We start from the raw sequence: 144,179 nt of genomic DNA on the forward strand, positions 1-144,179 counted from the left end.
ATAATCAGAGACACAATCCTAATCATATGTAGAATGTTGGGTGTGTGTCTATGTGTGTACATACCACATGAATGTTAGCTATTTGAAGATTAACTTGGGGGGAGTATAAACTGGTATCCCTATTTTTCTGTCTTACAACATAAAAACAAACAGCATGACATGGAAATGTTTTTTCTTTTAAATTAATTTTTTCTTTTAATTGAAGGGTAATTCCTTTACAGAATCTTGCTGTTTTCTGTCAAAGCTCAACATGAATCAGCCATAGGTATACATATATCCCCACCCTTTTGAACCTCCCTCCCATCTCCCTCCCCATCCCACTGTTCTAGGTTGATACACAGCCCTTGTTTGAGTTTTCTGAGCCATACAGCAGATTCCCATTGACTATCTATTTTACATACAGTAATGTAAGTTTCCATTTTACTCTCTCCATACCTCTCACCCTCTCCTCCCCTCTCCCCATGTCTATGAGTCTATCCTCTATGTCTGTTTCTCCATTGCTGCACTGTAAATAAATTCTTCAGTACCATTTTTCTAGATTCCATATATATGCGTTAGGATACAATACTTATCTCTTTCTGACTTACTTCACTCTGTATAATAGGCTCTAGGTTCATCCACCTCATTAGAACTGACTCAAATGTGTTCTTTTTTACAGCTGAGTTATATTCCATTGTGTATATAGACCACAACTTCTTTATCCATTCATCTGTTGATGGACATCTAGGTTGCTTCCATGTTCTAGCTATTGTAAATAGTGCTGCAATGAACAATGGGATACATGTGTCTTTTCCATTTTGGTTTTCTCAGGTTATATGCCTGAGGTATATGGGATTGCTGAGTCATATGGTGGTTTTAATCCTATTTTTTAAAGGAATCTCCATACCATCTTCCATAGTGGCTGTATCAACTTATATTTCCACCAACAGTGCAAGAGTTTTCCCTTTTCTCCATGCCCTTTCCAGCATTTATTGTTTGTAGACTTTTTGATGATGGTCATTCTGACTTGCGTGAGGTGATATCTCATTGTAGTTTTGATTTGCATTTCTCGAATAATGAACGATGTTGAACATCTTTTCATGTGCTTGTTAGACATCTGCATGTCTTCTTTGGAGAAACGTCTGTTTAGGTCTTTTTCTCAATTTTGATTGGGTTGTTTTTCTGGTATTGAGTTGTATGAGCTGCTTGTATATTTTGGAAATTAATCTTTTGTCAGTTGTTTCATTTGTGACCCAAGATGTGGTCTATCTCAGAGAATGTTCCATGTTCACTTGAGAAGAAGGTGCATTCTTCTGCATTTGGAATGTCCTGAGACTATCAATGAGATTCGTCTCATCTAATGTAAGACTTGTGTTTCCTTATTAATTTTCTGTTTTGATGATCTGTCCATTGGTGTGAGTGGGGTGTTAAAGTCCCCTATTATTATTGTGTTACTATCAATTTCTCCTTTTATCTCTGTTAGTGTTTGTCTTATGTATTGAGGTCCTCCTATGTTGGGTGCATAGATATTTACAATTGTTATGTCCTCCTCTTGGATTGATCCCTTGATTATTAGGTAGTGTTCTTCCTTATCTCTTGTAATCTTCTTTAAGGTCTATTTTGTCTGATATGAGGATTGCTACTCCAGCTTTCTTTTGTTTCCCATTTGCATGGAATATATTTTTCCATTCTCCCACTTTCAGTCTATATATGCCTCTAGGTCTGCAGTGGGTTTCTTGTAGACAGCATATATATGGGTCTTATTTTTGTATCCATTCAGCCAGTCTGTGTCTTTTGGTTGAAGCATTTAATCCATTTACACTTAATTATTGATATATAAGTTCCTATTGCAATTTTCTTAATTGTTTGGGGTTGATTTTGTAGATCTTTTTTCTTCTCTTGTATTTCTTGACTATATAAGTTCCTTTAACATTTGTTGTAAAGCTGGTTTGGTGGTACTGAATTCTCTTAACTTTTGCTTGTCTGAAAAGCTTTTTATTTCTCCATCAATTTTCAATGAGATCCTTGCTGGATCTCATTTGGGTAAAGTAATCTTTGCTGTAGATTTTTCCCTTTCAGTACTTTAAATATATCCTGCCATTCCCTTCTGGCCCGCAGTTTCTGCTGAAAGATCAGCTGTTAAACGTATGGGGTTTCCCTTGTATGTTACTTGCTGCTTTTAATATTCTTTCTTTGTGTTTAGTCTTTGTTAGTTTGATTAGTATATGTCTTTGCATTTTTCTCCTTGGGCTTATCCTGTATGGGACTCTATGCACCTCTCAGATTTGATTGAATATTTCCTTTTTCATGCTAGAGGAATTTTCAACTATAATCTCTTCAAAAATTTTCTCATACCCTTTCTTTTTCTCTTCTTTTCTGGGACCCCTATAAGTTGAATGTTGGTGTGTTTGATATTGTCCCAGAGGTCTCTGAGACTATCCTCAGTTCTTTTCATTCGTTTTACTTTATTCTGCTCTTCAGAAGTTATTTACACCACTTAATCTTCCAGCTCACTGATTCATTCTTCTGCTTCAGATATTCTGCTACTGATTCCTTCTAGAGTATTTTTAATTTCTGTAACTGTGTTTTTTGTCTCTGTATGTTTATTCTTTAAATCTTCTAAGGTCTTTGTTAATTGATTCTTGGTATTGTCTCCATTTAGTTTTCAAGGTTTTTGATCTTCACTATCATCATTCTGAGTTCTTTCTCAGGGAACTTGCCTATTTCATCTTCTTTATTTGGACTTCTGTTTCTAGTTTGTTCCTTCATTTGTGTAGTATTTCTCTACCTTTTCATTATTATTATTTTTAACTTATTGTGTTTAAGGTCTCCTTTACCCTGGCTTCAAGGTTGATTTCTCTCTTCCTTTTGGTTTCTGCCCTCCTAAGGTTGGTCTGGCGGTTTGTTTAAGTTTCCTATAGGCTGAGATTTGTGCTGAGTTTTTGTTTGTTTGTTTGTTTGTTTGTTTGTTTTTCCTCTGATGGGAAAGGCTGAGTGAGGCCCTAATCCTGTCTGTTGATGATTGGGTTTGTATTTTTGTTTTGTTTGTTGTTTAGATGAGGCTCCTGCACAGGGTGCTGCTCCTGGTTGGGTGATGCTGGCTCTTGTACCCAAGTGGCGTCCTTTGTGTGAGTTCTCACTATTTGATACTCCCTATGGTTAATTCTCTCGTAGTCTAGGGTCTGGGAGTCTGTGCTCCTACTCCAAAGGCTCAGGGCTTGATCTCTGGTCAGGAACAAAGATTCCACAAGTAGTTTGTTATGGCATTAAGTGAGATTAAAGCAAATACCCAAAACTGAGAAACCAAAAATGAATCCCACACAAATGGCAATTACAAAATCAGGCAAATAATATTTAAAATAATGGAATATATACCTATACATATACACCCATAAGCAAAGTCAAAACAGTCCAACAAAAATATAGTATAATAGATTAACCTGGTGAACAGAGGAAATCAAAAATTATACTTACCAGTTAAGAACAAAGCTAACTAAAACACAAACTAGGAAACAAAACTAAAGCAAGGTGCCAAGTGTGGAATAAAGCAGGTTTCAGTTTTTTTAATCAGCTCGTTTTTATTTGCCTTTCGCTTCTGGCATCTCATCTCCACATTCTGCACATGAAAGAGACATCAATAGCTCAAAAGAGGCAGATTTTTCTGATTTCCAGTTAAAGAACTGAGAGAACAAGAGCATCTGACATGACTCAGGTGGGTCTGTTTTAACACCAACAGCTCTTGGTTCAGGCATTAAATTGAGCTTAAAGTCAAGGCCCCTTCCTTCTCCCACCCCCCACCCCCAACCTCCACGCAAGGCCAATTTGGCCTTAATCGTGTTTTAAGAGTTAAAAAAATTCCATCCAGCCCAGAACAAGTAGGTTAATTTCACAACGGAAAATTTTTTCAGTAATCCTTCGTGTGGGTCGATTTGTGCTGCATGAATCAGCAAAACTCTTAAATGGAAAAAAAATAAGATTAAAAAAAGAATGGCGAGTAGAACTTTCTGTTTTCAATTGCTACCTCTGAATTGAAAAGCACAGCCTCTGTGAGGCCGCAAAGCGGCAAACACCTTGATAAATGACAAAGCCTAGTCCAGATTGCCACACTCGACCTTGAAGGCCAGGCCTCTGAATACAGCATCTCAAAAAATGAAAGAGAAAAGGTCACTGGAGATTCTTCCCCTCTCTTCCCGTGTTTCTTTTTAATTATTTAACTTAATCTAACCAAGTTAAGTTGATCCAGGGAGAGCTCCATTCGCCATCTCACCGGCATCCTTACCTTCAGCTTGGCCCGGCTCCTGCAGTTGACGACTCCTCGTCCATGAAGCCGCTGGTCAGAATGGCTGGGTTTGGCCACGCGAAAGCCTCCCGGCTTCCGTCACCGCAGGGTGTGGCCCCTCCAGCGCCCCGTAGACGTGGGGCCCAATTCAACAGGAAGTGGACGCTCAGCTCGAGTCGGGTGAGCGCTTCAGGGAGCGCAGGAACCGGCAGACAGGGCCGTCCCTTTAGAACAGGTAAGTCTGTCAAAAGTGCGCTTTGGCAAGTTAGTCAAAGTGCGGGGCCTGTGGCTCCAGTTCGGCCTGTTAGAACTTGGTCTGCATGTAGCCGTGGAAGGTGCTGTGGATCGACCTTTGAGGTAGGTACAGGCAGACGCTAATGGTCTCAAAATGGGTTCTGCCGCATCTTGGGGGCGCCCCCCACCCATGCCTCCCAGGGCTTCTGTGTGGCTGCCTGTCAAAGGTATGTTGTCCGTATCCTCCTGGATCTGAATAGTTTCTTCAAGAGCCTGATACGTTATAGGCCCCGAATTCATGCTAGTTTTTTCCCCTGTGTTTTTTCTTTTTGTTTTTTAATTAATTAATTTTTACAGGAGGTCCTTGTTGATTATCTATATTTTAAATATAGCTATGTGTACTTGTGAATACTGACCTCCTAATCTATCCCTCCCCCTTTCCCCACCCTTCCACCCTGATAACTATGAATTCTGTTCTTTTGCGTGTGAGTCTGTTTCTCCTTTCTAAATAAATTCATTTGTATCATTTTTTTTTTAGATTCCACATATAAATGATAGTGTATGATATTTGTCTGTTTGATTTAAGTCCTTAATGTTATAGTCTCCAGGTTCCTTCATAGACAGGTGAATGGATAAAGAAGATGTGGTACATATATACAATGGAATATTACCTATTTAAAAGAATGAGATAATGCCATTTGCAGCAACATGGATGGACCTCAGGATTATTTTCCCTTTTGGATACTGGTTAAGATAGGGATTTTTTAATATTACTTGTCTGTGCACTAACAGTGTTTCTCTGCCTTATAAGAGAAACCTGTAAGTAAAGCATTTCTTTGGTTCTTTACAACAAACCAGTTATTTGGGCACTGTAATTCCTAATTTGGAAAAGAAACAAAGAAGACCTAGTAAAAATAACTTGTCTAAATGCACACAGTTGGAGAGTGGTGAAGCGGGTAGGGATCACAATTTTTGACTCCTGTTATGGGTTGAATTGCATCTTGCTCAAAAGTTATGTTGAAGTCTTACCCCCTAGGACTTCAGACTGTGACCCTATTAAGAAATAGGTTGATTACAGATGTAATTGGTTAAGACAAGGTCATGCTATTGTAGGATAATATGGTAACCATAAAGCACATGACTGGTGCCCTCATAAAACAAGGGTAGAGACCCACAAGGACAAAGTTTCTATGTGACAAGGAGCAGCTATTGCAGTGATGTATCTCCAAGCAAGGAACTTCAAGGATGGCCACCAAAACACCAGAAAGCAGAAGCCCCTAAGACGGAGTCACCCTCTAAGATTTCAAAGGGAGCAGGGCACGGTCACCATCTCAGTTTCAAAGTCTCGCCTGCAGAGCCGTGTCGTTTTCTAGACAACATGATATTTAATCCAGAACCTTAAGAAAGGATAAGTATGTTCCAGGTGAAGTAAGTTTAAAGTCATATTTCTGTTTTATTTCTGTTGTTGGAGATGAAGTTGGCAGTGAAGGTGGTGTTTGAACAGCAATACGCTCAACATGGTTACCTTAAATTATGGTGAGTGTATTCTAAGGATACACATGAGAATAAGTAAGCAACGATCTTAGCCATATGCCTGAGGCTGTAGAGAAGCTAAGCAAAGCCAAGCACCCAGGTGGAGGAAAGCAAGAACCAAGCAAAAGTAAGGGCCCTGAGCTTGAACTAGGGAGATCATTTGAAATCCAGAGCAGATCTAGGAATCTTGGAAGCAAAACTTCTGAGGTTTCACTCTCGTTGTCTACCATTAATTCATATCCTTTGTTTTTGTCCGCTTTTCTGTTAATGATTTGCTAATTTCTCCCCTTGTTTTCTAGCACAGATTCCAAGAAGTGAATCAGATTGGCTCATTTAATAATCATCATTTATATTCAGGCAGTATTTTTCCCATCAGTTTGTGTCATAAGCTACTGGTCATCCCTTTCCATTTTTCCAGGTCATCCTCCTGGAAAAGATAACAGGTGGGACAATCCTAGAAGAGGCTGTACAGCAATAGACTTTCTGAAGGACACTTCTGACATGGTTGTGAGGGGCCTTATATGTCTATCTAAAGAATTCTAATTTTATTTGATTGCAATTAAAAGATGTTTTTACATAGGGACGTGTCATGATTAATGTTGCTTTTTAGGAAGGCCTGGGAGAAGAAAAGACAAATATACTGAGAGCAGCGGGTAAGATATTAGTGAGAGGCTTTGCAAGCATCCAAGCTGGTTAAGGGCAGAAGTCTGACTAGAACACAGGTCTTTTCTGCCTTCTGCTCCTTGGTGGCGTCACACAGAAAGCTGATCAGATATCTCAGACACAGATCACCTGAAATAGTCTGCCTTATGGGTGGTGGCGGTGGTTTAGTTGCTAAGTCGTGTCTGACTGTTTTGCGACCTCATGGACTGTAGCCCCCCAGGCCCCTCTGTCCATGGGCTTTCCTAGGCAAGAATACTGGAGTGGGTAGCCAGTCCCTTCTCCAGGGGATCTTCCTGAAACAGGGATCAAACCCGTGTCTCTTGCTTGGCAGGAGAATTCTTTACCAACTGAGTGACCTGGGAAGCCCAGTCTGTCTTGACCTTTGCTTTTTATCCAGCTTTATTTAGCAATAATTTATCTGTACAAGGGATGTGTGAACTTAGAGCTCTGGACACTGATACACCATGCCTCTACACAGGGGGAGAAAACACAGACAGAAAACAAAAACCTGTGCTGTTCCTCCCCATGATTTTAACAGCTGAGTTATGTAAGTGCTTTTTGCTTCAGAAAAGCAAAGCATCAACCAGAAACCTTCCACAAAATGGCACTGTTAAGTGCAGAGAGACCCATTTTGCTTTAGGTAAAAGACACCCTGCATATTTGATTTTCCTCTGATTTCCTTTTTTAAATATTTACTTATTTTTAGTTGATTGATGATTGCTGTACAATATTGGCTTGATTTCTGTCATACATCAAACTTTTCTTGAGTTCTAAGGATTCTAATCACGTTGCTATGAAGCCACTTTGGAGAGGGAGGAAGGTTTGACAGGAGTTGGGTGTGTCTGAATCCCCATGTATTCAATACAATGGACACAGAACAGAAAACATTAAGACTAATGTCACCCAGGCATTTTCTTTTCTGTCTTACATTTCAAACGGTTGTTCTAGATGGAAAAATACAAATATTCCTGAGCAATGGGAAAAGGCAAGCAAGCTGTTGTGGTTGTGGTGGTTGTTTGTTTCCACTTTGCATCTTAGTGAGTTTCCTAATAGTGCCTTTGACAAGTAACATGGTTTTCCACTTGTGATCAAAATTGTTACAGAATAGGTGCCTCTCTTCTTGGTATCAGCTTTCTCTGTTGCCCCAGGAGATTTTTTGTTTTTATTCATAAATTAAATCATCTAAAGCCACGACTAAAAAGGGAGATGTTTTAAAGTGAATAATTACACCAAGATCATTTCATTAACCCTTCATTGCCCTCAAATCTGATTTAAAACTTTACCCCCAAAGAACATAGTTGGAAATATAGGAAATCTATCACAGTAAATGACAGAGCTGGAAGAGTCATGCTCGCATGGCGTGATGGAAAAAATGCACCTTGAGGGGCACTGCCTGACCTTTTCAAGAAACCAGCAGTTGTAATTATGCACTAGAAACACACTGAGTTTCCAAAGAGACCAACGGAGGAAGACCTGAGGATAGCATATTACATCCAATGCACTTCTCTTCTTCTACATGAAGTGTGTTGTGTAGTTTGTAACAGCAAGTCAGATGGAAAGCCTGTATTTGGATTTTGCACATTGTCTACCACCTTCCAAGTTTTCCTGTGATAATGGAGGTTATGCTAGTTTCTAATCTGTAAAAGACTGATGATGCTGTGCAGTCGTGTACATAAATTTATAAGCAGAGAGGTTGGCACATAGAAGACCCCTAAGAAACGTTAGCTCTTCAAGGTAAAATCAGCTGCTTGCCTTGCACTAAAGGAATTTGTCATCGAATGGAAAGCATAAAGATCTGGAAGAAGTTAGTTTTTGATTAATTTGGTTAATTGATGTTGATTCTAGGTATATTTGGAACCACTTATTTCCTCAATCACTGTCCATTTGGTTGTGATATTGCAGAACTATTCCTGGCCTCTGTTGTCCTCTAAAGTAGGAATATGTTATTGCTGGTGTCTGTTGCATTAGGTGACGTGAATAAAAGAGATGATGCTTATCTCATTCAATTTTAGAGCTCATCAACCATGGAAAGATTTAGCAGTTTAGCATATTGGGAAAACCTGTTCATAGTAGTCAGCTCAATTTGGGTCTAACATCTTATTTGTTTAGTAATATTAATGTATATAATTTCTATCTGTTCTTACTCTCATTATCCTTGCCTACAACAGTTATTAATATGCTGAGTACCTAATGGTGATTTCTTTTTCATTCCATTATTCTTGCCTTTTAGTTGGAATTCTACTGTAAGGAAAAGCTGTTCTTATTAATTTATTTACTTACATCAGTACAGACTTTTGCATCATTAGTTTATTCTGTGGGTTATAATCCATTACTACTGTTAGGTATTTTGTTGCTCAAATTGTGCAAGAGTTGGCCTTTGGAAGTGCATCTTGGCCCCTGTACTATTTGGACATGCCCCTATCTTCTTTTGAACATTAATCTACTTTCAGACACCACAAAGAATTATCCCAAGCTCTGTTTTTATTTTTTTCTACACCAGGCTTGGAATCAGCTATTTTTCCAGGGAGCTCTGGTTCCTTTTATTGAAGAATGGAATTTAGAAATTAAAGTCTGGATGCAAGGTGTGGTAATTTCTATCAAGATAGCATTACTCCTAGGTCCTCTCATCAGACAGGGCTAGGAAATTTTTTTTTTTTTTGGAAATTCTTATCTATATATTCCTACATTCACACATCTACATTTTTGTATTTATCTGTCTTGACATATATCTGGGAACACACAAATTCATGCTGATTCCTGTTGTCCTCTAAGTTAGGAATTCAATTAAATACTACAGAGTTCAGTCTAACATTCCTTCTTTCCTTATCCAGAATTCCTTTTTCCAGCACTGAGGAATGTGACTCCCATTACTTGCCGTCTATTTACCTATTTGTTCAGTCTCTTTATGTGCACAAAGTTGTTTCAGAATTGCTAAACTATACTCCTATGAAAACGAAACTTAGGAAATAGAGGACACTATCTGTGGACAGATTCTTTAGTCTTTTTGAATTACAAAATACATAGTCAAAAAGTTATATTCCAGTTATTTAAATTATTTATTTTCTTCCTTCACTTATCTCAATGTACTTATTTACTTTTAGTACAGTTGGATTCATTTGTTTGTATTCCCTTTTGGATTCCCCCAGCAATTCAGTGGGTTTCATTGATTTATGATTCATTCATCCTTTCATTTTAGGATATTCTAAAGGCCAGGACTATAACAAAAGCTGTCCTTAGAGCTGTGCTGTCCTCCCTCATCCTGTTAGCTCATTGCCATTCTCAGTCTTTTCATCCCAATCCCACCTTCCCCCTTTAAGTAATCAGTCTCGTAAGTTTCTAGTTTAGCCTTCCTGTATTTATTTTTGCATATATAATCAGAGACATACATAGCTTCTTATATCCCTTTTTTTTTTTGCTTGCACAAAAGTAGCACACTGTAGATACTTGTATGTGCTTTTTTGTGTTCACCTAATAGTATATGCAGAAAATTTCCCCATATCACTTTTTGGAGATCTTTCTCATCTTTTTGGTAGCTGCATGGTTTCTGTGCTGTTAGGATATATAGCTTATTCAATCCTTCTATGCATGGGCAGTGGGGATATTTCCAGTATTTTGCTTTTAATAAGGAATGCTGAAATTAATAAACTTGTATAGATATATTTTTGTATTGTTGAAGGTATTATAATATTTATATAGTTTCTGGTATATAATAAATGTTAGTTACCAATCCTTCCAAGCATGAGAGGTCCTGAGCTACATTCTAGGAGGTTATTATTGACTGCTCATGTCCAGTGTATAAAGAGGAAAAAAAAATGTCCTAGGTTGGAAATCAAGAGACAGTCTAAAGGACAAAGTCTACTAAGAGGAAAGAGAGGATTAAACTCGACATGACATAAAAGAATCTGCAAATCCAGTTGAACCAACGTGTTTGGGGAGAAGAAAATCAAAGTCAGAAGAAAAAGTCCAAGGCCACAGTGAATGGAGTGCTTTCCTGAGACTGGATAGCAAACTATTGTTAAAACCACAAAAGAAGTAAATGATTCATTGAAGAAGGGCTGGCAAATGTGCTCTTTTTGGGGGAAAAAAAAAAATTCTTGACTATTATTGATGGAAATGTAATAGATTTAGGCTATGGGAAGTAAAATGATGACTTCTCTTTCTGACATTTTTTGGTGAATGCATCTACGGCTTCCTGACCCACATCCCTCCATTCAAGAATTCTCCCCTAAGACAGTTCTCCAATTTTTATAACTCCAAGTTGATGCATAATAAAAAATTATTTCTGGCTCTGTGACTGTTCCTTTTATCTTTATCCTAGTTTGCCTTAAGTTAAAAAGATATTACGAGTCCATTAATGTAACAAAGGAAAACAGAAAATTGTTGAAAGTTCTCATTATGGTATCCAGGCATTTCTCCTACTAGGTGAAAGAGGTGTTTGAGGCACCAATAAATACATTCATCCTCTGTGTCTAAATTCTAAAATAATTGAAAGTCAGACACAGACATCAGAAAGGCAGAAAACAAAACAGCATCTTTAATACAAACAAAACAAAAAATGAAGTAAACCAAAAAAAGAGAATTGGAGAATGTGGTTTAATCTCTGTGATACAGCGATCTTGTTAACACCACATCTCTATTAAAATTTCTGTGATACCGTGATCTTGTTAATGCCACGTCTCTAGCACAGGAACAACAGGAAAATCAAAGGCTTCCTTCATGGGGATCTGTCTAGTGGAAAATAGAAGCTTCCTGCCAACAGATTCAGTGTAAAAGGGGTGGAGCTGAGCACACTCAGGTATACTTTCCAGACTCATCAATCAGGTGACTTAATTCTGTTTCCACGTGCAGACTGGTTAAAGATGGGGGAGAGATGAGTGCCCCCTCCGTGGATAAATTAGTAGTGAGGAAAGTCGGTTCTTCTCTAATACTGCACGCTCATCCACACCACTGGGAAAAGAACTCCCAGTACACACACTTCAAACGTGAGAGAGTAGAGCTTTTATACACCAAGTGCATTTTTCAAAGACGCTCTTTTTGCCTTCTGAGGTGGCCATATGTTCAAACTCTGGGTCTTATTGTATATATTTTGGTGCGTCAGGGCCCAGCTGGCTCCGGATCTCAGAAGAATGCTTGGTGGCAAAGCACTTAGCGAGGGTCCTGCGCTCCTAATCCATGATAATTAAACACCCCGGACTCCCACTGCTTCTGTCTCTCGTTTTGGGAGGGTTTTTACTTATTTTTAATTTTTTTTAAAAGTCAGATGCTGCTTTTACATCTTGAACTAATTATTCTTCCAGAGCTCCTTGATTTGTTTGTCTCATGCAGGGAGAGACAGGTACGAGAGTTAATTAAATACCTTCTTGTCAGACAGCCGATGAAATCTTCAGTGCCACTGGTATCTGGTGTGTATACGTGGCTGTGTGTGTTGATGTTGGTAATTTGTTCTTCTGTGAGGAGACTGAACAGCCGTATTGGCCTTCTTTATTTTAGTGGCTGGGTGGACTTTGCTTTGAAAAAGATCAACCCACGGCAGCACAGAAGCAAGGTGGCGGCAGGGGCCTAACTGGGTGGTTGAGCTGACAGCGCTCATAAGTAATTAGGGCCATGACATCGCCACAACCTCTTTCCTTGGCTCCGCATTGGACAGTGCGTCTCCAGAACTATTTCATTGTGTCCTTTGTGCTGATGGGGATGGACACAGCCCATTGCCTACAAGGATATAGGAGGCTGTTGGAGAGAATTCTGTTGCTACAAGAGGAACAAGATTATTACAAGAGCAAATATCTGGGTGAGGGACAGGGAGTGAGTGAGTGGGATACTGGCAGGGCTTAAATGTCATCTGGGAGGAGGGGGCACTTTGTTTTCAACTTTATGTACAATAAAGAATTATTCCCAGGCTTTTTATATCTATGGTCACAGATATTGTTTATTTTAATTTCTTTTTAAATAAGTACATGTGTTGTCTTTGGGGAGAGGATAAGTGAGAGGAAGAAAGAGCAGATGTAAGTCTTTGAAATTTATCTCTGTTTCTAGTTTGTTTAAGAGACAAACTCTTGTTTCTGGAACGTTAAATCAGTTTTTCACAGCTAGCCAGATACATATAAGCTAGTTATACTTTTTTTTTTTTTACTAGAAGGATATGATTTAGGAAAATAAGTTTATTTCTTGTTTTATTTATTTTCGACTTTGAAATTTCCTGGTGGCTCAGCTGGTAATGCTCCTGCCTGCAATGCAGGAGATCTGGGTTCGATTCCTGGGTTGGAAAGATCCCCTGGAGAAGGGGTAGGTTACTCACTCCAGTATTCTGGCCTAGAAAATTCCACGGACTGTATAGTCCATGGGGTCACAAAAAGTTGGACACAACTGAGGGACTTTCACTTTGAAATCGCCAAGAAAAAGTGCCACACATTTCTTCATTTGATTAACGAGGAAGATCCCCCCCCCCCCATCATAAAAAACAAACAAACAAACAGTAATGAATTGCTTGGAAGGGCCATGGCTGCCTTGTCTGGCATCCCTTCCCTCATTCATGCAACAAGATTTTGGGTTCATCATCCACATGTCTTGAAGAATATCTAGCTACTTTTTCTCCAGGATCATATTTATCTAAAACCAAGTGCAGGTCTCAGACCCTTGACCAATTAAGTAAAAGACCTCCTGCATCATGAAGTTTTCCCTGTTCATTCCAGCTACAAACCATCTTGCCTTGAACACCTATACTGCAACCTGACCTCATCTATAATACTTTTCACATGTTACCTTTAATAGCTGTTTTGTTCTGCTCTCTACAGGAAGGGACTTTGTCTTAAGTGGGCTGATGTATAAACTCAACATTCATTCAACAAGGTCCTGATTGCATGCAACTTACTTCTGGTTGGAGATGGGGGTGGGGAAGTTAGAAAAATAAGCAAGTAAATAAACATATGAACAGGTAGTAATAATTTCTGAAAAAAATAAAACAATGAGATGGTAGTGAGCTGAGGAGGGGGGATTGTCTGCAAGTAGAAGTAGGCTGTAAGTAAGTTGAATAGTCAGGGAAGACCTCTCTGTTGTGCAAAATGAAGCCTGAATGAAAAGACGGGACAGAAGATGCCAATATCTGGGATCAGGTGATTTTAGGGGAAAAGAAAAATAGTATGAGAAAGCCCCTTACATAATCATGAGCTTACTGTTATGTGTGGAAGGAGAATGGGAAATGGAAGAAGTTGAAGGTAAAGTTGGAAGGGCCACCAGGTAGAAAATAACATAGGAACTTGTCAGCTGTGAAAAGGAGGATCTTAGGTCCAAGGGTTACACAGACTGATTCTCATTAGTAGAGATCATTCTGGATGCTATGTAGGTCAGAATTGTGAGGGAGCCACCATAGAGGAGGAGGACCAGTTATGAGGATGAAGCATTAGTCCAGGTGAGAATGCATGGGGCTTGGACTAGGGTGGACTGTAGCATATAATGCTGAGCTTTGTTGAATAGTAATAAATTTACGGGTGATAAAATAAATGAAGAGGAAGCTTTTCCTGGGATGAGAATATCTCCATTTTGGAAACTTCCTTTCATAAATCGAAAATCTGAGGCAATCCTAACCCAAACCCTAATTCACACTCTTACCCTAACCCAAATCCTAACCCTACTCAAACTCAAAGGATTATACTAGGGAAAAACCTTATTCTTCTTTGGACATTTTGATACAGGTTTGAAAAAAAAAATGCATTTTTAAAGATGGACCAAAGACTCCGAAATTTATTAGAGCAAAAAACATAGATTCTATATCTTAATTAATATTCTCCAAGTAAGGGGCCCTCCTCTCTCTTTTTGTCCAAACAGAGCTGAATCAACTACGGAAAATCCAGGCAGATGCAGTGCTAAATTAAATAGGCCAGAAATTACAAAAATCAAGAGAACCTATGTTTCATTATCCTACAATGCCCCTGATTATATCAGTTGCAGAGCCTTGAAATACCCACCTCAGTACTCCAGTAGGATTCTATTTACCTGGTTTCCTTGGGCTTTTTTGTCCTCTTGAGAAATCACTTCTCTGTTTATCTGTGAATTTTGCCTCCAAAAATTCAAATGAAATATTCGGAAAAGCATAGTTGAAGTCTTAATATTGTACTCTCAACACCTATGAAGTCATGCATACAGCAGTGTTCAATAAATGTTTTGGGGTGCTACTAATGAGAAAATCAACACCCCTAAAATGACCTCTGTACTTTGACATGAGGGGAGGGCATTTATCTGATGAAGGAATTCTTACTAGGTCATCTCAAGTCACACGCAGGTGGATAGTTCTCTCTAGAGGATTATGACACATGACCTCCTGCTTGGAAATCTTGACCCTGGCCCATTGATCTTATTTACATAGCATTTTTGACAATCCCTTCTCTGTCCAAGGGCAGTGACAGGCTGATATGCTAAAAGCTAATAGTTCTTTCTTGTGCCTGCACTATTCAATCCTAAGAAGAAAGATGCCATGTCAATAAAATACGTTTTTATTCCTTTTGCATTATCCAGCGAGAATAAGATGAGCCAAGCCACTTAACTGCCTTGAAGCTGTGGCATTCGGCAACCCTGACTGCTCTCTTAGCCTGAGCTAAATGTGCAGTGACCTCAGGTGAAGATTTTCATTGACCCTTCCTAAATGCCTAACCCTCCATTCCTCCAACATCTTAAATGTTTGCTTTGCAAATAGAAATGTCAAAAGGTTTATTTATGAATTTATATCACTAGAGTGACCCAGCAGAAAAATTTGGCCCAAGAATTTATTTATTGGGGGAATGGTTCATAAGCTCGGAGTTAGCTGGAGGGGTGTGGATAAAAGTAAAAGATGGCCATGGTTTCCTAAACGGCAGTGCTCTCCACCCTCTGTGTCACCTTGTCAGAGGTGCTGGCCCTTGCTTTGAGCTGGAGGATGAGCTGCCCGTATACTCTGCTTTGGGGAAGCGTGATGAGAATCAGCACAGAGATGGAGATTTTTAAAGATGTTTTATTAATGTGTCCCTTGACTGTTCATTTGCAAAGGATTTACAAATGCTTTATCAATTATTAATGGTCTTGATACCTAGCTTTAAAAAAAAAAATTCCTTAAAGTTGGGAAGGATATGGGCATTGAATAATTCACACCCAGTGCCACTTCTACTAAACTAATACCTTTTAACAGATAAGGCCAGAGTAATCTGGATTAAATTTGTTTATCTCTGGGTTTGTCTCCTTTCCCTTCCTTTAAGCATAGAGACTATACCTTCAAGAACAAGGCATGTCATCTTGCTGTTAAAATTGGAACCTGGGAGCCAGGTTTCAGGCTCATGTTTCCCCTGACCTTGGATAACAGTTGGAAAGTCATTTAATAGGTCTCTCTTCTTGATGTTTTCAGATTCCTCTGGCTTTTTTTCTGCTACTCATTTCTAAATGAATTATTGAAGATGAATTTAACCAGCCACCCGTTAGTCTGCACCTTTCTCACTCTTCATAAATCACTTTTGGCCTGTTTTGATTTTTTTTTTTTTTTTTTTTTGCTTGCAAAGATTGAAACCATGACTAATTCTGCATTCTGACTCTCAGTAGATGTTTTTTCTGCTTTCTCACTTCCTCACACTTCTATTTTGTTGCTTTTAACCAAATGCAGTTAGAAATCAAAGGGCATTTTACATTCCACGTGTGTGTGTGTGTGTGTGTGTGTGTGTGTGTGTGTGTAAATGTATGGATTTTTCAAGGTCAAGAAGCATAGTGCATTTTCAGATAGATCAACTTCAAGATAGTAGGAATTTAGAGTGGGAAAAACTTAACATGAGCATCATGCAGTGACTAAAGATGAAACCTTAATTGGTCAAAGTCCCTTGTCTGAGTTGTGAATAACCTGACTGTAGAAATTGGTCTTGGCAAGCACATCCAGGAAACTATGCTTATTTTTAAAAAGTTTTAAAGTTTTTTTGGAACACATTCAAGCCTATTTGTTTACTTATTGCTTTGGGCTGCTTTCACATATCTCCAGATGTGTAGTTATAACATGTGGAGGGGTCATGTAACAGATCATGTGACCAACAAAACTGTATGTGTGTGTGTGTGTGTATGTGTGTATGCTTAGTCACTCAATGATGTCCAGCTGTTTGTGACCCCATGAACAGTAGCCCACAAGGCTCCTCTGTCCATGGGATTCTCCAGGCAAGAATATTGGAGTGGGTTGCCATTTCCTTCTCCATATATATATATATTTTTTTTCTCTTGATTTTTATGGAAGAAGTTTGCTGACATTTAATCTGCAGAAACAGACATGTAAAGTGCCCTGTACTGTGTGTAGGGCTAGTGGTGCTAAGACAGGGTTGCCAGGTGGTTTTCTCCCCCTAAACCCCCGTATGCCTTTCCAATAAGTGCCTCTGTGTCCCATAAACAGTGTTTACTTTGTAGTCAAAGACATCACAATGGTTTAATCGTTGATTTCACTGTAGTGGAATCTACTTTCCTCATCTGGACATCTTTTTTTAATTAGTGAGTAGGTTGAAAAACGATAATAGTAAGACAGTATGGGATCTTTCAGAAGTCTATAAAAATCGTAATGGAAATAATAAGAGCAGTAATAAATTCCTACAAAGTTCCCTATACTCTGGGCTCTATTCTAAATGTAAAATAAGTTGTTCAAAATTTAAAATAATGTTATGACTGGTTATTTTTATTACCATCACAACCATTTTATAGATAAGGAAATAAAAGTACACAGAGGTTGAGTCATGAGTCCAACCAAGCTCAAGAAGCTGGTGTGTGACAAAGCTGGGATTTAAATCCAGGTAGTCTGCCTCCAACAGTCCTGTTTATATTCCCTATAAAATGTACTTCAGCTTTTGCAGTTGATAATATCCAGACGTGTCATGATGTCCAATAGTATGCTCTAATGATGGACATGTTTCAGCTAATGGAAAATAGAACATACCAAATGAGAATTACCATGCAAAACAATTTTTATAGTAGATTTAACCCCCACACTCTACCAACTATCTAAATTAGTGATTTTAAAAGTATGTTCAGAGTTCACAGCTCTGAATTATAATAATCAACTCCTTACTTGGCAACGAGTAAAGCCTTGGCTAATAAAGGATTCTAAGAAGAAAAATAAAGCCTTAAAATAGGAAACATGCTGAAGTTTTTTAATCAAATTCCCATAACACAGTGGGGGAGAGAGGAATATATATGGACATGACTGAACAGGTGATTAGTTATATGCCTTAAGATGGAGAAGTCCATTCTGGAAATTTACAAGCATATCCCAAAGTCAAGACATTAGGCTAGTTCATGACTTGATTCATGCAGTTTTCTCTTGTCAAGTCTCTTTTTCTAGCCTTAGTTAGGTTGAAACAAATGATGTACGTGCATCATTTTCCCTGAAGCTCTCTCAGAAATGTCTTATCACAAAGCAGTTGCCAAACTCTTCTTTCCAGTCTCTGATTTTAATTGGTTCACCTCTTGTCATTGAGAAATCACTTTGTTTGGAATTTTCAAGATACCTTTTATTCTGCTCACACAAATACATTAATGTGTTCTGTGCTGTGGCAGCAACATAAAATAAAACTTTTTTCTTCCTGCTCTGAAATTACCAGCTTAGTACTGAGAATAATGATGTGCCTTTAAAATGCCTGCAATTGAAAAAGGAAATGCTTTCTGGATGAATTGAATTCTTACTTGTTTTCACTCCTGTGATCTTTAACATCCCCCACTCCCATGTCATCACTGAATCATAGAAGCATTAGAAATGATTCCCTAAGTCCTCTTCCAGCCCCTGTTCCTGTGTTCAGGAAGCACTTCCTGAAGACCGTCTTGGAGAGATCCATTCATCCTTTCATTCAGTAGTTACTGAATGCTTGCCATGCGCCCCAAACCCCCGCCTAGCCCAGGTGACATGAAAGATGAAGAGACAGTGCCTCTTCTTTTGATGAGCTCACTCTCTGGAGAAGACGGATACAAAGGATAAAAAGAAAGGTTGACATTATGATAAATACTTGCATAGATCCTAGCTGGGGAAAATCTCAGAGGACACAGTAGTTTATTGTGCCTCAGGGAGGGAGAAGAAACAGCTTCACCAGGAACTTGATACTTAAAGATGCCCAAGAAAGGCCATTAACAACTCTCTTTTAATTTAAAATGATAGATTTAAAATCAAATGAGGACATAGTAACAGTTATTTTTAAATTTTAAAAATTAAAAGTATGCATTCAAGAAATGGTTGGCTAAGTGAATGACAGTCCTTGGCATTCACTGGAGAGTAGGCCCCATAATGAAGCAGATTAATTTTTGCTAGCCAAGGACTTACACATTTTTTTTTTAAGGTTATTTTGAAATCAGGGTTTTCTTCTAAATGAACTTTATATTCTCTTTCACCCATGGACCCTGAGATGTGGATTGGATTGAAGCTTTCCAGTCTGTTCCTCTGTGATAATGGTTTACCTCTGGATTCACAACCTTTCATTGTCACTGGAGCTTTAAAGTCCTGATCTGGGAAGGCAAGAACGTCCCCCATTCCTCCAGAAGTTCCTGTCTATTCTTGGCCCTTTGTTCTTCCAAGTAAATTTTATGATGATACTATGTTGTCCATATCAAGTTCATAAAGACTTAGGAATTATTACCTATGGATTGACGGTATAGGTAAACTTAGTTAGAATTTATATTATCACAGTATTCTTCTCCATGAAATAATACATATTTTCATTTACTTAGACCTTTTAAAATGTCTGTTCATACAGTTTTATACTTCTTTTCTCTTCCCTTTCCTTCTCCTCTCTGTAGAATTCTGAAAGTAACCTCGAGACACCTGCTCTCCCAGGGCCCAGATTTCTCAGTTCAGTTCAGTTGCACAGTCGTGTCTGACTCTTTGCAACCCCTATGTACTGCATCATGCCAGACTTCCCTGTCAATTACCAACTCCAAGAGTTTATGCAAACTCATGTCCATTGAGTCAGTGATGCCATCCAATGATCTCATCCTCCATCGTCCCCTTCTCCTCCCGCCTTCAATCTTTCCCAGCATCAGGGTCTTTTCCAATGAGTCAGTTCTTCCCATCAGGTGGCCAAAGTCTTGGGAGTTTCAGCTTCAGCTTCAGTTCTTCCAATGAATATTCAGGACTGATTTCCTTTAGGATGGACAGGTTGGATCTCCTTACAGTCCAAGGGACTGTCAAGAGTCTTCCCCAACACCACAGGTCAAAAGCATCAATTCTTCGGCACTCAGCTTTCTTCATAGTCCAACTCTCACATCCATACAAGACTACTGGAAAAACCATAGCTTTGACTAGATGGACCTCTGCAGGCAAAGTAATGTCTCTGCTTTTAATATGCTATCTAGGCTGGTCATAACTTTTCTTCCAAGGAGTAAGCGTCTTTTAATTACATGCTGGAGTCACCATTTGCAGTGATTTTGGAGCCCCCCAAAATAAAGTCTGTCACTGTTTCCCCATCTATTTGCCATGAAGTGATGGGGCTAGTTGCCATGATCAGTTTTCTGAATGCTGAGATTTAAGCCAACTTTTTCACTCTCCTCTTTGACTTTTATCAACAGGCTCTTTAGTTCTTCTCTTTCTGCCATAAGGGTGGTATCATCTGCATATTTGAGGTTATTGTATTTCTCCTGGCAATCTTGATTCCAGCTTGTGCTTCATCCAGCCCAGCGTTTCTCATGATGTACTCTGCATATAAGTTAAATAAGCAGGATGACAGTATACAACCTTGACGTACTCCTTTCTCTATTTGGAACCAGTCTGTTGTTCCATGTCCAGTTCTAACTGTTACTTCCTGACCTGGATACAGATTTCTCAAGAGGCAGGTCTGGTATTCCCATCTCTTTAAGAATTTTGCACAGTTTGTTATCCACACAGTCAAAGGCTTTGGCATAGTCAATAAAACAGAAGTAGATGTTTTTCTGGAGCTCTTCCTTTTTCCAGGGGATGTAGGCAATTTGATGTCTGGTTTCTCTGTCTTTTCTAAATCCAGCTTGAACATCTGGAATTTCATGGTTCACATCCTGTTGAATCCTGGCTTGGAGAATTTTGAGCATTACTTTGCTAGCATGTGAGATGAGTGCAATTGTGTGGTAGTTTGAGCATACTTTGGCTTTGCCTTTCTTTGGGATTGGAATAAAAACCGACCTTTTCCAGTCCTGTGGCCACTGCTGAGTTTTCCAAATTTGCTGGCGTATTGAGTGAAGCACTTTCACAGCATCATCTTTTAGGATTTGAAATAGCTTAACCGGAATTTCATCACCTCCACTAGCTTTGTTCGTAGTGATGCTTCCTAAGGCCCACTTGACTTCGCATTCCAGGATGTCTGGCTCTAGGTGAGTGATCACACCATTGTGATTATCTGGGTCTTGAAGATCTTTTTTGTGCAGTTCTTTTGTGTATTCTTGCCACCTCTTCTTAATATCTTATGCTTCTGTTAGATTCATGCCATTTCTGACCTTTATTGTGCCCATCTTTGCATGAAATGTTCCCTTGGTATCTCTAATTTTCTTGAAGAGATCTCTAGTCTTTCCCATTCTGTTGTTTTCCTCTATTTCTTTGCACTCATCACTGAGGAAGGCTCTCTTATTTCTCCTTGCTATTCTTTGGAACTCTGCATTCAGATGGGTGTATCTTTCCTTTTTTCCTTTGCCTTTCACTTCTCTTCTTTTCACAACTATTAGTAAGGCCTCCTCAGACAACCATTTTGCCTTATTGCATTTCTTTTTCTTGGGGATGGTCTTGATCCTTTTCTCTTATCTAATGTCATGAACCTCCATCCATAGTTCTTCAGGCACTCTGTTAGGTCTAATCCCTTGAATCTATTTCTTACTTCTGCTGCATAATCATAAGGGATTTGATTTAGGTTATACCTGAATGGTCTAGTGGTTTTCCTTACTTTCTTCAATTTAAGTCTGAATTTGGCAATAAGGAGTTTATGATCTGAGCCACAGTCAGCTCCCAGTTTCATTTTTACTGACTGTATAGAGCTTCTCCATCTTTGGCTGCAAATAATATAATCAATCTGATTTTGGTATTGACCATCTGGTGATGTCCATGTGTAGCGTCTTCTCTTGTGTTGTTGGAAGGGGGTGTTTGCTATGACCAGTGCGTTCTCTTGGCAGAACTCTATTAGCATTTGCCCTGCTTCATTCTGTACTCCAAGGCCAAATTTGCCTTGTATCCAGGTATCTCTTGACTACCTACTTTTGCATTCCAGTCCCCTATAATGAAAAGGACATATTTTTTGGGTGTTAAGTCTAGGAGGTCTTGTTGGTCTTCCTTGAACCATTCAGCTTCAGCTTCTTCAGCATTGCTGGTCGAGGCATAGACTTGGATTACTGTGATATTAAATGGCTTGCCTTGGAAATGAACAGAGATCATTCTGTCGTTTTTGAGATTGCATCCAAGTACTGCATTTCAGACTCTTTCGTTGACTATCATGGCTACTCCATTTCTTCTAAGGGATTCTTGCCCCCAGTAGTAGAAATAGTGGTCATCTGATTTAAAGTCACCCGTTCCAGTCAATTTTAGTTCACTGATTTCTAAAATGTTGGCATTCACTCTTGCCATCTCCTGTTTGACCACTTCCAATTTGCTTTGATTTGTGGACCTAACATTCCAGGTTCCTATGCAGTGTTGCTGACTTTACTTCCATCACCAGTCACGTCCCCAACTGGGTGTTGTTTTTGCTTTGACTCCGTCTCTTCATTCTTTCTGGAGTTATTTCTCCACTGATCTCCAGTAGCATATTGGGCACCTAACGACCTGGGGAGTTCATCTTTCAGTGTCCTATCTCTTTGCTTTTTTGTACTGTTCATGGGGTTCTCAAGGCAAGAATGCTGAAGTGGTTTGCCATTCCCTTCTCCAGTGGACCACATTTTGTCAGAACTCTTCACCATGACCTGTCCATCTTGGGTGGCCCTACAAGCATGGGCCATAGTTTCACTGAGTTAGACAAGGCTGTGGTTCATGTGATCAGATTGGTTAGTTTTCTGTGATTGTGGTTTTCAGTCTGTCTGCCCTCTGATGAATAAGGATAAGAGGCTTATGGAAGCTTCCTGATGGGAGAGACTGACTGACGGGAAAACTGGGTCTTGTTCTGATGGATAGGGCCATGCTCAGTAAATCTTTAATCCAATTTTCTGTTGATGGGCGGGTCTGTGTTCCCTCCCTGTTATTTACCTGGGGCCAAAATGGTGGAGGTAAAGAAGACAATGGTGACCTCCTTCAAAAGGCCCCATGTATGCACTGCTACACTCAGTGCCCCCAACTCTGCAGCAGGCCACCGCCGACCCATGCCTCTGCTGGAGACTCTGGACACTCACGGGCAAGTCTGGGTCAGTCTCTTGTGGGGACCCTTTCTCCTGGGATCTGGTGCACACAAGCTTCTGTTGTGCCCTCAAAGAGTCTATTTCCCTAGTCCTGTGTAAGTTCTGGCAGCTCTATGGTGGGGTTAATGGTGACCTCCTCCAAGAGGGCTTATGCCATACCCAGGTCTTCCACACCCAGAGGCCCTGCCTCTTCGGCAGGTCACTGCTGACCCATATCTCCACAGGAGACACTCAAACACAGTTCTGTCTCAGTCTCTGTGGGGTTTTTGGGTCCTGGTGTGCACAAAGTATGTTTGAGCCCTCTCAGCATCTCTGGCGGGTATGGATTTGATTCTAACTGTGATTTTTGCCCCTCCCACCCTCTTGGACTTCTCCTTTGCCCTTGGACATGGGTATCTCTCCACAGCTGTTGTTCCAGCTCCAGATTTCTAAAAATGCCTAAATCCAATTGAAGTTCAAGACCCTATTTTTTTTCCCTCTGACGCCTTCCCTGGTAAATTTTATCCCATCATGATCCCTTTCTTGCTCTTTTTCCCCTTCCACATATATTTTTGCTGGACTTCAGTGTGCAGTTGTAATAAGGCCTTTTCAGTGGTCTTTGGTTCTGTGTTCTTTTTTTTGTTGCTTTTCGTGTCTTTTCTCTTGTAGAGCCTATGACTGCTCTGCTTTGTCATTCCTCCAATGGACTTAGTAAAGAGCTTGACATTAGTTAGGCTGGCATTCAAAATTGTTTATTGAAGGAACAAAAGACTTCCACAAGTGGTTCTTTTATCCGAAGAGTCTCTTATTTTTAGAGTCAACCCCACTTGGTGATGGATCATGAGGAAAGAAAGCGTTCCCCTGTCTCTGTTACTTCTTTCAGAATTGTCAACATGGCTTTCTTCACACTGAAGATAAATAATCTATCACTTAGCATCAAACTATTTGCTTTTCAAATTGAATATCTCAGAATAATAAATCATAAGAGAAAGGCCATGAATCAAAAATGCCACCTGAACACATCCTAGTTTTTTTTTCCCCTTCAGCACAGCCCAAAGTGACTGCTACATTGGAATGAATCATCAGATAATCAACACAAAAGGCCTCATTTAAGTTCATTATTCACAGCAAAAGGCTGGCTTTGAGTCCTGATACACTTCAGAACTTTGGTTTACAGAGATAATAAAAACATTGAAAGATATGTCAGACTAACCTGAGCGTTCCCATCTCTGTATGCATGGTGTGATCCTCAGGGGGCCTCAGTCTCTTGGGGCAGCCTCCTCCTCAGCTCACATCCTCTAAACAACCTCTTCCCCTGGCAGTGCCTCTGGACAGTGATTACTCTGTGCTTTGGTTAAACAGCGACACTACTCATTCTTTCTTCATCCCTCTGTCAAGTCAAATAATACACTTAAAAAAAAAAAAAATCCCAATATCACTGTGAAAAAGGGAGCAGATTTCTTTGGTCATATATTCATTCAACAAACATTGAAAGTCCACCCTGACTGGGAGAGTGTGCTTGTTGTGGAGGAAAGATGGGTGGATCAGACCTGATCCACCCACAGCGTACACTGACGATGAAAAGTAAGTGGACAGACAACTTTACACACAAAGCTGGTCCAGCAGAGACACGAGAGAGATGTCACAGAGCGGCACAGAGGGCTGCTGCCTGAACAGACCCTCAGAGCAGGACACATTCAGAGGGTGAAAAACGTGCTGTGGAAGTGAGGGCTTGGGAAGAAGGGCACCATCTCTGTAAGAGACCTCTATTCTATTGTTATAATACCTGCCTACATAGCAGTGTTCTTCAAGGCTTTGAGGTCGAGATTGCCATCCTCCCACCAGAGTGAGAAGTCTACTGTCCTTTAAACTCAGTGCCCATTCCCATCGGGATGACACCAAAATCGCACATGCCGCCTTCTCCTCCCTGTTTTTGTAAGATATTCCTATTAGCCTTCTTGAAAGTGGTCATCTCTCTATTACTCTGAAGCGTTCCCACATCCTGTCCTCTGCACACACACACCCCCCCGCCAACCTCCCAACCTCTCCCTCCATGAAATGCAGCTCTGACCGACAACAACAAAAAACACTTCTCAATTACTAAACTTCTTTTCTCAATACTTTAACTGACATTTGTCGATCTTTTGAGGATCCTACCTCCTTTAATACCCTCTGAGGTGGTGGTTGTTTATTTTCTCGAACATCCTATCCTCAAACTAGAGATGGATCTAGAGTCATCCTTGCTACCCGCTGCTGCCTTCAGATCGTTATCCTACCAATATAATTTTAACAGCCTATCCCTTTGAGGCCCATGACATTCTGTTATATCATCCTCTTCTGCTCTTCACTATTATCATTTATCATGCCTCTGATAACTCCTTTTCATTCATCAAAAACGTTGGTACCTAGAACAAGCTGCTTCCCTGCTCCATGGGGTGCTTTCAGTTGGAACAACATTAACATCCATTTCCCTGACTCATGCAAACATGCCTCTCAGTTCCTCACCTCATTTCCAAGGACATTCTCCCCCCTGCCTTGGCTGCTTCATTATTTATAACTGCTCCACCTCCAAAACTTCAATTAAACATCTCATGTCAGCCACAGCCTTTTTCTGTATCCAAGTTGTTTCTTGTGTAACTACCACGACTACTCACTTGGAAAAATCATCTTTCTGGTGTACTCTCGGAAAAACAACTAGTTTTCTGTTACTGTTGAGGCGTCCCCTCTTCCTCGACAACAGAAAACTTGTATGTTGTCTTGGTACATGAACATCTGGAGTAAATACCAAATTTAATCTTGTTCTCTTAACCAACCAGCAGTTTCAGGAGCAGGTGGGATGAATTTCTTTACCTTGAAATAGAGAATGCAAGGAGTGTCCACGCTGGGAAATCTTAGGATTTGAATTAAGCTGGTGCAGTGTGACTGGCAAATGCCCAGTGTTCCTCCAGCACAATCTCAGTCGGTCTAATAGCAGGAGACAGCAGATGTCCTGGGAGTTCCAGACAGACATAGGATCCAGAATCATCCCTGTCTGTATTTGACCAGGAGTGGACAGCTACTGCGTAGTGGAAAGGTGCAGCCAGGACTTGGACGAATGTGGATCGCATAGCCGGACCCTTCGAACTCCCAGCATGATGGTTACACAGGTCATTTCATTAACCTTGAAATAACGGAGCTTCATGTCTTATATGGTTGAAATGCTTGGACTCTGTGCGTTGGGTTACAGCACAGTCTTCTGAAACCATGCTCTGCCTCCCCTACTCTTTGACCCTGGGTAATCGGGTTTCACTCTCCCACACTTGACTGAAGCTGTTTTTGTCAAGGTCGCTGGTGATAACCAGAGTGCTAAATTGACTATACAAATTGTTTGTCTTTATTTTACTTGACCTGCATTCAACATACTTGACCACATCCGCTTTTTTTTTTTCTAAAACACTTCTAACTTGGATTCCATGACAACATCCTCTTATTTATTTTTTTCCCTTACCTCTAGGGCTATTCTTTCTTAAATTTCTTTGATGTCTGACTTCTTCCATCTGACCTCTAAGTATTGAAGCTCTTCAGGGCTCTATCCTAAATCCTTCTGTCTAGATGATCTCATTCACTTCCATGGACTTAAGTAGCATATTGATGTTGATTATTCTCAAGTTTATATTTCTACTATATAAGTCTCTTTGGCATTTTATGATTGCATATCCAATGGTCATCTGGGCTTGATTTTCTTAAATTTTATTAGGACAAGATTTTATTATAAAAATCTTTTCCCCTCTTCCCGTGTGCCCTAGAAATAACCCCGTTCTTTCTGAATTTTCTATCTAAGCAATTCTCAAGGGTACTATATTCAGAAACTAAGGGGTCATCCTTGAGTCTTTTCTTATTTCCCATTAATTATGTGTGTAAGTTATATTTCTGAGTCATCCACTTCCTCTATTTCCAAAATCATGCCCTTAGACAACCACCATCTCTGGTCTGAACTACTGTGGTTCACTGCTACTGACTGATCTCTCAGTGACTTCCTTTCCCTCCATCTCTTCTCCACATCTTAGGAAAAGGGGTCATCTTTGGGGTAAATTAAGTAATGTTTCCCTGTACAAAATCCCTCAGTGGCTTCCCTATCAGTGCAGAAGAAACCCTGATTTTTTAATCCATCCCTGCATGATATGGTCTCAGAAATAAATCACTATCCCCATTTCTCACTGGAAGATGGCCCCGCCAAAGGTTCCTTTAACATGCAGGGTCTTTGTCATTGCAGAACTTTTGTATTTGCTCCCTCTATGAGATGATTTCCCTCTGCCCTCCTTTCTGTGGGTCTCAGCATAAATGCAACCTCTTCAAGGAAGACTTCCTTGATCATCCCAATTAAAATTGGTCTCTTCAGGGACTTTTTTATTTCAGCCTTTTTTAGCACTTAGTTTCATGTGGAAGTGAAACAAAGTGCTAATATTTATTCTTCATCAGTATTCTTAACATTATCACAGGGCCTGGTACCTAGTGGACAATCACTGTGGGTACTAGACTTTTTCTATACAGGAATTATCAGAAGGAGTTATCATAGAGGAAATACATTTATAATTTTACTTGGCAGTTTCTGGCATATTTTATGAACTCAATAAATGTTAACTGTTAGTCCCTGTTACTATATCTGTGATTTAAGTCTCACTTCCCTGAGAGCTCAGTTGGTAAAGAATCCACCTGCAATGCCGGAGATGCTGGTTCAGTTCTTGGGTTGAGAAGATCCCCTGGAGAAGGGATAGGCTACCCACTCCAGTATTCTTGGGCTTCCCTTGTGGCTCAACTGTAAAGAATCTGCCTGCAGTGTGGGAGACCTGGGTTTGATCCCTGGGTTGGGAAGATCCCCTGGAGAAGGGAAAGGCTACCGACTCCAGTTTTCTGGCCTGGAGAATTCCAGGGGGGTGCAAAGAGTCATCAGACATGACTGAGCAACATTTATTTTCACTTTGCCAATAACAGATTTCTTTCCCAGGTGACAAATCCAGCCTCGGCTAAGGTTCATACTATCTCAACTCTCTCATTGTCAAACCATGGCATGTTCAAGGTATAGTTTGCATCTGAATCACGAGGGAAGACTATTCTACATGCACATTCCTAGGACACATCCCCAGAGACTCTTTCATTATAAATGTGGGGAAAGATTCAGAAATATGTGCTTATAATAAACACTCCAGGCTTTTATTTATGAAGATGGGGGTTCTAGGACATCAATTGGGAATAAGTTGACATGGGATCAATCTATTTCCTCCTCATTGTTGTTCAGTCACTAAGTCTTCTCCAACTCTTGACCCCATGGACACTGCAGCACACCAGGTTTCCCTATCCTTCACTGTCTCCCAGAGTTTGCTCAAACACATGTTCATTGAGTCAGTGATTCCATCCAACCATCTCATCCTCTCTTGCCCCCTTCTCCTCTTGCCCTCAGTCTTCCCCAGGATCATGGTCTTTTCCAGTGAGTTAGCTCTTTGCCTCAGGAGGCCAAAGTATTGAAGCTTCCAATATTCCAATGAATATTCAGGACTGATTTCCTTTAGGATTACCTGGTTTGATTGCCTTGCAGTTCAAGGGACTCTCAAGAGTCTTCTCCAACACCACAGTTCAAAAGTACCAGTTCTTCACTGCTCAGCTTTCTTTATGGTCCAGCTCTCACTTCCATACATGACTACTGGAAAAACCATAGCTTTGACTATATAGACCTTTGTTGACAAAGCAATGTCTCTGCTTTTTAATAGACTGTCTAGGCTTCCAATATTTTTAGCTTATCTTGTAGGGTTGACAAGAAATGTTTTTGCTGAACAGGAAGGAGGTTTGTTAAAGAGAAACTTTATAAGGAAATGTATGAAAAGAGGGCTTGTTATAGAAGACCATGAGATAAGGAAACACATTGGTGAGAGTCAGTAAGCATCAGAGCCTTAAAGCTTTGTCAAAACAGACTTTCCTCTCTCATCTCTGTCTCTCTCCTTTCTTCCTTCCCTCTTTCTTTCTATCTCTCTCTATATCTGCTTCCCAGTTCTTGGTCATTCATTGATCTTTCTACTCATATTCGTGTGGGTACAAAATATCTATATCAGTAACATCATCACTATATACAAAAATCTATAAAGCTTTGAAAGATAGCTAAAGGGATCCTTAGTTCTTTTGTTGAGGCTGGGCTTAGTCACTCAGTCATGTCCAACTCTTTGCGACCCCATAGACTGTAGCCCACCAGACTCCTCTGTCCATGGGATTCTCCAGGCAAGAATACTGGAGTGGGTTGCCATGCCCTTCTCCAGGGGATCTTCCCAACCCCTTTGTGAGGCTAAATCTGCTATATAGGGTTCTTAGTCCTAAAAGGGAGTAGCTGTTATACAAGTCATGAATATGCTACACGGCACATTGATCTTGATAACATCCAACATGTCTATTTAATTGTTCTATCAGTGCAATCTGTTTTGCCTCTTCCTTCTCTGCACCATTGGTAACTACAGCCAAGTGACAATGGAGAAAAAAAATCTCATATACCAAAAAACTTTCTAATATGTAACACATTTCTTACCAAAAACTGTTTAAATCTTGAGTTTTGTTATGTGAATCAGTGGATTTTATCGTCAAAATCATTTTCTTCTATTTATCCACAGACAAATTTAATTGAATCATTGGGGTTGAATGTCATGCTTCTGAATTGACTTTATTAAAAACCAAAAGATCAGATTTTTTTGAGCATTTCTCCATGAGGTTGAGTGTCAAAATGTAAACCTTTAATTTGAAACAAGAATAAAACAAGAAATTCTTTGTTCTCCAGCTCTTTCTTAAGAAAGGAGATGTACATGTTGATCCACCGTCTGTAATCAGATTGTTATCACAAAGGTGTTTGTTGGTGACAGAAGTGGCCCATCAAATTCTAACCTTGCACTTTCAATATGAATTCTGCTGTCTCCTTTGAGGGTTATAGTAATGAATGCTTTCATTTTAAGTGCAATAGAATAAGCATCCTCAGGAAAGATCAGAATTTCTTTGTTGTATTTACATCAAATCTTCCCTCAATTGTCGCCATTTAGCTGCCAGTGTAACTGTAGATGATACCCTGTATCTGGATGTCACAGAATCAAAAATGATTGAGCAGAAGCAATTGCTAACTCTCCTTACTTACCTTAGTAGAAAGTTGACAATAAATTGAGAAGAGGGCACTCAGGTGAAGTACTTCAGAGAAGGTGTGCGCTGACGGGTATTGCCTTTATTGCCTGCAGGAAGTACTGGAAGACTCAAATCCCTCAATGATTTATCCTCAAATTATCTTCCTAACTTCCACACTCCTGACAGTTCCCATAGATCTTTAACTCAGAACACATCAACCTAACCTGTTCCTGATCGTACTGGCGACTGGGTCTGTTGCAGTGCAAGTAACCAACATTCTAATAGTGTAAAGCTTAGTTGATGAATATTTATGGGTTCCATCATGTTCCATGTATTATGCTAAGCACCGGAGATACAGGAATGAATAAGACATTTGTGATCACTAATGCATGAACTTTCAGTCTAGTAGAAAAAAATGAGACACAGTTAAACAAGGAATTATCATAAATTCTGAAAATAATATGTAGTGAGCATATTAGGAAGTATTAGCAAATGAAAAGGAAGATTGATCTCCTGTATCTACTAAATTAGTATAGGCATTCCAGGGGCAGAGATAGAAAGGTTGAAGCTGGATTGAGGAATTGGGAAAACAAAGAAGTATGAGAACTTCAGGAAGAAAACACCACATATTCAGATGACCTAGGGGAGCACATTTGAATATCTAAAAGAAGTGTAATACAGGTAGAGTGTAAGAGTGTGTGGAGCTTAGTGAGAGACCCTAGAAATAGCTAAGAGTTACATTATGGAGGAACGACTCAAGAAGTTTGGGTCTCATACTGACACCAGTGGAAAGCTGTAGAAAGCCTTTAAGCAGGAAAGTGAAATCATTATATCCTTGCTATTGAAAAGTTCACCCTGAAAAGAACCTAGGGGATGACTAGGTAGAGAACAGGACTCAAGAGGGAAGAGGAAATGAATGCTTGATATGTGAAGCTTAGCAGTTTAGAGCTTGTTAGACATTTAATTTCCCAGGATAATGACAGGACTTGGCATGGAGAAAGAGACAGTGAACCAGAAACTAAATTCTTAAAGAGTGAGACAGCAGATGATAACAGTGAGGAGTAGCAGTGGAAGATTCAGTCTATGTATTTCAAGCCTTTGCTTGGATTATGTCTTAACGACATCTTTTAGCCAAATCAAAGGCATGGCAAAGCTCACAGTCAATGGTGTAGTGTTGGGGTCCTTTAATGGAGCGGAACCTTGTGGTGCGGAGTCGACGATAAGAAAGTGAAAGAGAGAAAGAGAGAGAGAGAAAGAGAGAGAGAGAGAGAGACAAAAAAGACCCGGGGACCTAAGCTCTGATGGAGCAAAGGTGCTTTAATGATTTTTCTATGAGTATATATAGGCTGCAGTACAAGAAACTTCTTTCGGGAATGATAGAGATCAGAAAACCAAACGTACAGCAACCGTTACCAAGGGACCAAGGGGTAACGTTAGTCACAAGGTCAGGACACATCCATATCTCAAGTAAGGGGAAGGAGATTAAGCTGTTTTGTCCTAAGGAGAATGTTTACTAAAGGAGACCCATGCTTGCCTCACATAATGACCTCAGTCCCTGGGAGCAGCGTGCTGTTCCACTTGAAGAGGGACAAAGGACTCATGAGAGACAGCACGTAGGAATCCTCCCGTCAAACATTCCCTGACAGTGTAGGAAACTGTTCTTTACCCAGAGGGTGAGGTGAGACTATTTGCTGAACCCAAACCCCAGTACGGATTACATTCCTTAAATTAAAAGTCATGGTAACCTATGGGGCTCTGAGAGTGCTTTTGTGAGAACTGAGAAGGAAACTGCCTGGCATATATTGGCATCCAGCAAATATTTGTTGAGTTACTGGCTTTTTTTCCCTAGTCTCTCATCCAGCTAAGTCTCATTTGTTGTATATTCCGTGCCAAGGAAAATACTAGTGAAGACTAATATTGTACTTGGTGTGTGTATAGACTTAGTGTGTATATACTTAGCGTGTAGAGTCAATTGGATTTTAGAGATTTACTAGGCTTTGATCCAGCTAGGATTTCCAGCTTCTGTCCATTTCAACCTCTGACCTTAGGCAAATTCACAAATGCTCCTCTTCATTTTATCTTGCACTTAAGTTACAGATCGCAGACGCATCTTTATTAGAGAATATTTGCAGATTCTATGATATATATTATGATAACTGTTCCAAATATTCACTTTTAGTTTCTAATCAGACCTCAGCAGTCATTGTGTGGAAAATATCGCCTCTTAAATTACTAAGTTTTTATTTTAAGTAACTAGAAAAGGTCAGTTTTCATTCCAATCCCAAAGAAAGGCAATGCCAAAGAATGTTCAAACTACTGCACAATTGTACTCATCTCACACACTAGCAAAGTAATGTTCAAAATTCTCCAAGCCAGGCTTCAACAGTATGTGAACCAAGAAATCCCAGATATTCAAGCTGGATTTAGAAAAGGCAGAGGAACCAGAGAGCAAACTACCAACATCCGCTGGATCACAGAAAAGCAAGAGAGTTCCAGAAAAACATCTACTCCTGCTTTGTTTAGACTATGCCAAAGCCTCTGACTGTGTGGGTCACAACAAACTGAAAAATTCTTCAAGAAATGGGAATACCAGACCACCTGACCTGACTCCTGAGAAATCTGTTTGAAGGTCAAGAAACAACAGTTAGAACTGGACATGGAACAACAGACTGGTTCCAAATTGGGAAAGGAGTACATGAAGGCTGAGTATTGCCATCCTGCTTATTTAACTTCTATGCAGAGAGCATCATGTGAAATTCCAGGCTGGATAAAGCACAAGCTGGAATTGATATTGGGAGAAATATCAATAACCTCAGAAATGCAGATGACACCATCCTTATGGTAGAAAGTGAAGAAGAACTAAAGAGCCTCTTGATAAAAGTTAAAGAGAGTGAAAAAGTTGGCTTAAAACTCAACATTCAGAAAACAAAGATCATGGCATCTGGTCCTTTCACTTCATGGCAAATAGATGGGGAAACAGTGGAAACAGTGGCTGACTTTATTTTGGGGGGCTCCAAAATCACTGCAGATGGTGACTCCAGCCATGAAATTAAAAGCTGCTCCTTGGAAGAAAAACTATGACCAACTTAGACAGCATATTAAAAAACAGAGACATTGCTTTGCCAACATTGGTCTGGCTAGTCCAAGCTATGGTTTTTCCAGTAATCATGTATGGATGTGAGAGTTGGACTAAAAAGAAAGCTGAGCACTGAAGAATTGATGCTTTTTAACTGTGGTGTTGGAGAAGACTCTTGAGAGTCCCTTGAACAGCAAGGAGATCCACCCAGTCCATCCTAAAGGAAATAAGTCCTGAGTATTCATTGGAAGGACTGATGCTAAAGCTGAAACTCCAGTACTTTGGCCACCTGATGCGAAGAACTGACTCACTGTAAAAGACCCTGATGCTGGGAAAGATTGAAGGCAGGAGGAGAAGGGGATGACAGAGAATGAGATGATTGGATGGCATCACTGACTCAATGGACATGAGTTTGAGTAAACTCCAGGAGCTGGTGATGGACAGGGAAGCCTGGCATGCTGCAGTCCGTGGAGTTGCAAAGAGTTGGACACGACTGAGTGACTGAACTGAACTGATTTTAAGTAAAACCCACTTTCCACCTCAGGGAATACCGTGAACTTTCCAGCCTTTCAGGCATCAATTCTTACAACACATAAGTCCCAAATTCAAAATCTTCTGCTTTGAAGCTTTATTTTTTGAAACTTTATTAATATAAATAAGTTCTCATGAAGTATTAATGTATCCTCTCCAGGCCACAAGGAAAAAAAAGCCATAATGAATAAAGGAATGAAGAGACTCCAAATATCGTTAAAATCATAATGAAAGAGCACATTTATAAAGCAATAATCAGAAAATTAAGTTACTAGTAATAAGTCATTTAATATTTTCCCCCAAAATAGGAAAAAATGCTACCATACTGCACACAATAAAAGACACAGGAGTGTGTAATGTGATAGTGATCAGGGTGTCAGAGCAAAGAACAGTTTGCAGGAGACATTATTTTCTCCCGTGGAGTTTGAATTCCTTACAACCATTAATACTTTAAAGGAGAGTTCCAGGAAAGTAGAGATCTCACTATGTAGAATGATTACGATTTAGAACAGGGACTGTGTAAATCTTTTTTTAATGTTGTGTTTCCTTGAACACATCACACAGGTTATTTTATAAATAATATGAATACTTATATTAATAAAATATATTAAGGTATTGATAAATATTTGTTCACTGATTCACTCACATTTTTCACATTGCAGGGGGACAGAGTCTATGTCTATAAATTCTGTGCCAAGAAAAATACTAGTGAAGACTAATATTGTACTTAGTGTGTATATAGTCATTCTTCTAAATGTGTTACTATAAATATATTATAACAACCTATAACAATCCTATTATTATCCCCAGCTTACAGATGAAAACATTGAGACACGCAGAGGATAAGTCGCATGCTGAAAGTCACAAAGTTAAAGTGTCAGTGAGTGGGATTTGAACTCACACTTCTAAGTCCCTTAATCTGTGCTGTTAGCCATTTAGTGACCACATCAACTTGGAAGATGGACACTTCTTTAGGAAGGCATCATAGCATAGTGATTAAGGACATTGGTTTTAGAACAAAGAGGTTTCAGTTAAAATCCCATTTCTACTCTTTATTAGCTCTGTACCTTGGGCAGTTTTCTTACATCTGTAAACCTCAGTTTTTTCTCTGTGTCAATGATGAGTGTATTTACGTAGAAAAGGGTTATTAAAGAGATAAGAAAGTATACTTAGCAGAGTATTGGCATTTAATAAACTAGAATTTTTAATACTATTTCATCTAAGTACCCAGGGAAATTAAATGGCTTGCCCAAGGTCACATATCTAGTTATGGAAAAGTTAAGTTTAAACTATGGGTTTCTTGGTTCAGATAATACCCAATACTGTACACTCTGGCAATAGCTGGTCCCTAGGGATCTCTTACATTACTTGATCAGGTGAGATGACCCAGAAAGGAAACATATCCCCTCACAATGGGTTACAGACCACACAGGGTGGGCAGGCTTTTGCAGTGTGCTACGTCACTTCCATCAGCCTGCATGCTATTGTCATCCTGTTTTCTTCAACAAATCAAAAACAATAAGTAAAAGGATATTCACAACAAAGTCAATCTTCTTCATGAGATTTTTCCAATTAAAATTTGAAGGTGCAGTTAAATTTACATCATTAACATCTCCATCCCCATATTAAGTGTTGCTCTGTTTTCCACTCTACACCCTAACATTTATCATCATTCACTTAGGAATTTCACACATTTATAGATTTCCATATAAGCATTCATCTGCTCGTTTCCTGCTTAATATAAGGTTATATGAAGAATGCTTAAAAATCTACTTGTTCCCAAATCACTGAATTATCTTTTTACCCTCCCATGTTTGACAGGAGGAGATGTACATGTAAGGGATGTTTACTATTTGCCTGTTATTTTGTATTTTTTAAACCTATTCATAGACATTGCAGTACCTAAGCCTTATTGTGCCCTTCTTATATACTGCATTAGTAAAATTGTTTCAGTTGCATTTAGTTTCTGGGAGTTCAGTTAATGCAGGCACGCTCAAAAGTGGTTTTAAACATCTTGTGGTCTGCACAGCATTCTTCCAGGAAGGCCCTAAATGTTGTTCTTTCAAGTCATAGTTTTGATGACCCCCATGCACTTTCTGCTAATATTTTCTTTAGATTCTCCAAGTCTGATTTGATTTAGCCCCATAGCTTTATATGTCCCTGAAACACATGGGTTAGAACTATAATTGATGATTCAGCACATTTCCATCACATAAAAATCTAATTTCCAGTGGCACCACTTACTCTTTCATGCTGAGATCAATAGTTGGAGGGACCCTTAACCCAGCCATGTACCTGTCTACCCAACATGTATTCGTAACACCAGTCTATAGATTCAATAGAGATATTAGGTTGCAGGGACATTCATGCTCAGAATAGCAGAATTTCCTGTTTTTTGAGTGTGGCTTCAGACAAACTGCTCTCCTGACTAACCGTGGTCTTCCCGAGTGAGAGTGAGCCCCAGAGCAGGACTGTGAGTGCTTACCATTGTGTGTGCTGAGTAGACGGACAGAGTGAGTTCTGGGATGTTTTTAAGACCGGTGAAAAGTCAGTCCTTCCATCTACTTGGTTGGTTTTAAGAACTGATTCTTGGATAAATACATATTTTTTCAGTTGCTGGACTTTTTCAAATAGCTTGTTCAGATCCTTCTTTTTTCTGAGTCAGAAAGGGAGCTCCCAGCATCATACCATGGAGAGTTGAACGAATATGTACTCAGAGCTATTTATTCACCTGGTCATGCTTTTCTTCTTCTTCATGCTTTTCTTGTATATGTATAGCAAATGCAACTGTGCATCTTCTCAATGCCACACCTAAACTCCAGTGAAATATTTAATTGGACAAGAGGCATTTGACACAAGCTATCAAAAGCCACAAAGTTCAGAAGCACTTTTGAAATGCTTCTTAAACCAAGGGTGAAGCTCTTTTAAATAGGTTTCTCTGGTAAATTTTAATGCTTTCTAGTTTACATTGTTTTAAAAAGCGTGAAACAAAACATACGTTGTTTTCTTATACTTTTCCTCAAGCTAGCTCATTGGTATATGTGTGTGCTAAATCACTTTAGTTGTGTCTTGACTCTTTGTGACCTCTTATACTATAGCCAACCAGGCTCCTCTATCCATGGGATTTTCCAGGCGAGAATCCTGGAGTGGATTGCATTTCCTTCTCTAGGGGATCTTCCCAACCCAGAGATGGAACCTGCATCTCTTATGTTTCCTGCACTGGCAGGCAGTTCTTTACCATTAGCAGCACCTGGGAAGCTCATTGGTAGCTGGCCTAAATCTAAGCTCCCTCCCCCATCAAAAGTTTGCTTTGAATGGTCTTTTACTGAATTGTACCCGAACTGAGATTCCACCATAAGACTTTGCTCTTTTAAGGCAGGAAAATTAGATTGAGAAGTGACCTGTCTTTTGTTTATCAAAAAGACTTGATGAATTATTTTGATGTTAGATTTCAGAGAGGAGTAAGACTAAGAGAAAGCTATGTTGCTATGCATGATAAAATAAGGAGAACAATGGAGTTTCTAGTTGTGGCCTGGAAAGACAGGATGGGAGGGCCCAGGGATGGAGAGAAGAAAAGACAGACATGAAAACAGTGACAGGAGGCAGAGGTGGTCCTACAGCAGGAGACCTGGTATCTGAAGGAAAAAGCAATCAAGACATGATGGTGAAGATGCCTGAACATTTTATGAGAAGAGACATCTTAGTGTTCAAGTGTTGACTCTACCATGACTCTCTGTAATCTCGTTTATTCTCTTGATCTTCATCAAAAAGTCTGCTACACATTGGTTTATATAAATTGCATTTTATTTTAAAGCTGAGAAAACAGTATTTGTACCAAAGTGGTAGGCTACAGTCCATGGGGTCACAAAGAGTCGGATACGACTTAGTGACTAGGCACCCGTGCATGCGGGTTACAGAAGAGCTGAGGGATGTGGGAGTGTGTTTACACTTCCACATGTTTATATGTGTGTGTGTACATATTTATTAGTTCAGTTCATTCGCTCAGTCATGTCTGACTCCTTGCAACCCCATGGACTGCAGCACACCAGGCTTCCCTGTCCATCAACTCCCAGAGCTTGCTCAAATTCATGTCCACTGAGTTGGTGATGCCATTCAATCATCTCATCTTCTGTTGTCCCCTTCTCCTCCTGCCTTCAATCTTTCCCAGCATCAGGAGCTTTTCCAATGAGTCAGTTCTTTGCATCAGGTGGCCAAAGTTTTGGAGTTTCTGCTTCAGCATCAATCCTTCCAATGAATATTCAGGGCTGATTTCCTTTAGTATTGACTGGTTGGATCTCCTTGCAGTCCAAGGGACTCTCAAAAGTCTTCTCCAACACCTCAGTTCAAAACCATCAATTCTTCAGTGCTCAGCTTTGTTTATAGTCCACCTCTCACATCCATACATGACTACTGGAAAAACCATAGCTTTAACTAGATGAACCTTTGTCGACAAAGTAATGTCTCTGCTTCTTAATATGCTGTCTAGGTTGGTCATAGCTTTTCTTCCAAGGAACAGGCGTCTTTTAATTTCATGGCTGGAGTCACCATCTGCAGTGATTTTGGAGCCCAAGAAAAGAAAGTCTGTCACTGTTTCCATTGTTTCCTCATCTATTTGCCCTGAAGTCATGGGACTGGATGCCATGAACTTAGTTTTTTGAATGTTGACTTTTAAGCCAGCTTTTTTCACTCTATTCTTTTCACTTTCATCAAGAGGCACTTTAGTTCTTCTTCACTTTCTGCCATAAGGGTGGTGTCATCTGCATGTCTGAGGTTATTGATATTTCTCCCAGCAATCTTGATTCCAGCTTGTGCTTCACCCAGCTTAGCATTTCACATGATGTACTCTGCATAGAAGTTAAATAAGCAGGTGACAGTATACAGCCTTGATGTACTCCTTTCCCAATTTGGAACCAGTCCCTTGTTCTATGTCCTGTTCTAACTGTTGCTTCTTGACCTGCACACAGATTTCTCAGGAGTCAGGTCAGATGGTCTGGTGTTCCCATTTCTTTAAGAATTTTCCACTGTTTGTTGCGACCCACACAGTCAAAGGCTTTGGTGTAGTCAGTGAAGCAGAAGTAGATGTTTTTCTGGAACTCTCACTTTTTTATGATCCAGCAGATGTTGGCAGTTTGATCTGTGGTTGCTCTGCCTTTTCTAAATCCAGACTGAACATCTGGAATTTCTTGGTTCACATACTGTTGAATTCTGGCTTGGAGAATTTTGAGCATTACTTGGCTAGAGTATGAGATGAGTGAAATTGTGCAGTAGTCTGCACATTCTTTGGCATTGCTTTCTTTGTAATTGGGATGAAAACTGACCTCTTCCAGTCCTATGGCCCCTGCTGAGTTTTCCAAATTTGCTGGCATATTGAGTGAAGCACTTTCACAGCATCGTCTTTCAGGATTTGAAATAGCTCAAATGGAATTCCATCACCTCCACTAGCTTTGTTTGTTGTAATCCTTCCTAAGGCTTACTTGACATCACATTCCAGGATGTCTGGCTCTAGGTGAGTGATCACACCACTGTGGTTATCTGGGTCATGAAGATCTTTTTTGAACAGTTCTTCTGGGTATTCTTGCCACCACTTCTGAATATCTTCTGCTTCTGTTAGGTCCATAACATTTCTGTCCTTTATTGAGCCCATCTTTGCATGAAATGTTCCCTTGGTTTCTCTGATTTTCTTGAAGAGCTCTCTAGTCTTTCCCATTCTATTGTTTTCCTGTATTTTTTTGCATTGATCACTGAGGAAGGCTTTCTTATCTCTCCTGCTATTCTTTGGAACTCTGCATTCAAATGGGTATATCTTTCCTTTTCTCCTTTGCTTTTTGCTTCCCAGCTTTTCACAGCTATTTGTAAGGCCTCCTCATACAGCCATTTTGCTTTTTTGCATTTCTTTTTCTTGGGGATGGTCTTGATTCCTATCTCCTGTACAATGTCACGAACCTCCGTCCATAGTTCATCAGGCACTAGTTCATCAGATCTAGTCCTTTAAATCTATTGCTCACTTCTGCTGTATAATCATAAGAGATTTGATTTAGGTTATACCTGAATGGTCTAGTGGTTTTCCCTACTTTCTTCAATTTAAGTCTGAATTTGGCAATAAGGAGTTCAGCATCTGAGCCACAGTCAGTTCCTGGTCTTGTTTTTGCTGACTGGATAGAGCTTCTCCATCTTTGGCTGCAAATAATATAATCAGTCTGATTTCTGTATTGACCAGCTGGTGATGTCCGTGTGTAGAGTCTTCTCTTGTGTTGTTGAAAGAGTATGTTTGCTATGACCAGTGCATTCTCTTGGCAGAACTCTATTAGCCTTTGCCCTGCTTCGTTCTGTACTCCAAGGCCAAATTTGCCTATTACTCTAGGTGTTTCTTGACTTCCTACTTTTGCATTCCAGTTCCCTATAATGAAAATGACATCTTTTTTGGGTGTTAGTTCTAGAAGATCTTGTAGGTCTTCATAGAACCCTTCAACTTTAGCTTCTTTGGCATTAGTGGTTGGGGCATAGACTTGGATTACTGTGATACAAACAGAGATCATTCTCTCATTTTTGAGATTGCACCCAAGTACTGTATTTCAGACTCTTTTGTTGACTATGAGGGCTACTTCATTTCTTCTAAGGGATTCTTGCCCACAGTAGTAGGTATAATGGTCATCTCAATTAAATTTGCCGATTCCCATCCATTTTAGTTCACTGATTCCTAAAATGTCAGTGTTCACTCTTATCGTCTCCTATTTGACCACTTCCAATTTACCTTGGTTCACAAACCTAACGTTCCAGATTCCTATGCAGTATTGATCTTTACAGCATTGGACTCTACTTCCATCACCAGTCACATCCACAGCTGGATATTGTTTTCACTCTGGCTCTGTCTCTTCGTTCTTTCTGGAGCTATTTCTCTGCTTTTCTCCAGTAGCATATGGGTACCTTCCAGCCTGGAGAGTTCATCTTTCAGTGTCATATCTTTTTCCCTTTTCATACTGTTCATGGGGTTCTGAAGGCAAGAATACTGAAGTGGTTTGCCATTCCCTTCTCCAGTGGACCATATTTTGTGACAACTCTCCACCATGTCCCATCCTTCTTGTTGTTTATATTTATACACAAATTCTAAATTTGAAGATTTTTATTTACCAAGCATTGAAATGAATCTGTTCAACAGGATTGAAAAAAGTGAAGCAAATGTAAATGACTGCCTTGAGACAGAACAGAAGCAGTTCAAGAATGGTATGGCATGATACTACTCAGTGTCTGAGAGCATAAATGCAATTCTTACTCCTCCACAGACACTGTGTGATTATGAGACAAAATAATGTGATAAGGTTCACTTCATTTATATGAGCCCATGGCTTGTCTTTGTTTCTTTTTGAGAAGTGATTAATATCTTATCGAATTTTTCACAACAAGTGTACACATCAGCTGAAAGATACTTCTGTCAGGATATCCCTAATGCAGAATCAGAGATGACCACTTAAATGAGTATTGTGATCAGGAAGGCAGAATGATACATTTTAGTTTTCTTAACGTCTCTTTGAAGAACCTACTGTTGAATCTCATGATCAGCTAGACCTTTGTCCCCCACCTCCAATGGCATAAAACCTCAGACACACACTTTACATGCAGTAAGATATTTTAGAACATATACAGGAAAACACAGATACCAAAACAAAGATACATTCCACTGCTTCTTTATCATGAAGTTTGGGGCCAATTAGTTCACATATCTGAAATCTCCATTTCTCATCTGGAAAACAGAATAATCATAACCAAGAATGCTTTGTGAGAGTTAAAACATAACATTTTAAAAGTGCTTTCTAACAAATAGGTAAATGCTTAAGTATGCCTGTTAGTTTCAGTCTGTAGAGCCTTCTGGGCTTTCTATCCGAGACTGTTGTCTCTCCTCCCCCATCACACCATGGCTTCTGCCATTTGTAATCACCAGCAAAGCCAAACTGCCACATAGGGTAAACACATTTTCATTGCTCAGAGGCAGGAGTCTTGCTAGTCACTGCATTGAGAGACATTTTTGGCCCTGCTTGATTGTAGCAATTACATTCAGACGAATGGAAGGGCTAAAAGCCAGTATATCAGCCAAGCAAATGCTACAAATGCCTGATCTTTTAAAACAGTTAAAAGCTATATTTTGAAAGGAAATATACATACACACACAAACACATAAACCATACTGCAGTACTATCTCCGCCAACACTGCCAAGCCATTAGCCATTTGCTTTCCAAAGCCAAAATAAACTATTTGCATTTTACTTTCACTTTTGCTCTCTTGGAATATTTTTCTATGGTAGGTAAATGTGTCTAATTTCCTACCTAACCCATATAAATTCATGATCTCACCTCTTCTTTAATGACTCTAAAAGAATAAGTAATTTTGCTAAGAGTTTTGCATCTTGGCTGTGACACCTCACACTTAATTGTCCTCAATTTACAGCTACAGAGAAGTAACTCCCTCAGTGTTCTGTGAGTGTTGAGTGCAAAATGCTAACTCTTGAGTCCAGGCTATTACATGTCATTTCACATTGCCTCCCAAGTTCTTCATTATTAACATTACACATATTATTAATGTATTATTTATGCATATTAACAGTTATGTTAACACATTATTTATACATGTTATTAACATTATTTAGTATACTTCTATGTGACAGGCACTGTTCTTAATTCTTTAGGTAAATATTTCATTTGATCCTTTAAATCATACCATACCATGAAGTTGGAATTGCTGTATTATTCCTGACGTCCGGAAGAGAAAACTGTTGCTTGCATAGGGTGAAGTGAAAGTGAAGTCACTCAGTCGTGTCTGACTCTTTACGACCCCATGGACTGTAGCCTACGAGGCTCCTCTGTCCATGGGATTCTCTAGGCAAGAGTACTGGAGTGGGTTTCCATTTCCTTCTCCAAGCTTGCATAGGGTAGTAACTTGCTAAAGATCACAGCGTTAATAAATTGGAGGACAGGATACAGATTCAAAACCACTAACTCTGCACCACACATACCTCTTCCTCCAGGGCCCACACTCAGGATTGATAATCACAATAAACTGTGGAAAACTATGAAAGAGATGGAAATACCAGACCACCTGACCTGCCTCTTGAGAAACCCATATGCAGGTCAGGAAGCAACAGTTAGAACTGGACATGGAGCAACAGACTGGTTCCAAATAGGAAAAGGAGTACGTCAAGGCTGCATATTGTCACCCTGCTTATTTAGCTTATATGCAGAGTATGTCATGAGAAATGCTGGGTCAACTGAACTGAACTGAAACTTGGTCACAGGCTACATTTTCTACTTTTTTTTTAATTGAAGTATAGTTAATCTAAGTTCAGTTCAGTTCAGTCACTCAGTTATGTCCGACTCTTTGTGACCCCATGGACTGCAGCACGCCAGGTCTCCCTGTCCATCACCAACTCCCAGAGCTTGCTCAAACTCATGTCCATGCAGTCGGTGATGCCACCCAACTATCTCATCCTCTGTCATCCCCTTTTCCTCCCGCCTTCAATCTTTCCTAGCATCAGAGTCTTTTCCAGTGAGTCAGTTCTTCGTATCAGCTGGCCAAAGTATTGGAGTTTCTGCTTCAGCATCAATCCTTCCAATGAATATTAAGGGCTGATTTCCTTTAGGATGGACTGGGTAGATCTCCTTTCAGTCCAAGGAACTCTCAAGAGTCTTCTCCAACACCACAGTTCAAAAGCATCAGTTCTTCGGTGCTCAGCTTTCTTTATGGTCCAACTCTCACATCCATACATGACTACTGGAAAAACCATGGCTTTGACTAGATGAACCTTTGTTGGTGAAGTAATGTCTCAGCTTTTTATGCTGTCTAGGTTGGTCATAGCTTTTCTTCCAAGGAGCAAGTGTCTTTTAATTTCATGGGTGCAGTCACCATCTGCAGTGATTTTGGATCTAAGTTACAGGTGTATAATATAGTGATTCACAATATTTAAAGATTATGCTCCATTTGTAGTTTTTATAAAATATTGACTATATTGGTTGTATTGTACAATATATCCTTATAGCTTTTTTATACCTAATAGTTTGTACTTCTTAATTCCCTCCACCTATATCGCCCCTCCCTGCTTCCCTCTCCCACTGATGGCCACTAGTTTAATCTCCATGTCTGTGAGTCTGCTTCTTTTTTGTTATTTTCACTAATTCACTGTATTTCTTAGATTTCACATATAACTGATATCGTATGGTATTTGTTTTTCTCTGTCTGATTTATTTCACTTAGTGTAATGCCCTTTCACCCCCATATGTGTTGTGTTGTCGCCCCACTAGACTGCCCACTGTTTGGGATGTGCCCATGCTCTGTGCTTTCCCCACGAGCTGGTCCCCATACCTGGGATTTTCATCTCCCTCCCTCTTCCCTGTGCTCACCTGGAGAAACTCCATCTCTCAAGGCCTCCAGTGTCACTGTCCCCTGGCAATTTCTCTGCCCACCTCCTGTCCCTAGACGCCATTTGATTACTCCATGGCGCTATGATCTGTCTTCCATCATGCCGGAATTTATCTTATGCCATTGGTAACTGTTTACTGTTCTAGCTCTTTAAAGCAGGGATGGTGTTGCAGGAGGTCATTGATGGTCATCGATATTATGTGACTATAGATTGACCCTTGAGCTGAACCTAGGCAATTAGGTCTCCTTACCGATCTTCTGTCCTTGAAATATGCATTCCATCCATTGTTCCCACACATTGAGACCATTTGGACAGTATATGTGACTTAACCCCCTTAAGGCTTCTACATAAACTCCGAAGATTCTGGAGGTCGGTGCAGAGATTACTCATCTTGTGGTGCCCAACACAAGCCTCGTATGAAGATTCCCTTGCTTATTAAATCTACCACCCACCAATCTGAGTGGTCTGCCTCTCTTATTTTGGTCTCTCCATGGTTTCTAAGTCTGAGGACCAGTTTTCACTCAGGGAAGCTCCCAGGTTTCATGCCAATAGATGGCATTTTATTCTTCTGCATTCTCTACTGTCTGTCACAGTGACTGGCCTATACCAGATATGAGTGCCCTTCATTATATTTTGAACTGATTTGGTACAACTGCTTTAGCTGTCTTTTTGATTCTGCCTCCAATAAGGATTAGAACCAAATAAAATCAAGAGATCCTTTCATCTAGTTTTGCTCTCCCTAGCCCTTTTTTAGTAAATAAATCACAGGTTTTAGTCCCTTTTCAGAATGTCTCAGTCTGACTTTTCTTTCTGTGAGGTAATTTTAGTCCAATAAAAATAGCTGTTAGGTGTGTCAGATCTCTCAGTGTGACGTGGTGGCTTGAGTTTGCAGTTTTCTTTGTTTCAGCCCACTGACATTTCTCTCATTTCCTTTTCATTAATGGTTGGTTTTCAGGCCTTTCATAAATTACTTTTGTCTATTAGTGAAATCTGCCTGTTCCTCTTTAAAGTACCATATGTTCAGATATAGGCAGCCATTTTAGGAATATCTTGAATAAAACCTTATTTTATGCTTTTTTGTATGATGCTATTATTAGTTTACTCATGGGTTCTAAAATTTCTCTCTTCATATGGTTTCATTATAAGAAGTCAAGAGAGATCAAACATGATGTTTGATGTGTGAAAAATTTAACTTAATCTTCCAGTCCTACAGCAGTCTTTCAAGTTGATGTCAGAAGCTCTCATAGTCCCCTTAAAGGATAAAGAGGGGAAGTGGGAAATGGGAGTCCTGCCATGCTGACAAGCACCTTCCAAGGCCAAGTGGAGCAGTCGTGCCTATCCTGTGGAATGTGCCATAAGACCTTTGCTTGCAGATCTTGGTTTTCTACCCTTTGATGCTCCCTACAGCATCTTGTGTCTCTCAGTTGGCTTGGCTTCCACCTCTGTGTCTACTTTCCATGGATGATTACCATCTGATTATTGTTCCCAGTAGGCTGTGATTCTGTCTGATGCTTCAGCTTTCTTCCAGAGCTTTCTTCCCTCTTTCTGTTACTCTGAATGTTGCCACCCCTGCTATCCCACCTCTGGTCTCATTCTTTCCCAGACTCACACAGTTTAGCAGTGACTGTGGATTGGACCGTTTGGATCCTTTTACTCCCAAAGTGCCCACGTCTAGATTGTCTCACCTGGTGCACAGGGCTTTATCTTTGACTTAAGTTTCTCATCCTCAGAATATGGTGATGCAAGAGAAATGACTGTATTTGTATTTTTTCCTTAGATGGCATAATAGAAATATTACTAAAATATATTACAACTTGTTTCTTGTCCAGATTCTGTTCTTAGTGAACTCTGTAACCTAAGGCAAACAGTGATGAGTCTGCATCAGAATAACCTGTACAACCTTTTCAATACACAAATTCTTGTGCTCAATCATGGACCTATTGAATTGGAATCTCAGGAATATGTACTTTTCAGATCTAGGATATTCTTGTTTTTGTTATCTCACATTTCCCTCCAGGAATAAAATTTTTCCCTATCAAAAGTGTTTAAGAATTCAGGAGAATTAGAAATAGTAAACATTTGATTTCATATTTATTGTGTTGTTGTTGTTTAGCCACTATGTAGTGTCTGACTCTTTTGTGACCCCATGGGATTTCCTGGGATACTGGAGTGGGTTGTCATTTCCTTCTCCAAAGGATCTTCCCACCCCAGGGATTGAACTCACATCTCCTGCATTTGCAGGCAGGTTCTTTACTACTAAGCCACCTGAGAAGTCCTTATATTTATCTAAACAGTGATAATTTTTTCTTCAATGTTTATGCTGCTTATCCCTGTTTTAGCATATTGTTTCAGGAGGTTATCATGACCCAGGCTGCATTTTTATTTTTAAAATAAAATACACAGAACTTGAGTCATAGAAGAGTAACTATAAATACTACTTTTTAAATTCTGAGTAGTTGTGGCACAGATTTCTCAGAATCTCTTGGACTCGTTGTTAATTGTCATTCTTGATAATGTCACATAATATGACTTCTGAGTAACTGATTGTCCCCTAAAAAAACCACTGGGATTTCACCTGACATCATGCCTCATACACGTAGTAACTATTGTTCCATGACAGTACAGTCTGTACTCTAGAGCTTGAAAATTCTAAATAGGAAAAAAAAAAAAATTCACCAGTGCCAACAGAGCTGCTTGCTGGAGGTGAAGAGATGGCATTAAAGGGGAAAGAGAAGAGTTAATTTATAACATAGCAAGAGAAGTTGTGTTGAATAATTGGCTTCTGCTTAACAGGGTAGGTTTTTTCACTTAATGCCCAAGTTGAAAATCTTTTCTTTATACAAAAAAACACGGCAATTTACACAGTCTCTTCAAGCACCACATCCAAAGGCAGAGCAAAGAAAGTTGTCATTTGAGGGTAACTGGTAACAGTCATCTTGTAGGGAAGACTGACAGAAACAAAGCTTTTAACATAAAATAGGACATCAGAAGAGAGATAAATAGGGCTATGAATTTACAGCTGATGAAGAATATGTGTCTTGAAATCTTGATATTTTTGCAGTTGAGCTAAAAGACTGAGAATTCTCTGCATTTATTGTAAAAGCCACAATCTTGAAAAAAGTCCATTTTGGCCAAGATTAAGAACAGTACAGGCGGTGAACAAAAGGCATGGAATCAGAGTCAGATCTGGGATGTACTAAAGCTGAGCGAATTCATTCCAGATGCTCCTGACTAGCCCTGCGTGTGCTTAGCAGGCAGGAGTGGGCGCCGCACACAGGGTGTGCGGTATGCTTTCCCTGCATACTTTAGTGATAGTTTGGTAAACTCCACGTCATTAATTCCGGGATATTTTTCAATCATTTTTCTAAGCAGTTTTGTTGTTTTTCTATATACAGTTAGAAACGTTTAAAAGATAGTTATTTTATACTCAGGTGGGTGGACCTATTTAGCAACGAAGCAGAACATAGACCCAAAGTTCCAACATTCACAGCATGGTGACTGAGCATTGTCAAGCCTTGTTTTGCTTTCTTTTGGGGAGGTAAACTCCCCGAGAAGGTGAAGCCTTAAAGGAGAAATGCAGTCACATTTCTTTCTGTAAGTCCGCTCCATCTTCTCGCCTTCCCTGTTTCCGTTCCCCACCCTCATCCCCTCACTTTCTTTACTCCCCTCTTCCTTAATTCTTTCCTTCTCTTCCTCTCCGTGTCACACCTACACCCTTCCATCCCTCTCGTAAATGTATATTGGGTAGCAAACACGGTGCATGTTTTACGTTTCTTCATCTTCCACTGTGCCTAATGAAAAAGGCCCCCGAAGGGTCATCCTCCCGGGGTTCCTGCTGTGGGGTCCCATCTCACGGCCTGAAATGCTGCTCTCTGGCGCATAGCTCTGCGGAGTTGGACACACACGGCAGCGCTAAAATAACAGGATACTCAGACGATACTGTCGGTGAACTGAAGTGCGGCAGCTGCAAGTGAGAAGGGTGGAAAAACACTTTAAAGGTGTACCGAAGCATGGAGATGAGCAATCTGCCATAGCAGGAGCTCCTAGGTAACAGGGAAGTCGACAGAATGACCTGCTTTTTAGAAATTGAAAACTAAATTTTAGCTGACTCTGAGGCCATAATAATTGATACCGAAACTTCCTAGTTTGATGTTTTTCTGTTTTTCTTAAGGTGGAAAGCTTTCCTAATTGTCAGTCTCTTTGGTCATACCAGGATCACCACGAATGGTGTCAATCTTGAAAAAAGTTGGACAGTTTGGAAGATAGCTAAGTATATTACCCATGTGACTTAATAGAAAGTATGAGCTACAGTGCTTTGGAAACATGGAGAAATACCTGGTGAATCCTATGAAGAGTTCTTTCATTGTTGCTTTTTTTTTCTTCTTTTTTTTTTTTTTTTGTCACATAGGATACACCAGACTGCACCTGACCCTTAAATTATTGATAGATGGATGACTGATCAATAGATCAAAAGATAGGTATAGGAGGAACACATGTAGAAGATTGTGGATATGACCAATTAGTCTGAAAATTCAGCCAGAGTGATGGGCTGTCCATTGCAATGCACTTGAAGGAATGCTTTGTAGCAGAGAAGAAAATATCAATACATGGAACTCAGGAACAGCCAGTAAACTTGTGCCATGTCTAAGGGCAGCCAGCTTGGAGCATCATAGTATGTAGTGTACGGTGACTTGCTTTATAAACCTAATTTAGAAGAGTTTGAACAACCTTCTACAGTTTCTTTATCTTCGAAGAGGTGCGAACTATTACTGCTTCCGCATGACAGTTCCATAGAGACAGTATTCTCTCTCATTTGTTTGGGTAGGTGACAGCTAACCCAGACTCCTGTTTTTCTTTAACTTCAGTGTCGTTTTACAGAATAGGAACATTTCCCATCTCACCTCAATAACTGGTCACAGTGGATACAGTTAGCAGTCCCTTAATGCTGTCTCTATTCTGCCCATATTCAAATTCCTTTAATTGTTCACAAAATGCCTTTGCAGCCAGGTGTCCAAACCAGAATCGATCTAGGACCAAGCATCACATATCATTATACACCCAATAATTCTCTCTTGCTTTGGAAGAGAGGTTTGTTTCTTTGTTTGTTTCCTTTTAACAGCAGAGCCCTATTTAAAAAACAAAACCTAACAAACAAACAAAACTCTACTCCATTATCCTGCAGAAAACTTTCTTACTGTCTAGATTTGGCTCTTTATTTTCTCCTACTGTCATTTTTTTTTTTCACTTCTGTTTTCTGTATTTCTGATACTTTGGAAATTAGCTCTAAACCTTGAGTTAAACTTAAGCATTAATAGAATGTCCAGAATATTAAATAAATCATGTTCTGTTCCATAACAACACTGTGAGGAGAGCCATTTTTGCCTCTGTTTTTAGCTGAGAGAGTTACAGTTCAGATAAGGTAATTTTCCTGGTCTCCCACAATTAATAATAGGAATACCCCTGGTTTATGTGTTCCAATGTGTAGCTACTCATTACTGTGATATTTTGAATGTCATTTTCCAGGGCAATGTGCCCAAGTTCTAGTCTTTCTGGCTCCTGCTTTCTTTTTTCTTCTTTTTCTTCTCCTCCTCCTTCCTCTCCTGTCCTCTTCCTCTTCCTCCTCCTCTTTTACACTTTTGCTGAGGTACAGTGAAAACATAATAAAATAAAATGTGTGTACTAAAAGTGCACAGTATGATGCATAGTAGTTTGAGTGTATTTTTGGGCTGTATTGCTCAGTGGATCTACATGTCTGTCTGTTCTCCAAAACCAAACTGTTCTTGATTATTTGCTGTAGCTTTTTGGTATAAGTGTTGAAATTAGGTACAACAGGAATTCCAATTTTGTTATTTTATCAAAAAATTCTTTGGCCAGTCTAGGTCTTTTGCATTTTCTTATAAATATTAAGCTTGCCAGTTTCTACAGAAGTATTCCCTAGGATTTGTTTGGGATTTGCTTGAAAAGTCCTTCCTTTTTTAAGCAGCCATATCAGTCCTCGGCAGGTAAATAAGTTTCTTACTACTCAAGTTTTGTATGAACTCCAACTTTCGCATGGTTTTGAAAGCCTCTGGCAAATGCTGGCCCTTGCCAGTAGAGAAGTTTTAGCTGGCAGTGTTTAGCTGCAAACTCATAAAGATACATTTTCAACTACTTTGAAACCCCTGCAGTTGAAGTAACTTCTTTAAAGGAGGGAGTGATACATTGGAAGTTAAGATCGTTATCACTGCCCATTAATTTTTTTTTTGGTATAAATTCACTTCTTCTAGACTTTAAGAACTCAGTTTTCATAATTATTAAATAAATATAAACTGAAAGAAAAAATTCTACCCGAATCCCAGAAGTGGAAATAACATTACAATGCTAATACAGTCAGTAAGAGGCCACAGTAGTCGAGATTATCATACATAACTGTCTCATGGAAACTAATTTGACATTTATTGTGCTGCTAAATGAAATTATTACATGATCTATAGATTATTGAGCCCTGTGGCAATGCTGGAAAATGAGGCACTGTGCTGCATCTTTTACTTTGATGGTTGCAAGGTTTTTAAAACATTGTACATATTAAAAGTGAGTAAAGAAGACTATAATGCCCAGAAACAACATAGTGACTAAATAAATTACTTGCCAGAAACCATAAGTATGGCGGAAATAATGCAGCAAAGCATTTCCTAATTAACCATGTGCATCCAGTGAAGTCAAGGCTTTGAAGAGAACTTGGATGCGAGACCTAAACAATTATGAGGACAAACTTATTCCTCTTGACAGGCATGCCCACGACAGCACCCCAGCTGATTGTTTAGCAATCCCGCAGTGGATTTTGAATATTCTAGAGAGTTCCTCATCTTGGTTGGTGGTGTTGGAAACAATGTACCAACCATGGAAGTTCTCAGGCTTTGAAACCATTGGAAATGGTTCAGTCTGATTAAGGGCTTTATTTATTTTTTTAAAGCACAGTTTTGGGCAAAAGAGAAGAAGTTAAGTGTTTGGAGGTAAAGTCTTTTTGTTACAGGACTTGATTTGAACATTACGGGGGACATATTTCTTGTTACAAGAATTGACCTTTGAGTTTTAATTAGTATGTTAACAGCAATGGCTCAAATGAATGCTAGCAGCTAAATTTTCATATCATTTGGGAGGTCTTCTTTGGACCCATCTGCCAAATAGAGCCAGTACCCTCTGTTCTTCATGGCAAATAGATGGGGAAACAGTGGAAACAGTGGCCAGCTTTATTTTGGGGGGCTCCCAAATCACTGCAGAAGGTGACGGTAGCCATGAAATTAAAAGACACTTACTCCTTGGAAGGAAAGTTATGACCAACCTAGACAGCATATTAAAAAGCAGAGACATTACTTTGCCAATAAAGGTCCGTCTAGTCAAAGCTATGGTTTTTCCAGTAGTCATGTATGGATGTGACTATAAGGAAAGCTGAGCACCGAAGAATTGATGCTTTTGAACTGTGATGTTGGAGATGACTCTTGAGAGTCCCTTGGACTGCAAGGAGATCCAACCAGTCCATCCTAAAGGAGATCCGTCCTGGGTGTTCATTGGAAGGACTGATGTTGAGGCTGAAACCCCAATACTTTGGCCACTTGATGCGAAGAGCTGACTCATTGGAAAAGGCCCTGATACTGGGAAAGATTGAGGGCAGGAGGAGAAGGGGATGACAGAGGATGAGATGGTTGGATGGCATCACTGACTCAATGGACATGAGCTTGGGTAAACTCCGGGAGTTGGTGATGGACAGGGATGCCTGGCATGCTGCAGTCCATGGGGTCGCAAAGAGTCAGACACAACTGAGCGACCGAACTGAACTGAACTGAACCCTCTGTTCTGTTGTGAGAACAGCTGTGCTTTAGATCATCACTGAAGCACTTGTCACATTTACTGCAGGTAAGTTCTTCGTGTGTGTGTCTCCTACCACCTCGAAAGCTCTGGTCATTCAGAGTCAGTGCTTAGCAGATTATGCCACCCCATTGTCCACTAGGTACACCCACCTACCAGCCACCCAGGCCCATTTATTGCATATTTTATAACTTGACCACAATCCTCTACTCTACCTGGATATATCAAATATACTGTACATATCGCATAGTCAAAAGTGACTGTATGATTCACTGTCATGAACAGGGAAACATACTGTTGGTTCTTGTGTGCCGCCTTTGATCTCAGTGGAATAGCATTATCATTTACCCAGTTATATAAACCAGACTCCTTGAGGCAAACCTGACTCTCCCTGTCCACCAACCTGTGTTTCCATTTACTGCTCTGGTCCCTTCCTAGCCTTTGTACTGTGAACATCTTTTAAATTCCATGCCTTCTTTCCATCTTCCTGGTTGCTAATACAGCCCAAGCTGCCATCTTCTCTCACCTGGAGTCCTATAATAGCCTCTTACTTGGTCCTCCAAATCTATAATTTATTTTCCAAAATGAAGCAAAATTGACTGTCTCAAAATACAAATATGACTGTGCTCGCTCAATCTCATTCCTGTCAAAAACCATTTAGTGTTTCCCATTCCTCTAAGGATAAGGAAAACAAAGTCTTTCTGGGACTGTGGCCCAGCTCCTGACCATCCCTGACTGCTCTTTCTCCATATTCTTGGCCCTACTCTCTGGAATCTTGCCACATCAGCCCTCTCTCCTGAAATTCCTCCAATGCGCCACTTTCCCTCTCTGACAGGGATTTGACCCAGTCAGCGCCATGTCTGCTTACCCTTCCTTTCTTTGTCATAGAGTAAATTCACAGTCACCCCTGACCTCTACTCAAGCCAGTGCTTCGTGAGACAAGCTTTCCTGACCCACAAGCTAAACTAGATCCCTTTTCTTCGAAGCACCCACCTCCTTTTCACATGTCCACTTTGCTTTCTCACATGTTCCTTCATTCTGTGCCTGTCCCATCTCGACTGCCTCACAAAGTCAGATTCTCCATGAAACTGGGACAGAGTCTTTTGGAAACCTGCTCATTATAAGAGCTCAGTGTGTATTTTTGTTGTTATTCAACAGATAAATGGATAACAGTATGAATAGATGTGTGCATAGGAAACCTTAGAGCATAACATCACGTTCAAAATACGAACAATAAACTAGAACATAGTGTTTTTTATATTTCTTTATTTTTCATGTTTCTTATATTTCAGTCAAGCAACATCTGTTAGTGAAATTTTAGTTTCTTAGTTTTTTCCTAGTAAAGAAAAAAGTGAATTCTTTGATGTTTTTTTTTTTCCTTTTTCCTTAGTTATTGGGCTTTTTATATAAATTCAGTATTCTGGAATAACCTTTCATCTCCAAACCACCCACTTTTCAATTCAAAATTCACAATACTCCACAGCAGGAAAGAAACCTTATTACTTAGTCTAATGAGAATAGGTTTCTTTTACTCAAATCTTTGATGTTCCATAATGGCCATGCTCTTAAAAAGGGAATTGTGATCATTTATTTTCATTCATTTTAATAAATATCGACCACCTACCAGGTGTCACAGGGCTGGATTGTGAGAATATGGAAATGAACAGGACTGCATGCTTCTTGTTCTGGTGTGAAGTTCGCAGACAAGCCAGTGGTCCAGAGATAACAGTTATGTTTAGAGCCATGATAATCATTTGTTGTAATATTTAATTACATTGTTGTTTGAGTTTCCTGGGCCTTTCAAAACACTTAACTCAATAAATAATATTGACCAAGAGCGGCCCCTGGATAGAACCATTCAGACTCACAATAACAATTTTGATAAACTTGGGAGTCCTCAGAATCAAATAGGCAAATGGTTATACATGACTGGAGGAGAGAAACATGACTTTATTGTGAACATTTCTAATAATCAATCACTTTTTATGATCAATCTTTAGCCTAGAGACTGTATCCCCAGCCACAAAATTAAAAAATAATGATAATTATTATTATTTTAAAGAACCCTGGGAAGAATAGAAAATATAAATAATTTCTGTAATACCCTAAGCATGAAACTCAGTGTCTGTTTGTTCAAGCAAATTAAATTTGACAAGAGTAAGAAATTAAAGAACAAATAGTTTTAAAATATCAATATTAGAAAACTTAAAAGAAACACATTGCCTAATTGAACATCTCTCTTTCTGCTAGCATTTGCTTCTTGAACACCAAATTCCTTAAAGCAGTGATTCCCATTTCTCCAGTTTCTACCCATTGTTATTTTTAATATTGATTGAGACCTTGGTATATGCTGGAGAGACACTAGGCCAAAAACTTTCTATAAATCATCTCATTTAACTCTGCAGAAAACTAATGACCCAGGAACAGTTATTATCCCATTTCATTAATGACTAAAATTGAGGTGCAGATAAATTTAAAAACTTATTCAAGATCATACAGCTGGTCATCAATAGAGTCAGGATTTAAAACCATGGCATCCACCCCAGTGTCCTTAGTCATTTTGGTATGCTCTCCTCTAATAAAATATTCTCTAAACTGAATAAAATTCAAAGAAATGAATAAGGCACAGATTTTAAGAGGGCAGCTTTTGGCTTAGAAATCAAATAATGGATTTCAAATTCTAAAATGTTGGAGGACACTGCCTTTCTCCTTCCCCATGGGGGGGAAAAATAGCCACCTTGGTAAGAACAAAATGGATGGACTCATTTTGAATGGCTCAGTGGATCAGAAGCCTCCAGCTGGATTTTAGCAGTTTTTCTTTTTCTTATGGTTTTCTTTCTCAAAGATCTTAGCTGAATTTGTGGGGAGACTGAATCAAATTTTCTTTTTTCTTTCCCTATTTCTTGGGAGTTTTATTGGTTGGTGTTTTTGTTTGCTTTATAAAAATGATTGTTAGTTTTAGATACAAATCTAAAATTTAAATCTTGCAGTGAGGTCAGAGGAAAACACGTTGAGCAGGTGGAGTTACACAGGGCTGAGAACTGTAAAATGGCGTGACTCACAGTCCAAAGACTATGAACTTTAACAGCTTGGCTGGGCCTGTATTAAAGGTCATACTCACATGCCACACAGAGTGCCTTCCTCACTCACAGGGGCAGTTCTGAAATGGACAGTTTGCTAGGAATGAGGAGGGGGAGGTGAGGCCAAGTCATCTGCCACAGTCGACTTGTTGCTCATTGTAGCTACCTCAAAGGTATGTGCTGAGTTTTCAGGTGAACCAATTTTGTCTTTCCATTTTTAATTATTTGTGGTCAACGATGAAATTTGGTGCTCATTTGGCATGACAGAACATGCTAATTGAAGATTAATCTACCTACCCTACGCAGGTATCTGCGTGAGCAGTTTTAACTACTTGCTCATTTTTGACAAAATGATACACACAGGCACATACACAGGTGTACTTTTTATTTTTTACTACAGTCTTCTGGACATGGTGGTTGGGGACTGCAGTTTGAGGGGGGAAGGGAGAGAGTGACACATGGCATTTACAGTGTAGCATGTGTGTAACTTCACAGTGAATATTTGGCTCCCTCCTTTTAAACATGTCGTTTATTGACCTCTTTGTGGAGACACTTTGATAACACCATAGGTCCCAGACTCTCCCTATCCAATCATTGTTCTCTTTCTGTTTCTTCTCTGCCCATTCTTCTTTCTTATTTCCCCCTTCCTCTCAGAAGCAGGAGGGAAAAAAAAAAAAACTAGTAAGGAAAGAGGGAAGAGAGGGAAATTAGTGGAAGGAGAGAACAGAGAGAGAGGAAAGATAAATATACAAATGGACAATGGCCAGACCTTATATAAAAATAGAATTTGAATCTGCCCAGAAACCAAACTCCTTATCTACAAGAGCCAGCCCAGGAAGCTAGCCTGCTACAAATGAGATTTACGAGAAGTCAGGGAATTAATTCCCTGGTGGGTCCAGTAGTTGACTCCTTACTTCCGCAGCAGGAGGCATGGGAAGGTATAGAAAGTCAGATGGCTATCTCTAGTAACAATCCAGGAAGCTAAGCAATAATTTTTCTAAACAATCCACCCCAAATGACCAGGGTTTGGTTAATAGCTCTAATTTTTGTCCTCGCTTTCACCTTAGCATCAACCAGGGAAAGTCAGATCTGCACCCTCCCAATGGCACAGGACGCCCTACTTCTAGCTGGCCCACCTACAGCTTCCTCATGCCAACAGCCTCCAATTACAACATAGCCGAGGCCTTCCACTGGAAAATTTTTGAGTCTTTGCCAGAATGCAAATAACAGTGTCTGACTCTCTTGTGGTAGTAGCTCTGAATAAATAGCCTTTGCTTTTCTCATTTGGTTAGTCTTTGTTTATTTCCACAGAAAAAAAGGAAAAAAAATGGAGAAAGGAAAACAAAAGAAAATTTTAAAATCCCGTTACTAATTGTTACTTTTAATTTTTGTTTATACTTTCTACATATCAAAAGAATCATAAATTGATTGTGAGAAATGTATGTTTTATGCATCTTTGCATGTCTCAACATTTGTAGCTAAAAATTTTTAATGTAGTAGATGATATTTTTTTACATTTATTATTGAATGAAATGAAGCAACATAGTAATATGCAGACCCAAAAAATCCTTGCAAGAACTTTGATGTGACTTCCATTTCAAGTGGGAGAGCTCAGTCACAAAAATGTGAAGCTGTAGCTCAAAACACACAGCTAAACAGTAACTTTTTGAAACTCCTGAATTTTGCTTCTTTCCTACTACATCATGCTTTTTTTCACATTTAATCTCTGAACATAAATATATAAATTATATTAAAGGATGTATATCTTTATCTGTCTCTCATATCCATCAGTTAAGTCTTTCATAAAAGGAATGATTCTCTTAAAAATCACACCCTAATTTATATATTGGATATAAAAAAGTAATATTTTCAGTGCTGTGAATTTTTATTTTAAATGAGTAGCTTTTTTGACTATGTGATTAAACTCCTGTTTCACTCCAAATTCTACTGAAATAACAGTAATAATGATGATAGGAATAATAATAACACTATTCATTATATAGCTACTACATAGTAGTATTACATTTATAACTTCTATATACTTCTAGTATATAAAAGTATTAAAAGAGAATAACACCACAAGAGTGCTGAAAGTGGTAGAAAAAAAGAAGTCTTTAGAAGATTTTAACCCATTTCTGTAAGACAGAAAGGCAATGGCACCAAGTAAGGAATTCCTGAAGATGCCAGAGAGCTTTTGTTTATAAAGTTATGTTTGTTTATATATATCATGTTAGAAATCAACACTGAGAAATTAAATAATATTGATTTAGACAGAAAGGCAATGGCACCAAGTAAGGAATTCCTGAAGATGCCAGAGAGCTTTTGTTTATAAAGTTATGTTTGTTTATATATATCATGTTAGAAATCAACACTGAGAAAATTAAATAATACTGATTTATTTTTAAATGGCAATCATAAAGCCATTAAATTAACATGGAGAGTAACTATGAAAAACAACAAAAAAATAATGAAGAGTGACATTGTTCATACATTTTTGCCAATCTCTTTTATGTCTGGTTTAAATGGAAGAAAACTGGATTATCATGTTTGCTTCTGCCTATAATCTGTTAGGATTTGGTTTTTGGGTTGCTCTCTAGGCAGAGAATCTGCCCACACACAGACATGCAGCTGCATAAGGGAGGAGTAACCTAATAGCTGTTCTGAATCACTGTAGATCGTCTTCTTTGATACATCAGAATAATTGTAAAAGTTGAGCATAGGGACCAGTGCTATGGATCTGCCTCAACATGTCTAGATTCTTTACAAAGTTTCCTTATAGTCAGAATTGTAAATGAATAAAAACAAGAAAACTTGTGACTTCCCTGGAGGTCCCGTGCTGCACTTCCAATACAGGGGGTACAAGTTCCATCCCTGGCTGGGATCCCACAGGCCTCGAGGCACAGGCAAAAACAAACAAACAAACAAACAAGAAAACTAATGACGTTTATTAACATATGTAAAGTATTTGATTCTATAACTTAGTATAAAATGCATCAACACAGTAAGATGGAGTGATGTATGATGAGAAGGACGGTTGGTGGATGATATTAATAAGTTGAGTAAGGCACTAATTTTAAAATCTAGTAGCGAGTACATGGGTGTTCCCCTGAACAGTTTTTCAGCTTCTCAATATATTTAACATTCATTAATAAAATGTTGGGAAATTTTTTGAAAAGTTGCACACAAACAAAAAGCATAAAAAAATAAAATAAGTGAAATAAAAATCACCCTGTCCTTGCTATCGACAGTCTTTAGTGTCAGCTGTAGGCTCTCCTTTCAATAAAAGACTCAAAAACTGCCCCACTTCGGGTTTGCAAAGGAGCAATCCAAGTTCTGAACAAAAATCTCAGTGGAAGAAACTAGTCCTTTCACAGCGGTACACTTTTCCAGTGGTAGTTTCGTTACAGGGACTTTTTCGATATTTCCATTTTAGAAACTTGCCTTAGAGGTTCTTACAGTTTGTTTTCAAAATTGATTCTTGGTCTAAACACGACATAAAGTTCTTTGGCCTCAGGGAATAAATAATTTTTCTATGAAATTTGAACATACCTGTTTGACCTTTGTTGTCATTTATTGTTGTTTTTTATGAGAAACTTTAAAATTTAAGACATGCTTATGAAACAGTTACAAAGAGACCTCTACAGGATCTCAGGTTCAGAGGCCAAGAGAGAGATATTAATAGGAAAGAGAAATTGGTGTCAGCAACAAAAATAGATTACTCAGAAACATTAAAGGTCATCCCACAGATTTACCTTGTGATATCCCTTCTGGTTCCAATTCTTTTTTTTTTTCTTTTTATTAGAAGCAAAACTTTTATTTTCATATAAATAAAGCCTATTGAAGGCTTGAACTTTTTTTTTAATTGGGGTACAGGTGGTGTACAATGTCAGTTTCTGCTGTACAAGGAAGTGAGTCAGCTCTATGTACACGTATATCCCCTCCCTCTTGGACCTCCCCTCCACCCATCCCACCCGTATGCATCACCGCAGAGCCCTGAGCTGGGCTCCCCACACTGCCCTGCAGGTCCCACTAGCTGTCTGTTTGACACATGACGCTGCATGTACGTCAACCCAGTCTCCCAGTTCATCCCCCTCCCACTGTGTTCACATGTCCCTTCTCTACGTCTGTCTGCATCTCTACCCCTGCCCTGCAAAAATAAAAATAAAAAAGGTTCTTCTGTACCATTTTTCCTAGGTTCCACATTCATGTGTTAATATGCACCATTTGTTTTTCTCCTTCTGACTTATTTCACTCTGTTTGGCAGACTCTAGGTCCATCCACATCTCTATAAATGGCCCAGTATCGTTCCTTTTTATGGCTTCATTCCTTGATTTCCATTGCTAGCACTGAGAGACCATGGCAAAGCATTTCACCAAAAATAACTGAAACTTCCCTACATTTTGTGTCTATTTTCCAGAAAGGCTAAATAAGAAGAAAGGAAGTGAATGTTAAGGATTTCCCAAGTCTTCTATATTTTGGGACTCAGACACTCAGGAATCTCAGGAATTCTCCTCAGGGCTATACCTGAATAAGGACTTCATTTTTTTTTTCCCTTCAATCCTACTCACTTTGACATCCATTTTCACAAAATGAGAAGAAGAATGTGGGTTCCACACATGCCAGTTTTACTATGGCAGCATTCTTTGCTGCCAGTAAGTAGGACCACAATAGAAAATCCTGCAACACCTGTCTTTATCACCGCCCTCACTCAGAGAGTTAGGTGCTGAGAGATTTGTTGTTGTTGCTTTTGTTTCTTAACTAATATAAAGTTACAAAACAGCTCAGCAGCTCTTCAACTTTTCCCTTAGCAGTGGAGACCTAAAGTTTCATCTGTTAAGATAAAAATTAAAATTTAGGAAATGCATAGCCAGAACCTGCTAAATGGTGAGTTTGGCTTTTCTAAGCAGTGCTAAAATATGATATATGTATTTTAAGTGATCTAAGAGAAACTCTTTGCACACCCTTTACTTCGCTGCAGATATTGAGGTGTTGAAGAAAAGTGACGCAGTGTCAGGACTAAAGGATCTCAGAAGCTAATAGCTCATTAATACCCAGAACTCCTCACAATCCTGTGTAAATCTCCTCAATTAACCTTCCTATTAAAAACCAAGAAGTAAATAGATTAGTAAATAAAAATAATCAACTGAACAGCATCTTCAAGGCATTAAGGAAACACATGCAATATGTAGTATTTTATAAGAAAAGGGAAAAGAGAAAGAAAAGAGGTTTAGATAAGAGGATGGACAAGGGCTTCCCTTGCAGCTCAGCTGGTAAAGAATCTGCATGCAATGCGGGAAACCTGGGTTCGATCCCTGGGTTGGGAAGATGCCCTGGATAAGGGAACGGATACCCTCTCCAGTGTTCTGGCCTGGAGAATTCCATGGACTATCTAGTCCATGGGGTCGCTAAGAGTCAGACAAGACTGAGCAACTTTCACTTTCACTTTTTTCATGGACAGGGAGAGGTTTTGAGAGGATTGAGTCAATAATGTGAATCAGCTCACATTGAGAACCTTATTTATATTTATTACCTATTATAAGTAATAAAGATCTGACTGACCCCTTAACTTAGTCATCCAGTACACCTCGGCCCTGTTGATGTGTAATACCTAGTGTTTATATTCATCCTTGCTACAGGATGGGTTGGATTGAGTATCCAGGGAATGGAACTTCCTTGAAGATTTTGTCTCACATTCAAACTGAGATTATATCACTTTCACGGTTTCTCAGTTTTGGTATCCACCAAATGGAAGGAGCCAGACTCTCAGATTTCACGCAGAGTTCCAATACATTTCAAAAACTCTTGGAACAGGCTTTGGACTGACACTCAGGAGGTTTAGTCTTGCCTATAACACGACCTCATTAGTCTTCAGTAGAGTTTTTCCCATCCTGGGTATTAAGTTCCAAAATATGAAAATCAGTAGTGAACTATAAAGTTCTACCCTCTGTCTTCAGGAAGGTTGTTATAAGGGGCTGGGGAGCTGATGACAGTGGATAGTGATGATCACTAACATTGATTAGGCACTAACTGTATTTAAACACTATTGTAAATATTTTACAGATGATATTTCACTTTATTCTCCCAGAACCCCTACAGATGACAAATCTAAGGCATATTCTTACAGTTAGACTTCGTGTATTCCAAGAGTATCAGTGATTCTTACAAATCTACTATTATTTTTAACCTCCTCCACCCCAGATCTGTTGAGATGTCAGAATAAGACAATGTGGATAAAAATGCTTTATAAATTATAAAACAAAATGTAAATGTGAATTACTATTTGACTCGCCAATCACTACCACATGCAAAATATGAGGCAAGCCATTTGCCTCTTTCTCTGATACATTTCCATCTTAATTTCATCTACTCTAGTCATTTGAACTTTTCTTTCACTTCCGTTCTTTTCATCTATCTTTTTATTTCATTATATTGCCTGGGAAATCCCATGGATAGAGGAGCCTGGTGGGCTACAGTCCATGGGGTTGCAAAAGAGTTGGACACGGCTTAGTGACTAAACAAGAAGTTCCAACAAAACCTTAAACATTGTTTATACCCACTATTGAAGCTTTATTTTCAAATTGTAAATAAAGTCTAAGTACATTGTCACAGATTATTTCCCATTATAACAAGATGAGTTTTTCAACAGTAAAAATGGCAACTGTTACTGGGCTGCCAGATGTTGTGTCCCCATGCAAAGGGTTATTTGGAATTTTCTAGAAAAAGTAGCCAGCAAAGAAAGGATAGGAAGCAGAATTGTTCAGAAGAAGTTGAATGCAGTATGGAGTTGATGGAAGTGGCAGCCAACTCTGCAGAGAATTCTGAAGCTGCAGAGCTATTCCAAGTTGGTATGAGAGGGCCAGTCCTCTCTCTTCCCATTGAGATCAGTCATTAATGTGGGCAGTCCCTCAGCAAGGGGTGTGATTTTGGCTTTCTCCTGGAGAGACAAGCCCCACAGTGAGCTGACTCCTGAAGACTGGCTGTTCCAGCAGTTGTGCTCATACATTCATTTCTAAAGAAGAATTAGACTGACCACACATCACAGGGGGCCCCAGCTAGATCTAGAGGAACACACAAATTCACCTCAGAGCAAATCTTTGTTGAGAGTGTTCCTTGAGTAACCTCCTCTATTATGCAGGTAGTATAATTTTAGTAGACACCCACTGCCCTGGGTTTGGGCAAGAGGACCTTTTGTGACCTGAAAGCCCCTTTTCCAAATATGCTTCCATAAGCAAAACTAGTCACTGGTAAATTTGCTAAAGATTATCTGAAAGGGAAAAAGTAGAGCCCCTGACCTCTTCGCGTTTGAGATTTATTACTATAAGTAGACAATCTTCTATATCTCTACTGAGATATTACTGAGATTCATTGGCAGGAAAGAACCAGCAACAAAACTGAGGGAGAACTTCAGTTCAGTTCAGTTGCTCAGTCGTGTCTAACTCTTTGTGACCCCATGGACTGCAGCATGCCAGGCTTCCCTGTCACTCGCCAACTCCCAGAGCTTGCTCAAACTCATGTCCATTGAGTTGGTGATGCCATCCAACCATTTCACCCTTTGTCATCCCCTTCTCCTCCTGCCTTCAATCTTTCCCAGCATCAGGGTCTTTTCCAGTGAGTCAGTTCTTCGCATCACGTGGCCAGAGTATTGGAGCTTCAGCCTCAGCATCAGTCCTTCCAATGAACATTCAGGACTGATTTCCTTTAGGATGGACTGGTTGGATCTCCTTGCAGTCCAAGGGACTCTCAAGAGTCTTCTGCAACACCACAGTTCAACAGCATCAGTTCTTCGGTGCTCAGCTTTTATTATAGTCCTACTTAGCAGGAAGGCCCAATAATCCAGTGGTTTCTTGGAATCTGAAAGGTTGTCCTCAAGATGAGGTAGATTCTCTTGTTAATCTGTCTTTTGTTATAGGAGCCCCAGTCAATAATTCAGAAGGAGAGAAGGAAAATTGTTTTCCCCCTTCACAAGTGCAAAAGCAGAGAATGTGATTTGGAACTAAGATTGTTAGTTAATCAAGGTAACCATGCAGCATCACTGCAGATGTCTAGAGGTGAGAACTAAGAAAGGCAGTGCCGTGGTGGGCAAGAGTACTTAGAACTAGATGAGACTCATTTTCCCTAGTTGTATCTTATTTGCCTTGACAGTTCAAATATTCATTTAATAAATATCTATTGAGTGACTGTAGTGTAAGGAAATCTCATCTCATCCCCAGACACTGGGGCTACAGCCACAAACAAAACAGACATAATCTCTGCCTTTAAGGAGCTTAAATCCTAGTAGCAGAGGCATAAAATAAACAGGCAACTAAGGAAGTCAAATCATTTCAGATGGGATCAGAATGAGGGAAATAAAGCAGAATAAGTTGTATGGAGAGTGAATCGAAAATACTGGCTCTTGACCAAGACTGTCTCCCCTACTGAGGTTCTGGGATTATTTAGTGATGATGGAAAGTCATTAGGAGGCAGGTGCTGAATATTCTCTTAGTTCTACCAGGAGGTAGTGTTGTAAGTAATTAATTGGAAAAATTAAAAGTGACCTTACTTGTTCCCCAAATGGTGAAACCAACACAGATCTTACACCACTACCGCCACCACCACCAACAGCAAAACTCTTAGCTGGAGGGCTGGAGTCTCAGAAACAAAATTTCTCAGCTAAAAGGTCCAGTTTCATCTTCCCTGCTTCCTTTCTCACTCCAAATGTGGATTAATATAACTAAGAGAAATGATACTGAACCACTGAATATTTTATAGACCCATGAAGGTTAGCCATTATATATGTTCCTGGATGTGCCTTATTCACAGCCATTTGCAGCTAATTATGAAACAGCCTTAAGTTCTGTCTGAGATGGGTAGGAGGTGGGGAAGTGGAAGGAGCCTTTAATTGCCATAGAGAGGAAACTTTGTAAATATATATATAAATATTTCAGAAGACAGAATTAGGAGAAATATATTCTATAGTTTGAATCCAACCTCATAAAACATCTAGCATAATCCTTTGTATGTAATAGGTGCTCAATGACCATTTGTTGAATGAAGACTAAAAGTAAAGACGAAGCAATGAACATCACACACGCATGCACCCTTGAAATTATTGTTTCCTGATTTTCCATCCAGTAAGCACATGTTCTTGATAGACTGTTTTCAGTTTCTCTCATACCCCTTCCCATTTGGTCTTTCATTGCTTACTATATATAGCTCCTCCTTAGATGGAAAAAAACTTGTATCTCTCTTTTTTAGGACTTGTTATGGTAAAGAGATTTAGACATAAAAGAAACTCATATAACAAGATAAAATGGGGATTGATGATTTCACTGATTTTTTTTTTAAGCTGTCCTGCTTTAGCAATGTAATTTCAAGGTGGCCTAAGCAATATAATTCCAAGAGAGAAAATTGCTTTAAATTATACTATCTGTTTCAAGCTGAGTTAAACTTCATTCCATGGTTAACTAGTTGCTGTATGGAAGTAAAAACTTTGTAGTTACTTTAGTCTTCTTGCCATGTCTTCATGCAAGAGAAGAGATAATTTATCAAGCCATAGAATATCACTGAAAAAGACCCAGGAAAGTTATATCTTGTCTTCAGGAAAAGTGGTACTTTTTGTTGTTTCATGGCTACTCTTAGACCATTCTTTCTTTGCCTGAGATCTAGCTAGAAGTGTTCGAGTCCTTTATCTGTGCAACTCTTTCTTCCTTCAGGTAACTTCCCCTCCAATTCTTTGTCAAACCCAGTGGCAGTGTTCCCATTGTCCAGGGATGAGCTGTTCCAGCAGCACTCTTTGACATGTTTTTTCTTTTAATATTTATTTATTTATTTATTTTTGGCTGTGTTGGGTCTTAGTTGTGGCATGCAGGAACCTTGTTGTGGCATTCAGATCTTTTGATGCAGCACACAGACTTCTCTCTAGTTGTGACTCCCAGGGTCAGTGGATGCCCCTCACGGGCTTAGCTGCCCCAAGGCACGTGGGGTCTTAGTTCCCTGACCAGGGGTCAAACCCTCATGCCTTGCACTGACAGGCAGATTCTTAACCACTGGACCACCAGGGAAGTCTCCTCTTTGCCTTACTTATTAGAAAGAAAAAAAATAGAGACATTTCATATTGGAAATTGGCTTTGTAATAGGTATCTATGCCCAGAGAATTTCAATCCATCTCTTTCTCATGAAATTGACAAGCTGGAAGAAAGCTTATCTTTCTAGGACTTGTGTAATCCCATGGCCCTTTCATGATTGCAGGGAATAATTTGTTATTGTAGAGAGGAAACATTTTTTTTTTTCTCAACCCTCTGAGGGTCCCTGGCTGGGTCTGAAAATTAAACTGACAGATTGACAGGAGAAAAAGCATACAGGTTTATTTAATATAAGTTTTACGTGATACAGAAGCCTTCATAAGAGAACAAAGACTTGAAGAAATGATTAACCCCAAGTACTTTCATGATAGGCTTGATGAAGAGTAGATAGTCATGAAGAAATATGATAAGTGAAAGGGTATGGGGTGAATGTAATAAATCAAGGGAAAGAGTAAGGCCTGTTTGTTCAAATTATTCTCTGTGTCTCTTTGTCTTTGGGAATAGGGATGTTCCTTTCCTCCAGAGGTAGGGAGGGTGCCACTCACATGAGGGTCCATGACTGGTTTCAGAGAGAAGGGTAGTGGGAAGGTCGGACTAACCTTCCTGTTGCTGCCATTTTCTGACTCCTTCAACGTAAAATATTCAATATGCAAAGCTACCGTATTTTGGAGTAAAGTCTCCTGAAACCCATCACTATCTTTGCATCAGTATCTGTTCTGAAAACATCCCCTTCTAATGATAACCATGCGTAGAATTGACCTCAGAAGTCAAGAACATGAAATTGTAAGTAACATGAAGACATGTTCACAGTATAGACTTGGGATAGTACACAAAAGTGTGTGTAGGCTAATTTCCCAGCTAGTGATATGCATTCTGAGCTTAGTGAAGAAGTTTGAAGATGTGAAAGCTAATATTTTGGATTTTGTTGTTGTTAGTTTTTGAAACAGAAACTATGTATAGGTAGAGTTGAAGGAGGTCCCGGACATGTTTCTTTAGAGTTGAAGGAGGTCCCGGACATGTTTCTTTAGATCGTATGTTCTCAAAAGAGGTAATATCACTCCCCGAGGGGCAAAATTGATTCTCATGTGGTAAAAAAAAAAGTGACATCTATGTAATGTCGACCAGAAAAACAAGAGAAAAGTTTATTTGGGGTCTTAGGTATTGCAATTCAGGAAACACAGTAAAACCAAAAGAGTGTTCCAAGGAAGAGAAAAATGTCAGGGACTTATAAAGGCGAAAGCCCAAAGTTGTTAAAGTTGTCTGACAGGAATTATGATCGACTCTGATTCAAGAAAGAAAATGTCTGTCCTTAAGGGATAGGCTGACATGAGTTACTTTAGGGTGAGGGTCTGATAAGTGTCTTGAATTGTCAGAATACTGGGTGGATGTTTTGGATGCTATGTTAAGACAGCTAGGAAAAAAAAAAAAAAAAGACAGCTAGAGGTCAAAGTTCACATGCATAAGTCACCCTTCCTCAGTGGCCTCCCAGCTCTACTTTAGGGAGTTCTCACAGCAAAATGAACCCATTTTGATTTTCCTTTTACACTATATACACATGTATACATACATATATATGTGCACACACCTAGACATGTACATATATATTTATGTGTGAGTACTTTGGTAATGGCAACCCACAACAATGTACTTGCCTGGAGAATTCCACGGACAGAGGAACCTGGTGGGCTACAGTCCTTGGGGTCACAAAGAGTTGGACATGACTGAGCAACTAACACACCTTTTTTTTTTTTAATCACAAAGTAATTTTTGTTGATGCACATATAAAATAATATATATTAAATGTATATGTGTTATATAAACTGGCAGTGTATCTGTAGTACTAAACTTCAATGAAGGGTGCAGTTAGGAAAAAAATTATCTAAAATCATTGCATAGGAGAAAAATATACTGTGACCAGTTTCCACCGCCTTTACATTGCCCGTAAAGAGTTGCTGGATAGAGGTTAAAAGAAGTAGTCTATTAAATCAAATACAATACTGGCCTTATTTTTTGCATCTTCAATCACATAAGGTTATATTTTGAAACCAAGGGCTAACGATCAGTTAGATTCTTTGAACTACAACTTGTTTAACAAATAATATTCTATAGCCTGTCTTCACTAATCAAGCTTGCTTTAATCGTTCCTGCAAATTGCATACCCTCCAAGTCACATAACTTAGACAATGTGTCTCACATAACTTAGACAATATGTCACAAGACTCCTTTAATGGCCCCTCTATAGATACCACCTCTGACAAATGAGTCACTCTGTTCACAGTTGCTGAAATCGTTTTTTCAGGAACTTAGAGTCAGCTCTTTTCCAATTCGAGTTCAAGCCAGTCTAGACTAGTTGGAACCACCAACTCTCCAACTGGGCCTGGGCAAGTAGCTGATAGTTGACCTTTTGATGTCAGAGGGACAAAAACATCAATCTCAGATCATTCTAATGTCCCCATATTCTGGCCTCTCATGAAGAAGGATTTAACTCAGAGCAGTGATTACTTACCTTTTTCCTGCCTCAGTCACCTGCCCCTGCACCTCTGACCACCCTATACTCTTCACTCCCAAATATCCCAAGCTCCTTCTCTTTGGGGAGGTGGACCTGAGGCTTGTTCTCTTGTCTCCTCACTTAACCACCTCATGAATAAACCCTTTCTCTGTTGCAAACCTGGATGTCTCAGCTTTTGGATTGCTGCCTGCCAGGTAAACAAACCTGACTTGGCAACACTTTCATTATTGCTATTGTAAATAAATAAACTCTGAAAATAAAGCTGTCCCAAAAACCTTCACTCCTACCAACTCTAAACTTGGATCCAGTTAGACAGAAAGAGTGGGAGAAATTATGGGTAATAATGAGAGATTTGCTTCAGCCGGTGTGAGGAAGAGGTACAAATGAAAATTTGTGGGTGGGCTAAGAAGAAATTTTTGCCTGAGATGTTTTGAAAACTGTCTGCAAAATCAAGCTGGAGCAACTGTTTGCAAGACAATTGTATTTCAGACGCAGAGGAACTCTTCCTTGCTGAAAGTGTAACCTTGGCCATGGCAGAAATAAATGCTCATGGAAAGTGTTCTCCCTCCTTCTGTGTGAAAGCTTTCTGTCCTGAGGCCTCTGAAGAGTAGAGACAAGATCCTTTTCATGGCATTAGCCCTATTCAAGGATGTCAGCAGGGAGTCAGAAAAGAGACACTCAGCCAGGGAGCTGCCTTTTTCCCTCCGGGAGCCTGCCGCTCTTTACAGGTGATGAGAAAAAGGTGTGATTCTCAAATTTAATGAAACCCCTGAAATTTGAGGCTTTCAGTTAACATCAGGCTGTGCTAGAGAAACACTTGGCAGGCTGTGTTCCTACTGCGGACTGGCTGGCTGGATCATGGAGAATTCCTGTCCTCCTCCTCCCCAGTCAGGGTAGTTTTAGCAAAGGGTTCAGCTCCCTTCAACCCAGTAGGGGGAAACAGGCAGAGGGAGCCCCTCAAAGTGCCAGAGACTCTCCTGGCAGCTGCTCCTACCTTCTCCTGCCTGTGCCCTCTAATCAGGTAGCTGTTCAGTTATGTCCAGTGAACCCTAGCTGAGCAGTTAAAAAAGCAAACACTTCCTGAGAAGGACAGAGCGGGAAAAACTGATAAATTCGCCTTTGCTCATGACTCAGGGCAGTGGCACCCCACTCCAGTACTCTTGCCTGAAAATCCCATGGACGGAGGAGCCTGGTGGGCTGCAGTCCATGGGGTCGCGAAGAGTCGGACACGACTGAGCGACTTCACTTTCACTTTTCACTTTCGTGCATTGGAGAAGGAAATGGCAACCCACTCCAGTGTTCTTGCCTGGAGAGTCCCAGGGACCGGGGAGCCTGGTGGGCTGCCGTCTATGGGGTCACACAGAGTCGGACACGACTGAAGCGACTTAGCAGCAGCAGCAGCAAGGCATATTTAAATATTACCTTGGAGCCTGGCTTAGTTGAGTTTTGAAGAGGGCTTACCCTTCCCACAGGGATGAGGTTGAAACCTACAAAGGACAGTGGCAAACTCTTGCACAATCAACAATTTTCACAGCTCTCTCACCCTCTTCATTCTCCCCTCCTGGTGAAAACTGTATCTCTCTGGTAGTGATGGCAAGTCATATTACAGCTACTCTTATTGGCTGGTCTTCCTGTGATATTTCATGCCACATGGAACCTCTTTTTCTCTTCAGTAACTGGGGTTGCTATGATTACAGCGCTGATCACATGAAGACTTATTTCCTTAGTCATTACCTCATTCTTCTGTTCTCAGCCCTTTTCCTCTCCCCTTTTCTGTCTGATTTCTGTCCACTTCAAATGACCCTCAGGCTTTTCAAAACAAGAATGTCAAAAAGAAATAGTGCAAGCAGGACACAAAGGGCCAGAAGGGAGCCTGAGATTGCCCTCCTCTTACTGGGAGTGACTGTGCATTGAAGTAGTTACAGATCTCTGAGAATAGTTTTTCCTACCGGTGGAGCTGGTAGTAGATATACTCTTATTTTCATAAAGAAATGCTGTTGTATTCTATGAGATCTTTAAAATAATAGTTTTGACCTAAGAGATACCATGTTCAAAACTATATTCTTATTAATAGAAATAAAACCCAAAATATGTGTAAATATTATACAGCACAGGGAATGTAGCCAAAGTTTTATAGTAACTTTAAATGGAAGGCAATCTGTAAAAATATTGAATCACTATGTTGTAAGCCTAAAACTTATGTAATATTGTAAATCAACTACACTTCAGTTTTAAAAAATGTGTGTAAAGATACTACACCTTGGAAATTTGGAGAATTTAAAAAATATCTGTGTCATATTGTAAATGTAAAAAAAAAAAAAATAGGGTATAACCTAAGTATGAACTAGTAGTATTGGCTAAACAAATCATGGTATGTTCATGCCATGAATTACTAAAGGAGGAAAAGGATTATGTGAATGTATAGTTATTAATATTGGATTTAATATGGGCTTCTTTGCAACCCCATGGACTACAGTACACCAGGGTTCTCTGTCCTTCTCTATATCCCAGAATATGCTCAAACTCATGTCCATTGAGTCAGTGATGCCATCCAACTATCTCATTCTCTGCCACCCCCTTCTCCTCTTGCCTTCAGTCTTTCCCAGAATCAGAGTCTTTTCCAGTGAGTTGGCTCTTTGCATCAGGTGGCCAAAGTATTGGAGCTCTAGCTTCAGCATGAGCCCTTCCAATGAATATTCAGGGTTGATTTCCTTTAGGATTGACTGGTTTGATTTCCTTGCTGTCCAAGGGACTCCCAAGAATCTTCTCCAGCACCATACTTCAAAAGCATCAATTCTTTGGGCACTCAGCCTTCTTTATGGTTCAACTCTCAGATCCATACATGACTCCTGAGAAGACCATAGCTTTGACTATACAGACCTCTGTTAGCAAAGTGATGTCTCTGCTTTTTAATATGTTGTCTAGATTTGTCATAGGTTTCCTTCCAAGGAGTAAGCATCTTTTAATTTTGTGGCTGTAGTCACCACCCACAGTGATTTTGGAACCCAAGAAAATAAAATCTGTCACCGTTTCCACTTTTCCACCATCTATATGCATATGTGCTACCTTTAGATGGTAAATTTATGAATAAGAGAAGAGAAGGGTCTTTCGCCTTTGAGGCCAACCTTTCAGCTCTGTTATATGATCCTATGCCTTCATGGCACTTCTTGCATTAATAATTTCTCTCAGGAATGCCTCCACCCAAGATCCCCATTCTTTACTTGCTGACACCAGATAATCATGAAGTAACTGGAAAAAAAAATGTGGACTAATCATCTTCCCTCTGGGCCTTATGTTTTCCTTTGTATAATGAGGGAGTTTGACTGAATTTTTCAAAACCTTTTTTCCTCTAATAGCCTATGATTGTCTATGTTGTAGTTATTAATGATGGAGTTGTGGGTTTTTTTTTTTTGTCTTTTGGTGACTGAGATATGCATATGATGAGTCTATTTTTGGTGGGCAGCTGTCAGCAGCCCTCAAATCAGAGGGAACAGGTATTTGTCTTTCCACCTGGTCAGCCCACACGCAGCACTAACCTTGCCTGTGTAGAGAAGAGAGAGCAACCCCAACAAACAGGCATCATGAAACCAGAAACTGTTTATAGCTAGTATACATAGACAGTGTGTCTTTGATATTTAGATGATGTGAGCCAAATTAAAAGGTGTCATCAACTGTCTCATTTGTGGTAGCCCAAAAGGTTGCTTCTCCTCCAGACAAAGGGAGGCATGAAGCCCAAGGAAATGTTCGCCGATGTGTGTAGGGTGTGTGGTGAACACATACAGGGTTGTGTGTGAGTGTGAGAACAGGTAAGAATGACATTTTCTTTGTCCAGATAGACTGCCCTCACCTTTTCCCCATCCCAATAAATATAAGGCTTCCCCCTTTTCTCCTATAAACATTATTTCCTTGAGAAATTACTCTTCGTGGATGCCACACCCCACCTATCTGGCCCACTCTGAGCTCCATAGGTGATGCTGCAGAATAGTCAGAGCTTGACAATTACTCCACTCTGAGGCGCGGGCTTCCCCTCTTTCTCCGACTGCCTCGACTTGTCTAGTAGGTTGTAGGTGACAGAATAGACTTCAGGTAAGCAAATTGCTGACTTTTGTCTATGAAAAATGAGGGGCTTTTTATTGTTTCCATTTCCCTCCAAATCTCCAGACAACTTATTGCTCTAATGACTATATTTTTCTTTTCAAACAGGAGGGGAGGAAAGTATCCTTTTGTTTTAAATCTTTTTTTTTTTTTTTAAATCACCAAGTTGATATATTTTGTGGCTAGACAGAAATAACCATCCAAATACTAATATAATGCTAACACTTTACCCATTTGGGAAATAGATGTTCTGGAAACATGCTTTACTTCTCCCCTTAGACTAAGGAGATGTGGCAGAATTTTCTTCAATATCCGTTTAAATTCTCTCTTTTTTTTGTTTTTGTTTGGTTTGGTTTCTCCTTAGGAGCCAAGCATTTTTTCCTTCTGTGAACCCTTAATGTATCTGATTAGAACTGAACTCCTTTTAGCAAAGATTTACATTGCTTATGCATTCACATGTGCCAAGCTCATGGTTGATAAATTCTTTCTGTATTCGCTTCACAAGTAGGCCACAGATCATTCAACTGAGCAGACCTATGTCTTAGACATCTGTTACCTGTGGCCTTGAGTATATCCATTAATTGAGCTGTAACAACTAAGACCCAATAGTATCTAAATGAGTATAACCTAAGAGATGATCTCGTGAAAGTTACCGTTAGAGATAAGCCTTGAGTCCATATTCAATGACCATCACAGGTCCAGAAATAAAGTTTTTTAAAAGTCTAGCTCTTGAGAAGCTTTTAAGTTGAGAAGAAATGCAGGTATCAGTGAACATAAACAAATGTAACTAATACAAAAATATTAACTCTCTGTTACCTAGTATTATTTAAAATGGAATATTCTGGTTAAACTCTGATATCTACCAAAGAATTACCTTTCACTGGCAATAGGTTCAAAATCCATTCTTTTAATTATTAAGCTATTTGACATTATGATAAGCATAATAGTACTGCCTATCTTCTGAAATGCCAGTTAAAGTTATGAAAAGCAGAATGTTAGATAATCAAGATTATAGATTTAAATGGCATAGAATCATTTAAAGCTATGCTAAGTCTTATATGAGCTTATTTGTATAACTATGCTTGTATCTATATATAAATATTTGCATCAGCATGCATGCAAATATACTTATAAAATGGCAATAATGTATGTCAGTGCAGGAAATTAGTCCTTTCATAGTGTATAACCTGTGATTTGATGAGGAAGGACAGCTGCTTTCTTTCCACAAATATGTACCATCTCTGTGACACATCGATTTATATTGAGTCTGGTTTTGCAATATTTCTGACAACTCTGTTCCTTTACTGTGGTTTCCTGATTACCATGTTTTACTGTGTTTCTTGAGCCTGAAAATCTAGTAATTGCCTTTCCTACATGTATGTCCTACTCTATCCCCATCTATATTTCATCTCATTCTTCACATAACTAGGTTGTGATAAGCACCTGTGAAATATAGCCACTAATCATTAAAATAATATTCCTTCAATTGACATAGAAATTCAGAAAACTCTCAATCCATTTTCTCTGTAGTTTAGGACTTCAATTTAATGACCATAAAGTTGTCTTACAAAAGTTGTCTTACATAAAGCTGTGGATACAAGTAAGTGCCCTGAACTTCCAATATTCTATGCATTATCACCTTGAATGTCCATGGAAAGCTATCATTCTGCACTGCTGCTGCTGTGACAAATAATATATTAAAGTGCTGCTATTATATAGATATGATGAATATCTCTTTTCCATCATAAAGAGTTCTGAAATATCATTTGTAGCTTCTCTTGTATTTTCTTAACTTCTAAAGTTGAGTAAACTTATTCAGGGTGTTCAGGTCCAGGAGGTAATTGGTCAGAGAGTGAAAAGCTGGCATCACTGGTTTCGGCACATTATTATCTTGTTGCCTGAGCTCTAATGAGTGCCATTCAAGGAGGCCAGATGCATCAGCCGAGGAAAGAGCTTGAAGAGGGACATTATTATCATTGATATTCACTGCTGATGTTGATGCGATTATTTTGAGGAATAAGGAAATCTGCCAAGTGTGTGGTGAGATCACAAACCACTGTCTTTACAATATAAAATGTCTTAACAACAGGAAAAAAATTTAGGACATGTTTTCTCTGGAAAAGAATAAAGTCTCATCCAAGGGCAGAACTAATAATATAGAGTCACCATGAACGAAATAAACACATTGGTTGAAGGATGGTGAACATCCTTGGAGAAAATAATATAACCTCGGAGTATAAAATCACAGTGCACACTTGTAATAGGTTTCTTTCCCTTTCTTATGGAATAAAACTCAGATCCACAAGACTAAACCATATAATTCAAAGCTGTTTTACTGTTATTAGAAGGCATTGGCTTCTGGATTCAAAGAGCAAAATTCTGATGAAAAAACTTCTGATTATGACTATGATGGCCAGGAGGCTGGAATCTGTAATGTAAAGAAGAAAACATTTTCATTTTTTTCAATCATTTTAGATACAAGAGGATACAGCAAGCTTCCTGGAATATTATTAGTTTTTTTTTTTAAATGGTAGTGTATGAAAAAGCAGGCTTGGGTGACATTCTTACCCTTTACTACTGGTGCAACAGGTGGTTTCATTAAAATTTGAATTTGCCATTGCTTTGTCTTCACTATCCTATGTTTACTTGGCAATTTTCTAATTTTCTCTATCCTCGGGGGAAACTATTAAGTCTCTTGTTGAGTTCATTAGCATTGCCCAGTAAATTAAAATGTAGGAGACAACTTGAAAGAAACAAGAGAACACTGTTTGTTAATAAAGCATCTTACCTGAACAAGTTTTTACTAATCAGTCCAGGGAAAACAAAGCTATGTTTAGCAAAAAGTGCCCACGCAGGAGAAGGAAAAGAATCACTGATTAAGGGAGAAAACGGCTGATATTCAGCCTGACCAGTGGGGAATGGCACTCTGACTGCATTTGTGTAGAATCCCTGGCATATTTGGCTGACTGCAGTCCATGAGGATGTGTTATTCAGTCCACTTAAATGGAGACATACTGAGACATTATTAGGAAAAGTGAATTGTGAGGAAATACCTTCTAGTGATGATGAAGGGCAGAGTGAGGGGGCTGCATTTCCCATGGATCTTAGTTCAGTCTCTCATCATTTCCTACCCACATCAGTCATCTATTCAGTGTCTAATGTTCCTGTGCAAAGCTCGAGACTCCCATCCCATCCAAACTCGAAACTCCTCAGCATGATTGTCCTAAAGTGAAAGGCTAACCATGTCACTCATCTGCTAAAAACCCTTCAGAGTTTCCCATAACCTGAAGGATAAAGATCAGAACCCTCGGTCGAGCAGAGAAATCCCTGTTAGTCCTGGCACCAGATGACCTTTTCAGGTTTTTCTCCTGCTGCTCTTCACTTTGCGCACACGAGCATTATCTGTACCAAACCCCCTTCCTTCTCCCACCTTGCCGTACCTCATCCACAGGGTCCTTGCATGTGCTGTTCACCAGTCAGTGGTGACCATGGTAATCCTCCCCATCTCATCTATTACTGGTGAGCAATTACCCTTTCTTTAAGACTGAGATCCAGTACCATCTTATCTCACTGTATGTATGTGCAGATACATGTATATCAACTAGGAAAAAAACTTCACAACACAATAGCTGTGAGTTGAGTTTATTCAGTGTCTTCCTGAGGACTATAGCCTGGAGACAGCCTCACAGATAGTTCTGTGGACATGCTCTGAAGAGGTCAGGGGAGAGGTCAGTACATGTGTGATTTTGGCAACAGGGTAGGGCATTCAAGCACACATCTCATAGGTTACTGCTAATCATGAGGAATAAATATCTCAGGTAATAATTCTACTGCTTTTCTAAATATGGAAAGATGCAAGAATCCAGGTTCATAAAAAATTTCTCCTGAAATATTTCTATCTGAGGACATGTTCTGTCCATTTTCCTAGAGCACAGTTTTCCTGATCTTCACCCTGAAATCCTTTTCAGAGTGTATTGTAGGTCAGTAACTGCAGTGGTTGACTCAGTCCTTGCAGAACAAGATGATGGGCAACATTCTTTGTTTTAATGTATATGTGTACACATGTGTATACATGTATATACACAGAGACAGTCCTGTCTCTTATGAACAATAGTGTGAGACCACAAGATGACAGTGCAAGCTAAAGCCAAGTGAGATTATTTTAACATCTATTAAAAATTATAATTGTGTCATGAACTTTGACAAGAGTGAAAAAGTTGGCTTAAAATTCAGCATTCAAAAAACGAAGATCACAGCATACAGTCCCATTATTTCATGACAAATAGATGGGGAAACAATGAAAACAGTGACAGATTTTATTTTCTTGGGCTCCAGAATCACTGCAGATGGTGACTGCAGTCATGAAATTAAAAGATGCTTGCTCCAAGGAAGAAAAGCTATGACCAACCTAGACAGCATAGTAAGAAGCAGAGACATCACTTTGCCAACAAAGGTGCGTCTAGTCAAAGCTATGGTTTTTCCAGTAGTCATGTATGGATGTGAGAGTTGAACCATAAAAAAAGCTGAGCACCGAAGAATTGATGCTTTTGGACTGTGGTGTTGGAGAAAACTCTTGAGAGTCCCTTGGACTGCAAGAAAAACAAACCAGTCAATCCTAAAGGAAATCAATCCTGAATATTCATTGGAAGAACTGATGCTGAAGCTGAAACCTCAATACTTTGGCCACCTTTTGCAAAGAACTGACTCATTGGAAAAGATCCTGAAGCTGGGAGAGATTGAAGGTAGGAAGAGAAGGGGACGATAGAGGATGAGATGGTTGGATGACATCATTGACTCAATGGACATGAGTTTGAGCAACCTCTGGGAGTTGGTGATGGACAGGGAAACCTGGCGTGCTGCAGTCCATGGGGTCACAAAGAGTCGGACATAACTGAGTGACTGAACTGAACTGAGCTGATCTTTGAATTTTTTGTTAATACGTTAAAATCACTGTCAGTTACAAATGTATAGAAAAGTAAAAAAGTAATAAGCATGTTTTAAGTATGCTATGATTAAAAACATTAGAAATTGAAACTGAAAATCTTTAATTTCCTTGTAAAGAAGGTAACAGTGCTTTCCTCCTCCTTCTCATGTTATAACTTGCACTGTAGAGCAAGCATCTTTTCTATGCCTTGGCAAGTTGTCATATCCTCTATAAGTTGGAATCAGCTTCCAAAATTTTGTTCTTTGAACTTTCAAGGTCCTGAAGTACCTCGAAGGTTCTCTTTAAAAGAAAGATTATTTTTGCCAGGATCACTTCCTCTGATACATCTCCATCCTTTTTGTTACAGTCTCTTTTCTCATTTCTGTTGGCAAATTTGCCTTTATTGAGTTCTGGCTGCATAGCCGGGGTTTCTCAAATGGCAGCAGTGTCAACATTCCCTCAGCCAACTATATTTTGTTTTAAGTTCAATTCAGGTGTCACTTTCAATGTCATCACATTTTATTTCTTTGTAGAGATTTTATCTTTGTTAGCCACTTTCCTCTCTTAGTTACTCATACTTAGAAAATATCATATGGATTTACAACTAGGAAATAAAAACACAACTACACAGTTTCCTGTCTGTGCCTAAGGGTGCACAGTGAGGAATCAATGACAGAATTGAAAAGAATTGATATGTTCATCACTGATTGTGATACACATCTGTTATTTACATTATTGGTGAATGAAAGAGCTGGCAGTGGGGTTTGTCATTTTTGTAATTACTCATAGTTAATGTACTGTGGAAATTAAATTTAAACCATGTTGTTAAGGGACTAGTGATTTTTGTGTAAACTATGTATCATAACTAAATTTCACATATATTGGAATGGTGGAAAGCAAGGACTATGTGTGTGTTAGTCTTATAATTTATATGTAAGCCCATTTTTCCATCTATACTGTAAATCTCTGTGTATCAGACACCTCTTACATTTTTTCGTAAGAGTATCAGACACTTCTGATGTTTTTGGCTGCTTCCTTTACACCACCTGGTATGTGACTGGTTTCAGATGAAAACTTACGATTGTGCCTAGTCTTATGTTCACATTAGGCACTTCTCATCCCAAGTTCTCCACTTATATGGAAGTGTCATATATGGAGGGGTTTATATGGAGGTGTCTCCTGTATATATGAGATGTCAGAGGATCTGCTTTTCTCTCTTGCTCTAATTTAGATACATTGTGTTGAGACTCAGGAACTTGTACATCTTCTCTCCTTCTTGCAAGATCAAGAAATCTGTTGTGCTGAACCAAAGGCCAAGATTTGGTGCTGACTCCTCAGATGTTAACACACATGGATCTGGGAACTATGGGACATAGTACTGGCCTTTCACATCATCTTAGAAATCTACTTCTAGAATTTGCTTGCTATCCTCAGAAACTTGGCTTCTGCTAGGTTACAATTTCTCATTCCAAAAAGAGGAATAATTCTTTTCAGAGTAGTGTAAGTATTCCAATGAACTGGATTCCTCTACTGCCCTGTGGTTACTTTGAGCTGTTCATGTCAGCAGATCAACATACAAGGAAGCATTTAGTATACTTATGGAGTAATGAACCTAGAAAAACAAAAATATATGTATTTTTATATGTGGAATTGAAACTAGCCAATGTAAGTTAGTTTCAAGGAAATTGGGCTTCCTCGTATCTCAGATGGTAAAGAATCTGCCCGCAATGCAGGAGACCCAGGTTCAATCCCTGGATCTGGAAAATTCCCTGAAGAAGGGAATGGCAACCCACTCCAGTATTCTTGCCTGAAGAATTCCATGGACAGAGCCTGGCAGGCTACAGTCCATAGAGTTGCAAAGAGTCAGACATGACTAAGCAACTAACAAACACACACACAGTAGGAAATACGTAGTATAATTGAACTTGGGATTTACTAAAAGACATCTCATGGTGTTTTCCTGCCAGTAATAACAATAGTATCACTGGTCATCCAGTATTTCGTTCATCTAATGGGAACAGATGACTCACTGGAAAAGTCCCTGAAGCTGGGAAAGTCTGAGGGCATAAGCAGAAGAGGGTATCAGAGGATGAGATGGTTGGATGGTATCACCGATGCAGTGAACATGACCTTGGGCAAATTCCGGGAGATGGTGAGGGACATGGAGGTCTGCCCTGCTGCAGTCCATCAGGTCACAAAGAGTCAGACACGACTGGATGACTGAACAACAATAACGATAGAGAATATGAATAAGAAGAAGGAAGATGCTGAAGAGACTTGTAAAAGGTAAAAATGATGCTGCTTGACAATGTTTGAGGTGGTAGGGAAGAGGAAAAAGAAGAAATAGTCTATGACGATTTCCACGTTTCTGACTTAAGCAGTACACTGAATGAGGAAATTCCCCCAAAGAGCTAACTTTTTCTCCCCTGGAGATCTAGCAGCAGGGTGTTTTGGTACAGAGTTGGTGTTTTGTAAATTTTTAATTGAGTCTAAGTGATCCAGCTCCCTTAATACAGCTGCTTATCCAGCCCTGCAAATGGATTCCCTTTGAGGAAGTCAGCATGAATTAATATTGTTTTCTCAAGAAATAATTTAAATGTTTCTCTCTTAAAGAAAAGTGATTAAAAATGTTCAGCAATAAGTAAGGAAAATGTTTTGACTATATTCAGGCCTTGAAGCTTAGTTTCCACATTTGTGAGTCGAGTGTTCGGCCATCTGGATTTTCCACATGGATCCATTTGAAAGGGAAACTCCAACGGTTTATAATGCTAAATTAACTTGTTTCAAGGGCCAAGTGACATATTTCTTTCTTCTTGACTATCTTGACAGCTTACTTCTTTGCATTTCATCTGTGCACATATTTGGTAAGAAATGCGTCTTTCAGTGTGATTCCTGACAGCCATATTATTTAAGATTCAGTGTGTTTTGCCTCCCAAGAACACAAGTCACATTTGTTAATTTTGATTTATAGATAATGTTTGGTACTCCACTCATGATTTTCACTTAACACACTTAATGAGCATCAGTTCTCACAGGGCCCCATATGTGGTCTGAAAATGTTATTTACAGCCTTTCAAGGAGGGAAGTGTCACAACAAGAACTGAGATCTCAGCAGGCAGCAGAAGGAGTCAGAGCGGGATGCTCCAGGATCCGGGAACTTCACGAATGCAATTTCAGTGGGTCACATGCTCAGAAATGAACCTCCCTATAGACAGTAGGTGTCTATTTAGCCAGATAGGATTAGAATAATTGCAAAGTTTCAAAATTCCAAGTGTCGCAGGCAACTGAAATGCCATGTTGATGTCTTCCATATAGAGAAACTAAAGGGCATTTGAATTTAGCAAGTAGGTCATGACTGATCACCATGTATTTTTAATAGATGACAGAGGAAGAGGCCAGAGTGCAATAGACTGAAGTAAGAATAAAAGTGAAGAAATATGGGCAGTGGTTGTAGCTTTTCTTATAAGAAGTTTACAGTGGTGAAGGACAGGTAAGAGATAAGATTGGATTTTGATTATGAGATTAAGGCAGTGGTGGAGAGGTAGGGTTCTGTAATGTGGAATCTTTGCATCTATTTTTAGTTGTAAAGGAAGAGAGCCAATAAAGAAAGAACATTTGCAGAACAAAGAGAAAAGGGGATTTGAATAATGCTGGAGAAAAAGGGGAAAAATTAGGTCACATAAAGGGAAAATAACTGATTGTGTTTACCTACAATATTGAAGCAAGCCTTTGGCTTATTAGGTCACCCACGACTCAGAAAACTGACTTCAAAGGAGATTTATGGTGAAGCCAGTATAACTTACCTTCAGGACCTGTGACTTTCACAGGCTCCTCCTAAAAATTAGAGGGGCCCTAATAATGTTATCCTTGGTCATATGTGTTTGTACAATTTCAAAACCATGTGGTATTTTACAATTGATAAAGACTGCTATGTATTCCTACTCCAGCTTCATCCCCACCATGCTCCTCCTTGTGTCAGGTACCAGAGAATGGCTGTGGGCATCTGAGGGATCTGTCTAAGCGGAATTTAATTTAGGAATATATTTAGTTTGTTTTTAGTGAAATAGCAGTGTAGCTTATATTAATAGATACAAATGTAGAGATAAATTTTTGATCATTATTTCATCATAGAAATATCCTGCAGAAAGATTCCTACCATCCTCTTGTCTATTCTTTCAGAGCCATCACATTAAAGTGGATGACCACAGGTTGTCTAGCCAGATGAGGGTAGCTATGTGTTTGGCACCAAGGATGTGGACCATGGAGCAAAAACAAAATGTGAAATGCATGAAGCCAGAAGTTAATCTTAGGCAAGGTTCTCCAAACTATACAGCTTATATAAGAAAGAAAAAACTCCTAAAAGTTGACAACACTCTAAAACTTGTATGACTTTATTAATAAGTTGTAAAGCTGATACTTTTTAAAACTAGCAATCATTAAAACATAACAAGTTAGGGAAATCCCTGGTGGTCCAGTGGTTAGAACTTGGTGCAGGTTTCATCTCTTATTGGGGAACCAAGATGTTGCAAGTCATGCAGCCACAGCCAAAAAAGAAAAGTTTAGTCAATCAAAATAAATTATCTAATTTTCTATAGGAAAGCATATTTAAAAATCCTTATAAGAAGGGGCTTTCAGAGAATGTGTAGCTAAATCATATAGGATCAAAAAGAATTTAGAAATGTCAAGTAGTTAAGAAAAGTTATACTGTTTTATGAATTTTCTGATAAATGTGCTACATATCATATATTAAACATATTAATTTTTTCCAGAGCTTTCTCTTTACCATTTTTGCACTCGATTTTGTATTCATAATTTTATAGTCTTTTTTCTCAAAGAGGGCTCCCAAAATTGTTCAATTTTGAGTTGAACAAAACCTGGGTCCACTGTGGCTTGGGCTGAGTGTCCAGATAGGGGTCAGGGAACTCCAAATTTGAGAATTGGAGAAATGGAGAGAGCACAGACAGGGAGCCTGATACTTCCCTACCACCAGGAAGTGGAAGCCTGACTCTGTAAATTCCCAGACTGACCATAAGAGCAGTGGGAGGAAAGACTATGTTTGGCCACAAAGAGTGGGAAGGTGATGTTTGTAGAGTATCACAACTTTCCAGACAGTATGGTGGACACTTCGTGCATATTAATTCATTTTGTTCTCTCAGTACTAATATCTGATCTTTAGTGAGCATTTACCCACTTAGCACACGGCAGAAAGTTTTCCATGCATTTTGCATGTATTACTTATTCAATCATCACGATTCTAGGAGATGAGTACTATTATTATTCCCCATTTTACTGGTGGGGAAGTTTGAAGGACTTTCATCAGTAGTACAGCCATGAGCATACATGGACTTTTAGCCCCTATAGTGTGTTTGCCTTACTAAATGGCCTTACAGTGCCATTAGTCAATTATTTATTTATTTATTTATTTTTGCTCCTCTGTGAGTTGTAAGGACATTCAGGTAATCTGAATAACTTGTTCAAGGTCACATAGTTTGTGATGGAGCTAAGATGTGGAAATTCTTCTGAGTGGTTTCAAAACCAGTACACTTTTCTGCTGCACCACACTTTCCCTCATTAAGACTGGTTATCCTGCCTCGTGGACTCACCAGAAAACCTCCAAATATGGAAAATGCCCATGTCAGTTTATTGAAACTCAGAAAGAGTGAGCCCCTTTCTTGTCTGGTACGCAGTCCTCAAATAACTGCAGCTGGGTGAGGAGGTTGGAAAGAAAATCCCGAAGCATTTGGTCTGTTCCTAGAAGGACAGTGCTCTTGGGCAAGACAGAGAAGGTCAACTAGATTGGAACCTTCAGGAGACAGAGTGGAAAAGCAGGCACTGGATTAAGAGAGAAGGACAGGTTACAGCTCAATGCAGTTGTGGTTTCACAATTACTACGTGACCCTTTAACGAACAGAAAACAGTAAGATAGATGAATTCTTGTAACCTTTGTTTTCAAGATTACTTTCTGTTTTGGGGATCTTTTGTTTGCTTTTTGTTTTTTAAGTCAGAGAGAAGTCCTTCTCATTATACTTGTCATTGCAGATCACTTAGTAAACTATTAAGTGTCTGTGACATGCTGCAAAATGACAAAGTCGGTTCTTGTTCCTTGAGCTTTTATCACACAGGACAGCCAGCACTGGCTAAACTGAGTGAGAGGAAGATTTTTAAAAATAGAATTGTCATGACTTATCAATAAAATGTATTTAGTGCTGTGGTCATACTAATTTGGTATAGATTAACTAGATTATAAATCACCTAGGAATTGTATTCTAGTTTGGGGATAGGCAATCATAAATAAAAATTCTGAACAAGCACAAGCGCTCATGACATGGCGTCGAAAGTCAGAGAAGGGAGTTAACTAACAATGACATTCAATCTAGGTTTAAGTATTGAGTAATTCTGGATAGATAATGGTTTAAAAAAAAAAGAACAAAATGAGACTAATATTATCAAGAAAGGGGTAAAGTGAAAATAGCATGGTATGATGGGAGGCTGAGGGAGCACAGGGTGCTTTTGTTGGAGACTGTGGCAAGCAGTGTTTGATAGGTAGGTTGGGTGTAGGTTTTCAAGATCACACTGAGGAATCTGGACTTCATGAAACAGAGAACTGTCAAGATGTAAAAGAGGTCAATTGCTGAATGATGTCTACTGTTTTAGGAAAATTGATTGGGTGTCAACATGCAGAGTTATTTGGAAAGTTCAAGAATCCTAAGAGAGAGATTGAATGCAGGGAAATCCTATAAGATATTAAAAGCTTCTAGCATGTGATGTTCAGAAGCAGAAGTAAGGTGAGAAGTACTGAAATTCACATGTTTTAAAGATGAGACAAGACTTGATGACTCTCTAACATAGCTGATTGTGTGACGAAGGATGAAAGCATTTACTAGGTAGATGCTATGAGGGCAGGATAGAGTGTCCAAGTAGAGTGAGACAGAGACTTCATGTAGTGAATTTCAGCATTCCTGGAAGAGATTGGTCAGACTATCTGCAAATGTGTAACCTGTATGTTTAGGACACCGAAATCTCTAAAACATTACCCTTTATTCTGTACCCAAGCTCACCACCAGTCACATTTCTATTAGAAATTGTTTATTTGGTTTCACACACACACATCAGGAAAGTCCTGGCTAGAGATCATGAATAATACCCTCTAGAAAGTACTGCCCCCTTGGTACAAGAATCTTTGGCATTCTGGTTTACACATATGTTCCCTGTAAATTTGACTAACTAAATGTGTCTCACTGGGTCCAGTTAACTCTAGGGCTTGGACAAGATAGAGGTTCTGAGACCACTTCTTCACTGTGCCCAGTTAATCAAGGTCATGCTTCCTCTTAGGGTCTTGTTTTGGTGCTAGTTACATAGCTTTGCTCTTTCCTCTTGTTCCCCTCTGCACTTTCCTTATACACCTCACAGCACTGCTCCCTTCAAACTGCAGAGATGGGGCTGTCCCCGTTCCAGCTACGATGTAACTTCTCTTTCTCCTTGGAGGCTCATTTGAGGAGTTGAAATGTCACAGTTTGGGTTTTTTAAAATATCGTCTATTTTCCTCAGATACACTATTCTGCTTTCTTTTTAATCTCACAAATATGTACAGGCATCCCTACCATTTCTTTTCTATCTTCTCTATCATTAATGAATTGGTACAATTTCATCATTTTGGAAGGTATGATAGAGAAAATTTTCCTGATATGTGCTCACATATTGATTGTGATAAAGTATTCATAAGTAGATGTCACTTTTCAAAGAGAAAATCTAAGAGAATGATTGTGAAAGAGGCCCATGGTCTAAGTTCACACAGTTTTGGGTGACTCAGACTGAACCACCACGTCTTCCTTGTCTTCCAGACAATAAAGCAGTTGTGGGAAGTAATCAAATATTTCCTATTGATTTAAGTTTCCTTTGTGAAAGGTGCTTGCATAAGGAAAGCAATACTATAAGAAACAATTATCGAGATGCTCTTAAATGACCTACAGGTTTATAATTTAAAGAAGTATTAATACAAGTGAATGTACTTTGGACCTCAACGTGGAGCAGATCATTATCTATAACCATATCAAAGGCTAAACATTTCTCTTTTTTCTCTCTTTTTCCTTTCCTTTCTTTCTCTTCCTTTTATCTCTTGCTTTCTCTGTGTTGGAGTCTATCATCTACTGCTTCATCATTTCTATATCTCAATTACATTTTAAAATAAGAATCAGAAATCCCATATGATCCATGAATGTAGAGAAGAGAAGATAGAAAAGAAAGTGTAGGAATGGCTGTACATATTTGTGAGATTAAAAAGAAAACAGAATAGTGTATCTGAGGAAAATAGGCAATATTAAAAAAAAAAAAAAACTGCGATGTAATCAGATTTCCATTCAATCTAACGTCTTCTCAAATACTTTGCATCTAATAAAAGCAGAAATAGGAGTGCATTACATCAAAATGACATATAGAAGGGTCTCACCCAGCTGGCAGACAGAGGCTCTTAGTGCTTGGGATGCTGTCATTTAATGTGTTTATGACTATTGCTAAAGCATGTTCAGAATTTTATGTATGGAGTTATGAATAGTACTTACTGTATCTCAGTATAAACCACATCTGCATAAAAGGCATACGGAGATGAATTCCCCCTGCACACTTTACCCCAAATTACCAGTGTTAATGGATATTCAGAAATTTTATTGGAAAAACAAATACTGGATATAAAAGCTTAAGTGTAGTTTTCAGGAAGATTGATCCTCAGATTTTTTAACAAGGGTTATTTCAAATAAGCTTTTTATTGATTTCCAATTGATGACCTCATGATGAACTATCCCTCTAACATGGCACTATCTCTCTAACATGGCATCCTTTCTCCCAGGCATCAAAGGAATATAAACACCCCTTCCCATGTAATAGGTGTTTTCAAAATAAAAACAGAGCAGAAGAAATTCCCACTCTTTAATTTAACCAACAATGCTAAGGAGGGACACAAGTAAAGAAGAATTCCAGGGAAAGCCAGGTGAAGTGAAGTATTAGTCACTCAGTCGTCCACCTCTTTGCAACCCCATGGACTATAGCCCACCAGGCTCCTCTGTCCATGGAATTCTCCAGGCACGAATACCTGGGGTGTGTTGCCATTCTCTTCTCCAGGGAATTTTCCAGCCCAGGGATCAAACCTGGGTCTCCAGCATTGCAGGCAAACTCTTTACCACCTGATCCACCAGGGACCACATACTTAATGGCAGAATGCTGAGAGGTCTTCTAGTATATTATAAACACAAGTGATTCTCACCTGTGAAAATGGCTGTGGTGGGTGTACCCACCGACTCCTTGGACTTTGGAATGGTTTCATTTCTCAGTCTTTCTTTAGCTTCTAAATTTAGTAGGTTCCCTGTTTTGCCATAACTCTTTTTTTTATGGCAGCAATTTTCATGTTTTTATAGCATTTTTATGACCCATTGAAAGGCCTCTTGGCACGTTGTTTGGCAATGTTTCCCCTCAGATGCTGTCACAAAAGAATTCACAGCAATAGGGAGCAGAGCTTCATCAAGGATTCCAACCTGCACTTGCCCTGGGTTTAATCGATGTTGGCCCCCAGGTATCTCAAATTACCCTACAGCCAACTCAATCCTACTCAACTCCCTGAATCGACGATAGCTAAGTCTGGACAGAAATCAGGAGTGCCTTCCTTGTGAGTGGGTGAATTCATAGCTTTAAACCTCTATCTGAGGGCACGCATATGAGAACCAAACTGCTGTGTTAAGTCCCAACCCATCTAATTTGTCCTCTTACATAGTTTCAGAAGAAAATTTAGTTCCCTACTAAGACTAGAACCTTGCAGTAAACTGTAGGTCAGGTGGCCGAGAAACTGAACTTCCTACTTATTCCTCTCTATCCGTTTATACCAATGTCCAGCACTCCATGTTCTGGATCTGAGCCCTGTAGCCTCAGAGGGTGAACGGAGCCCCACTTGAACTTACCTAAATGCTGATGTCCATCTCTAAGATTCTTGAAGCCATCTACATCCCACTTTGACTCAGTCCTGATTTTCAGCCCCCACCCTTCATCCATCCTCACCTCTGGCTGACAGCACCAGGATAAACCAGATCGGATTCATCAGCTTGCTCTTGGACTGCTGACTTGGATTTCTGAGCCTTCCTCATGAAATAACCAGTACCCTCCATCTTAGCACACCCTGATACTGATATCATTCAAACACACCCTGTTTGGCAGCTCAGGCAGCTGGAAGAAGAAGGTAGACCCATTTTTTCCAAAGGACAAGGAGGCCACAGGGAACAAAAGTCCAAAGCATCTCGAACAAATGGGGAGCTGGAATGGGGGAAATAATTCTGCTTTCTTCATCCAGTCCCATTCCCTAAAGGAGTCTAAATAGTATTGGTCTGTTATAGGAGGAAGGAAGGAAGGAAAACAGGAAAGAAGGGAAGGAGGGAGGGAAGAAGGAGGAATTACTTCAGTAAACCAATAGAGGGATTACAAAGCCTAGGTGAGAAGCAAACTGAAGACATGAAGAGCTCTATTTTCCTTTCATCGCTCCTCATGTCTTAGTTGACTGTACATTGGAAGTTAGGGGTGAATCTTTTGCTCTTTAACCTGGTGTCATCTGAATTAAAATCTACCTGAGGAGCTTGCTAAGTCCAGCCAAAGTTAAGTCAGCGTTTATCCTGAAGATGCCATGGAGCAGATTCCTCCTCTGTCCTCGCATGCTACACTTTAGTTATACCAAGCCATTTAGTGTGTGTGTGCCCCACAATCTAGTTTTTTCTCTGTGCACTTTAAGGAATATGTTCTCCATCCCTGGAATTCCCTTTAGTCTCTGTCCTATACAGGCAGCTTGAAGTGATTTCCCAAAGCCAACATTAGATGTGACTTCCTCTCCGAGGCACTTTCTAAGGCAGGCATCCCTGTTTCTGTCGGGAGGGTAAATCATCTTCCCCTCAGGACGTTGTACCAGCTGGTAATATTTCACAATGTGGTGGGAAGGGGAAACAGACAAATTAGTAGACTGCAGTATGGTAAAGCAGATACAAAGGGTAGTCAGTAATTGTAATAGGTTACAGTGATCGTAAAAATACAGTGGGAATATAGATGAGGTGATGACTGACAGGTCGTATTCAAACAGTAATGTTAAATCAGTGAGCAGTTCTCCGCATGGCATTTTCACACGGTTTTCCCAAAGGCTCTAACCCTCCCCTACCTCACCTAACATGTTTGTAGTCATCATCTTGAATGAGATAGATCTCATGCTTATTTTGATTCCCCAACCTTTTAAGACTTCTAAGGCAATGGGTAACAAGATAAAAATTCAGAAATGTTTCAACAAGCTGGATTTGATGGATTTAACTGTGGATTTAAGTGTGGAATGGGTGCTGGGTCTTCTCATAAACTACTGATGAAATTGTAAATTGACTGATAAAACTTGGGAACATATCAAAAACATAAAAAAATACTTTAAATCAAACATTTCATGCCTAGGGATGTTGTCAAAGAAATAACCATACATGCTGTTTAATTTTTGTTGTTTTATACATGAATGTTCATTACATTGTCTGAAATAGTAAAGATGAAAAATTAAGCACATTAGTGATATATCTACCTATACACACATGTATACAGAATGTGTATCAAAGATGATGCACTTTAAAAATCACGTTAATTACAACTAGAGATTATCATACTAAGTAAAGTAAGGCAAAAAGAGAAAGACAGGTGCCATATGATGTCACTTATATGTGAAATCGAAAATATGGAACCTATCTATGAAACAGAAATAAAATTAGGGGCATAGAGAATAGACTGTTGGTTGCCAAGGGGGAGCAGGGTAGGAGGAGGTGATAGAGGGATGGATTGGGAGTCTGGGGTTAGCAGATGAAACCAATATATATAGAATGGATAAACAGCAAGGTCTTACTGTATAGGACATGGAACTGCATTAAATATCTGGTGATTAAACCACAATGGAAAAGAATATGAAAAATAATGTATTTATACGTATGTATAACTGAGTCACTTTGTTGTAGAGCAGTAATTAACACATTGTAATTCAACTATACTCCAGTAAAAAATCAATTTTTAAAAATCACTTTACAAATATTATGTAATTACAAGGTGAATAACATTGGGCAAAACTGAAAGACGAAAGGCCACTACGAGATCATTTGGACAGTGTTGCGTAAAGTCATACTACACATGTATGCACAGCTCAGAGGTCATCCAGGAGCACACTGGCTCTCAGAAAACTAGTGAAAGCTGGATTTGCATCCTTTAGTCATGATTTGTGGAAATGCAGAACCATCTCCCCAACTTTCTGCTCATTCAAGGGCTCAAGTACTCCTGATCCAGTGCCTAAATTTAAGGATGATGTCAATTTCAGGCTTCATCACCTCAGGTAAAATATCCCATCCTTGAATTAGTTTTCCTAAAATATCCACTCACACCAAGCAAGGGATGACTCTTTCACTGAAGATAAGGGGCTGGGGTTATAGGGAGGAGCTACGCTGCAGGGCCCTGGAGTTTCCACCACCTCTGTTGGCCTCCACACTTCCGCCTGCCCGACCCCTGCCCCTCCTCTCACCTCTGGGTCTCAGCCCCTCCCTCTGGGGCTTTGGGCCCTGCCTAGAGATCAACAAAGAAGGTGCTGGGCAGGAAACATAAGCCTTCCTTCTACCTTTATAGGTTTTTCTGGCTAGTCTAGGAATTACATTGACACAAGACAGATTAACAGGAGAAAAGCAAATTTCATTAGGTGTGTACAAGAATCCCACACATGAGGGGGTTAGAGACCCCACGTACATGAGAAGTTCAAGGAAAGAAGACTAGAATGAGGTCTGTATGCCATCCTGAGCTAAGCTATGGACTAGGGCCCTGGGGCTTCCAAGGATGGGAGAGTCTTTCACAGCACAACAAGAAGAGCAGATATTTGTAAGTTAGACATTTGCCCTGCCATGGAGACGGAGCCACTTAGATAAAATCTATCTCTGCTACTCTTCTCTGGGAAAAATCCCCAATATAAATTCTTCCAGATAGCTATGGGAGGGCAGTGGTTTCTCTTGAACCTACTGGGTCTTGATTACCTTTAACTCCAAATAATCCTCATGCAAAAGTGCCACATCTAGGGGAGGCTTGTTCTGAATCCCAGAAACAGTTATATATATGTTGGCTGTTACAGTAATAATGGTTTGGTGGCTTAGTCGCTAAATCGTGTCCGACCCTTGTGATCCCATGGCCTGTAGCCCGCCAGGTTCTTCTGTCCATGGGATTCTCCAGGCGAGAATACTGGAGTGTGTTGCCATTTCCTTCTCCAGAGGATCTTCCCGACCCAGGAATGGAAGCCAGGTCTCCTGCACTGCAGGCAGATTCTTCACCGACTGAGCTCTGAGGGAAGCCCACTACAGTAATGATACTCTCAACTAATTATATATGTGTCTGTATGGACTAAAGACAACACGGGAGTCTACCAAAATGTTAATGGCAGCTAATCCTTGGTGGTAGAAATGGAAGTAATTTTACCTGTATTGTTTATTCTGTGATTCTTAAACTTTCAAAACTGAACAAGTGCTACTTTTTTATTATAAAGAAAAAACTTTCTTAAATGGAATTGTTTGTTTCATGATAATGGTAAATGCTCCAAAATTAGAGACGAGATCATAATTTGGGGGACTATTTTAGAGGTAATGTTATAGGAGGGTCCTTCTAACTATACAATTTTATGATTCAGGGGTTGTTGTTAAGATAAAATGGTATAATGAAAATGAGAGTACTTTGAAAAGTACGAATCTCCATAAAAATATGCTATTATTTTGATGTTTTGTAGTGTAGTGATAAGTACAATTGCTGGCACTGAATAGAATCTAAACTTGTAGAATGGGATGGAACAGGCAATTTTAGGATAGATGTATGCTATAGTGGTTCAAATCCCAAAACTTCATGCTTGAAAAGACAGCCCATCTCTTCATTTCTTTCCTTCCCTTACTTCCTGATTCTCTGCTTTATTTTACCCTAGGACAATAGGAAAGAAAGAAGGTACAATCATAGTTTTTTTCTTACCTCATTATCATAGTAAATATAAGAATTTAAACAAGTAACTTTTGCCCTGTGATATTATATTTACACCTATAAAACAGAGATAAGTAATCCTCTATGGTGTCTTCCGGAATTTTTAATCCAATCACTTCATTGTTCATTGTTGCTTTTCACTTGCAAAGCTGTGTTCAGCTCTCTGTGACCCCATGGGCTGGGGCACACCAGGCTCTTCTGTCCTCCAGTTTCTCCTTGAGTTTGCTCAAAGTCATGTCCGTTGAGTTAGTGATGCTCTCTAACCATCTCACCCTCTGCCACTGCCTTTTCCTTTTCTCTTCAGTCTTTCCCAGCATCAGGGTCTTTTCCAAAGAGTTCAAGCTGATTCATGAATAAAAATTAAGAGAAGCAGAGTTCATGTATAGGAAGATTGGTAAATATTTGGGGTTAGAAAAAGTAGTCAGCTCTTTTCTGAATGGTATAGGGAGGGTTAAAATCAAACAAACACATTTCTTGCTTATTGGACCTAAAAGTATCAGGAAAACTTTTCAGCCATAGTGGGCTTTTTGTTTTGTTTTATTCTGTTTTATTTTATTTTATCTTTTACAGTTGTCTAAGAAAGTTTAAATGGGTTAAGATGTAGAAAAAAAATTTTTTTAAACCTTTGAAAATATGAGGTCCTTGTCATGATTTTCAAGGAGTGTCACCCATGAATATAAAGCATACTTTCAGCTCTGTGAAACCTTAGCATTAAGATTATTGCACATTTTATTGCCCTTTCCTAGGCTCTGAAACTAGAAATTCATCTGCCTCTAACCTTTCCACCCAAGTCGACTTCATACATAAGTAAAGAGCAAGTTGAAATTACAGGGAGCTGTAAAGAAATGGAAGTTCTCCGCTTTCTTCTTTGAAAACCAATATTAAAATATATGAGGTGCAATTGTCAAACTAAAAAACTGTCAGATGATTCATAAGGAATGAGTGGCCGGCAGGCTGGCCTGACTGATCCCTTACATTACTGATTTTTCACGGGTCTTTGGGAAAGAACTTGGTTATTCCCCATCCAAGTCAGACAGCCATGGAGACAGGGGCTGGAGGGCAGAGGGAGGGAGAATGGCCAGATGCTGAGCACAAAAGGCGAGGATGCCACCCAGCCCAACGTGTTCAGATGTTAAATTTTTCAGTAAACAGTTTGTAAATGAAACCCCAAAGGATTCAATTTCCCCTCCTCTGGTGCCTTCTCTGTACCACCTGCCCCTGTCTCATCATCTCCCCAAGGAGGAGCAGGAATATATGTCAGGCATCCTTTTAACTTGTCAGGGTCTTAACTCTAGCTGAGGCAGCCAGGTATTACAGCTAAATGGATTTACACATTTGAGAGTGACTATCTGCTTCTGTTCACTGAGCCATGGCACTGATGTCTAATTTGGCGCTTACCTGTCACAGCAGCATTGATCATTGTAACCAGTCTGTGCAGGAGTCAAGGGTTTGGGGAGCATGGGATCCAGTCCCACCTGATTTGGTCTTGGGGACTGCTTCTCCCTGAAAGATTGTTTAGAGGTTAATTGAGATTGTTTATAGGGGGCTTCCCTGGTGGCTCAGATGGTAAAGAATCTTCCCACAAAGCTAGAGACCCAGGTTTGATCCCTGAATTGGGAAGATTCTCTGGAGAAGAAAATGGCAACCCACTCCAGCATTCTTGCCTGGCGAATCACATGGACAGAGGAGCCTGGCAGGCTACAGTCCATGGGGTTGCAAAAAGTCAGACACAAGTGAATGACTAACACTTTCTATAGATGTCTAGCAACTGTCCTATAAGGTCTTGATTCTTATGGCCATGAAAACTGAACTGAACAAATTCCTATGAATATATAAACCTAGGTCCCAGGGGAGATGGAAGGGGGTTAGTCTGCTGCAATTGAGCATTGTGGAAGTGAGTGATTGAAGGTTTTCCTTGCACTAAGACCCAATAGACCCAGTGAGAGAGACAGTTAAGGTACGTGCGTGCTAAGTCACTCAGTCATGTCTGACTCTTTGCGACCCACTGGACTGCAGCCCACCAGGCTCCTCTGCCCAGGGGATTCTCTAGGCAAGAATACTAGAGTGGGTTGCCATGTTCTCTCCTCCAGGGGTCTTCCTGACCCAAGGATCAAACACACATCTGCTCACGGGCAGACAGTTTCTTTAACACTAGTGCCACCTGGGAAACCCACATGACCCCATGGACTATACGGTCCAAGGAATCCTCCAGGCCAGAATACTGGAGTGGGTGGCCTTTCCCTTCTCCCAGCCCAGGGATCAGGTCTTCCACATTGCAGGCTGATTCTTTACCAGCTGAGCCACAAGGGAAGCCCACAGTTAAGGTATATGATTGTAAATGATGTTATTACCTACAATTACTCTGTTGCTCCAAATCTGGCATTGGTCATTTACCTCAGTCAAGGTTTGAGGTGGTAAATGACCAACGCCCAAATTGGAGCAATAGAGTAACTGTAGGGAATAAAAATCCTTTACACTCTTGGGAAGTTTACTAGTAGAGAAAATCACTTCAAGTTGGTGTGTATCTTGTGATCTTGAATATCTTATGATCTTAATATCTTATGATCTTCTCATGAATATCAGTGTGAGAAATGATTTGACAGATTGGGAGCACGCCTCCATCAACTTCCCCTGTCCTCCGCTCCCCTTTCCCAGACTCTGCCTCCACTGTTTAACCTGGAAGAAAATAACCTTGACTTTATCATTCCCCCCACAGTCATGTGCTCCTGTGAGCAGGCCATGCTGAGTGAGGCCTGTGTGGTATTAACTAAAGCCTTTTGTGACCTTGTCCTCAGGGAAGACATGCACAACTGTTGTCCAAATCAACTGAACAACAGTATTAAATAACAGAAATAATACCGTGAGCAATTTTTTAGAAAGAAATGGACATCCAGGCCCCTACTCTTCTTGGTTTCATAATTAATCCTAACAGGGAGGGGACAGAGCCCTCCATTCCAGCATGTGATGGCTGAAGTGATACTAGACATCAATAACTAGAACAAAACTGGAGGCAACACATTGAATGATGCCTACAAACCCCAAATTCAACTTCAGGACCAGCTGAGAGCAACAGAGAGCAGAAATGGTTTCTATTACCAAGGATGGACTCCACTGGGCAGAGGACGCTTCAAAGAGATCATGACAGCAACAGGGGTCAAATCTTGCTATAAAGGAACACTTCTCAACCCTGGCTACGTGGTAGAATCATCTAGGAAACTTTTTTAAAACACTGATGCCTGAATCCTACCCTTAGGGATCCAGATTCAAATGGTCTGGCATGAAACCTCTGATCAGTGATTAGAATCCTTAGGAGTTCTAATACACAGCAGGAGTTAAGAACCCCTGTCTTAAAGAAAAGGAGGGGCAGGCTAAGCTGGTTCACACAGTTAAACCAATGAGCCTGGGAGCTAAAGACAAAGCTTTTATGACCCACACCCACTCATCTGAGGGCACTCCTCCAGGTTACTGTGGCTTAAGAAATGTAAATTACACATAAAAGATCAAACAGATACAGATAATGTGTCTCCAGCTAGCTTGTTGGCTAAAATCAAATTGTGTTTGTCCTGTAATCCAAAACAAGTCTTCGGATATCTCTATATCTATATGATTATATGTAATATAATATATATGTATAAGTATAATATATATATATAAGTGTAATATATATATAATATATATAAATGTAATATATGACAAGTTAACGTATTATGAATATATGTACTGAAACATTCTTAGTAAATTGATCAATACGTTGCTCATTTCTTTACAATAAGACAAAATGACTCATGGTCAACACAGATTTCAAGAAAATTTTTAAAGGCAAGTGAGAGTCTATGAGTAAGGAAACAGAAAACATTTCAGACACAGGGCACAGACAGCTGATAATGAGGTTCTGAATGATTAAAGAAAATATTTAATAGCTTGTTTTCAACTTACTCTTCTTTTGGAAATAATTTCTCTTCCAAGGTTCTTTTTTCGCCATTTATTTAGAACTTGTGTATCTCTTAAGATGATGCCTCGTCTGTAAGGTGGAAACACTGAAACCACAAATAAGTATAACATGGAATCCCTCTGTAAAATTAAATTAATACTTGTTTACATTAATTTATCTTATCTTTATCAAGAATTGAGAATTATTGAGCCTTCTCTGCACATGCAGGATCACCCTAAATATAGTCAAAATTCTTTTTTCTGTTATTTGAGCTTTAAAATAACTTCTAAAAGATGATTGGAAATCCATTCAGAATCAAGGTCAGGGTGGGCAATGTTACAATAAAGACAATTTGATTATGATTACCAAAGGGGATAGGTAGGGGGAGGGATAAATTGTGAACAGGAGATTGGGATTAACATATACACAATTATGTATATATGAAATAGATAAACAAAGACCTACAGTATGGCACAGGAAGCTCTACTCAATACTCTGTAATAACGTATTTGGGAAAAGAATTTGAAAAAGAATAGATGTGTGTATCGAAGAATTGACGCTTTTGAACTGTGGTGTTGGAGAAGACTCTTGAGAGTCCCTTGGCCTGCAAGGAGATCAAGCCAGTCCATCCTAAAGGAAATCAGTCCTGAATATTCATTGGAAGGACTTGAGCTGAAGCTCCAATACTTCGGGTACCTGATGCAAAGAACTGACTCATTGGAAAAGACCCTGATGCTGGGAAAGATTAAAGGTGGGAGAAGGGGATGACAGAGGATGAGATGGTTGGATGGCATCACCGACTCGATGGACATGAGTTTGAGCAAACTCCAGGAGTTGGTGATGGACAGGGAGGCCTGGCATGCTGCAGTCAATGGAGTTGCAAAGAGTCAGATGCGACTGAGTGACTGAACCGAACTGAGCTGATAGTATAACTAAATCACTTTGCTATACACCTGAAACTAACACAATATTGTAAATCGTTATATACTCCAGTATAAAATAAAAGTTAAAAAATAAAGACAACTTGGCAGTATCTATGATGGATGTCTGATCGTTTTGTCACATGTAACTTTCACAACGTCCATGTGAGTCTTAATGAACTTTAGTGTTCCTGTTTCAAAGAAAGGAAAATTAAAGACACACGATCGATCAAGAATGACATTCACACATTGTCTTTCATGTGAACATTGCCGTTGAATTTAGATGACTGTTAGCTCACAGGAAGACCCATCAAAAAAGCCATCTGGAAGGAGATCCATCTCCCGACTCTGTTGCTTATCACCTGTCTGATCTGACCATATTGTTAACTTCTTCATCTCAAACTTGCTAATAATAACTATTTTGCAATATCATTGAGAAGTTTTAGTGAGATAAGAATGTTATGTGTGTAATATAACTGTTTCATAAATGGAAGTTATCGTCAGTCTTAATAATTGTGTTTTTTTTTATTAGCAGGATCCACTTGATGTTCAAATTGACAAGTTCCTGGATCAGAACTAACGTTTAAATGGTAGCAATGAAAAAAAAAAAAAAGCTTTGTGAAGGTAGGTGCTGTATCTTTTGTTGTGAGTGACTGTATTATATATTCACTGCTGGAAAAGGCAGTTCCTTCAGTACTCATGTTACTTTTTCTGGAGGTTGAAATATGAAAGACAAAGAGGAAGATGCTGACACGTCATTTCCTGCAAACAGACATTGTGTGGCTGTCCTGGGGACTAGAGGCTGGAGGAGAGAGGCAGAGTTAGAGAGTTAGTGCTAGAAACTTTCTTAAAGATCTCCTGGGACAAACATCTTCATTATTTTTTAAATGAATGAAAACTCTGAACCAGAACTAAAAGATGTATTTAAAATCCTATTGCTATTTCATGGTACAGACAACATTAAAATTCAGATCTGCGGATTTTCCCATCATTTGTTGAACTAAGTCATTCTTCTCTTTTTATAATTTTTGTCTGTAATTAAATTGCTTTCCAAACTTAAGCATTTATAGGTTGAATTATTTGCAGTCTTGCAGCTTTACTTTCTATGTCTTTAATATACCTTATCTATCCTGTGAAAACCTGGATCCTCTCTGTGGAGATCAGTTTATCACCTTGAGAGGCACTGAAATAATAGGATCAAATGAATCCCACTAGAAGAAGTAGGAAGTGGAGAGACCACATGTCCTTGGCATGAAACTTGCAGGTTATATTTTAATTGTAATTCCAATGAAATTATATCGTATATTTTCATATACAAGAACACGTTGGGGAACACCTAGATCACATATGCTTAGAGGTTTCGGTGTGTCTGTTTCACAGCCCAAAACTAAGAATATAAGAGATAATAATTTTGATTTAATGTGAAAATGGGAAGTAGTAGACATGGGACCACAAATCAAATACTATTTATTTAGAAGATGAAGAAAAGTTTAATCCATTTTGAGATTCATTGACAGCTAACAATTTTCCAGATCCACTATCATCTGTTCCTCAATTTCACTGAGGTAGACAGTGCAGTTTTCATCAGAGTCCAGTGATTTACCAAAAGTAACATAGCTCCAAATTAAGATTCTAGCACCTTAAGAGTGATTTACTCCCAGCACAGTGCTCTTCCTAATATACTAGTACCTAATTGCCCCCAAATTGTTTGGAGCACTTTGTTTTCTGGAATAAAAAAGAAACTTAAAGAAATGAAATATGTGTAGGCCTTTGAGGTTTTAAGAAATGATTTCCTGTAGCACTTTCAACATAAACTGTGTGTAGGCAGAGTGCAAAGAGGAAGCCACAACTGGAAAAAAGAATCTGGAAAGGTCAAATGGTATGAGAGGGCAGCCAAGGAAGCCATCTCAATTTTAGTGTATTCTTGATATATGGATCCAAACACAATCTGAAAAGACTAACCTAATATATTTTTGACCCAGAGTTGACCCAAACCCAATCCCAACTTGCAAAAGAAGGAAAGCTGAAGTTGAAGGTTTGAAGCCATCAATCTTGCAGCATAGCTGAGATGGAGAACATCAGCAAACTAGCCAAGAACAAGATTACTGGTCAAAAGTGAAGGAAAGCAAGTAGCAGGTAGGAATATTTTAGATGCACATAAAAAAATATGAAGATCCTTTACGTTGGAAAAATTCTCTTTATATGAACTGTTATGTATACACACACATACACACACACGCAGAAATATCTTTTTTTTTTCCCTAACTAATTTATTCTGAAATTTACTTGGAAAGCCAGTGCAGGGGAAACAATGGAATACTGAGTAATGGCCAACCTTCTCTCATGAGGAATCTAAAAGTACAAAATGCGACTGACTGTATTCTTCAGCATTCTCCAGTGAAACAGAAATAAAAGGATGTGTGTATATAAAACTCTTATCACATATATACATATATGTCTATATCTCTCTACCTATATATAGAGATATTGATTTTTATTGAAGTTATAATTGACATATAATGTTAGTTTCAAGTGTGCAAAAGTCAATATTTGTGTTCATTGTGAAATGATCACCACAATAAATTTAATTAATATCCAGCCACACCTAGTTACAAATTGTTTTTTCTTGTGATGATAACTTTTAAGATTTACTCTCTTAGAAATGTACAATAGAGTATTATTAATTATAGTCACCACACTATGCATTACATTCCCAAGACTTATGTGAGGTTGATTTATTATGTGGAATTGGTTTACCGGCTCATGCAACTATGGAGGCTAACAGATCCCAAGATCTGTAAGGTGAGCTGCCAAACTGGAGACCCAGGAGAACTGATGATTTATTTTTGAGTACTTGAGGGACAGTCAGTCTTTTGGTTCTATTCTGGCCTTCAGCTGATTTGAAAGCCCCACTGACAGCAGGAGGACAATCTGCTTCACTCACTTTACCAATTTAAGTGCTAATTCATCCAAAAACATCCTGCAGAAACACCCAGAGTTTTTGACCAGATATCTGGGTACTCTGTGGCCCAGTCAAGTTGACACATAAAATTAACCATCACAATGACTAAAAGAAACTAATATTATAGCAAATATATAGAACTTATAAAACCAAATAATGTGGACCTTCAATGTTATTTCCTTCTGAAAAAAACATATGTTCATTGCAATGATTTGTGGCAAAAATACTTACATGATGACCTCCAAGAAGAGAAATCCAAAACTAAGTTTAGGTTATATGCAAAACCAAATAGGGATGTAATCCAATTATCTTGAACTGAGAGTAAAAGAAACACAGTGTAACCATTTTACTCCTGCCTTGACTTGGGGCATAAACTTGGAAGGGTTTGTATTGCCATAGAAATATGTGTATGTGTGACAGATTTAACTCTTGGCAGTTTTTCTTGATTATTCCTCCACTGGCAGACGAGGCAAACATAAAATAGAATCAAGATTTTCTCTACCTTAGGAATAGTCTTGACAATTGTCATTTTCTTGGGAAAAGCACTGAAAAGCATTGTCTGTAATTAGCACTTTTTAAAAGAAGCTGAGCAGTTAAAAATCAAAACAAACAAAAATGTAAGAAGGCTTTAGAAGTAGTTACCTAAGTGTGATTTTTAAGAGTTTATTTTTAAACTCCTGACACAATGCACATAAGAGTTTTCTGATTTTTTTCTCCCACGTATTAATGACATCAGACACTGAATATTCTTTATCAGTAAATTACTAATATGAATACAATAATACATAGGTACATTTAAGAACACTTTCAGATCCATTAACGCATTTGATTCTTACAAAATGGCTCTGATGTCGAATAGGAGGTAAGTATAGGTGTCTTATCTCCAATTTACAGATGGAAAAACTGAGACTCAATTCTAGATAAAAATTTTCTTGTTTAGTCATTAAGTCATGTCTGACTCTTTGCAACCCCATGGACTGTAGCCCACCAAGCTCCTCTGTCCATGGTATTTCCCAGGTAATAATGGCTAGGAGTGGGTAGCCATTTCCTTCTCCAGGGGAATCTTCCCAAGCCAGGAATTAAACCTATGTCTCCTGCTTGGCAGGTGGATTCCTTACCACAAGGAGGATTGTTACACAAAAATTGAGTGGCAGATCTAAAAAGGGGTTAGACTTTCTAACTTTAATATCACAATCCCATAAATAACTTAATGGTTTTCGTGTGATTTCTGTATAGATCATTCCAAGGTCTTTTTGAATTGTTTTATCATGGGAGGTGATACATAATATATTTTGTTTCCTTCTTCCAATTGGGCTTGGAGTGAACAGCTCAATTCTATCTGGATCACAGGGACTACCATTTTGTAGCTGTCTGGCATCCTCTTGTCCCCCTGTGCCTGAGATGAAAGCCTGATGCATTAGCTCTGCTCTTTCCTTCTATTGCTTAAGCAATGAAGAAAACATTACCCTAATCACACTCAATGTGTGCTATCTCCAGGCACAGCTGTTGTGTAGTCTTTCCAAGCTCAGCCATTAAGGAGTCTTACCAATGACAGAGCCCATTGAGAGCTGCAAAGCCAGACACTTGCCCTCTAATAACATCCATTTCTGCTTTCCTAGCTCATTCCAGGAAAGAGAGCCTGTCGGGCAAGGTTTCACAGTCCATAACTCTCCTTTTATTGTCACTTTCCCTCCTCCCTTTGGAGGGGCAGTTTGCGAGCCAGCTCCCAAGCATAGCCCATGGAGCAAAGATTAAGCATGGCTTGGAGTCAACCTCTTTATCAAATGAGCCCATGGAGTTTGAGCAAAAGCAAGCTTCAAAAAAGATAGATCTGCTCTGGCAACTGGTGCACCAGTAAAGATGCCTATAGGAGAAGCAGTTGGTATCAGAGGCTAAAAATGGCACAGTTCTGGCTGCCTGGGAATACAGCAGTTTCAAGTTGTCTGCTCCTGGCTGGTAAAGTAATTGGAACTGATTGTTCCTGGGCTTTGAAGATCATGCTACTGACCTGCCATGGGTAGGACTGAGTTTTCTGGACTGAGAATGGATAGTGAGATTGTGAGATACTTATGAAAAACTTGGTTTACAAAACACTCACTTCTGTGAACTCGTTTGAAAATAGAATGGCAAAAATATGGGTTTTCATACAGAGATTTCAGTTCAGATCCCAGCTCTGCGCCCTACTAGTTGTATTACCTAGAACTAATTATGAATGCTCTTTAAACACAAAGGTTTCTCTGTCTATAAATTGGAGGATAATCATGCCCACCTTCCTAATGTCATTGTTTGGATCACAATCCATATGTAATTTAAGTGTTATACCTAAATGCCATACTTCATAGAATACAGAGCCTCTAATTAAAAGGGGACTCTTATGACTTGTAACATGAGCCGTGTGATTTAGGGTGGTTATCATTCTAGTAATGAGGATACAGAGGCTCAGATTTCAGTGACTTGCCCAAGATCCCCAGCTAGAAAGGGAAATAAAGACCCATACATATCACTCAAATATATAAACAATTATTTCCATCACTCTAGAACTCATAAACTGGACAAATAACAAAAAAATTTTTAAGAAACTTCCAGTTCTTTACCTTGGCTTTTTTCCTCCAGATTTCATGAGATTTTAGTTCTTGGTTGAATATGCTTACTGATAAAGAGGTACATTAGAGGAGGAGGATGTAACCGGTTGTGAGTAGCAGGAGAAGAAGGAAAACTGGGGGAGGGAGGCACAGATACATCCTGCACTCACTTAAATTACTTCACAGAACAAACTTAAGGTAAATGAATGGAGACACACTCTGAGATTGAGAAAAACTTTTAGGAGGGACTAAACACATCATCTATAGAGGGGGAATATGGACATAATAGGTGGTCCATCTACCTGAATCAGGAGGAAGGAGATGAATTAGATAGAAAGAGGTTTAATTCACAACAGTCGCTCAGTTGTGTCTGACTCTTTGTGACCCCACGGACTACAGCACGCCAGGCTTCCCTGTCCATCACCAACTCCCAGAGCTTGCTCAAACTCCTGTCCATTGGGTCGGTGATGCCATCCAACCATCTCATTCTCTGTCATCCCCTTCTCCTCCTGCCTTCAATCTTCCCCAGCATACAGGTCCTTTCCAAGGAGTCAGTTCTTCACATCAGGTGGCCAAAGTATTGGAGCTTCAGCTTCAGCGTCAGTCCTTCCAGTGAATATTCAGGACTGATTTCCTTTAGGATGGATTGGTTTGAAGTCCCTGCCATCCAAGGGACTCTCAAGAGTCTTTTCTAACATGATAGCTCAAAAGCATCAATTCTTCAGCGCTCAGCTTTCTTTATAGTCCAACTTTTACATCCATACATGCCTACTGGTAAAACCATAGCTATGACTAGATGGACCTTAGTCAGCAAAGTAACGTCTCTGCTTTTTAATATGTTGTCTAGGTTGCTCATAGCTTTTCTTCTGAGGAGCAAGCATCTTTTAATTTCATGGCTGCGGTCACCATCTGCAGTGATTTTGGAGCCCAGAAACATAAAGTCTGTCACTGTTTCCATTGCTTCTCCATCTGTTTTCCATGAAGTGATGGGACTGGATGCCATGATTTTAGTTCTTTGAATGTTGAGTTTTAAACCAGCTTTTTCACTCTCCTCTTTCTCTTTCATTAAGAGGCCCTTCACTTCCTCTTTGCTTTCTGCCATAAAGGTGGTATGGTGTCATCTGCATATCTTGAGATTATTGATATTTCTCCCTGCAAGCTTGATTTCAGCTTGTGCTTCATCCAGCCCAGCATTTCTCATGATGTACCTTGCATAGAAGTTACATAAGCAGGGTGACAGTATACAGCCTTAACTTACTCCTTTCCCAATTTGGAACCAGTCCATTGTTCCATGTCCGGTTCTAACTGTTGCTTCTTGACCTGCATACAGATTTCTCAGGAGGCAGGTCAGGTGGTCTGGTATTCCCATCTCTTGAAGAATTTTCCATAGTTTGTTGTGATTCACACAGTCCAAGGCTTTGGCATAGTCAATAAAGCACGTAGAATTTTTTCTAGAACTCTCTTGATCCAATGGATGTTAGTAATTTGACCTCTGGTTGCTCTGCCTTTTCTAAATCCAGTTTAAGCATCTGGAATTTCTTGGTTCACATATGTTGAAGCCTCTCTTGGAGAATTTTGAATATTACTTTGCTAGCATGTGAGATGGGTACAATTGTGCAGTAGTTTGAACATTCTTTGGCATTGCCTTTCTTTGGGATTGGAATGAAAACTGACCTTTTCCAGTCCTGTGGCCACTGCTGAGTTTTCCAAATTTGCTGGCATATTAACTGCAGCACTTCAACAGCATCATCTATTAGGACTTGAAATAGCTCAGCTGGAATTCCATCACCTCCACTGGCTTTGTTTGTAGTGATGCTTCCTAAGGCCCTCTTGACTTTGCACTCCAGGATGTCTGGCTCTAGGTGAGTGATCACACCACTGTGGTAACTGGGTCAGTAGGATATTTTTTGCATAATTCTGTGTATTCTTGCCACCTTTTCTTAGTATCTTCTGCTTCTGTTAGGTCATACCATTTCTGTCCTTTATTGTGCCCATCTTTGCGTGAAATGTTCCCTTGGTATCTCTCATTTTCTTGAAGAGGTCTCAGTCTTTCCCATTCGATTGTTTTCTTCTGTTTCTTTGCACAACTCCAGAACTGCAACTCACTTCTGAACAACCATCAGCAGGAGAATGACAGGAGTCTGATCCCACCAAAAAAAGATGCCCCACATCCAAAGGCAAAGGAGAAGCCCCAACAAGATGGGAGAAGGGATGAAATCGTGTTTGGAATCAAACCCCATACCTGGCAGAGATGCTCAGAGGGCTCAAACTAAACCTTGTGCACACTAGGACCCAGAGAACCCACAGAGACTGAGCCAGACCTGCCTTTGAGTGTTTGAGTGTCTCCTGTGGAGGTAGGGGTCAGCAGTGGCCTGCCACGGGGACCGGGGCTCTGGCTGCAGCAGACCTGGGTCACGCATAAGCCCTCTTAGAGGAGGTCTCGATTAACCCCACCAGAGAGCCGCTGAGCAGATAACCCACAAACTGCAGAACAATTATACCAAATAAATTCTTGTACTGTTAAGAAAGTTCTAGGACCCACAACAGGTTTCCAAACCTGGGGATCTGGCAAAGGGACTGAGAACCCCCAGTGAATTTGACTTTGGAGGCCAGTGGGATTTGATTACAGAACTTCCACAGGACTGGGGAAACAGTCTCTTGGAGGGAACAAACAAAATCTTGTGCACACCAGGAGTCGGGAGAAAGAAGCAGCGTCCCTACAAGAGACTGAGTCAGGCTTGCCTGTGAGTGTCCAGGAGTCTCTGGTGGAGGGAACAAACAACAGGGAGGAACAAAGCCCAGTCCATCAACAGAAAATTAGATTAAAGATTTACTAAGTGTGGCTCCACCCATCAGAATAAGATCTAGTTTCCCCTACAGTCAGTCTTTCCCATGGAGAAGCTTCCATATGCCTCTTATCCTTATTCATCAGAGGACAGACAGAATGAAAACCACATAATCACAGAAAACTAGCCAAACTGATCACATGGACCACAGCCTTCTCTAACTCAATGAAACTATAAGCCATGCTGTGTAAGGCCACCCAAGACGGACGGGTCATGGTGGAGAGTTCTGACAAAACGTGGTTCACTGGAGAAGCGAATGGCAAACCACTTCAGTATTCTTGCGTTGAGAACCCCATGAACAGTATGAAAAGGCAAAAAGATAGGACACTGAAAGATGAACTCCCCAGGTCAGTAGGTGCCCAATATGCTACTGGAGATGAGTGGAGAAATAACTCCAGAAAGAATGAGGAGATGTAGCCAAAGCAAAAACAATACCCAGTTGTGGATGTGACTGGTAATGGAAGTAAAGTCAGCAATATTGCATAGGAACCTGGAATGTTAGGTCCTTGAATTAAGGTAAATTGGAACTGGTCAAACAGGAGATGGCAAAAGTGAACATGGACATTTTAGGAATCAGTGAACTAAAATGGACTGGAATGGGTGAATTTAACTCAGATAACCATTATATCTGCCCACTCCTGTGTTCTTGCCTGGAGAATCCCAGAGACGGTGGAGCCTGGTGGGCTGCCATCTATGGGGTCGCACAGAGTTGGACACAACTGAAGCAACTTAGCAGCAGCAGCAGCAGCAACCATTATATCTACTACTGTGGGCAAGAATCCCTTGGAAGAAATGGAGTAGCCATCACAGTCAACAAAGAGTCCACAATGCAGTACTTGGATGCAATCTCAAAAACAACAGAATCTCTGTTTGTTTCCAAGGCAAACCGTTCAGTATCACAGTAATCCAAGTCTATGCCCCGACCAGCAATGCTGAAGAAGCTGAACAGTTCTATAATGACCTACAAGACCTAGAACTAACACACAGAAAAGATGTCCTTTTCATCATAGGGGACTGGAATGCAAAAGTAGGAAGTCAAGAAACACCTGAAATAACAGGCAAATTTGGCCTTCGAGTACAGAATGAAGCAGGGCAAAGGCTAACAGAGTTTTTCTAAGAGAACGCACTGGTCATGGCAAACACCCTCTTCCAACAACACAAGAGAAGACTCTACATGTGGACATCACCAGATGGTCAATACCAAAATCAGATTGATTATATTATTTGCAGCCAAAGATGGAGAAGCTCTACACAGTCAGCAAAAAAGACTGGGAGCTGACTGTGACTCAGACAGATCATGAACTCTTTATTGCCAAATTCAGACTTAAATTGAAGAAAGTAGGGTAAACCACTAGACCATTCAGGTACCAGTTCAGTTCAGTTCAGTTCAGTCACTCAGTCGTGTCTGACTCTTTGCGACCCCATGCAGCACGCCAGGCCTCCCTGTTCATCACCAACTCCCGGAGTTTACTAAAACTCATGTCCATCGAATCACTGATGCCATCCAGACCTAAATCAAATCTCTTACAAGTATACAGTGGAAGTGAGAAATAGTTTCAAGGGATTATATCTGATAGACAGAGTGCTTGAAGAACTATGGACGGAGGTTCATGACTTTGTAGAGGAGGCAATGATCAAGACCATCCCCAAGAAAAAGAAAGGCAAAACGGTTGTCTGAGTAGGCCTTACAAGTACCTAAGAAAAGAAGGGTAGGAAAGGCAAAGGAGAAAAGGAAAGATAGACCCATTTGAATGCAGAATTTCAAAGAATAGCAAGGAGAGAGAAGAAAGCCCTCCTCAGTGATCAATGCCAAGAAAGGTGTTAGAAACAGTCATTCCTTTTGGTACTTTAGACCTCGTTAACTTTTGTACAGCCTTGTTACCATCCATTGACAAGCTGATATACGACAGAGTGTAATGAAACTATTAAACTCTTAGGATATAACTTCTTCCAGGGTTAGACCCCTCAGCATATTAGAGATCTGTTTCTGGAGAGAATCACTGCAGAATCCATTAGGCTCACAGAAACTTCTTCCTAGATTCTGCTCTCCAGAATTCTCATCATAACTAAACTACCTTGCTTCAGTCTTGTCCCCTTAGTATGCAAGAATAGGAACCCTCACAATGTATCAGACTGTTTTAACTGGTTTACATTATCAAATGATCCTAAGAGGATGTAGTAAAAGTAACCTCACAATGAAACAACAAAAGTGAACACAGAAGTTAATCAATTGACTTATTTCCACACCACCAGGAAACAATAGACTTGACATTTAAACTCATGAACTCTTCCTCTAAGGCACATTCTTGTACCCAAGACAATGTATCTCATGCCAGTTCTCATACTATCTGTGGTCAAAGGCTTATTTTGTTTTCTAATGTCTTATGAGCAGATACCTTTATAAACTACACTAAAAGCCAGTTAGTAGAAAAATGAAATTAGAAGATACCTGGAATAGAACTCCAGTTCTTAAATTACCATTAGATTGAAAATGCATACAGTTACTCTGTAAATTGCTATAAAGACTTCTAAATGCTTTCTCAGTGCTCACTCTCACTTTCTTTATGTACCATGGCCCATTAGTCCCCGCTCACTCCAGGACCACACTTTGAGTGACATCGCTGTAGGCTTAGGGGACTTGGGATGGGCACATCTTGTGCCATTGAAATAAGTGAGGTTGGCAACAAGGTCAACTCTCAAGCCACAAGCCCTTAGCCCTGTGTTCTTGAATCAGCTAGGTTAACCAATCATCTACCCTGATTTAGAAATTACAGATGGAGGGATCCTTCAGAATAGAAATTAGGACTTAATCCATGCCATACTAAGGGAAGCCAAATGGTCCATGCATTCACTTAAAACAGATCTTGCAAAATTTCTTTCTTTGAGAGTTAGCAGTCTTCTTTCCTCAATTGATCTTGGATCTTAAAAGGAATTTCCTATTTCCCTGTGTTTTCTCATGGCCAAAAGCAGCTGACACATTTCCTGAAAAACAAAAGATATCCAATCAATGTTTGTGATTGAAATTCACATTTATTTCAATAATACTGTTTATATTAAAACTCCAGAGAAGAATGATGCCATATGCATACTACATGAGTCTGAAATGATGATGCTATCCCTCTCTGGAGGTGTAGTACTAAAAGGAAAATATTTATATCATAGACAAACTTTTTTTTCAAGAATAATTGACCTACAGCACTCTGTTAGTTCCAGGTACACAACAAAGTAACTCAGTATTCTACATTTTACAAAATGATCACCACTGTAGACAAGTATTTTAAGTGACAATTTATTCAAATGAAATCAGTAAAGGGAGCAGAAGAAAAGAGTTAAAGTCAAAAGTGTTTACTACTTTGCATGATTAAAATATTCAAATATGTTAATATTCATGCTATAAACTTAATGTTATTATTATAACTTGGAGGCTTAAAGCAGTTCATGACTGCTCACACAATAAAGACTGCCTTTATAATAAAGTTTTGTATAAATGTCTTTAAATCACGAGTATTGAGCTTCACGTTAGTCTTCAAAAATACAGTTAGTCATTATTTTTCAAACAATTCATAAATACGAGTCACACACAATGAGAGCATGCAGTTTGTCACAGGGGGAGACCAATAAATCAGTCTCAGCACCTATTAAACGCTGAAAGCTTTCCTAGGTATGACTGGGTAAGGATGGCCAGGGGGTAAAAAGGAATATAAAACTGAGTTCTTCTCAAGAAGGGTAGAGATTAGTTGGGAACATATGAAACAATGAGGCCACAGTCATCTTCTCTTTGTATAGTAACGCTCTGTTGCAAGCCCCGCAGCCACGCGTCCTGAAAGCATACGAGTGAGAATGCCTAGGCTTTCATCAAATGTTGCTTCGTTCAGTCCACTCCCCATGACTTGAGGCTTGAGGCAAATGCTGCATTACCATTGCCAGTATCTCTTCTGTTTCTTACTACCTGAGTTTTTTTGTTTTGTTTTGTTTTTTCATTTACTCTTTAATTGAAATATAATTGCTGTACAATGTTGTGTTAGTTTCTACTGCACAACAACGTGAATCAGCCACATGTATACATACATCCCTTCCTTCTTGAGCCTCCCTTCCAGCCACCCACCATCCCACTCCTCTAGGTCAGCACAGAGCACCATATTGAGCTCCGTGTGCTATATAACAGCTTCCCACTAGCTAGCTATTTTACACATGGCAGTGTATATATATGTCAATACTTTCTCAATTTGCCCCACCCTCTCCTAAGTTGTAAACTTATTAGAAACCTTAGAGACCTTTCACCTGACTTCTGTCCCAGAGAAGAGAGGACTTGGAAGCAGCTTCTGGAAGGTAAAGCTCATTGACCCCTCTTCTCCCTCCTCCTTGTTTTTCCTGCTAATATAAGGTGACTTGCAGTGTTTAGGATACCTTGGGTATATAAGTCACTGCAACATACAGGGCCTCTCCTACCACGTCAGATCCAAACCATAAAATGTGCCTCCTTTTAACTTTAACCTATGTATCAGTATCATAAAAGTCTCATCCTATTTCTCATAAGCATTGAAACAACTGAAAAAATTCAGTCTCCTGGAACAATAGGCACATTTCTAAATCTTCTCTTCAAGAAATATAAGTATTCCTCCCTAGGTTTACTTTCTAAAATATTTGGTTTTGTCTTTTCAGCATATCTCAAAAAAATTTTTTTTTTCTTTTCTATTATCACCTATGTATTGGGTTGGCCAAAAAGCTCATCCAGGCTTTCCCATAACATCTTACCTGAATGAACTTTTTGGCCAGCCCAATAGGTGACTCTTATTTCAAGCCAGACTGAATCATCCTGTTCCTGTTGCTGGGCCTGAAGAAGAGCAGGGGCAAAGAAAGCATGTTTTGCAATGATGATTAGACAGAACAGGAAAGTTATACAAAAGTTCATCTCACAACAGACACACTTTAACGTGGGTTTACCTTGAAGAAGAGAGAAGCATTCCCCCTGATAAAGCTAGTTGGGAGATGAATTATCCAGTAGGCTAATCCTATTAAATACTTCAGTTCACAAATCTTAGAGAGAATGCACAAAAGTCACTGATTTTTCCCTTCTGTGAAGTTAAGTGTGAAAATTCCTGGCAATTCCCTGCCAAGTAGTGACTCAGGGTTTCAGGATCTTTCCACTTTATGGCACCGCTAACACCCAGGGGTGACTTTCTCAGGGTCCAGGAAAAACTTTAGACCTCATGACTAAAAGCATCCAAGAGTGTAATGAAATAGCTTCTCTCTTATGCATCTAGAATACATCTACTAACTAGGTTCCATCCTGGGAAGAACCAAGGCAACAGTCACACAAATACTTTTCGGTGGGTTTAACTTGCTCATGAAGCCAAATCCGCTCTTTGTACCCTGACAGCAAAGTAATTTTTGGAGACAGAGCTTTGGGTGAAGTAGAAAAAGAATAGCTTCGTTGCTCTGCCAGGCAAAGGGAGCCACAGCAGGTTAATGCCCTGAAAACTGTGTCCCAACCTGGAGTGGATAGTGAGAAGTTTTGTAGTAGTTGTTCAAAGAGGGAGTGACCAGCTTGTGGACATTCTGCTGATTGGTTGGTGGTGAGGTAAATGGGAGTCAGCATCGGCAACTTTCTGATTCCAACAAGTCTGAGTCTATGTGCTTGTGGGCAGCATCCAGTTTCCTTCTACCTGGCGGGGGTTTTAGTATCTACAGAATAGCTCAAAGATATTGTTATGTGTATTCCCTGAGGGAGAACCAGGACCTTGACCCACGGCTGCACCATTGTTTCTTCCTGTTTTATTTCATCTTGTCTTTGACCTCTCAGCATATGGGATCTTCATTTCCACCAGGGATCAAACCTGCACCCCTTGCAGTGGAAGCTCACTGGACCACCAGGGAAATCCCACGACTATTGTCTCTTGACTGTTCCTCCTCTGTCTCTGCACCCTCTCCCTTCCCCAATTAGCAGCCATTTGAACCTGCCCTTTGGAACTCAGGGAAGATCATGGGTGCTGAAAGGAGCCTATTGCCTGCGATCAAGAAATGGGCATAACAAGGCATTTGTGCCCAGGAGCCCCATGGCGTCCTGCTTGGTCTCAGTACCATTGCACCAGGGAAGGTGCTCTGGCAGCTTGAAGCCTTAGGTACCAGAGCCCAGAATCTCAGCAGCAGGTGCCGGGAGCTGGAACACAGACAGGAAGAGTAGGGTCCACCAGTCCAGGTGTTGGGTGTATGCACTCGGTCTGGGTTTGGGCAGACCTGGGCAGAAGGCAGTGAGCCCCTCAAGCAAACGTGAGTATGTGGTACATCATGCAGTGGTTTCCTCTGCATCACAGTTCTCCCAATGCTCTTTCCACTTCCCAGAACCTTTGGTAAAAGTTTTTGTTTAGCCCTTCTCAGTCAATGAAATTTCATTGTCCCACTAAAATGTCTAATTCCCCAAGGGAACCTTTCCTCCAAGCTTTAGTGCACTCTGGTTAACTCCCCAAACCCTCAATCTCAAGTGCCAGCCATGTGCTACTAAGTACTGAACAGAGACCTCCCAGGGCAACACAGAATAGGTTTTTATTACTTCACACCTCCCACTGCTTTCCCAAGAAAGAAAAAAAAAAATTTCTACACCCTTACTGAGCAAAGACTGAAAAGATTGGAAAGCTTAAAGACAGAAAGATCATCTCACCTTATCGGATTTATCTTGAACTTTTTTGTCCTCTAAGAGTGGCAGTTACTCTATAATCATGGATTTAGTTCACATTTAAAGCGTCCCTTTATTGACATATATACACTATTATATATAAAATAACTAATCAGAACCTTCTGTATAGCTCAGGAAACTCTATTCAGTGTTCTCTGGTGACCTAAATGGGAAGGAAATCTAAAAAAAGTGGATGTATGTATACATATAACTGATTTACTTTGCTGCACAGCAGAAATTAACACAATGTTGTAAAGCAACTATACTCCAATAAAAATAAAAAATAAAGTGTCCTTGTTGACAGGAGAGTGAAGACAATGAAGAAATGGTTTACAATCACCTTCCATGGAGGAAAGACGAACTGGTACAGGTTTGGAGGGCATGTGTCCTCTTGGACATGCCCAGGTAAATTTCTACCTGGGAGACAAATATGAGACAAATGCCTATGACAGCTGCTCTTTCCTCAATGGACCATTCTGTCCCCTGCTCCCTAATAAGTGGCCCATCCTTCCAGACTGAAGGCAAATGCCTCCTGTCTTTTCCCCTGACCCTCTTAGAGCTTCCACGTGATCTTCTCTTTCTGCATGCAGAGTTGAGCCCCCTACCACCTTAGGAAGCTTTCAGGAATAAGATGTGTGTCTGATTCACACCTCACAGGAATTGGCACAAATTGAAAGCTTAATAATTATTTTGAGATGCCTCAAGCCCACATCAGCCATACTGCCTGAAATGAGAGTGAGCAATCAGATTCAGAACATAGATGTATCTCAGGAGAAAAGGTGAATTTCAAGGACAGGTCTAGGATAAACATGAAATTCAAATGGAACTATATATCTTGACCCTCACTGTGTGAATGCATTTTTTCCCCAAGGAGCAAAGTTAGAGATTTCTACAGTAAAATATTTGCTAAAGTATCAAAATGTATAGAGCGGTGGGTTTTTTTTTTTTCCCTTGTTCTTCCTGATGTATCCATAATGTCTTACTCATTTTGTTCTATAGATTATTAGTAATAGCTGAGGGTCTTCACTATAGTGGGCATCTAAGGATTATCAGCTGGATGAAGAAAGACACAGATAAAAGGTAGATGATGGTACACATGACCCTCCAGGTATGTGTTGAAAGCCAAGTCTTTCCTTCCACATTTACAAATGTCACAAAATTTTACTGACTCTTGATTAGATGCAGGATAGGCAATGGTGAATAAGCTCTATTTTAAAGACCTTCTATTCTATTGAAGAGAAATAGAAGAATAACAGTGTATGATGGGGTATAATACATTTCATATGAATCATTGAAACAAATTACTGAGGGGTCAGAGATAGGAGAAATCACGTCTATTTAGATAAATCACATAAAAGATGATATGGGTGGCTTTTGAGAAAGACCTTGAAACCAGAATTGGATGGCAAAGTGATTAGAAACAGAACAATTAACAAAGGGACCAACAACAGGGAATTTAAGCACATAGTACAAGAATCATGTCATTTTGTTGAATATACTTGGATCTGTAGTTTTCTCTCAACTTTATTCAGATAGTATTTTCTTTAATTGACTCAACAGCAGTGAGACTGTTCGAGAGATCTTGGTGTGTATGTGTGTGTGTGTGCATGCGCACACGTGTCCATGCATGCTCCTGTGTGTGGTATGTATTAGCTGAACTGCAATGTCTTTTTTTTTTTAATTAATTTATTTATTTTAACTGGAGGCTAATTACTTTACAATATTGTAGTGGCTTTTGCCATACATTGACATGAATCAGCGATGGGTGTACCTGTGTCCCCCATCCTGAACCCCCCTCCCACCTCCCTCCCCATCCCATACCTCAGGGTCATCCCAGTGCACCAGCCTTGAGCGCCCTGTCTCATTAATCAAACCTGGACTGGCGATCTTTTTCACATATGGTAATATACATGTTTCAATGCTGTTCTCTCAAATCATCCCACCCTTGCCTTCTCCCACAGAGTCCAAACATCTGTTCTTTACATCTGTGTCTCTTTTGCTGTCTCGCATATAGGGTCATTGTTACCATCTTTCTAAATTCCATATATATGTGTTAATATACTGTATTGGTGTTTTTCTTTCTGACTTACTTCACTCTGTATAATGGGCTCCAGTTTCATCCTCCTCATTAGAATTGATTCAAATGTATTCTTTTTAATGGCTGAGTAATATTCCATGGTGTATATGTACCACAGCTTCCTTATCCATTCATCTGCCGATGGACATCTAGGTTGCTTCCATGTCCTGGCTATTATAAACAGTGCTGCGATGAACATTGGGGTGCACGTGTCTCTTTCAGATCTGGTTTCCTCGGTGTGCATGCCCAGAAGTGGGATTGCTGGGTCATATGGCAGTTCTATTTCCAGTTTTTTAAGGACTCTCCACACTGTTCTCCATAGTGTCTGTACTAGTTTGCACTCCCACCAACAGTGTAAGAGGGTTCCCTTTTCTCCACACCCTCTCCGGCATTTATTGTTTGTAAACTTTTTGATAGCAACCATTCTGACCAGCTTGAGATGGTACCTCGTTGTGGTTTTGATTTGCAATTCTCTGATAATGAGTGATGTTGAACATCTTTTCATGTGTTCCTTAGCCATCTGTATGTCTTCTTTGGAGAAATGTCTGTTTAGTTCTTTGGCCCATTTTTTGATTGGGTCGTTTATTTTTCTGGTGTTGAGCTGCATGAGCTGCTTGTATATTTTTTAGATTAATTCTTTGTCAGTTGCTTCATTTGCTATTATTTTCTCCCATTCTGAAGACTGTCTTTTCACCTTGCTTATATTTCCTTCATTGTGCAAAAGCTCTTAAGTTTAATTAGGTCCCATTTATTTATTTTTGCTTTCATTTCCATTATTCTGGGAGGTGGGTCATAGAGGATCCTGCTGTGATTTGTGTCAGAGAGTGTTTTGCCTATGTTTTCCTCTAGAAGTTTTAAAGTTTCTTGTCTTACATTTAGATCTTTAATCCATTTTGAGTTTATTTTTGTGTATGGTGTTAGATAAGATAATATCATATGGTTTTTATCTTTCAATTTGTTAAAGTGGTATATTGCATTGATTGATTTGCAAATATTGAAGAATCCTTGTATCCCTGGGATAAAACCCACTTGGTCATGATGTTTGATCATCATGGATTCTGTTTGCTAGAATTTTGCTGAGGATTTTTGCATCTATGTTCATCAGTGATATTGGCCTGTAGATTTCATTTTTTGTGACATCTTTGTCTGATTTTGGTATTAGGGTGATGGTGGCCTCATAGAATGAGTTTGGCAGTTTACCTTCCTCTGCAATATTCTGGAATAATTTGAATAGGATAGGCTTTAGCTCATCTCTAAATTTTGATAGAATTCACCTGTGAAGCCATCTGGTCCTGGGCTTCTCTTGGAAGATTTTTTGTTACAATTTCAACTTCCGTTCTTGTGATGGGTCTGTTAAGATTTTCTATTTCTTCCTGGTTCAGTTTTGGAAGGTTATACTTTTCTAAGAATTTGTCCATTTCTTCCAAGTTGTCCATTTTATTGTCATATAGTTGCTGATAGTAGACTCTTATGATCCTTTGTATTTCTGTGTTGTCTGTTGTTGTGATTTCTCCATGTTCATTTCTAATTTTGTTGATTTGATTCTTCTCCCTTTTTTTCTTGATGAGTCTCATTAATAGTTTGTCCATTTTATTTATCTTCTCAAAGAACCAGCTTTGTCCATTTGATTTGTCTTCTCAAAGAACCAGCTATAGTCTCCTTTGTTTCTTTTCCATTTATTTCTGCCCTAATTTTTATGATTTCTTTTCTTCTACTAACCCTGGGGTTCTTCATTTCTTCTTTTTCTAGTTGCTTTAGGTGTAAAGTTAGGTTATTTATTTGATTTTTGTCATTTCTTGAGGTAAGCTTGTATTGCTATGAACCTTCCCCTTAGCATCGCTTTTATTGAATCCCATAGGTTTTGGGTTGTCATATTTTCATTTTCACTTGTTTCTATACATATTTTGATTTCTTCTGTGATTTGTTGGTTATTCAGAAGTGTGTTTTTTAGCCTCCATATGTTTGTATTTTTAATACTTTTTTTCCTGTAATTGACATCTAAGCTTACCGCATTGTGATCAGGAAGGATGCTTGAAATGATTTCAATTTTTCTGAATTTACCAAGGCTAGATTTATGGCCCAGGGTGTGATCTATCCTGGCAAATGTTCCGTGTGCACTTGAGAAAAAGGTGAAATTGATTGTTTTGGGGTGAAATGTCCTATAGATATGAATTAGGACTAACTGGTCCATTGTATCGTTTAAAGTCTGTGTTTCGTTGCTACTTTTCTGTTTGGTTGATCTATCCATAGGTGTGAGTGAGGTATCAAAGTCTCCCACTATTATTGTGTTACTGTTAATTTCCCCTTTCATACTTGTTAGCATTTGTCTTACATATTGTGGTGCTCCTATGTTGGGTGCATATATATTTATAATTGTTATATCTTCTTCTTGGATTGATCCTTTGATCATTATGTAGTGTCCTCTGTCTCTTTTCACAGCCTTTATTTTAAAGTCTATTTTATCTGATAGGAGTATTGCTACCCCTGCTTTCTTTTGTTCTCCATTTGCGTGAAATATCTTTTTCCAATCCTTCACTTTCAGTCTGTATGTATCCCTTGTTTTGAGGTGGGTTTCTTGTAGACAGCATTTATAGGGGTCTTCTTTTTGTATCCATTCAGCCAGTCTTTGTCTTTTGGTTGGGGCACTGAACCCATTTACACTTAAGGTGATTATTGGTAAGTATGATCCTATTGCTGTGTATTTTGTTGTTTTGGGTTCGAATTTATAAACTTTTTCTGTGTTTCCTGTCTAGAGAAGATCCTTTAGCATTTGTTGAAGAGCTGGTTTGGTGGTGCTGAATTCTCTGAGCTTTTGCTTGTCTGTAAAGCTTTTGATTTCTCCTTCATATTTGAATGAGATTCTTGCTGGATATAGTAATCTGGGTTGTAGGTTTCTATCTTGCATCCCTTTAAGTATGTCCTGCCATTCCCCTCTGGCCTGAAGAACTTCTATTGAAAGATCAGCTGTTATCCTTATGGGAATCCCCTTGTGTGTTATTTGTTGCTTTTCCCTTGGTGCTTTTAATATTTGCTCTTTGTGTTTGATCTTCATTAATTTGATTAATATGTGTCTTGGGGTGTTTTGCCTTGGGTTTATCCTGTTTGGGACTCTCTGGGTTTCTTGGACTTGGGTGGCTATTTCCTTCCCCATTTTATGGAAGTTTTCAACTATTATCTCCTCAAGTATTTTCTCATGCCCTTTCTTTTTGTCTTCCTCTGGGACTCCTATGATTTGAATGTTGGTGCATTTAACATTGTCCCAGAGGTCTCCAAGGTTGTCCTCATTTCTTTTAATTCTTTTTTCTTTTTTCCTCTCTGCTTCATTTATTTCCACCATTCTATCTTCCACCTCACTTATCCTATCTTCTGCCTCAGTTATTCTACTGTTTCTTCCCTCAAGAGTGCTTTTGATCTCAGTTATTGCATTATTCATTATTGATTTACTCTTTTTTATTTCTTCTAGGTCCTTGTTAAACATTTCTTGCATCTTCTCAATCCTTGTCTCTAGTCTATTTATCTGTAACTCCATTTTGTTTTCAAGATTTGGATCATCTTTACTATCATTATTCTCAATTCTTTTTCAGGTAGACTCCCTATCTCCTACTCTTTGGTTTGGTTTGGTAGGCATTTATCATGCTCCTTTACCTGCTGATATTTCTCTGCCTTTTCAATTTGTTTAGATGACTGTGTTTGGAGTGGCCTTTCTGTACGCTAGAAGTTTGTGGTTCCTCTTTATTGTGGAGGTTGCTCCCTGTGGGTGGGGTTGGACTAGTGGCATGTCAAGGTTTCCTGGTTAGGGAAGCTTGCATCTGTGTTCTGGTGGGTGGAGCTGGATCTCTCCTCTCTGGAGTGCAGTTAAGTGTCCAGTAGTGAGTTTTGGGGTGTCTCTGGGTTTGGTGTGACATTGGGCAGCCTGTATTTTAATGCCCAGGGCTGTGTTCCCGCTTTGCTGGAGAATTAGCGTGGTCCGTCTTTCTCTGGAGCTTGTTGGCTCTTGGGTGGAGCTTGGTTTCAGTGTAGGTATGGAGGCTTTTGGATGAGCTCTTGTTGATTACTGTACCCCAGAGTCAGGAGTTCTCTGGTATTCTCAAGTTTTGGATTTAAGCCTCCTTCCTCTGGCTTTCAGTCTTATTCTTAGAGTAGCCTCAAGACTTCTCCATCCATACAGCACAGATGAGCAGTACCTTTTAAGATTTTAATCTAATATCAAGTCTGCCAAGGATTCACTGGCTTCAAGAACATGATCAGGTGTCTGCTTCCTTTGCTAGTTCTTACCATCTCTGTCTTGATCTTTTCCTTCACCTTGAACAGTCATTATTGCCTCTGCCTTTTACTTCTCTGTGATTTTGGAAGTTAACATCTGTTTGGTTTCTCCCAAACTTCACTTCCAGCCTCTCTTTTGGATTTTGACTATTTGTCTTATCTCCCTAAATTCATAGTCATTCTGAACTGGGAAGCCTGGAGTGAAATTACCACACAGAAATGAAATACCAATCGATGTGGCAAAAGATAACTTTTGAAACATGTAGACTGGTAACTAAAATTCTTTTCTTGATTGGATCAAATAATGTTCTGTATAAAACAAACATTTTAATTATACAACTAGCTGTATCTTCCACACATAAGCAAAACTTTCCATGCTGACCCTATTATATTCAAGATATGGAATGAAAATAAACTAACAGACATTAGTTTTTTGCTATGGGAGTATAAACAGAACCATAGTTTGTAATTATTTCCCAGTTTATTCTCAGTTCTCTAATCTCTGGCAGTATAAATAGGGATGCATTATGAAGTCATTCCTAATAAACTGTGATATGTTTTAAATTCATGCCAATCCTGCCCTCTATCACAGCTGTGCTTTTAGCATGCCTGAAAGAAAAGAAATCAGTGTTTGTTTCACTCCTGTTTGGTCTCCTTTGCAACCTGAACTTACGTATTAATTAATCATGATGATGATGGTACATTTTAATTATTTTAAAACATAGAAAACACAGCAACCACCTATAGGAACTCTATTTTTTCCCCAACTGCTCCTTCCCTCAGGCCATAGAGCCTACCACCACACCATCTGTTACCATCCCTTTTCTTCATTGCCTCATCCCCCTGTCCTTGTGCCAGCCTTCTCTATCTTCATTCTTTGCCAGACATTTAACATGAGGCCCTCACAAAGAAAAACAAGTTTAAGAGGGAAGGAGATAAATCCTGCAATTTCATAATGGTAGTGGTTGTTTTCTGCACTTAGGTAAAAAATTAATTTTCTCTGTACACCCACACCACTGTTGTCTGCTTCAGCAGATAAGCTTCTTGGGAGCAGGGACCATGTTTTTCTTAATTAGGTATAGGCTTTTTTTGAAGCTTTTCATTCTGGACCAAGGTCTCAAGATCCCTATTGGTGCTCAATAAATATTAAACACAGGCAGTCATTGTCTAATGGCATTTACTAAACATCCCTTTGCATATACTTCTGTTCTGAGAAAGGTTCAACAGCCAAAAGTGCTCCCTGCTAGGAATTTATGCTGAAAAATGGACAGCACTGATGCAGCATGGCATTAAACTGATAAAATGAAGGAAGAATTTTACATTGTTTTCATATATGCAAAGAATTGACAGACTTTTCTAAGTAAATATTCACATTCTTTGTTTTGATTGACTTTCAGTCAAGTCAGCTATCATTTGACTGCTAAGTCTCCAGTCCTCTGTCAAGTTCAGAGAAATATAGAACAGACTCCTTCCATAAGAGACAGCACAACTTATTCACAGTTACTTAAATTCCTGTATTTGTAAGTTAACTGCTTGCATAAATGCTCTGACATGATGCATTAAAAGTCACACGAATAGATGGTTTAACTGGGGGCTGGGGTTTGAGTGTTCTAAGCAAGTGTCAAGTGGATTTCTGCAGCTGTCCTTTATTAAACCTAAACACGTTATTTTAAAAACACAGGTTGTAATCCTCTAATCTTAACTGAGAATGTCAACCAGATACCCACCATCTCTCTCCCCCCACCATCTACAACATCGTTTAATAAAGAAGGTAATTCCTAATCATTCTCTTTCAAAGATAGAAAGTACACTTTCATATGTCCCAGAGTGGCATTCATTCCTCAAGTGACTTTGGCACTTTATGAATTGAAAACTGTTTACATGGTAGCCTTTAAATCATTCAGTAACCAAACATCACTAAGATACCAGCAATAATTCATGCCCCCAAAATACATTTCCTATTGGGGGCACCTTGCTTAAATATTTTCCTAAGGCTTTAATGTATTGACTGATTACTATAAATTAACAAAATGTATTTGCTCTTTCCATTATTCACTCATTCAGTGATTTCTTGAACACAGACTATATGCCATGCAATGTCCTTTATACTATGTATATATGACTGAACAAAACAGACACAATCTTCACCCTTGTGAACATTTCACTCTGAATAGAGAAGCAAATGAAGCAGGAAAAAGGGATAAGGAATGCTGGAGCTGGGATTGTGATTTTAAAGATAGTGGCAGAAAAGGCCTCACTGAGAAAGTGACCTCTGGGCATTGATGGGAGGGAGCTGGCCGCATAAGTGTTTGAGAGCAAAATGTTCCAGGATGAGGCAAATGCATATGGTAGGGACCCTGCTTGCCACATTTGAAGGACTCACTGCAAGAAACCAGTGAGACCAGAGTAAGTACAAATGTAAATAGTAGGCATCTGATGAAGGGGTCAGCGGTATGAAGGAAGAGGGAAGGCTAGGGAAGGATGGGTATGGATCCCAGAGCCTCCACGGTACTTTGAGTTTGACTCTGGGTGGAAAGGGAAGCCTTTGGAAGGTTTACTTATAGGTGGGTTTTAAGCTGACTTAGGTTTTAACACAGTCTCTCAGGATGTTTTGATGTTGACATGATCAAGGGTAAAGACAGTGGAGCTGCTAAGAGGTAATGAGTATTTGTATCTATTCTAAAGGTAGAGCTAACATTACTTGCTTGTGAGGGAGAGAGAGAAAGAGAGGGATCATGTCATTAAGGATGACTTCACATCCTGCGGCCCAAGGAACTGCACTGCGCTCAGTGAAATGGGATGGACTGAGAGAGGCTGTCTTCCATGGGAAGGCCGGGGCCTCTGTACTGGATACAGTCAACTTGAGAGGCACAGTATACATCACAGAGAAGACGCCAAGTAGACAGACATCTGAGTCTGGAGTTCAGGGAGAAGGTGACAGCCTGGAAAGACAAACTTGGGTGCTAGTGGCATACATGCGACATTTAAAGCCCTGAGGTTTGAGGGGATTACGAGAGGAGCAAGTGTCAATGGAGAAAAAGTTCAGTATTTTTAAAAGGTATGTGTTTGAATGGGGCTTACCAGGTCCCACTAGCAGTAAAGAGTCCACCTGCCAATGCAGCAGACATAAGAGTTGCAGGTCAGGAAGATCCCCTGAAGGAGGGCATGGCAACCCACTCCAATATTCTAGCCTGGAGAATCCCATGGACCGAGGAACCTGGCAGGCTACAGTCCATATGGTCACACAGAGTTGGACATGACTGAAGCGATTTAGCACGAACACACATGTTTGAACAACATATTACTTAGACTAAACTCAATTTCCTCAACTAGAACAGAAGCTGGTCAACATGATTTCTACAAATTCTAACACATCATAGTCTGATGTCTTTTAAGTATTGTCAATTTACTATCATACAAATTTATGTATACAGTTATTTTGCTCTATGGCATTTTCTTTATATGGGGGGAAATTCTATAGGAACATGCATTTTTGATGTAGGCACACAGCTAAAGTTTTCATCTAAAAATAAGAAGACATTAACATGAAGTCTCAAACACCAAAATTACAGAAGACTGCCATTGCCATCTTCAGAAAAAGCTGTTTCAATGCCATCATATTTTTGATAGACAGACTAAGATATACAAAATAGATGTATGGTTGGATTTTGTAATAGGTGTAGTTGACCAGAAAGGTAAATAAAGCAGCAGCTAACTGGTTGGGAAAATGGTTTCCTTAACTGTAGCCAAAATATCACCCTGAATTGCTAAGCTGCCTCAGTGGGATTCCAGCCTTATTTGATCATGCAGTCTCTCTATAGAGAGTCCCCTTAATTTAAAAAGCTATTTTATTTAAGTAACTGGAGAGAAATCTTGGGGATGGAGGCAATAGAATTAAAGTTCTTCCTTTGTCACACATGTTTCTCTGAACAAACGTATTACATCTAGAACTTTCTGGTTCATATACACAGATTCCTTTATGCACAATAGCATGTCATCTGTAAAATGTTCAAAGACAATATCTGGCATCAACAACCTGCCTTTTGGATGCTTGACTTTTTTGAGTTATCATGAGTGAAATCAGTTACTTTCTAGGAAAATCTTAGATTTCCTTGCTGGTAATCACTTAACTCCTTTTTTGCCCACGTCTCTCTGAAACCAAAGCTAAAAGAGCTCTTTCTGAAAACTTGGACGTATGACTGCTTGACAATGTGGTGTTAGCTTCTGCTGTACAACAGGGTCAGTCAGCCGTCTGCGTACCTGTCTCCCCTCTCTCCTGGGCCTCCCTCCTGCCTCCTCCCATCCCACCCGTCTCAGTCATCACAGAGCACTGAAGTCAGCTCCCTGTGCTACATAGCAGCTTCCCACTAGCTCTCTGTTTCACATGTGGTAGTGTATACATACATATATATGTCAGTGCTGCTTTCCAGATGTGGTACATATAGAACAGCTTTTAAAGGAAAAGGTGAGAAGTTTTATCCAGAAAGGCTTGCACACAGAGTCTGAGTTCAGTCCAGGGTGAGTATCGAGACAACAGCAGGAGCAGTAGATCCTTTTCCATCTCCCAAGCTGAAAGCAAACAGAATTTGTTCTCACTGATATTGCTAAAGACTACAGTAAAATCAATAATATCATTTGAGAAGCAGCAGTGTACACTAGAATGAGCACACTATTTGGAGAGGAAAACTGAGAACTGAATTCTGAGTTGCTCTCTTACATCTTAACGTGCCTGAGCAGTTATCTAAGCTTCATGAGCATTAGTCTCCTCATTTGGAACCCAAAAAGGCTGCTGGTAAGCTTAAATAAAAAATTATGTGAAAGTGCTCCCTATAGGATAGGCAGTCACTCTATTAGTCCCTCAATTTAGAACATATTTCATTAAAATTCTAACATTCATATAAGAAGTGCATTTTGATAGAACTCTTATTTGTATTTATAAACTTATACAAGGACAGCATGCTTCTGTTTACCTAATTATCATCTTATTGCAATATTTGCACTAATAGAACCAAAAAATTAATTGGGTTTTACATTTGGATTTCTAATGTTTAAAGGGTTTTCAGAAAAATGACACATTTGATGTGCCAGAGATGCTGCATTAAAATGAAAGTCATTGTATATGCAAGAGGAGCAGAGAAACATCTTCATGGTGTAAATTCATGACATAAAAGTGTACATGACAGGAAAAACAAAGAGAAGGCACCAACTAGTAGGCAAAGCTCTGTGCTCTTGTTATTGAGACACATTCAGAAAACATTGTCTGCCCCATGTCAGGCATTAATTAAAAGCTGTAGAGATGACCAATCATCTTAGAAAATAACCAAAGAATTTTTAGGAGCGGTTATATGAAGGCGGGACTTCCCTGATGCCTCAGATGGTAAAGAATCTGTCTGCAGTGCAGGAGACCAGGGTTGGATCCCTGGGTTGGAAAGATCCCCTGGAGGAGGACATGGCAAACCACTCCAGTATCTGTGCCTGGAGAATCCCATGAACAGAAGAGCCTGGTGGACTGCAGACCATGGGGTTGCAAGGAGTCTGACACGACTTAGCACACAGCGCACGCACACACAAACCTTCATACAAACTAGCTGTCCCCTTTCCTCGCAAACCTTCTTATGGTACATATTTCTGACTCCAATGAGGTTAAAGAGAATCTAATTAGATGGATGTAGTAAAGTTGACTAAGTAAATTTGCAAGTTATTTCTCTCTCTTAAAATTCCACTGAAAGGGCAGAATAAATGAAAATATAAGAATAAACCAGCAATAATATTGGAACAATGAATGAATGCTAACACCCAGGCTGAAAGAGTGATTTCTAAAAGATATAAATATATTGTGTGTGCGTGCATGCTCAGTTGTGTCAGACTCTTTGCTATCCCGTGGACTGTAACCTGCCAGGCTCCTTTGTCCATGGAATTTTTCAGGCAAGAATATTGGAGTGGGTTGCCATTTCCTTTTCCAGGGGATCTTCCCAACCCAGGAATCAAACCCAAGTCTCTTGTGTCTCCTACATTGGCAGGCGGATTCTTTACTACTACGCCACCTGGGAAGACCATAAATATATGCTACTAGGTAAAATTCAACAGAAAGGAGGAACTTATAAACATATACAAAAGAACAGAAAATCCTCTAAAATAAGATGAGTCTTCTTGGCAGAAACTTATAATAAGGACTCAGTTAGTGGAGTCCAATTCAAACAATGGGCCATAGGCTAGTAGACTGATGTGTTAATCACCAGCTATATCAACAAACTTTTGCTATATCAACAAACACATCCCAAATCTCCTTGGCTTGCAGCAATAAACATCAGTTTCTTTCTCTTTTATATGAAGATTGACTAGGGAATCTTAGCTTAGCATGTGAGTTAGGTTCAAGTCCTCTTCAAAAGTTTTCTAATTCCAAGACCCAGGCTAGAGCATATTATATGAATATATAGCACATCCTATCCTGGGTGTCCTGTCTTCAAGACCAAAGAATGGAGTACAACAGGGGCACACTTGTGATGCCTCCAAAGCTTGTGCTAAGAACTGGGACACATTCCATTTACCAAAGGCAGTCACATGACCAAGCCCCACATCAGTGTTTGGGAAAGTGTTCTTGTATCCACATAACATAGAAAGAGGACAGTTTAAATATTTGAATAATAATATCTACCACAGTCTTCTCTTTTAGTCACATTCACTTCATTCAAAATATAAAGTGTATTCACCTTATCCTCAGTACAGGAGGTCCAAAATTTCACTTGAACATGCTGTCATGCTCAAAGTCCAGGACCTCAGGATAGTCCTCTTACTGGTTCCAAATATAGGTCTTCTTGATCCAGAGACCTCTGACCTAAAATGCCAATTATCTGCTCTTATATCTCACAACATACGATGTTGGAACAGGAAACAAGGTACCAGCAAAAACCATTCATATTCAGAAGGGTAAGAATGAGAGGTGCATGGCAGTCACTGATCCACAGTAATTCTGAAATCTAGCAGGACAGACTTTGCAAGGTTCCCCCTCACGTAGTGGACCGCTGATTAGACACCAGTCTTACTCCCTGGTAATGCTTATTCCGTTCTGCTCCATCAGCTCTTGACTCTGTCCTTGAAAGTTTCTTCTCTTACTCATTTTTCTCCTTCGACACATATGAAAAGGGTATTAGAAAATACTTCCAGGATGGCTGAACAGCATCTCAGCCAGCTTTCTGCCTATCCAAAATTTGAGTGTGCAAGAGTCATTTTACATGTCAAAGAGTCACGATAACTAATTCAGATTGGAAATGCATTTGTCAGAACTTGGTGTGCTTGTTTGTTTGGTTTATTCTTACCTATTTTATTTCATCAGCTCCATATGCAAATGTCCTTATCCACAATTCTTTGCAAACTATGACTGAGTTTCTGATGTGACTTTGAGTTTCTTGGCTGTCTGTGGGAAGGTGCCTTTAAAACGTATTATAAGAGTCATTTTTGACCAGCTGAAAGGATAATCTTGGGTCAGATTAATCCAATCAGTGGGTTCTTTAAAAGGTGCTACAGTCATGCCCTTGTTAGTTCTTTGATCCCAGCTCCAGTGTTGAACTTGATCTCACTAGGTCTTTCTCAGTCAAAGGGAATTATATCACTCAGCCCTGTAAGGGACAACATTTATGGATTTTCTCTTTCTTCTCACTCCTATTTTCAAAGAGGTTAAACTCTTTTTTTTTTGTTTTCCTCTGAGCTAGTATCATTTTATAGAAGCTTCTCAAAACCCTACCAACAGTGATCAACTCAACTACCAACATTCTGTGTTGCAATATCTTGAATGTACTCAAAATATGATGAAACCCTGTCTTTGGTTGATTCAGGAAGAAGAGAGAATGTTGGTAGTTGAGTTTGGGGTGGAGAGGGGGGCGTTGAGGTCTGTTATATAGCCCTTTCTTCCAAAGGAGCAGCAGTTGCCTGGGGCATTCTCTTCTCATGCTTGAATAGAGGAGTAAAAGAGCATAAGCAAATAGCACAAATACATTTGGAAGGCCTCCCTGCTAGAGCAACATGTCTTTGCAATAGCCAAAGACATGGCCAACCCAGCATTATTAGAGCAGATGAGTATAATTCTTCCACTGACAGGGTAAGACAGAAATGAACAGATACTAAATGAAATTTCATTTTGATATAGCCAGACAGTAATTAATAGCTGTTGTTGAAAGATTGTGTCAAGAATCCATTTTCACATAAGTAGATTCCAGTATTTACCCTTAGGATAAAACTACAGGTCAAGTTTACTCCCACAGAATAATTAAGTGTTCTCCAATATGCCAGGGGCAAAGGTGACATAACTGGAATCCTTGTTGATTCCCAGGAAAACTGAGATTTTCCCCAAAGCTGAGGAAATTCTCCCTAGTGGCAAAAATTGGTCAAACATAGAACCTCACTCAAAAAGTTTGAGGAAAAATTATTATGAAAATAAAGCTTAGAAATCAACACGAGGACTTCCCTGTGGGCACAGTGGGTAAGAATCTGCCTGCCAATGGAGGAAACACAGGTTCAATCCCTGGTCTAGGAAGATTCCACACGCTATGGAGCAACTAAGCCTCTGAGTCAAAACTACTGAAGCCCATGTTCCTAGAGCCTGTGTCCACAACAAAAGAGGCCACCACAATGAGAAGCCCGCACACTGCAACAGAGTAACCCTCACTTGCCACAACTAGAGAAAGCCCGCACAAAGCAATGAAGACTCGTCACAGCCAAAAATAAAATAAATGAATAAAATTTAAAAAGAAAGACATGAACACACAAGAAAGTTATTAAGGAAATAGAGTTAACACAAGAAACATTTTAAATTATTACATTATATTTTATGTATATTTAAGCTTTAAATATAAACTAAGTAGACTTTAATTCTTAGAAACTAATGTAATAGGAAGAAAAGGAAAATGAGAAAGACAAGGAGTAAGGGAGAAAGAAAGAATGGAAATGCTATTAAGGAGCAATAATCAGAGTTATTGGAAATTAAATTCTGAAATGATTCTGCAACAATAAAAAATTGGACTAAAGAGCAGAAAGTTCACAGGTTACAAATATTAAAATATGTAAATTTGTTAGTTTGCAGAAAGATCAAGCCAAACTGTCTTTCAGATTGCCAAAATAAGAGTAAAAAGAATAAAAATTCTGAGATTAAAAAAAAAATGAAGAGGTGTGGAGTAACTGTGTTGAACATTTAATATCCCACTGAAAAGGAGAAATATTTGCAATATTTAGCTAAACATATGGCAGAGGTACCAGACAATCATAGCAGCTATCAGACCACTCAGAATGGAAGTCACCTGGGATACAGTGTTTAGGACTTTGTGCTTTTGCCGCGAAGGACACAGGTTCAATCCCTGTTCAGGGAACTAGGATCCCACAAGTTGAGCATCATGGCCAAAATAAAAAACAAGAATGGAAATCCCATTATACGTTACACTGAGACTTAGCTGACAATCAGCACAGCTTTAATAGGAGAATCTGGAGTAGAAAACAGAAAGAACAAAGGTGGAAAGATATGTAAAGTTCTTTGGAAATAAAAATGTGATTAGTGAGGATAAATTGGCTTTTGAGTTCTATACTGCAAGGTGCTTGCTGGAATACAGTAAGTCAATGCTTGTCAAAGTTCGAAAGAAGAATGGTGATGATTATGATGATAACTACTGTTCCTTATCAGTATTTTATTCCTTAATTGTGTGCTCAGGCAATACCTCTAATTATTCACATTTTCAACTAGAAATGAAGTCTCCTGTTGACTAGGTTTGGTAGCCATCTAGATTCTTCTGTAGCAATTTGAATCCTAATGTACTACCATTTTACTTACTCTTTCATCTTATTTATACCTTCACCAAAGAAAGTGAAGAACTGTTTAAAGAAATATCATAACTATATTACAGATAATCCTAGAATTTTCATAAGGAAGCCCTTGTCATTGCCTGATACTGAATTTTCTTTCTCTCCTGCCCCTCAGGTAGATTCAGCCAGCCTTACTATCTGGCATTTGATTCTGTTCTTTGTCCTGAACACTTGTCTCATATTGCTTTGTGGGGTGATAATCACTCCTATTCCCATTCAGCCTATGTCAGGCTCTCAAAATACCACAACAGTTGAAAAACCCTAATTTGACACATATGACAGAGAGGAATTTGCTGTTTCCTTGTGATCAGAAATTAAGACACTTTCTAAGACACATAGGGTCAAGCAGGTAGGAGATCATCTGTTAAACCATGTTCAAAAAAAAATCAACTCTTTTCCATCATAAAAACCAGAAGTCTTTTTCCTAGATTTCATATAGTTTGCAACTTTGTTTTCGCAGCAGAAGATAAGGGAACCATGTGGTTCAATAGACAGAGTCTCTGTTTTCAAACAATTAAAGACCTAAATTTGAGCATGACTTTCTCCGTTGATAGGTTGTATAACTTAAAAATTGTGCTAATGTCTCAGAGTTTCAGTCTTCTTCATACATAACATGTAAATAACTCCTAATTTGGAAGAATATAAAAAAAATACCTGGTACTTTAAAAAATTACAACTGTTTTTACTTTTCAATTATTATTTTACTCCCAAAGGACTCTGGATTTTCCATACAATTAGCATAGTTCTAGAGGATGCTTTCTACAGAAGAGAATGCCTTTCCCATTTGTGGCAGCCTGGTCAACAGTGAGATTTGTAAGCTGAGTGATGGGCCAATTTGTTGCCTGGATGAATTATATTCAGATAACTTCACCACATCTCCCCCAGAGGACTGTTGATAAGGTTACAAGCTCATCAAGATGCTGTCCTGTGTAATAACAGCTGATTGGGTTTGAACTGAGGTCCCTTAAAGCAAAGACCAGGCTGCCAGGGGTCTCACGAAGCTGATTGGAATTGTGCCCTCCCCTGGCCTCTGCTTCCTTCTACTTTTGACAACTTAAGGTGGCAGGGAACATTTCTGGGCAGCTAATGTTTTCAGGGTTGTGATCTAGTCTGGGAAAGAGAGAAGTTTCTCTAGTGGCAGGTTTTCTCCCTCCCTGGAATGAGCATGCTCACTTGCCCCCTAATGCCATATCAAATATTTAATAGAGGTGTTAAAAATGGGGCTGAGACCACTCCGTGCCTTCCATGTCACATCCACTAACTCTGATTGTCACATTAAACTTTAAATAGGTTGCTTGTCAGAGTAGTTGCTGACCTTAGTAAATAAGTGTTAATTAATAAAATATTACCTAGAAAAACTGTGTTGCATAAATCACATTTCATCAACACTTCCTATTTTGTTTCTTCATGAAATGGTGGGGAACAATCACTTCCATTTTTCTTTTTGACGAAAGATATACTGCTCATGTTTCTGTCTATCCTTTAAATTGCTTCCACATGGAGCATCTCTTATGGGCCCCAACTTTTCAGTATGACCTCTTGCTGTATGTCATTCAGGAGTGGTGATGACTGGCAGAGTGTAGTCGGCTGGGCAGGATTTGTCTCTTGCAGCCTTGGGTTTCCAGAGGATTATTCTCCTAATCATATATTTTTTTTCTGTAAGCTCTTTAATCAGCCCTTAATCCTCCTTCCTTCCTTTGCCAGAGCTAATTAAATCCTTTATGGCAGCGGGCAAGCTCCGTGATGTCAGCCGTATGGGATCCTGGGGAAGCAGGCCTGGGCTCCTGTGGTGGTGATGTGCAGAGAACCCAGTGCAAGGCTGGTGAAGACTGGTTCATTGATCCTAGTGAGGTTGCCAAGCTACCATAATCTTTTGAAGAAGGTGGGATTTCTCCATCAGGAAAGAGGGCTCTTACTGGAAGAGTATCCAATACTGGGAATTACATAGGAAGCTGGGAACGGCTTCCTATGAGATGAATGCTAAATGTGATTTCACCGCTCCTACCATTTATTGGGCTTCTCCTTTGCCCTTGGACATAGGGTAACTTTTGTTGGTGGGATCCAACATTCTCCTGTCGATGGTTGTTCAGTGGTTAGTTGCAGTTTCTCACAGGAGAAGATGAGCACACTCCTACTCCGCCATCAGAACAATTCAAACTACCACACAATTGTACTCATCTCACACACTAGCAAAATATTGCTCAAACCCTCCAAGCTAGGCTTCAACAGTACATGAACCGAAAACTTCCAGATGTTGATGCTATATTCAGAAAAAGCAGAGGAATCAGAGATCAAATTGCCAACATCCACTGGATCATAGAAAAAACAAGAGAATTCCATAAAAAATCTACTTCTGCTTCACGAACTACGCTAAAGCCTTTGACTGTGTGGATCACAACAAACTGTAAAATTCTTCAAGAGCTGGGAATACCAGACCGCCTGACCTGCCTCCTGAGAAATCTGTGTTCAGGTCAAGAAGCAACAGTTAGACTTGGAACAACGGACTGGTTCCAAATTGGGAAAGGACTACATCAAGGCTGTATATTGTCACCTTGCTTATTTAAATTATATGCAGAGTACATCATACGAAATCCTGGGCTGGATGAAGCACAAGCTAGATCAAGATTGCCAAGAGAAATATCGATAACCTCAGATATGCAGATGGCACCAACCTTATGGCAGAAAGCAAAGAGGAACTAAAGAGCCTCTTGATGAAACTGAAAGAGGAGAGTGAAAAAGCTGGCTTAAAACTCAACATTCAGAAAACTAAGATCATGGCATCTGGTCCCACCACTTCATGGCAAATAGATGGGGAAACAATGGAAACAGTGACAGATTTTATTTTTGGGGGCTCCAAAATCACTGCAGGTGGTGGCTGCAGCCTTGAAATTCAAAGAGGCTTGCTCCTGGGAAGAAAAGCTATGACCAACCTAGACAGTATAATAAAAAGTAGAGACATTACTTTGCTGACAAACGTCCATCTAGCCAAAGCTATGATTTTTCCAGTAGTCATGTGTGGGTGCGGAGAAGGCAATGGCACCCCACTCCGGTACTCGTGCCTGGAAAATCCCATGGACAGAGGAGACTGGTAGGCTGCAGTCCATGGGGTCGCTAAGTGTCGGACACAACTGAGTGACTTCACTTTCACTTTCATGCATTGGAGAAGGAAATGGCAACCCACCCCAGTATTCTTGCCTGGAGAATTCCCGGGACGGGGGAGCCTGGTGGGCTGCCATCTATGGGGTCGCACAGAGTCGAACACGACTGAAGTGACTTAGCAGCAGCAGCACGTATGGGTATGAGATTTGGACCATAAAGAAAACTGAGCGCCAAAGAATTGATGCTTTTGAACTGTGGTGTTGGAGAAGGCTCTTGAGAGTCCCTTGGACTGCAAGGAAATCACACCAGTCAATCCTAAAGGAAATCAGTCCTGAATATTGATTGGAAGAACTGATGCTGAAGTTGAAACTCCAATACTTTGGCCACCTGATGCAAAGAACTGACTCATTGGAAAAGACCGTGATGCTGGAAAGGATTGAAGGTAGGAGGAGAAAGGGACGACAGAGGATGAAATGCTTGGATGGCATCACCAACTCAATGGACATGAGTTTGAGCAAGCTCCGGGAGTTGGTGACGGACAGGGAAGCCTGGTGTGCTGCAGTCCATGGTGTCGCAAATAGTTGGACATGACTGAGTGACTGAACTGAAGTGAACTGGGAAGGGCTCCTGTCTAACCTGAAGATCTCTGAAACTATGCTTAGTGATGAAAGGAGTGCTGATGGCAGTGTACCCAGATCACCTCCCCACCTCTCACCACAACTGGAAGGTGTTGATGACACCATTCACGCCATAATGATGTGCAGGACTCTGGTTCCTCTGTCTTTCACTGGTCATCCACCCATTCGCTCTCTTATTCTTCAGACTTCTTATATAACAATTGCAGTCCATCCTGCAATTAATCATGTGCTTCCTGATGACATTTCTTATTTCACTCGCTTGAAGTATTACTTGCTTAATGGCATGTATCTGAGTGTTTAAATCTCTCATTTCTCAGGTCATATACTTAGTTTTTTTCTTCCTTCTATTGTTTTGCTAATTACATACAATTTTTTCAAGACCTGTATAGGTAGAAGGAATGTTTTCTAACTAGAAAATCCCAGTAAGTTGCAATTCAGATCACTACGACATCAGTCCCATTCCTCTGCCATTTGCGTATCAGATGAACTGTTTTTTTCTTTTTTTATTAATTTTAAATTGAAGTGTTTAGTTCAGTTTAGTCACTCCCTCAGTCATGTCTGACTCTTTGCAACCCCATGGACTGCAGCATGCCAGACTTGCTTATCCTTCACCAAATCTCGGAGCTTGCTCAAACTCAGGTCCATTGAGTCGGTGATGCCATCCAACCATTTCATCCTCTGTCATCCCCTTCTCCTCCTGCCCTCAATCTTTCCCCACATCAGGATCTTTTCAAATGAGTCAGCTCTTCACATCAGGTGACCAAAGTATTGGAGTCTCAGCTTCAACATCAGTCCTTCCAATGAACACCCAGGACTGACCTCATGAATCCTTTATAACTGAGTGCTTAAAATGTGGCCAGTGTGACTGAGACCCAAATATCTAATTGTGTTTAATTTTAATTAATTTAAATTTTAATAGCTCTATGATAGCTTACAGTTAATGATGTTGGATTCCTGATCTCCAAAGAAGTTTTAACTTTGGGGCCACGAACCAGGCTTGATCACTCAAGAGCTTTTGTGTAGTAAAGTTTTATTAAAGTATAAAAAGGGACAGAGAAAACTTCTGACATAAACATCAGAAGGGGGACGGAGAGTGCCCCCTTGCTACTGTTAGCAAGGGAGCTATATACTTTTTTTAACTGGCTATTACAATAAATGAAAAGAATGTCTCAAGGTTGTAAAGATCTTACCAGACCCACTCCCATAATACACATTTTAAGGTAACAGGATTACCCAGAAGGTTTTCAAGAAGGAGAAACTGTCCTCAGTTCAGTTCTGTTCAGTTCAGTGCCTCAGTCATATCTGACTCTTTGTGACCCCATGGACTGCAGTACACCAGGCTTCCCTGTCCATCACCAACTCCTGGGGCTTCCTCAAACTCTTGTCCTTCAAGTCCATGATGCCATCTAACCATCCCATCCTCTGTTGTCGCCTTCTCCTCGTGCCTTCAATCTTTCCCAGCATCAGGGTCTTTTCCAATGAGTCTGTTCATTGCATCAGGTGGCCAAAGTATTGGTGTTTCAGCTTCAGCATCAGTCCTTCCAATGAATATTCAGGACTGATTTCCTTTAAGATTGACTGGTTGGATCTCCCTGCACTCCAAGAGACTCAAGAGTCTTCCTCAACACCACAGTTCAAAAGCATCAATTCTTCAGCGCTCAGCTTTCTTTATAGTCCAATCCTTAGTACAGAATTTAAGCTGAGTTGTTTTGTTGTGTAATCATCTGCTCTAGGCTTTAAGAAAAAAATGAAACACTTTTTGTGACTTAAAGAGATGGGAATACCAGACCACCTTACCTGCCTCCTGAGAAATCTGTATGTAGGTCAAGAAGCAAACGTTAGAATTGGACATGGAACAACAGGCTGGTTCCAAATGGAGAAAGGAGTACTTCAAGGCTGTATATTGTCACCCTACTTATTTAATTTATATGCAGAATACATCATGCAAAATGCTGGGCTGGATGAAGTACAAGCTGGAATCAAGATTGCTGGGAGAAATGTAAATAACCTCAGATATACAGATGCCACCACCCTTATGGCAGAAAGCAAAGAGGAACTAAAGAGCCTCTTGATGAAACTGAAAGAGGAGGGTAAAAAAGTTGGCTTAAAACTCAACATTCGGAAAACTAAGATCATGGCATCTGTTCCCATCACTTCATGGCAAATAGATGGGGAAACAGTGGAAACCGTGACAGACTTTATTTTCTTGGGCTCCAAAGTCACTGCAGATGATGACTGCAGCCATGAAATTAAAAGATGCTTGCTCTTTGAAAGAAAAGCTATGAACAACATAGACAGCATATTAAAAAGCAGAGACGTTACTTTGCCAACAAAGGTCCATCTAGTCAAAGTTATAGTTTTTCCAGTAGTCATCTATGGATATGAGAGTTGGACTATAAAGAAAGCTGAGCACTGAAGAATTGATGCTTTTGAACTGTGTGGTGTTGGAGAAGACTCTTGAGAGTCCCTTGGACTGTGAGGAGATCCAACCAGTCCATCTTAAAGAAAATCAGTCCTGAATATTCATTGGAAGGACTGATGCTGAAGCTGAGACTCCAGTACTTTGGCCACCTGATGTGAAGAACCGACTCATTGGAAAAGACCCTGATGCTGGGAAAGATTGAAGGTGAGAGGAGAAGGAGACGACGGGGGATGAGATGGTTGGATGGCATCACCGAGACAGTGGGCATGAGTTTGAGCAAGCTCCAGAAGTTGGTGATGGACGGGGAAGCCTGGTGTACTGCAGTCCATGGGGTCGCAAAGAGTCAGAGATGACTGAGCAACTGAACTGAAGACTAAAGATTGTAGAAAATAAAAGTTTATCCTTTTCTCCTCCTTGAGAACTCCAGACCCCTCTCTCCTCCTCAGCGACCCCGGACTTCTTATCAACCTGCCTAGGAATTGACTCTCTCATCTAGCATAGTGGCCCCTAAAATCTACCGTTAATTCCTCCCATCAAACAAATAAGATTTGCAAAATATAGTTACGTTAGCAAATAAAAACAAAGTACCATCTTTTTTACCCATCTGCAATTTTCAATGTAAACAGAAAAATAAGTCTTGAGGAGGGAGCCCAAACCAAGACCATTCTGGGGCTGTAGAGCCTGCTAGAAAAGGGGGAGACCTGCCTGTATACAGCTAATGAACTAGCACAGAATCTCACAGAGTGTGAGAGGTGGGAAGATGAAAGAGCACAGATTGAGTTGTTCAGCGGCGCGGAGCGCCTGTCTAGAAAATAATTTAACCTTTGATCGTTCACTCTGGGGAATAGGGAAGAATGGATCTTACTTTACAAAGAGAAGTGCTTTCTTATAATGGATCTCCATGTAGAAATGGATAAACTAGCTAGTATCTTTTAACTAGATTGCAGATAAATGGAAATGATTATAGGAAGCCACGCAAATGAGGCAGTAAGGATGACAGCCCTGCCGACTCCCCACAGACACCTTTGCAAATACTTTACCGCCCGAGACAGAGCTGCTCATTTATTACCATCTTATTCATATGCCTCTCCTTCCAGCATAAGTCACATAGGATGCTTGCATAAAAAAAGTAGGATACAATGGTCGGGAGAACTTTTCGCCTCCTGCTGTTCACACTGTCACACAGAACTGGCACTGTGCGGACTTCCTGCAGGCTGGCTAGGGACAGCTAGTTAATCATGCCTCCCAGAGAAGTTCCTGTCTGCAGTAGTGGAGGCTGAGCAAATTACTCTCCTGCTTGGGTGCTCCCTTCCTCTCACCTCTATGCTTCTCTAGGACTAGGGTTTTTGCCCAGCTTGTGGCTGATGAACTGGTATCACACATTGTATACTGCGTGACTGCAAAGATGGTGTTGATGATGGGGATGACTTAAACTGTAAAGCTCAGAACTTCAAATATGGGTCCAGCATTGTGAAACTGTCCATATTATTGAATGTAAAATCAGAAGTCAAACACAGTAATGAATGAAGTAGTACAGAAACCTACAATTGTTCCTACAACATTAATGGGTAATGTTGAAGCTTCCCTGAGCACATCAAGAGAGGCACTTTGGGGAAATTTACTTGGGTTTCAGTTCTCAAAAGGCAGGTAGGTTACTTGTGCTAAACCAGCTAAATGTATTGTAATATAATTAGAGTTGTTCAGAGTTCCGGGGAACAGCCTGTCAATTCTTCCTGGATTTCATTTTTTAATTTGCCTCGGGAGCATAGGACCCACTTCAGAGTCTATTTAAATAGAGACAGTCTTGCACAGGTAGATATGTAAATATCCCTCCAAGGCTAAGCGGTGATGCTAAAATAAGCTGCTGCACATATTTGCCAACTGGTTTGAGCTACACACTTGAGAAAATCTGTTCTCTGGGGAGACCATTTTGAATCTTATAATTGCCTAATAACGTTTCCTCATTCCTAAATATGCTTTCACTTCTGTTATTTTTAAATTTGTATAATTTTGGATCTTTTGAGTGAGCAGTTCCTTTCCCAGGTATATACTGGGACAGACGTGTGTGTGCGTGTGTACTCATCAAAAGATATGTACAAGAATGTATATATGAGTATCGTTTACAAACAGCCCAAATAGTTCCCAAAAGCAGAGTAGATAGATACATTGTGTGGGATAATGATTTAAAGGAGCACTACACAGCGATGGAAACGAGCACAGATGGCTGCACAGAAGCAGGATCAGCATTATGTCACTAACCTAATGTTGACAAAGGGGGCAAATGAAAAATAACATGCATTTAGAGTTTTATGTGTATGTGCGCGTATGCCAGTAGATTGAAAACATATTTTGGAGCTTCAAGTCAGGATAGTATAAAGGGACACAAGAGCTGAAGTTGTGAAGTGCTGGGAATATTTTATTTCTTGATCTGTGGGTGTGTTTGGTTTAGAAAATTTCATTGAACTATATGCTTAACAATTGGCGCACTATACTATGATATTATACTCAGCAAAAACACATGAAAATAGAAAAATCTTGTTTTATATTTTAATTTTTTATACGTAAGAACATGAAAATAGAGCAAACTTGTCATACATTTTATTTTTTTTTTTTTAATTTTTTTATTAGTTGGAGGCTAATTACTTCACAACATTTCAGTGGGTTTTGTCATACATTGATATGAATCAGCCATAGATTTACACTTATTCCCCATCCCGATCCCCCCTCCCACCTCCCTCTCCACCCGATTCCTCTGGGTCTTCCCAGTGCATCAGGCCGGAGCACTTGTCTCATGCATCCCACCTGGGCTGGTGATCTGTTTCACCATAGATAGTATACATGCTGTTCTTTTGAAACATCCCACCCTCACCTTCTCCCACAGAGTTCAAAAGTCTGTTCTGTATTTCTGTGTCTCTTTTTCCGTTTTGCATATAGGGTTATCATTACCATCTTTCTAAATTCCATATATATGTGTTAGTATGCTGTAATGTTCTTTATCTTTCTGGCTTACTTCACTCTGTATAAGGGGCTCCAGTTTCATCCATCTCATTAGGACTGGTTCAAATGAATTCTTTTTGACGGCTGAGTAAAATTCCATGGTGTATATGTACCACAGCTTCCTTATCCATTCATCTGCTGATGGGCATCTAGGTTGCTTCCATGTCCTGGCTATTATAAACAGTGCTGCGATGAACATTGGGGTGCATGTGTCTCTTTCAGATCTGGTTTCCTCAGTGTGTATGCCCAGAAGTGGGATTGCTGGGTCATATGGCAGTTCTATTTCCAGTTTTTTAAGGAATCTCCACACTGTTTTCCATAGTGGCTGTACTAGTTTGCATTCCCACCAACAGTGTAAGAGGGTTCCCTTTTCTCCACAGCCTCTCCAGCATTTATTGCTTGTAGACTTTTGGATAGCAGCCATCCTGACTGGTGTGTAATGGTACCTCATTGTGGTTTTGATTTGCATTTCTCTAATAATGAGTGATGTTGAGCACCTTTTCATGTGTTTGTTAGCCATCTGTATGTCTTCTTTGGAGAAATGTCTGTTTAGTTCTTTGGCCCACTTTTTGATTGGGTCATTTATTTTTCTGGAATTGAGCTGCAGGAGTTGCTTGTATATTTTTGAGATTAATCCTTTGTCTGTTTCTTCATTTGCTATTATTTTCTCCCAATCTGACGGCTGTCTTTTCACCTTACGTATAGTTTCTTTTGTAGTGCAAAAGCTTTTAAGTTTCATTAGATCCCATTTGTTTAGTTTTGCTTTTATTTCCAATATTCTGGGAGGTGGGTCATAGAGGATCTTGCTGTGATTTATGTCGGAGAGTGTTTTGCCTATGTTCTCCTCTAGGAGTTTTATAGTTTCTGGTCTTACATTTAGATCTTTAATCCATTTTGAGTTTATTTTTGTGTATGGTGTTAGAAAGTGTTCTAGTTTCATTCTTTTGCAAGTAGTTGACCAGTTTTCCCAGCACCACTTGTTAAAGAGGTTGTCTTTTTTCCATTGTATATCCTTGCCTCCTTTGTCAAAGATAAGGTGTCCATAGGTTCGTGGATTTATCTCTGGGCTTTCTATTCTGTTCCATTGGTCTATATTTCTGTCTTTGTGCCAGTACCACACTGTCTTGATGACTGTGGCTTTGTAGTAGAGTCTGAAGTCAGGCAGGTTGATTCCTCCAGTTCCATTCTTCTTTTTCAAGATTACTTTGGCTATTCGAGGTTTTTTGTATTTCCATACAAATTGTGAAATTCTTTGGTCTAGTTCTGTGAAAAATACCGTTGGTAGCTTGATAGGGATTGCATTGAATCTATCGATTGCTTTGGGTAGAATAGCCATTTTGACAATATTGATTCTTCCAATCCATGAACACGGTATGTTTCTCCATCTGTTTGTGTCCTCTTTGATTTCTTTCATCAGTGTTTTATAGTTTTCTATGTATAGGTCTTTTGTTTCTGTAGGTAGATATACTCCTAAGTATTTTATTCTTTTTGTTGCAATGGTGAATGGTATTGTTTCCTTAATTTCTCTTTCTGTTTTTTCATTGTTAGTATATAGGAATGCAAGGGATTTCTGTGTGTTAATTTTATATCCTGCAACTTTACTATATTCATTGATTAGTTCTAGTAATTTTCTCGTAGAGTCTTTAGGGTTTTCTATATAGAGGATCATGTCATCTGCAAACAGTGAGAGTTTCACTTCTTCTTTTCCTATCTGGATTCCTTTTACTTCTTTTTCTGCTCTGATTGCTGTGGCCAAAACTTCCAACACTATGTTGAACAGTAGTGGTGAGAGTGGGCACCCTTGTCTTGTTCCTGATTTCAGGGGAAATGCTTTCAATTTTTCACCATTGAGGGTGATGCTTGCTGTGGGTTTGTCATATATAGCTTTTATTATGTTGAGGTATGTTCCTTCTATTCCTGCTTTTTGGAGAGTTTTAATCATAAATGAGTGTTGAATTTTGTCAAAGGCTTTCTCTGCATCTATTGAGATAATCATATGGTTTTTATCTTTCAATTTGTTAATGTGGTGTATTACATAGATGCAAATTTTCATTTTACATTTCATTGTTTTACTAAAGTCCAAATAATACAAAAGCTTATTTCATACAGTATTTTATTAAAAATTTTTATTAATATAAGACATAAAATTGCATAAATCATAAGCATGAAGTTTGATAAACTTTTAAGTTAGATAGTCCCATGTAACCAGAACCTATGTTTAAAAATAATCAAAAAGTAGTATGATTTTATACCATTGATAAGAATTCTACACTTCCTTAAATATGGCTCTGTGATAAAATAGTGAATAATACAGAGTGCTTATTTTAGCATATTTATTGTTTCACAGTCTTTGATTTTGGGTAACTTGTGTTGATATGAAGGGGAAGTCAAGACAAAGAAGAAATAAAATTTAAATTTAGTTTTGCTTTTTGTGATTAGATATATGTCAATAACTTACTTTAATAATGTTTCAAGCTGATGAATTCAGTTTTAAAAACCTGTAAAGGTAGAAAATGACTCTTATGGTCTTGCATGTATAACAGTGAACTTCATTGAACTTTATTCATTGGAGATTTGTGTCCTACATCAAACTGCCTAACTCTGTCATTCAGTAGATAAATGATTCAGTACATCACATAGCCTTTGTATGTTTGATTTCATGAAGCAAAATGATATCTGACATCTGTTTTGTTCAATATTATTAGACATTATTTTTCCACTTTTTAACTTTTCTTTCCCAATAATTAATTTATTCAACAATTTATAAATGCTTAGTTTATTCTTAGCACTAAGATAACACAAAGATATATATAAGACAGTCATTTTTCCAAAATAGTTTGTGTAAGTTAGGGGGAAAAAAGACATGTGATAAACATTAATATATACCAAATAGTACATGTATGAGTTATAGTTAAAGGTGAGAAAAGTACAAATTCCAAAGCCAGGATGCCCCAAAATAAGATTTCCTTGACCGGTGGGGATGGTGGTTTAGTCACTAAGTCATGTCTGACTCTTACAACGCCATGGACTGTAGCCTGCCAGGCTCCTCTGTCCATAGGATTCCCCAGGCAAGAATACTGGGATGGGTTGCCATTTCCTCCTCCGTGGGGTCCTCCTGAACCCAGTTCTCCTGCATTGCAGGCAGATTCTTCACTGACCAAGCTACAAGGACTGGTAAAACACTGCTGAAGCAAAAAGACCCAAGTTTTCCATGAGAAGAACTTTTCTTCAGGATTCTGTAAAGAGTTTCCATTATTAGATAGGTTCAGCTAATCATATTCTAGTAATCATTATAAAGTAAGATTCTTAGTCCAAACAACGTGCAAAACAAAAGCAGAATAAACCCCCCCAAAAAATGTGTTTTATAAAAATTATAAATGAAGCCAACTTCAACTCTTCACTGCTTAACTGAGCCAGAATTGTGTTTCTTTTATATTGTTACAGTTAACTTCAATTCAGTTGTTATGTTCGTTTCATATAGAAGACACTAATACTTACTCTTTTTTTTTTCATTTATTTTTATTAGTTGGAGGCTAATTACTTTACAATATTGTAGTGGTTTTTGTCATACATTGACATGAATCAGCCATGGATTTACATGTATTCCCCATCCCGATCCCCCCTCCCACCTCCCTCTCTACCAGATCCCTCTGGGTTTTCCCAGTGCACCAGGCCCGAGCACTTGTCTCATGCATCCGCAGGATCCTCTATGACTCACCTCCCAGAATATTGGAAATAAAAGCAAAAATAAACCAATGGGACCTAATGAAACTTAAAAGCCTTTGCACAACAAAGGAAACTATAAGCAAGGTGAAAAGACAGCCCTCAGATTGGGAGAAAGTAATAGCAAACAAAGCAACAGACAAAGGATTAATCTCAAAAATTCTTACTCTTTTAAGAAAAAAAAATCACAAGTTTTCTTCTCGCAAAAAAGAAATATAAGTAATCAATGCATGTATGAAAGACCTGGCTACTTACTATAAAAATTCAAAAGAAAGCAAATATGAAACTGATTTCCTGGAATTTAGAGCAGACATAGGTACACAGTGTTTATGCAATAACCCATTAATGAATATTTATTTAGTTTATCAAATGAGTGAATGACATAATTCTATTCTCAATCGTAAAATGGATGGAGAGAGAATAAATTTCCATAAGTAATATTTCAGATTTGTGGTGGGAGCATAAACAGGTACAACTTTCCTGAAAAACAATTGGGCAAAATGTAAAAATTTCAAGAAGTTCCACTATCCATTTTTTAATAGTTTCTCTACAAATTTAGTGCTTAGTATTAAAAATAACCAAAATGTATGTAAAGTTTTACATCCAAGGATATCCACTTTGTGTTATTAATAATAGTAATAAATTGAATAATTTAAATGTTGGGAGATTTGGGGATGAAGATATTAAATACATAGGATGCAATATTATACATCTATTAAAACCTTTTATCTGATTATATTATTCATATATAACTATTAATAGAATAATGTTTATAATGTAATATTTAGGATACAAATTCAAGTATAAATATTACCAATTCTATAATATAAACACAGTTCAGTCCAGTCGCTCAGTTGTGTCCGACTCTTTGCAACCGCATGGGCTGCAGCACGCCAGGCCTCCCTGTCCATCACCAACTCCCATAGTTTACTCAAAACTCATCTCCATTGAATCCGTGATGACATCCAACCATCTCATCCTCTGTCGTCCCCTTCTCCTCCTACCTTTAATCTTTCCTAGCATCAGGGTCTTTTCCAATGAGTCAGTTCTTTGCATCAGGTGGCCAAAGTATTGGAACTTCAGCTTCAGCCTCAATCCTTCCAGTGAATATTCAGAACTGATTTCCTTTAGGATGGACTGGTTGGATCTTCTTGCAGTCCAAGGGACTCTCAAGAGTCTTCTCCAACACCACATTTCAAAAGCATCAATTCTTCAGCACCCAGCTTTCTTTATAGTCCAACCCTTACATCCATAGATGACTACTGGAAAAACCATAACTTTGACTAGACGGACCTTTGTTGGCAAACTACTGTCTCTGCTTTTTAATGTACTGTCTAGGCTGGTCATAGCTTTTCTTCCAAGGAGCAAGTGTCTTTTAATTTCGTGGCTGCAGTCACCATCTGCACTAATTTTGAAATCCAAAAAAATAAATTCAGCCACTGTTTCCATTGTTTCCCCAACTATTTGTCATGAAGTGATGGGACTGGATGCCATGATCTTAGTTTTCTGAATGTTGAGCTTTAAGCCAACTTTTTCACTCTCCTCTTTAACTTTCATCAAGAGGCTCTTTAGTTCTTCTTCACTTTCTTCCATAAGTGTGGTGTCATCTGCATATCTGAGATTATTGATATTTCTCCCAGCAATCTTGATTCCAGCTTGTGCTTCATCCAGCTCAGCGTTTCTCATGATGTACTCTGCATAGAAGTTAAATAAGTAGGGTGACAATATACATCCTTGACATACTCCTTTTCCTATTTGGAACCAGTCTGTTGGTCCATATCCAGTTCTAACTGTTGGTTCCTGACCTACATACAGATTTCTCAAGAGGCAGGTCAGGTGGTCTGGTATTCCCATCTCTTTCAGAATTTTCCACAGTTTATTGTGATCCACACAGTCAAAGACTTTGGCATAGTCAATAAAGCAGAAATAGATGTTTTTCTGTAATTCTCTTGCTTTTTCGATGATCTAGCAGTAGTTGGCAATTTGATCTCTGGTTCCTCTGCCTGTCCTAAAACTAGCTTGAACAGCTGAAAGTTCACGGTTCATGTATTGTTGAAGCCTGGCTTGGAGAATTTTGAGCATTACTTTACTAGCGTGTGAGATGAGTACAATTGTGCAGTAGTTTGAGCATTCTTTGGCCTTGCCTTTCTTTAGGATTGGAATGAAAACTGACCTTTTCAAGTCCTGTGGCCACTGCTGAGTTTTCCAAAGTTGCTGGCATATTGAGTGAAGCACTTTCACAGCATCATCTTTTAGGATTTGAAATAGCTCAACTGGAATTCCATCACCTCCACTAGATTTGTTCATAGTGATGCTTCCTACGGCTCATTTGACTTCACATTCCAGGATATCTGGCTCTACTTGAGTGATCACACCATTGTGATTATCTGGGTCATGAAGATCTTTTTTGTACAGTTATTCTGTGTATTCTGGCCACCTGTTCTTAATATCTTCTGCTTCTGTTAGGTCCATACCATGTTTGTCCTTTATTGAGCCCATCTTTGCATGAAATGTTCCCTTGGTATCTCATTTTCTTGAAGAGATCTCTAGTCTTTCCCATTTTATTGCTTTCCTCTATTTCTTTGCACTCATCACTGAGGAAGGCTTTCTTATCTCTCCTTGCTGTTCTTTGGAACTCTGCATTCAAATGGGTATATCTTTCTTTTTCTTCTTTGCTTTTGGCTTCTCTTCTTTTCACAGCTATTTGTAAGGCCTCCTCAGACAGCAATTTTTCCTTTTTGCATTTCTTCTTCTTGGGGATGGTCTTGATCCCTGTCTCCCGTACAGTGTCATGAACCTCCATCCATAGTTCATCAGGCCCTCTGGCTATCAGAACTAGTCCCTTAAATCTATTTCTCATTTCCACTGTATAACCATAAGAGATTTGACTTAGGTCATACCTGAATGGTCTAATGGTTTTCCCTACTTTCTTCATTTAAGTCTGAATTTGGAAATAAGGAGTTCATGATCTGAGCTACAGTCAACTCCAGGTCTTGTTTTTGCTGACTATATAGAGCTTCTCCATCTTTGGCTGCAAAGAATATAATCAGTCTGATTTTGGTGTTGACCATCTGGTGATGTCCATGTGTAGAGTCTTCTCTTGCGTTGTTGGAAGAGGGTGTTTGCTATGACCAGTGTATTTTCTTGGGAAAACTCTATTAGCTAAATTAGAAAAATATATCAAGTATTGAACAGTGGCTATTTATGAATAAAGAGATTTAAGTTGGCTGTTTTTGCTGTTTTAAAATAATGAATACATATAATAATACTAATAATACAACATATTTTTATTTCATTCTGTTCTGTTTCAAATTTCAAATCTCTAACTGACTTTATGGCTTTCCTTTCTCATCTTTCCTATCATACCCTTTACTCTTGATAAACTGATCTATGTGTTTGTTCTCAAAAAGGAACAAGTTAGGAAGTTCTACTCCAATAGGAAGTTCTACTCCAATATTCTAAGACACAAAAATAAGTCACACCTCTCTTTAACGATTCTGGTCCTGTTCCCTGGTATCCATAACTGAGCTGTGCCTTGGCTCCTCTGTAACTGACTTATCCAATGACAACTGGTATATCACTTTTACCTCCATGTATCACTTTGACCTCCATATACCAGCTGCTGAATTGCTATGCCCAGGCCCCTCTATTCATGATTAACATGCCTCCATAATGTTGACCACAACACACATCCACACTTCCTCACAGTCAACATATATACTCACTAGAAACTATATTCCACCTGCTGGAATGGCTGTCCCCACTGAGACCATCTCAGCATCACTCCCACTGTGTAAGTTAGTGATAGCTCTAGATTCCATTCCTCCCAGGCTGCAATGGACAAAGCAATAGGTAAATACGGCTTGAGATTTGAGAAGACTCTGAAAAGTCACAGTTCTTATTACTAAATTTGAACTTGGGTAAAGATCACTTTTTTCTCTGAAATGTGAGCATTTAATAATTTTCTATAGCAATGTGCTGTATGAGCCTTTTATGAAGTGATGTAATAACTCTGGATTCAGACTGCCTACGTTTGAATCCCACCTCTGCCACTCACCATTGGAGTAATGTCTTGAGCAATTAAATTAACCATCCAGTGTTGGTTTTCCCATTAGTACTATGGACATAATTAATGGTAATTACTTCATTAGGTTGTTATAAGGATAATTTGGGGGGACTCCAAAATGGTGATTGCAGATGGTGATTGCAACCATGAAATTCAAAGATGCTTGCTGCTTGGAAGAAAAGCTATAACCAACCTAGACAGCACATTAAAAAGCAGAGACATTACTTTGCCGACAAAGATCTGTCTAGTCAAAGCTATGGTTTTTCCAGTAGTCATGTATGGATGTGAGAGTTGGACTGTAAAGAAAGCTGAGTGCCAAAGAACTGATGCTTTTGAACTGTGGAATTGGAGAAGACTCTTGAGAGTCCTTTGGAATGCAAGGAGATTCAGCCAGTCCATCCTAAAGGAAATCAGTCCTGAATATTCATTAGAAGGACTGATGCTGAAGCTGAAACTCCAATACTTTGGCCACC

The sequence above is a fragment of the Cervus elaphus genome, chromosome 32 (genome assembly GCF_910594005.1).
Source record: "Cervus elaphus chromosome 32, mCerEla1.1, whole genome shotgun sequence".
In the NCBI taxonomy this organism is placed as follows: Eukaryota; Metazoa; Chordata; class Mammalia; order Artiodactyla; family Cervidae; genus Cervus; species Cervus elaphus.